A 127,011-nucleotide genomic window follows, 5' to 3' on the forward strand; every position below is an offset into this window, starting at 1 on the left:
ATCCACTGCTCTGCCACCATCCATCCACCTTGTTATATTCTCATAAAAGGCTATGAGGTTGGTCAAGCATGACTTACCCTTAGTAAACCATGCTGACTGCCCCTAATAACTCTTTTATCCTCGATAAGCCTTGAAATGGCACCAAGGACAAGCCATTCTATTCCTTTCCTAGGGACGGAGGTGAGGCTGACCGGTCTATAATTACCCGGGTCCTCCTTCTTGCCCTTTTTGAAGACTGGAGTGACATTTGCTTTCCTTCAATCCTCAGGCACCTCTCCCATTTCCCAAGACTTGGCAAAGATGATGGAGAGCGGTCTAGCAATGACTTCAGCCAGCTCCCTCAGCACCTGCGGGTGCATCTCATCTGGACCCATGGATTTATGGATGTCCAGACTACTTAATTGCTCCCTAACCCAGTCCTCATTGACTAAAGCAAACTCCTCCACTGACCTGGTTCATCCGGGGCCTCAGGGGTACAGGACTCCTCAGGACAGCCTCCAGCGGAGTAGACAGAGACAAAGAAGGCATTCAGTAATTCTGCCTTCTCTGTATCTTCTGTCACCAGGGCACCCACCCCATTCATCAGTGGGCCTACACTGCCTCTGGTGTTAGTTTTATCTGCTATGTATCTGAAAAAGCTCTTTTTGCTGTCCTTGCCCCTTTTCGCCAGGTTTAATTCTAAGGAGGCCTTGGCTATCCTAGTTGCCTTCCTACATCCTCTAACAGCAGCCTTATATTCCTCCCAAGTGGCCAGCCCCTGCTTCCATGACCTGTAAACTCTCCTCTTCTGCTTGAGCATACCCAACAGATCCCTATTTAACCACGCAGGTTTCCTGGCTCCCTTCCTTGACTTCCTGCGTGTGGGGATGCACCACTCTAAAAGCCAGGCTCTGTGAAAATTTTAGGATTAATTTCAGGTACTAACACTACTAAGAAGCACAGCTATCCACAGGACAGAGCTTGGTTCAAGATCAGCAAATAATTCTCTGAATTAGTTCTACTATGCCAAGACTCTGTCTGCCAAGGGTCTGCAGGAGAAAGCAGTATTCACTGGCTTGTGCTAAGCTTTGCTGTCTGTGCTCAGTCACAACTGAGGTGTAGAAGCCTGCAGGCATTCTGCAACACACACTGGCTGTGGGCATAAGTAACACTGAACATCGGTCTTTCAGAGCTCACAAGGTGACATCCCCAGCACAACCACAATGAAAACAGTGAGTAATAACAAGGAGACACAAAATTTAGAATTTTGTGCCACAGATTTGGCACCATGGACTTTGGCCAAGACCCTTCATGTCTGATTTCATTTCTCTGTGAGAAAAGAACACATGCTTTCTATTGGTGTATAGAGAACTCATTCCCAAAGAATCAGTGACCAGGGAAATGCAGACCTTCTTCTTTTAGTGTTTATGAAGTACACTGGGTTGCCCTGAGTTCCTTTATTTTAAGGGAAGATACTACTAGGAAGCAGCCAGAGGTATCCAGTAGTGCAGCTATCAGTACTCTTATTACATAAAAGGGAATTCTCAGGTATTTGGAAACTGTTTGGATTGGATGTTGTCTTAGATCACAGGGGCCAATGCTGGAAAAACCCTTTTTCAAATAGAAAGTCACTCAACTGCTCAATCAAATCAAGCTCTCTTGCCTCATTCCTGAAGTTGGACTGGAGCTCCACTGGAGCAGACTGCAAAGTCAGCACTGAAAGCTATTAATTTTCTTACACTCATCAAAATATCTGCATAAGACCAATGAAGTCTTTTTGCTATGGCTTCTCCATGTTTTTAAAGAAGAGTATGTAATCTTCTCTGCCCATCTGAAGCATCTAGCAGCCATATCGACAACTATCTCAAACTCAGTTGACATTCCTCTTCTTTTCTAACCTTCGTACGGTATCTATATTATGTAAGTATATACCATAAAATATATTTGTTAACATTGAATGGGCTAAAACCAGAAAAAGACAAAACCTTTTTAATAAAAAGCATTACTCCCAATGGCCATATAGATACTAGAAATACAAGGTTATGAGAGATCAATTAGATTACTTCCATATGACATTTTCAGCTTTATCCACATCTACAGAGGTCCAAGGTGTACATTTTTCTTTGAAGTTTTAGGGTATGGAGAAAGCATGAGGTCTTTTGAGCCATTTTGAGCCACTTGTTCTCAACTGAACGTGTTACAATTTATATGCACTTTCCTTCCCCTTTCTCAGTTTCATGGGAGGGACAAAAAAAATCTACATCTGACCACTCTGACAGCTGATCTCAGAAAGGTTTTCCCATCTAACATGGACCACAATTTTTCATAGTTATTTAATAAGTATAATGTTACTTTTCACATTCCTTAAGGAAATGCCACTCTTTCTTTTAAAGGTCTGAAAATGTATGACATACTAAAAAAAAAAAAAAGCATGAACTTAAAATACCTATATTGTTTGAAAATACACAAATGTAATTTCTGAAGTTTATCCAAGTGATTCATTTTCTTTCCTACATAACATGATCCAGAGAGGAGAACATTGTATCCCATGGCAATATTTTTCTTCTAGACATTTTTTTTTTTCAGTGCTGCCTACCTTTGTGGACTTCCTTAAAGATAAGTTATTGGGCTCAGCATGTGTACTTAAAGCTTTGGAGATATGTAAATATGCAGCATTAGAACATTAAAATCCAAATCTTGAGGATACATTCACACAGTTCTGACCAGAAGTGAAGGGGGGAAAAATAAAAAAAATTAAAAAAAAAAAAAAAAAGAAAAAGGCAAACAGGAAGTATGCAGATTTGTTTGCTGTGGGTTTTTTGTTGTTTTGGCTCTTAATAGGCTTGTTTGAATCTGGTCTTGCCACCATGTTGGAAGTTCAAAGATCAACTTGCTTTACCTGTTTTTTTTTTTTGTCTTGAATCTAAATATCCAGGCTTTCTCCTTAAATTGATCTTTATACTGTAATACAGTACCACACAACCTCCTCCCGCTTTTCCTCTACTCCTTTCCCAGCATCCCCACCTCTCTTTGCTGGACTCCATCAGTGTCTCTGTCTGCAATCCAGATCAGCATCTACCAGAACTGTGAGAATTCATTTTAGCATAATGAAAGGTGGTCAAAAGGGGCAGAAAACAACCATGCCATATGATAAACTGGAGTGTAGGTTCTCGGAAAGTTTGTACTTTGGGAATTCCAACTGGATGTAGCCTCCTAGAATTCTGGTATGTGTCTATCACTGCCGCTTCATGTGATACTGAAAGTGTTGACTGCTGTAGGATGAATTGCTCCAAATGTACAGCTTAAACAGGAGGCAGCCACAGACTATCAAGCATCTCAGCATTGCCACGATTCAAATAACATCACCAGCTATAGCAGGTCTCTATGGAAATTATTTGCTTCTTCTGGGGGAAGCTCTGTTTATGAGCTGCAAAATGTTTTGAATCAGAAGTCTGCTGTTCAAATCTGTTTCTTCTGGCAAGACTTTTGAAGGATACTTCAGGGAACAGTTCTGGACAAGGAGACGAATGGTCTATAAAAGTTTACAAGAGGTTATTCTTTAAACATATCCTGTGCTGCACTTGATCATTTTTGTACATTTTCACTAATGCACGGGCCTCACCTCATGAAGCCAGAAATTTATCAGGTTTTCATGGTTTTTTTTCTACTTCATTTCCTCTTGTAAACCAGGACTGGGGAATCTTCAGTATTTTGGACCGCAGAACACAAACTCATTGAAGATCCGCTCCTTTTTCACATTGCTGAAAGAGTACATAAGCCAAAAAAGAAGAAAAAAAAAATAGGTTTGCTCATTTTAAAATTAATTTGTGCAGCATAAGGCAGAAGTGACTAACAACAACTGGGCAACTCCTTTTTGTGAGCAAGGAGTCAGTCAAGATGACATCAGAGTCAGCAATGATCAACATGAGCAGATGCTAGAGCTAGGATAGAATTGAAAGTCATTGGATTCCCTAAACTGCGCATCTCAAATGCACCCAATTTCATATTTTAAAGTGTTTTATTTCCCAAAATAGCAAGTCCCAGCAGGAAGCAGGGACAGGCCTCAGCTCATTTTTATGGTCAGCAGGAGCCTAAATAGACCTGTGAGACGAGTTCAGTGATATGAAGCCAATGGGCAAAGAGGAGTATTATTTATCTACACAAATCGCAGAATTAAAGCTTTAGGAAGGCACACAATTATAATTTCTTCACTGTTCACATCCCCAATTTTGCACCCGTATGATGCAGTACCTGCTATGAAATAAGTTCCTGCCCTGGAAAGGCTCCAGACTCTAAAACAGGCACTAACTGTCAGTAACTGAGTCACAGTGGGAAACCCAAGTGCTACAGGCTAGCCATAAAAGAGAAGGTGAGGGGGAAAAAAAAAAAAAATAAAGGAAAAAAAAGCTGAGAAACTGAGAAACTGTATAATTGAACAGAAACATATCAACTTTGTTAGAAATAACTGCTTATAATAGGCTCAAATAGCAACAATTAAGTTACTGGCTCTATAAGTAAACCTTACTCTATTAGAAATTACAGGTTAAAATTAGGTGATTTATTAAGTATTGCATTCTTCCTTCATCCAGTATCACAAACAGCAGATCATGGCATTCTCCTGTCTCGTCTCCATCCGCCTTTAGGTTCCAATCTTTCTTTGCTTATTCATATCTGCTAGAGAAAGATTTGAAAGTTTTGGGAGGGAGTGTAAAATCTGCCAAACAGTGCCAGAAATGTAACACATGAACTCACATGGATAACATTACTAGTCTTTCTGTAAATGGATTAATGCAGGTAGAAATATTTGTGTGTGTGCACAAATGGAACAGAGGGCATCATCTACCAAGAGTAAAGAGCAGAGCCACTGAATCGGTACAGCAGTTCACCCAGGCCTTGACCCTGCACCTTTGAAATTAACAGAAGTTTTGCTCCTGACTTCAATGGTATAAATGTATACCCTGGTAATATCTGAAGCTTCATAGATGCATGCAAGAAATTCCACAGCGGAGTATTAGGAAAACAATTTTAGAAGCCAGCATATCCCTCAGGTATAATAAACTGTTCAAATATCAAATCCTCTCTCTTTGAAAGGTAAGACTCCCTACAGCAGGAACCACAGAACGATCATACTTGTGGAGGGAAAAAAAAAAAAAAAAAAAGGGCAAAAAGAAGCTTCAACAAAATCAAAAGCCGTTTTGTTGGAGGACCATGTATTGCATCATAAATATCTACTTTAGCCTCTAAAACAGCAGATTCATGTTGCTACTCTGAAACTAGGTCATTTTCTTTACTAATTTTGCACTACATTCGTTCTAGGAATAGGACTCATAAATGCATATATATATATGTATATTATTAAAAAACAAAGTAGGATATTCTGCATCTCTTGTTGAAACTAATACTCATGCTTCATCAGATGTGATCTATTTGCTACTTAGTATAATTTTAAGTTCCTTTTCACAATTCTTGCTGTGGAATAAGAGTTGCCCCTTACACTTGGAAGTCAGAGTTTCAGATCAGAGATCAAGCACGTGCACCCAGACACGAGTATTTCAAAGCACCCCTAATCAAAATTTTATTTTTCAACAGAATTGGTCATTCAGCCAGCAACCACATTTATAACTCTGCATCATCCATAAGGCTGACTATTAAATATGCTGAAAAGGTCACGTCATTTAGCAGTTGCTAAAAGGATACTGCAAAAGGCCACAACTAATAAGTCATGCAGGAAAAATTTACTTGCTAATCTTAACACTCTTACAGTCCTTTGCAGAAAGGCAAAATTGCCTGCTGGAACAGAGGATGTTCCTATCTAGCTAACACCTTCAGTACCTTCTTTTTTAAAGTCTTCCACCGGGACATACCATGGGGTACGTTTTCATTGTAAGGTTAGGGCTTTTACAACTATAAAAGAGGACATGGTAATTAACTGATTTTCTGAATATACAGTGTCCATAAGGTATCAGACACACAATTTCCAGCAACTGACAAACTTCTCAGCATATGGGATGTCACAAATAACACGGCTTTTGCTTTCTCAACAGTTTTAATTCATTCATTTAGTATTTTATTGCAACCCGATCACAGCACATCTAATGTCACAAAGAGAACTGAAACTGTTTTTCTTCTTTTATCTAGTACAAAATAAAACTAAACAGAGTATAATCTGTAAGGGTTAACTCCAGAAATGAGAGCAATAAACACTCTTAAAGGATTTGTTGTCTCTTGCAGCAAGGCATGGATATTGGAAACTCATCTTGGATACAGACTCTTTTTACAATAGAAAGCTTATTTAGAAACAAAGTCTATGGAACATTAGCTTACCTCACAAGATAAAATGATGGGAATATTTGTTTTGGCAGAACCCACAGGGGAATGGTTACTGTTTTGTAGGAAATTTTTAAAGATAAAATAAGGCTTGGCTCATCAAAAAAGTAAACTAAATTTCAACAGCAAGCAACGGAGGAAACTAAGTTTCTTTATTAGCCAGTTTTTGCTGTTGTTTTTCCACTCAGTGGCACAGATCATTTAAAACGATAATCAGCAGTTGAGCTAAAAGAAAGTTCCTGATAAAGAGCAGTTTTAGGAGGGCAGGAAACTTTACCAGAAATCTATTCAACTTCTATAAACTTTCAAATGCAAATGACATGAAATCTGAGTATCTGGCTACAATACTGCCCCCAGGTGACATGCCTGTTTCTGTCAGTTATTTCTGTGTGCTAAGTCTGTAAATGCACTGAAAGGTACTCCTGTTGAGCTGTTTAGGACCTTCATTTCCAGTGGTTTGGAGCTACAGCTGATGCCCCGGAAGGTCTGTGACGCACATACAAATTCCACTTCAGCACCAGGAAAGAGCAGACTACAGAGGATATGAGGATCAGCCTAGATTCATCTCTTACCCACTCCAACAGCCTTGATGGGAAAGAAATCAGCTTCCATGCAAAGTGCACTAAGCCTCATGCTCCAGGGACATCAGGACAGTCTCAGCAGCTAGGATAAGGGGCAAGGGAGGTGTTTTTTGAGGAGGCTTTTTTTGCTCGTTTTACCATCAGGTGAGTGGGGGAAACAAGGGATGAGTTTAGGGGAGAGGAGGACACTTCAAATGAAGACACTGTAATTTTCATGAATTTGCTACAGTATTGCACAGGTGCTATTCTGTACATCTTCAACAGACATTTCACATAAAGCATTTATTCTGCTACCAATATTTGCCAAGTAGAAAAATACTAAAAAAAAAAAAGTATGCTGGGAAGCAAATGGGAATTTGTAAGCGAGCAAGATAAACCATGCCATTAGGCTGAAGAAATGTTCAGTGATTGAGCAGGCATTTCTCAGCCTTTATTCTGAGCTAGACCTGTCTTTTGGCCTAAATAAACGTTTAATCCCGGACTGGAGGCATATGCAATATTTCTGCATCCATCATTTACAGCCAAATGTGTCCATTCTTGGACAGTGCTAAGAAGGATGGACGGCAGAAGATTTAATCCTTCAGCTTCCCTATAAATCTACTCTTGAGGCATTGGCTTTGAATTCACATAGTATCTAGGAGCACACTCCACCAATTTCTGGTATCAGTGCATCAGCGGTCTCCCAAATCTGACCTAACTACATACCTAAAGCCTATGGAGGTCAGCATGCATGTCTTGCATCCATGCTATCTCTCCTGAATTTGTCTCAGGAGTCTCACTTAAAGCCCGTTTACACTGCTGAAGGCCCAGGTGCAACCAGTGTACATCTTTCACTATAAGACAAATGGAACATCCCCAAGAGGGATGTTAAGGGCAATGAAACTGGTGTGGGGATTGGAGAAAAAGTCTGATGAAGAGTGGCTGCAGGATCTGGGTTGTTTAACCCAGAAAAATGGAGGCTGAGGGGGGTTTTGCATTCTGCCACAAGTGAGTAAGGTATTTGCTATTGATTCCCTTCAAGAGCTAAAAAAATACTGTTATTACCATTAAGATTTTGCTATTAAGAGATGCCTGATTGAGTACTGCAGCTCTCCAAGTGTGCGTTGCTGTCATTGCACTCATTGCAATGGAATTAACATCCTGTACAATGAGGCAGTATGGATATATTCCTGATGTGAAAGTACACCAGGAAGAGGCCTTACTCCACCATAGGAAATATTTAAACACATCCTTAGGCCTGTGTTCAAGGTCAGGTCTTGAAGATTCAAGTTCTCAGGACCTTACAAAACAGAAGCCCTTTTCCCTAGAAGCTGTGTGATATCTTTCAGACCAGTGAAGAAGTGGAGTCTATTTCAGACAGCATGATTAGTGTTTGTTTGGTTTTGGTTTGGTTTCGGGTTTTTTGCCAGTTTGAATCTAGTAAGGAATACAAGTGTATTTTCACTTGCTGCCTGGGGGAAAAGAATCAACACCTGCCATTTTGGAAGTTGTACAGTTGAAAGGCTGGTTGTTCCAAACATTTAATCAAAAGTTAGAAATCTCCAGCTACCTGTTCCAGCTTATTAAGGGTGCAAATGTTTTAAACATCTATGATTCCAGCTGTGTGACTTGTTTTCATAGAAAGAAGGCAGGCCAGATGCAGCTTGTTGTTTTCTAACCACTTAAGGCAAGTGGCTGAAAAAGCCATCTTCTCCATAACATTAATAGGACAGTTGACAACACCCTCTACTCTAAAGCTTCTGCTCAGTAAGGAGTAACAGTCAGGGGTGACCCATGGAGCTGTGCTTTGATTTCTCCTTATTCATGTTACCCTGTAGATTAATACACATTTCAGGTCTATTTATGTATAGACTAGACTGTTAGTCAGGTGGAAGCTGTGTTGACGCCACTTAAATCCAACTGGCAAGATTACAATCATTGCCATCATGAAAATGTTATTCTGACTGCCTATGGCACTCTAAGTGCAACAAGTTTGGACATTAGCCTCTGTAAAGAACACAAAACAAAATGTATCAAATCAAAACCACGCTCCCTCCCCATCCTGTCCACTCCCCTACCACCCCCAATCCACCCCCCCCGCCAAGCCCAAAATTTACCTAGCCATTTTCAAACCAGTCAAAGAAGAAAAGGCACAGGCATGAAATAGCAAACAAGCAATTTTTTCCAAGCTATTAATTAATTCTGAATACCACTGCACAATAACACCCAAAGTTAATTCAAAGGCTGGAATGGATGCTTGAGGTGGTAGGATAAAAGCACACATCCATTATTACTTTTTAGCACAGTTTTAATGAAGTACAGCCTTTTTCTTGCAAAGAGGCAGAAGCTGCATTAGTTACAGGCTGGCTTTTGCTCTCACTGCAAGGGAATACTTCAGTTGCCACCTCCTGGATAATCGACCTCACTGCACTTCACCAGCCTTGTTTCCCACCTGCCTTCCTAAGTCCTCTAAATATAGACAAAATAGCTTTTCCTTTAAATGTATTCTTATCCTAATCCAAACAGGTTCTTTACTAACTATTTTTCATCAGCAGTAAAGAGTAAAAAACAATACTGTATTTTCAGGCTTGATCCTAAGTCTGCATGCAGGAGACCAGAAAAGGCTATGAACTTGGGTGCAACACAGATGGGAAGTGACGGGTCCAGTTAAGGATGGGATAAGGACCACAGACTCACATACCCAATCAGATAGCAATACTGAGCTAGGAGGATCTCTGTTCTGCCCAGATCTGCCAAGTCCTGTCAAGTCTAGCCTTCATGGAGAACATCAAGAAACTAAAATGAGAAACCTTTGATGATGGGTATCAGTGCATCAGAGATTTTACCAATATGATGGTGTAAAACTGGTAATTAAATAACATGGGTCAAATAAAAGTTTGTAGTGAGGAAGAGAAAGATATTCACACGTGTTTCTTCATTTGATTACTATCATGACATCAGCTACCATGTAAGCCAATGTAACTTGGTCATGGGTGACATCTGAGCAGCAGAAAGAATGAAGTGAATGTCTCTGAGCAACCGGTGCATCACAGCACAGCAGTTGCAACATTTGAAATTCTGCATCTTGTTCAAATGGGGCTATCACCCTAAAGGAGATATAGAAGATTAACTGGCACCTCTTTGAATGGGAATTTTTAAGGTCGCTGCATCTACGTATATATCTACTGCAACACCACATGCTTATGATAAACACAAGTATTTCATGCTGGTGGCTAAGGCTAAGACTAAGAATTGTAAGATTTTACTCAGAAAACTGAAATAAGGAAGGAAAAAAAAATCCTGGACCTCTTACACTTTATGTCTCATAGCACCCTTGCTCTACAAGTCAACAGAAGCTGTGAGAACACGACAATATATCTCCCTACTCATTAACCACTTTTGACTCTGCTGGGCAAGGCACAGGTCATAGTTGAATATTTAACCTAAACAAAGTGTCATGCTTAGTTAAAAACAGGCCCATAGAGGGTGGAAAGTCACAGAGACAACTATACCTATAATCACAGCCATCAGTAGCATCCAGCTTCATCACAGAAGAACTCGCTTCCAGTGGTGCTCCATACTCCCTGTTGGCTTTATCTCCTTAGTACACATCTTCAGACACCCAGAACATTTTGGCTCTTTGAAACAAGTATCATATTTTCAGGAAATGTGAATTCTTTGGGCAAGGCCATGGCTTCCTGCTCTGTTCAAAGCCTCCATTCATGGATGAGAAGGCCAGAGAAGCAAAGCAGTAGATTTAATCCCTGGGTTTATGAAGAAGCAGCACAATTTCATTGTACCATAACATATCACATTTACTTCCAGGCAAGCAAGACAACTCTTACATACATACATACATACATACATCACGCTACAAGAAAAATTGCTTGTACATTTGAAGTTTTGCTTTTACTCTCATAATCTCCCTGCATATTTTCAGCTGACAGGTTCTTTTCTTTTCTTTTCTGAAGTACGTTATTGACTGATCGAGTACTCTGGATCAGTGCTTATCTCCACATAAAAGAGGCTGGGGATCTCTGGCCTAGAAGCATGAAGATTACAAAAACAATAACATAATCTCCTGAAAAAAAAAAAAACACACCAGATAAGCAGGTTCAGGGGATTTATCTGGTTTGTGATTCTTCTCTAATGGGATCTAGAATCCTAATTATCAGGTTCTTTGCATAAGACAGTTTCTGCCCTTTTACCTCTAAATCTCAGAGTGGTTCTCCATGAACCAATAACACAATTTCCCACTTCTTTTTTTTTGTTCTATAATGCCGGACAGCAAATTCTCTCCTAGTATTAAACAGCCTCGTTCACATGAGAAGAGCTCAGTCACTTATGCACACTAACATTATATTCTCTGTGGTTTCTAACTATAAATACCAGCCATTAATTCCTGTCCAGTATTTCTTCTCCACAAGTCCACATTCAGTATTCTTCCCAGTTCTGATGTCAGTCTCTCAAGAACCTCCTGACTGTTCACTTCCAGCTGAGCTCTTCCCGCAGCCACTGCCACCTTTGCCCCACAATCTAATAAAGGCAATTCTGCTTATCAACAATTTCAATGTCATTTTCTAAGGTGGGCACTACACTCTTTTAGCCTCTGCCATCCACTATATAGACTTGCCTACAACCCACAGTCATTTGCAAAGCACTTTGAAATTATTCTTGATGAAATGTACTACATAAAGTATTATTTATTTACAATCTGTATTAGTGTTGTACCCAGATCTCACACAGTATTTCTTAAGTTTAGGGGGTTGTGACAATTTTCTCACAAACTGTAATTAATCTCTTTTAGAAATGAAACAAAGCAACAAGCCAACTTCCCTCAAATTATTTAGTCAGTCTTTGACCAAATGTTGGAACTACAGGCCAAATTGAACTAACACTATTATCCCTCTCTCTCTCTGCTCCACTCTGTTTCGGTCACTTGCGACTAAGATGAAGCATGGTTTAAAGGAAAAAATAAGTTTTCCCTTTTGTCTCAGAATAAAGGGTTCGTTGAAACAGAATGCTTTTTCATTTTCGGGCTGACCTTGCCTTTGTTTCCTTTCACTCTTCATCTGCACATCACTACAGCAATGTTACTAACGCAGGGAGAGCGTGGCTGCTGTGGGAAAATAACATCCAAGAAAGTACATGCAATTTATGTGCAACTGTTAGGACACAAACTTTTTGAAGATTTTCCTTCTTCCCACTAGGTATATGAGGAATTTCCAACAAACTTTGTGATTGATCTTACCCCCATCTACCCTGCTCACAAAGAACAGTGGGATGCTTGCTTGCTTTTAGCATGCTTATAATGTGCAAATTCGACACAGGAGGATGGTATTTTACTGCTGTTTCCCAAGGGCATCAATTAGTTCCCTTTCTTTCATCTACACTTTCCTAGTAGGCAGGAGTGACGCTTGGTCACACTGAAGAAGAGATATCACCATCAAGGCTCTCAAAAACACAAACAGCACAGTTCCCAAATAAGCCGTGCGATAAACATGAGCTTGAGCCCAAAAAATTGAAATGTAACACAGCTGCGGGGTTAAATATGTATACAGGTTATTTTTCTATTTCTTAATCCAGCTCAGAATTGGTGCTGTGTCATCTTGAGGAATTCACAGCTATGCAAAATCAGCCAGAGCCAGATCAAAGATCCACTGCTAGAGGCAATAACTTTTTGGTCTCAGGTCACCATGCCTCAGAAATGCCATTTCTATGCAATAGTCAGACTACTGAACTAAAAATTTATCAAGTTCTTTCTTTCAATTAGGCATCAGGACATACAGAATGAGTTTGAGTGCTTCTCAGCACTCTGCACAGGTTAGCACTGACTTTTGCCAAAGCAAAACTGCTGATTGTCTGTTGATGTACTAACCATCTTTCCATACATTCAAGATGCTTCACAACCAGATCTTGAAGCAACTATTCCCTTTGGTTTTGTACTTCTTGCTCAAATTATCACAAGACAACAGACATTTATTTAGTATTCTCATTCACATTCTTTAGTAGGAAGAAAACGTGTCAATTTTATTCCTGATTGATGCCAGGTCAATAGGGCTTATGAATGCATGCATGTTCAAAAACAAGGAAGATTTGGAATACATTAAAAAAAAATATATTGCAAATCAACTGGGGTGGCTCACGAGGGTATAGAGCAGGGAAGTAAAAAGTTATGTTTGGGTCCTCCATCTCATCACAGGACAGAAAAGGAGCAGCTATTTGCTAGCAAAGTGATAGTGCTAAGACTTCTGGGTATTTACGTAGAAAACTTACTGAAAAGCTCGAGACTAACCAATATTAGTATAAGAAGCTAAAGGAAGAATTTTGGAAAAACTCTTAAAAGACTATCATGTATGCTAGCCAAGGTAAAGGGAAAATAAAGTAAGTGGATGCAAATATCCAAAGGGAAGAAACATCAAAGGAAGAAGAAACGTTTGCTGAAAAAGAAAGCTCGCTATGTTGAACAAAGAAATGAAATTAAAATAAGGATATTTAATATGGTTTTTACCAAAAATAGTTTGTGCTATCCCATCAGGCTATGGGAAATAACACAAACAGAACCGAAATTGCATAAGTACTTGGAGGAAGAAAAAAAGCAATATTTTTGCATGTAATCATTTTGCTGCAGAAACGAGATGATATAGAAACTACCAAACAACAGTGACCCTACAGTGCTTTTGTCACAATGTTTCTAGCTAATAGGACTGTCAATGCATCCAAAACCTGCAAACATTTAAATGCTGCACTGCTAATAATGCTAACCATTTTCTTAAAAAGTTGGAATTTTGGCAGGCCCTTGTATAGATTGACACATTTTTCCACTTCACGTTGACATATCCAAAACACTGAGAAATACAACTCAAGGGTATCTATGCAACCTTTCAGAGTAAAAGTTTCAGGCAGTTTTCTCTATTTCATCCTTCCCACTGATACACCAAAGAGAGAAAGTCCCACAGCAACCACAACAGAATATATATACCTTTGGTGATACACCACCATGCCACCCAGGGCAAACCAGTGTACCCCATATGCTGAAACAGCCCCTTCCCAGGTGATGCAAACCTCCTACAGCACTGCGGCAGCGTGGGGACCGTACCAAAAAAAACCTCTCAATGTTTTAAAATGATCCATCACCATTTTCATTAGGCATTCTGTTAGTATTAATACAGTGACAGAATGACAAAGACTGCAGATTTTCAGATAGATCTGTGGAACGAAATGGCAGAAAGCCTGCAGCCTGGCTGTACACACAATTAAAATGAACAGGCAACAGAGACAGATGCAGTCCCCCCTGACCTTAACGATGTTGATGTTTACATATGAACCTCCCCACTCAGCTGCAGATAAGGAACGATAGACAACACTGCAAATTAGTGAAGGTCAATAGAGCAGGAGGCAGCAGTTAGTCAATTACAAAAGCAAACCCTCTGCTAAAGCACCAAGTCCTGTGTTTTCTCAGTATAATCAACTGTCTGAGTCATGAAGCCTAATAAAATTGACCTGTTTTTCCTTTGTCTAATTGACTGATGCCTGGAATTGCATGAACTTTAGGTGTGCTAGAATTTGAGTCTTAATATCATGTAGCAAAAGGCAGACATCTAATTAGTCTGTCTTCAGGTCTAATAGCTGCTTCTGCGATGTGCAGTTCCATCCAACCATGACAAAATCTTTGCTTTGAAGGTGTTTGCAAAGACAAAAAAAATTGTTTACAAGCTATATATGAACTCTACCGGGTGCTAGTAAAGTTGCTATAGCAAAACAGTTCTTGTGTGAAGAACAAGGATCGAATTATAAACAAAAGCAAAAAAAGAAAAACACTTTCCTCAGATGAGATGTGTTCTTTCTGGCAGAGAAATCAAGAAAATCATGAAGGTAGTTTTCTTGAAATAGCAAGGCATAATAATTTTCTGGATTAATTCCTTAGAATGAGTCGTTCGAAGTCCTACATAGCCTTACATATCTGTTTCTTCCCTTTAGCTCTGTGGGTCATCTACATATCTATTTAAGTCCTTTAGAAAGCTATATACAACTTCAAGATTTTCAAGGGGTTTTTTTTCCACACATTGCCAATATATTTTGAGCTTAACTTAAAATGGCCTTCACATGAAATGTCTCGAAGCTTTCTGCCTAGTGATAAGTGGACACAACTGCTGTTGCTGCTTTGTGGCTCCACTTTTAGCCAAGCTATTTGTATGTGTAGTTGAACTCAAACACCATTGCTTAACTTTAACTGAAATAAAATTGGACACTGGTATCAAGTAAAATTTGGCACTCAGATTCTTAAAGGAATCCAAGGACACCCAAATATTATTGCAAGAGTTGGTGCCTAACAAAATCTCAACGCAAAACAGAGGATACTTCACTGTGTTTTCACCATGTCTCTGAGAAAAAATGTAGTTGGAGATGGGAAGTTCACTAGATTCATTTTTACTCAAGGGTCTATGGCCCTCTTCCCCTCAAACTATACTCACTGAAGTCAGAAATTGAAAAGTGGCTGTAAAATTCCACTACTATATCATTTGCAGTATGAAAAGAAAGATCTCATTTAAAATAGTAATTAAATATATATATATATATTAAAAAAATGGGACAAACTTAGATAATGTACATTCTGTGTGCAATTCTGTATGCACTCAAAAGAATATAATGTAGTTTCTGCTTTCGACAAATCAATTGCCTAGTGTTATGGCTAATAAATTCTGCTTGAAATTACATTATAAATAAGTTTCCTCTAACAGTGCACCACAGAGCACAGCTCCCACAAAGGGACTCTTCTGACACCAGAAACTGTAGACGAAGAGAGTGAAAAGCACATTCTCAAAAACTCAAAGCAAAATTATAGCCTTAATTTGCACACTTTGGTGGCGAAGTATACATATACTCTCTAATCACACAGAATATTTTACATGTATGTTTACAAATTGTTACACATATAAATAAAATATACAACTTGGAAACTCAACTCTCAAACCCATTCAGTTTCCCGTTTTATACTAGTACTTTCTCTGCTCCACTAAACCTCTAACCACATTTTTCAACAATCCCTCCCTTTTGGCTGGGAAATTTCCTGGATATTTTCTTTCTCTCCCAGCTGCACAGTTACTGATGCCTCATTAACACATTTCCCTTGAACCGGTATTGCTTTTCAGCCATCTCTATGTTCCCCAGTGTCAAACTGCTATTTCTGGACTAAACAATGCATTCTATTGCCACACAAAAGTCATTCCCTAACAGGCAAATCTATTACTCATTTCTTTTACCAAGGGGCTACTTAGTTGAAAAATCAAAATTTGTTTTCAGCATTCTTAAAAACAGCACTCTTAAAATGCACATCATGAAACTCAAGTTTTCTCAACAACAGGTTCAATGCTCACGTAAGTTCAGAAACAAGCATTCAATGCTTCCAACAAGTATTAAAACAATACCTCATGTTGCCACATAAGGTTATCTAGATCTACAATAAAAGGCCAAGGAAAATGGAAACCCTTTAATCACTGACATGAGCCAGCTACATTCACGAACCGTCACAGATAGAAACATTTTAGAAGCATATAGAAAAAAGGGAAAATAAGTCAACTTCACATCTCCTGTTGATCAGTTTAGTACGTTGTACAGGTCCATTGAGTTCCAGCCATTCCATTGACAAGTCTTAGAAAACTTTAGCAAATTTTAAAGCCTTTTTTGAACTAACGCCCATGTACTTCAAAGGAACTTACAACAGGCACTGGTCTGACAACATTAGCATTGTCATGTACAGTCAACTTCTACATAAATATTTGCATTCCACTGATATAGTGTTTATATAATACATCAACAAAAACTGAGTAAATAGCAGAAGTCTATGTGCGTATTATCCACAGCCACAAATTAAAACAAACTACTAGTATAAATTACTTTTAGCAGGATTAGTGCCCAAAAGTATGACATTCTCTTTGAGAAATCAGAGCCCAAAGTTTCCTTTTCATGAAAGGTTGTACTTTTGTACTAGACACAGTATTACAAACACTAAGGCAAAATTCTGAAAGGTTAAAAAAAAATCTGGCTTTATTCATTACTAAACATCGTATTTAATCTCCTTCCTAAGGAAGAATAACATTGGTTTTGTGACACTACAATCACTTCTGATGCAGTAAAATTTTATGTCAAATAAAATCATTTTCAAGAGAATGCCTTAACATATCTTTCCTTCAGTCATCACCATCATTGTCTCACTGTCCAAAGAGGGGTGATAGAGATACAGGGGGAAAGTCAGGGAAGAGGAGAAACAAGCATTTTCACACATCATCTGTGCCTTGGTGCACCCGGGACACCTGGGATCTGTTGCGCCCATCAGCAGGATCAAGTATGTCCTACGGAACTGGGTATGTGCTGAATGCGGAGCTGGCAAAGTCCAGAGAGGTGACACCAGGAGGTCTGAGGTTTTCACCGACAGCACTGATCAGACACAAAAAATGCCTCTGAAAGACTTTGGCAAATATCTACACCTCTATGTCAAAATTCACTGACCACTGTGCATACCAGTTGCATCTCCACCACGGTGGAATTGGGCCCCTTTGGAGCACACCAATTGTGTTCATACTGGAAAAGGGACAGTTGGTTTCCAGTTTGTCTAGAGCTTGTGTCCACCACCAGAGCTTTCTTGCAAAGGGAAGCAGACACAAACCAAAGCCAAGACTCAATGTGCACCAATATACAGATGACCGAGGCACAGGTTTTAAGAGGAGAGGCAAAAGGTCACCAACATGACTTCATGAACTCGCCCACACACATCTCCTATAATACAGTTAACAAATCTTGAGCAGGCTCTTGTGATTTACAGCACAGTGAGTACTCTATAGAAAGTTATGACCTGATAAAATGTCAGTTAATACACCTGAAGGCCAAAGAGGTCCCAAATGGCAAAATTAGTGAGATCTTCCTGAAGAGCAAATTTAAAACATAACAGCATATAGAAAACAGATACCATGGCAGCACACAATTGCAAGTAGCAGTTTTAGTTTAAGAGACAACCTTATGAACCATAAAATTTTGTAATATCATATTGAGATTGAGGTCTTTGGAGCAAAGAAAATGGATCTTTGAAGGCAATGTTAATAGAAAGTGGTTAGCACAGTAAGGCAGAGGAAAGAACTAATTTGCATGCAATTAAACTCCAGAGACTCAGAGAAGTAATTCTCCAGCCTGTCCAATCAAAAACTAGGCATACAAAAATAAGGAAAAATCTGATAATTTATTAGTTGGGAAAACCGGTACTCTGGTTTTTAGCAACTTCTCAGACAAAAGGCAAAGGAAAGATATTTAAATGCAGCCTTTCAGAGAGGTACATCAGCATATGCCCTAATTTGGGAAGATAGCGTGTCAAGAGAGACACCAAGGAGGTTGGAATGTAATTCATGGCATAAAGGAGATGTTGAAAATCAAGGAAATGACAACAGAGGAATTCAAAAGGCTCAGGAAACCCAAGCAGTGCTGAAGGGGTATCTGCACTATCTCATACTTTTGTGAAGTGTAAATTATGTTTACAATTTATGAGAATTACGATTTTACTATGGATAAATTGCACCTTGTGTGAGAAACCTCTCACAAGACTACAGATCTGATTTCTGTTTCACAGAGAGACAAAAGTCTATTAAGAGAACAGGAAAAGGTAATGACAAAAGTCACATTTTTTAATGCTGAATTTAGTTTGTTGACTTTTTGTATTTCCTCAGCACTTTTGCAGGGAAAAGCTTAAAGAGTGGTATGACCTATACTACTCCACTGAGCATTTGTGGCTGACTGGATAGCTCACGAACTTGAAAAATACAATCACAAGATGGTAACATCATAGCCATGTTTGAAGTTAACTACATTGCAGTTTGTCCAAAGCGCACACATCACCAGTTACCATATCTCACCCATCAAGAAATATTATTAGTCTACTTTACCTGAAATATTTTTCCTCATATCATTAACTAAAAGTCATGCTCAACCAAGTACAGTTTGATATTTAAGGACTAAAATATATTGACATATTTTGGTTTAGCCCATATTTCCTGTGTTTTATTTGCTGAAGTTGAATCGGACCTGTTATCTAGAATTAATATTTTTAAAGTTAATTTCCTGAAAAACAAAAGCTAAAGAGAGCCTGAATTACTGATACTCTTGCTAAAATGCTCATTAAATTTCAGTGGGATCACATCTGCTTTCCTGAAATCATGCCATACGGTTCCCTGCAGCCTTAAGAATTGATGACCTGCAGATCACAGAATGATAAAGACTATGTTATTTTTTTTTTTTAAAACAGACTTTTAATACAAGGAACACTGAAATATAAACATGTCACAACAGCTCCATGTGTCAATGTGCTCTAAGTGCCATTAAATGTAAAATCTCTACCATTACAGAGCATCATTGAAATATTTTTTTGTCAAATTGAGTAGGTTTAATTAAAACCTATTATATCCTGGAAGGCACACTACAAAAGACAAGGATAGCATGCAAGAGCTATACACAATTTTTTCTACTCCTAACAGAAGTTGCCAAGAAGAAATTATCAGCTTGTTCAAAAATAGCAATCTGTTAAGACTTGCAGTAATGGGGAAATAGTGTACAGTGGTATTGCAACCAGTTACCTTAGATCTGTAGTAAAATCATAGAATATCTCAAGTTGTAAGGGGCCCATAAGGACCATTGAGTCTAACTCCCTGCTCCTTGCAGGACTACATGACACTAAACCAGATGACTAAGAGTGTTGTCTAGTCACTCAGACTCTGGCAGGCTTGGTGCTGTGACCACATCCATGGGGAGCATGTTCAGTGATCACCATCTCAGTGGAAAACCTTTTCCTAATGTCCAATCTTAACTTCCCCTGACGCAGCTTTATTCAGTTTCCTTGTATATACTGCTGCTGATCATCAGAGAGAGAAAAGTACCTCCCGCTCCACTATCCTCCTTGAGGAAGCCATAGACTGTGATGAGGTCACCCTTCTGCCTTCTCCAAGCTGAACACATCGAGTTACCTCAGCCACTCCACATAAGTCTCACCCTCAAGACTTTTGACCATCTTGGTCACCCTCCTCTGGACACACTCTTAATAGTTTTATGTCCTTCTTATATTGAGGCACTCAAAACTGCACACAGGACACAAGGTGGGAACAGACCAGTGCAAGTGTAGAGTGGGACAATCACATCCCTCAACCAAACAGCTATGTTGTGCTTTATGCACCCCAGGACATGGTTGGTGCCTTTGGCTGCCAGGGCACACTGTTCACTCATATTCAACTTGCCAAAGTTATAAGCATTGATGAGATCTCCCCCAAGCCTTCTCTTCTCTAGGTGAAACAATCCCAGCTCTCTCAGCCTTTCTTCAAATGAGAGATGCTCCAGCCCCAGAAAGACTTGTCCAGGGAGCATCCCAGAGAAGAAGGACAGTTGTGAACTTAAAAAGCTTAGAGAAAACTACTGCAGGCATAAAACATGTCTTCTAGCTTCAGTGGATGAGATGGTCTAATCCCAGAAGGAACAACTTGGCCTGTCATATCAGCTTTGAAGTTCAGTGCAATGCAGAAGTCAGCCAAAGGGTTGGCCCACTTCTCAGACTGGATTTTCCAAATTATTGTCTGTTGCTCTTGCGGCAACAAGATGCCATTTGTGCTCTGGGCCTGGGATGCATTAAGAGCTGCTTCCAGCACCTGGTGCTCCACATGCCCGTGCTTCTTCCCATTCAGGTCTGCTTAGGTACTTGGATCATGCACACAGGGGTTTGGGCAAGGTACGGCTGCACATCACATACTCACTTCCCTTTCTGCTCCATCCTGCCAGCTCTGTCCCCAGAGTCTCCACTCCTGTGCCACTCGTACCTTACAGGGGAATAGAGAGGGAAAGAAGAGGCAACATCCCCACATCTTGGAGCACTCGAAACAGTGTTTGTGCAATGGGGACAAGGCAAAGCCCTAACAAAAACAAGCCTGACAGCATCTTTGACACTCAGTGAAAGGTGACATTTGGGAAAGTGTTCTCAGGGTGGCTTTTCTTCCTTTGGACCAAGGTCTCAGGTGGGTCCACAGCATGAAGCAGTGGCATGTGCTGTGGTCTGTTGCACAGAGTTGCACCGAAGTGTAGCAGACCTCCATTTGCTAGAGGCACTGGCTGCCCTCTCCTGCAGAAGCCCATGCCATGGCCATTGCTTGGGAAGGTGACTCTGCACAGGTGCAAGGGTGGACAAGTGGTTTCCCATGGTCCCTGGGCCAGCCACTGATCCTTATGAACCTGAAGAGCAAAGCAGGAGATGACTGCAAGGACTTCACATCAGAGCAAGACTTTGGATGACATTGTCTGTGGACAGGAGCCTGGGAGGGAACATGGCCTGCAGGAGTGCTCGGCCCTGTGCTGAAGGGGGTCTCCCTGGGTCCTGGCAGGAAAGGGCTCTGCTGGACTCCTCCAGGCTGAGAGCACAGGCAATGCTGCTCACAGCTAACAAGCTACTGGTTACTCGTGGTGCAGCCGGAGAAGGCCCTGGCCAGAGCCAGGCTGTGACCTGGCTCTTGGCCCTGCCATGGTGACAGTAGGAGCTTTCTGCACAGGGTCACAGGGAGGGAGCTCTGCAGGTAGTCCCAACAGTGCCCTGTGCATGGCCACCAAGGGCAGGGAAAGTCCCTGACCCTGGGCACAGGGGCCACCCTGGAGCCAGCATCCCAGAGGCCTTCCTCTGTCACCATCCCTGGGCAGGATAAAAAGACCATCCTCCTGTGCCCCACCACCAGCCTGCCAGACTGTGCCTTCATGACAGAGCTGGCCACCCCAGCATGGGAAGGGCTGTGGGACGAAGACTTAAGGCTGGACGAGTCTGCTGGAGGTTCTCTGCCACACTCCCAGCTCCTGGCAGGGCCATGTTCAAAACTACATCTGCTGGACACAAATCCTACTTCATCCATCCTTTGGGGAATGGAGACAAGCTCCTGGGGAGACAAGAAGCACCACACACACCTGGAGGTGCTCACGGCTGTGAGGCCCTTTCAGCTGGATGGCAGTGGCAAAGGCTGGCTTGGTGGCCTGACAAGACCATGGAAATGAGTTTTCAGTGCTTGAGGAGCACTGTAGAGATTGCTGTCCTCATCCCCTGCAAAGCTAGTGGCAGTGGCACTACCAGGGGGGATGCAATGCTGAACAAATGCAAGTGAGCTAATCAGCAACGTCAGCAGCCTGGGCTGCAGCAATCATGTGCTCATGGAGTTCACAGTCCTCAGGAATGTGGGACAGGCAAAGAGTAAAGTCAGGAATCTGAATTTTAGGAAAGCAAAATTCCAGCTCTTCAAGAAGTTAATCAACAGGAGCACCTGGGAAACTGCCCTCAGGAACAAGGGAGCAGAACAGAGCTGGCAGATTAGAGCACAAGGGCTCTCAATCACCAGGTGTAAGAAATTCGCTAAGGAAAAGACTGGCATGGCTGAGTCGAGACCTGCTGCTCAAACTAAAAGGCAAGAAAGAAAAGCAAAGGCAGTAGAAGCAGGGACAGGTATCATGGGAAAGAGTATAGGGACACTGCCCAACTGTGTGGAGATAGTCAGCAAGGCCCAGCCACAGCTGGAGCTGAACTTGGCAAGAGATGCAAAGAATAACAAGAAGGGCTTCTGCAGGTATGTCAGCCAGAAAAGGAAGGTCAAAGAAAGTGTAACCCCTCTGATGAGCAAGACTGGCAAACAGGTAACAGCAAACAAGAAGGCTGAGGTACTCAGCAACTTCTTTGCCTCAGTCTTCACTTCAAGCTCTCTTCCCCCACTTCTCAAATAGAACTGCAAGACAGGGACTCAGGGAGCAAAGTCCCTGTGACTGTAAGTGAAGATCAAGTTTGTGACCACTTGAGGAACCTGAACATATATAAATCTATTGGACCTGATGAGATACATCCCAAAGTCCCAAGGGTATTGGCTGATGTAGTTGCTAAGCCACTCTCCATGGTATTTGAGAAGTCATGTCAGTCAGGTGAAGTCCCTGGTGACTGGAAAATGGGAAACATCACACCCATTTTTAAAAAGGGTAGAAAGGCGGATCCTGGGAACTACAGACCTGTCAGCCTCACATCTGTGTCTGGGAAGATCATGGAACAGATTCTTCTGGAAGCTATGTTAAGGCACATGGAGGACAGGGAGGTGATTTGAGACAGCCAGTATGGCTTTGCCAAGGGCAAGTCCTGCCTCAGCAATGCAGTGGCCTTCTGCGATGGAGTAACTATATCAGTGGACTTAGGAAGGGCTACAGATGTCATCTATCTGGACTTCTGTAAAGCTTTTGATATGGTCCCCCACAATAACCTCCTCTCTAAATTGGAGACATATGGATTTGTTGGGTGGACTGCTCTGTGGATGGGAAACAGGCTGGATGGTCATATCCAGAGTGGTCAATGGCTCAATGTCTGGATGGACATCAGTGACAAATGGTGTCCCTCAGGGATCCACATGTGGACCAGTACTATGTCACTTCATCAGTGACACAGACAGTGGCATCGGGTGCACCCTCAGCACGTTTGCAGATGACACCACGTTGAGTGTTGCAGTTGGCAGGCCTGAGGGACAGGAGGACATCCAGAGGGACTTGGACAAGCTTCAGAAGTGGACCCATGCAAACCTCATGAGGCTTAACAAGTGCAAAGTCCTGCACCTGGGCTGGGGCAACCCCTGGTATCAATACAGGCTGTGGGATGAAGGGATTGAGATCAACCCTGCAGAGGAGGACTTCGGGGTACTGGGGGATGAAAAGTTGGACACATGCCAGCAATGTGAGCTTGCAGCCCAGAAGACCAATCGTATCCTGGGCTGCATGAAAAGGCGCGTGGCCAGCAGGTCAAGGGAGGTGATTCTGCCTCTCTGCTCTATTCTGGTGAAACCCCACTTAGAGTTCTGTACCCAGCTCTGGAGCCCTCAGTACAGAAGAGGCACAGACCTGCTGGAGAGGAGCCAGAGGAGGCCACAGAAATGATCAGAGGGCTGGAACATGTCTGCTATGAGGGCAAACTGAAAGAGTTGGGGTTGTTCAGTCTGGAAAAGGCTCCAGGGAGACCTTATTGTGGCCTTTCAGTACTTAAAAGGGGCCTATAAGAAAGATGGAGACAGACTTTTCAGCAGGGCCTGATGCAATAGGGCAGAGGGTGATGGTTTTAAACTAAAGGAGGGGAGATTAAGGTTAGACATGAGGAAGACATTTTTTAAAATTATAAAATAAGATACTGGTAAGATACTGGAACCAGGTTGCCCAAATAAGTGGTAGATACACCATCCCTGGAGACACTCAAGGCCAAGCAGGACGGGGCTCTAAACAACCTGATCTAGCTGAAGATGTCCCTGCTCATTGCATGGGGTTTGGACTAGATGAGCCCTGAAGGACCCTTCCAACCTAAACTATCTTATGATTCTGTTATTCTACGAATGAGCTGCAAAGACTTTGCAAGGGATATCAGAGCCAGCACCTTCCCCCAGTGCTGTCCTGCCGGGCTCATCCAGAAGGATTCTCATCCCCAAAGTCAAGCTGGCTGGAGACTCTTTGTCACTTCCAGAAGCCCCTGAGATGGATGCGGGAGGGAAGGGGTTGGGCACTGGTGACTTCATGGTAGGTGTGACCACCCTTTGCAATCAGGAGGTAGGTCTTGCTCACATGCTCAGGGGAAGGCTGATCACCAGCTCTGGGGTCAGGAAGGAATTTTTCCCTTCAGGGCAGGTTGGCACAGATCCCTGGGAGTTTTTCACCTTCCTCTGCAGCATTGAGTTCAGCCCCTTGCCAGGGCTCCTCTGGGCCATTTTGGGTCAGTGACTGCTTGATGCTTTTGTAGCACCAAAACACCACTGGTGCCCCTGGGTCTGGGGTCAGAAGGGATTTTTTTCCTCCCCCAGGGCAGATTTACTCTGATCCCCAGAGCAAAGTCCCTTACCAGGGCTTGCCTGAGCCATTTCTGCTAAGTTCCTGCATGCTGTTCTTGCAGCAAATAGATGCTTCTTTTTCAGCCTGAAGACACCACTGGCAGCCTGGGTCTGCAGTCAGGAAGGAATTTTTTCCTCTGGGATGACTAGCACTGGTCACCAGAGGTTTTTGATCTTCCTCAGCTGCACTGAGAAGCCCCCTTACCAGGGCTTCTCTGGGCCATTTAGCCTAAGTCCCTGCCCACTGTTCTTGCAGCACCAAGGCACCACAGGTGCCCTGGATCCCCTGGAGCTGCCACGTTTCAGCTGTCTCTGTATTTGGCAAAGGTGCTGCTTTGTCCTTGATCTGTGTTAACATCATGTGTGTGCTGGTCTTGCCCTGGGAACCCTGTCCTGCAGCTGAGCTGTCAGCAACAGCATGCACACAGTATTCAGTTTATGAGGCAAGCTGGGGGTGCAGGGACAGGCAGCAGGAGTGGCTTGTGTGATAAGACACCAAGAGCTTCCCCCAAGTCCCATAAAGCCAGTTCCATCTAGCTAGGTCCTAGTTCAGCTGGCCAAAGCTGAGCCCATCAGCAATGCTGGTAGCACCTCTGTGACAATGTATTTAAGAAGGGGAAAAAACTGCTGCAGTAGCTCTCCAGGTATTGCACTGAACTTCTGGATGCCACTGCTCATCACAACAGGTTTTCAGCTCTGGGATGTTGAAACGTATTTTACACGCTGCAGTGAAGCCCTTATGCCAATGTAAAAACCATGACACAAAAGGAGCAGTCTCCAGCCTGACCTAAGAGAGGTCTTCAATAGCTACAATCACTGCAGAATGAATTCTAGCCTTTCCAAACAGCAGTAATGAAACAGATAAATAGGAATGGCATAATCAGCCCATTAAATTTTGAAAAACTCCTTTCAAGCATAAAGCAAGCAAGTTAGCTGAATTTTGGCACCACAATGAAAACGCAGAAATCAAGCAACCTTTTTTAAACTCCTCAAAGATTCTCAGGTAACAGTCATTATCCTCTGTATAACTCAAGCATCTACAGGCTGCATTCACAACTGGGGAATATTTGCACAACAAATATATTTGTTTAATAAATATAGAAATTAAAACACAACAGTTCATATTTACTATGTATCTCTTGCACAAGCCACCATAGTTCATTTTTTAAAGATACTGGATTTCTATTAAAGCTTGCTTCTGTTCCTGCTTAGATTATTTACACAAAAAAATTCAACTCTTCAGGACGCAGAGAAACATAGAGTGAAGTACCTGCTTCTTCCCTATAGTCATTTCACACCCATCTGTAAAATTTTGGCACCACTCTCTATTTTAAAAGCCAGCTTAGCTTGGCTAAGTACTGGAGCCTGGTGCTACTTTAGGCAACAATGACCATCCACTTGGTTCCATTTAAAAACAGAGCATTTGTGACAGCTTCAGAAGTTATATTAAAAAATCTTGTTTGGAGTTCAACTCTACGGCACCTCTGGCTATCCTACAGGACAAAACTTATTAATATTTAAACATCAGCATTAAGACTATCATGCATTTTACATAGAATGCTTTGGTTCAACATGATTTCTTCATTGAGTAACTGGCCAGCAAGGCACTTGCTTCCATCTTACCTGAATTATCCATGAGGCATTACCCTGTAGAAATCATCAGCTTCACTGGGAGAATCACTCAACAGAACACTCCTGTCATAGTTTATTTTTTTCCTTTTATTAAGCTCCAATGTTAATAAAAATTCAGCATTTTTGGAGGCAGAAAATACTCACTATTTTATACACAAAAAATCAAAGCTAACTGTAATACAGTGAAATCAATCCAAATCACCAAAATTTAATCCAAAGGTTCACAAAGGTGAAGGTCACACCTCTGCAAAGGGCAGCATAGGACTTCTTTTTATTTCAATAGAAAATAAAGATGAAGACTGAGTTAGTTCTCTGAAAGGTTATAGCTTTCACATTACAATTTTTCTGACTAGAAAGTGCTAGGAAGTCAGAGTAGATGCAAATTTCAGGGCCTAAACTCTCTGACACTGTAACTCATACCTCTCTCCACATCCAATCCAATTCCTCCAACAATTTCTCCTCTGCTCCTGCATTTCAAAGCCAACTTAGAAAACCAAACCAAACCAGACAGCCAGTTAGTTCCCTGTCCCCAAACTTCATCACTTTGAATTAGGTATCACTTTCTCATACACACACTGTGGAAACAACAGCAGCAATAAGGATCAATTTGCGTCTGAGGTAAACAATGCTGCCAGGTAAGTGAATGCTTCTCATTTGCTTTTTAATTATGCTTAACTTCCTCTTGATGTAACGCCCTTAAAAACTTAAAAGAGGACAGACCCTAAAGAAGAGGCTGCATCCATCGACAGAGTCACACTTATAGCGGTAACATACAGTGTTACAGCAATTTTGAGCTACACAATAGTCATGCCCCTTTCTTCTGTCTTTAAAGTGACACATGCCTCTAGAGAAAGAAGAACTGTTCTTCTATTCCCTTGAACAGAAGGGTTGTGATTTTCCTTGCATCTTGGGAAGGGCACATAAGCGAGGACCTCCTGTTACCTGCTCCTATGCAAGGTGTAAAATCTAGTCTTTAAAAGTTTGCTTTCATATTTAGTCCTTTATCACTGGACAAATACTGACTTTTTATTTTTCTATTTCAGATAAACCCCTGGTGAACAGTAACTGCAACAAAAATTGATGTTCGCACTTCGTTTTTCCTCCTTATATCAAAAGAACATAATGCCCCAACAGTGCCAGAATAGCTCTGCAAAACATCACCTGTGACTCCACAGTGCTGACGGGGTCAAAAAGGAAACATGACTGCTGTCTGAACAGAGACACAGGGATTATTTAGTTTTGCAGGCAGAGATGGAAGTTCAGCCTACATGGCTAAAGAATGCCAAACTCTTGCTGAACACAATGAGATGAGTGGCATGAACCCGAGGGGAGAACTGCTGTCTGTTTGAGGGGATACAGGTGAACAATCCCAAGTAGAATGAGAATCTCACACTGTTTCAAGATCAACTGAACTACTTATTTTGTCTACTACAAATGCCTGTTCAAAGAAAAAGAGAAGAAAAACGTATTTGAAGAAGGCAAGAGTCACAAATCCTAGGTGTTCCATTTTTTTTTGGCTAGCACCCGACTACTGGCACTTTCCATTAACAAATCCATTATTGATACGATCAAGACTGAAACAATGACCAGCAAGACTCTAGTTCTGTTCTGCATAACTCTATTATGCTCAAATTAAAGAAAAAAACAGATGTAAAAATCCTTATTCCATGGATACTCTCAGTGAAAAAGAAAATCCACAGAACCATTCTAGGGAAAATAATATAAATGATCTTTTAATCTAAACTCAGTATTCTTCACAATACTGATTGCATACTTGGCATACACCAGCATTTCTAGCACTGATTCAAGACATCCTATGTAATCCTAGCACTGAAAAGAACAAGGAACTGATGTTGTGTAAAGTTAAACTCCCTTAGAGGACTACTTCAAGTAAAACAAACCACCGTAAGTTGATAAATTAATATACTCATGTATTACTTTTTCCTCATTCTGCTAATAACTATGAAAAAGATTCAAATGTAATGTAAATGACCTCAGTTCTGCAAACACTTAATCACAACCAGTATATGACCCATTTTTCAACACGTCCATTTAAAAATGTATAAAGTAGGAAAAAAAACAACAAACAACACACACATATACAAAAGCAAAACAAAACCAAACAAAATATTAGAAATTTATCATTACTTTCACCTGCACAGTTGCTCTATATGTATGATCCTTTCAGCAACGAAGTAAACTGAGGAACTTGAGCCACTGACCTCTTTTCATAGAAATTTAATTTTACTTTCGAAATGTACTTTAAAATGATAACTTATAATAATTACTTGTGTTCTGTAAACACATGATCTATATTAACAGGCATGTACATATGCAAATGGTTTAGATATCATTAATTTCCCAAATACTCTCTATTGCTGTTTCACTAACACATAAAGGAGTAGGTATGCCTTAACGTGCTCTAAACCATTTCTAAATGCGCTTTGATATAGCTCTTCATTGAGAGTAAAACCTAATGTTCAGACCCCAAAAAATCTTTCATATGCCAGATATAGTCCCAGTTTCAGTTCAGCTATAAAAGCTAAAATATGTTGTCTGTATTAACAGACATAGTAGGTCACAGGATAGCAAATGGTCTGTTACAGCTACTGAGGGTTTTAATTATTACTTACATGGGCAGAGAGAACAGTTCAAAGCTGCTTCCAACTGAGCACCTGCTGCCTCTCACATCCATGACAGAAGATGTGCAGTATGCATGGTCCACCTAGATCAATCGGTATATATATGCCAACCTAAGCCACAACTGTGCTGAGAGCACTGCTGCCCCACAGGTACAGCAATTTTTCTCTTGCTTACTGGTAAACATATCTTCGCACATAGAAAACTAGCTTGCATCTTTTAGGAAATAAAAAGGGATCCAAAGAAATCTGTAGTGGATCTTAAGCCTGCAAAACAAAGCAGCTGCCCTAGGATATACTCCATTAACAAATCAAATCCTGGTATTAAGTGAACACCAAGACATAATGATAAGTATGAAGCTTTATACCAGCCTTAACCTGGTAAGAGAGACAATTTTTACCTAAGCTTCTTGATCAACTTCTTAAAGACCTTTCTCTCCTTCTCCTCTCTTTACTTCCCTCTGCCATCTGTCCCTAACCACAAAAGAAGTGGCTTTCAGGACATGAAGCGCTAGGGCTTTGGAGAGATTGTGACAGGAGGGATACAGGGAACAAATTTGGCAACTAAGAGTGCATGAAAGTCCCTGAAGTGCAGGTTTTGTAGCAGGGAGATTAGGAATGGCTGCATGAGAACAGAACCAGCTTTTTTGTTGTTGTTGTTGTTTTTTAACTTGACTACAACCATATGGGGAGAGGAAAAAGCGTGAGAGAGATATTGGATGTTCAGATCATGACTCCTAGTAGGGAACTGAGCTGGAAATGCAGCAGTTGGGAATGCGAGAGCATGGGAAGATGTGTACGTTTTGGGGTAGCAAACAGAAGTCAGACACTACTTCATAAAGCAAGAAGAGAACTCTGAAATGCTTGAGAAACTGCCACAGCAATTTACTCTTCATGCAGGTTTCAATGGGTAACAAAGGACCTTTTTCTTCAAATGGCACAGGAAAACCCACATCTCTTCATTAGTTGAGTGAATGGTGTTAAAAAGGCACTAAAAAGGACTATGCTTTCCTTTTTATGTTGCCAGCACATGCGAACAAATTCAATTCTGTAGAGCCGCAGTGGCACATGATCACAGTAAATTAGATCTGTTACTGCTTTGAAGCAGAAAAAAATATATAATTTATGTGCATTCATGTATGTAGGCATAATAAACACAAACCTCAAGAGAAAAACATGAAGCAATACCCCTTTTAAAAAGTTCAGTTTTTAATTAAATTTCAAAATAAGCAGGAAAGTTGTAGAAAATAATGCAGCATAAGCATTTCTTTATCTAATGTAACAGCTGAGAAGAAAACTTTTGGTCTTAAAATAATTTTTGCCCCTTTTGAAGTCAGTTGAAAAGTTCTGTTTTTATTTGAAAGAAAATTAATAAGTAATTTTTTTTGTAATATGGTAACACCATATTGCTGCTGGGATTTCAATAGGGTCATGAGACAATAAAGTAAAATCTTGAAGAAAAAGAAATTTTAAGGCTTTCTAAACAAAAGGGGGGCATGAGGATTGTGTTTTTATTTTGAAAGATTTCTAGCTTTGCCTTTTTTTTTTTAAATTCTGTCTTACAGATTATGGAAATATGGAGACTTAACAGTGCCCAACTTTGTAAAATTTTCATATGTATTCATGTGTTCAAAAGCCTGCTCTCCATGTAATCAGTTCCCCAAAGCATGACAAAGAGGTACACAGTAAGCACATTTCATTTTGGCAGCAATATTTAGATGTATAAAGTAGACAAGGACAAACAACAAAACATTAGAAGCAAACACATTCCTTTTTTTTCAATCGATATATAGTTAGACTGTTTGGTTTGACTCATTAATCTTTTGGTAAGTAAAAAATTAAACAGACTGACCATTACAGTAAAAATTAAAACTGCAAATTAAACTCATTCTAATGAAATTGCTTGCGAAAAGTGCTACTTCATCATGCACAACTTCCAACAAAACAGTTTGGGACATCAGTGTACCTACTGCTTTGAGGTGAGGTATTTAGAAATAAATTCTGAATCTTAAAGACCTCAAAACTAACTTTCTAAACTCTTCTTACATTTTTCTATCGTGTGTATTTCCAAAGCTATGAAAGTTACACAAAAAAAAAAAAAAGAGTAGTATTTTATTTTGTGTTTAATAGCTTCTAACAAATGTGAAATTGAACTTCATACGACTGCTGTGTTGCATCTAAATGATCTCTATATTACAGCTGAGATGGGACATACAAAAAACTCAAAAATAAAATGCCTGGAGGTTTGCAATGAAATGTTTTTCATTCCTTCATCAACTGCTGCATAGTGATGGATCTAGTACTGTACAACACAGGAAATTAGCAATTAAATGCTTCCATGCATCCAACATTAGATCCTACAAATTCTGTTAACCACAGGAGCAAAATTAGAAGAATAAGAGGATTCAACAAAACTAAAAAGTGCTTTATTGTAAACTGTGTGAAATTTGTCCTTTACTGAAAAAACAGGAAAACTCTGCACAGACTGCACGCACAAGAATATTTAATGTAAGATTATAACTCAATTAAGACAACTATTTCTCTGATCCAGTAATTCTAAGGCATTTTGCAGATGTCTGTGAATCCCAAGCTGTAACACAAATTTCATTCTGTTCTCCATAATATAAATTCACATTTTATGAAAAGACAGATTTAGCCTTCTGTCTAGGAAAATAATCCTTACAATGTAGGTTGAAAGACACACTATTGTTCTAGATTGAGTCTAAAATAAGGTGAGCTAAATTAGCATATACAACATTAAATGTGATTATCTTCTGTGTATGCGAATATGGCATTAACAACAAAGCCTGATAGTCTTGTTCCCTTACGAATCCTGCACCATGTCCCAGAGCACCGGGAAACAGCTTCCCAGCCCAGCACAAGACAAACCAGCCCCAGAACCGGAGGAGGCGTCACGTACGAGTCTGCACACCCGAGTTGCACAAGACACAACTTCAGACTCCAAGTCGGCCTGCAGAGATCGCTGCGCTTCACTACAGGAACAGACATGCCTTCTCTCTGTTCCAACGTGAGCAAGGGTACATCTGTATTATCATTGATCACATCAGACTGTTTTGCTTCAGATTTGTCAAAACTAATTCAGGTCTGCTGAATTTACTGACAGATACAGGATTTATCTAGACTGGGAGAGGAGAAAAAGGTTACATAAACTTTTCTAACACAGCCAGGCAAATTAAATTGTTAATCCAGGCCTAAACAGAAGGTCACTATTAGCTCAGGGTTAACTAAAACTTCTTAGCTAATCTCTGACCTCATTTTGACCTCTCTTGTTAATTGCAGAAATGCTTTCAGTTAACAGATTGGTTAGCTGTGCTTACACCCCCCACTTCTGTAGTTTCTTTCCTTGCAGCTCATAAATTAAGGACAAAATATCTATTTCTAACACTAATTAGTACCCAATTAGCTCCATGTTGTTTCCTAGAGTGAAACTGATAGTAAAGACAAACATTAAGCATTTTAAGCTGTTTCATGAAGGAGACATAGATGAACATGAAGAAAGGAACACCAAAACATTTATTTCACCTTTTTTTTTCCCCTCCAGATCATAAAGTATTGCTTCACAAAGTTTGTAAAAATACTCAATTCTTCTGCTTCTAGCAATTTCCACTAGAAAGAAGTATAGTTATATCAATGTTAGAACTAATAAAGAACACATGTAAATCTAATGGATATGCAATCATGTTAGTAGGCTGTATCCAGACATAAGCATTTGTCATTGCATCATACTTCTTACAGGACTGTTTATACTGGGCTTCTTTAATTCCTTTAGGATCATAGCCATTGCATGCCAGGCTATAATTCTGACATAACCATATCCATAAAATGTCCTCTCCTGTGGAAGAGGACATTTTCTCAAGTAAAAGTGAAGCACCTGAGGCATAATTAAAAAAATAATTTATCTACATTCCTTCTTTTTGTAAGTCAGAAATATTCAGATTCTGGTAAAAACATACGCAGGCTTAATTTAAAAATTAAGTCTGAGAGACAAACGAAACCCAACTGCATTTTAAAATGTATATAAGCTTACAAAAGGGAATTCTAATACTATAAGAAATAAAAATCTCAACGTTAAAAAGAACTATACAAATAGCATGCCTTATGCTCAGCTGGACTAAGTAATATAATGAATTACAGTTTGAAAACCTACTGTAATTAGATACTGAAGCTAAAATGCTCTGTAGAAATGCAATATACTTATAAATGTTGAAGTCTTACCTTTCCATTACATTCATGTTCCTTGCCTTTTCATTCTGATAAAAGCTCCCCCAACATAAATTTATCTAGTCACACTCAGGATCATTCTTGTCACACAAGAGACAACACAACCCTAAGTTATGTTCAGAAGTTGTTTCTTCTTTTCTATCGGAAACAAGCATGATCTTCTATCATCTGAATAAAGGCACCTGGCCTACTGCAAAAATGAAAAAGCTTGTCCATTACTGTTTGTCACACTGGTAGATAAACTCTTGCCTAGGAAGGGCCTAAAAGTTGCTTTATTATAGTACAGTCAACCATTTGGATCAAATCCAGATTCATATTCATTTGGTAGTTGCAAATAAATCCCACCGTACTGTCAGTACCCTTTTCTTATATTTTAACATTATTCACCAAAAGCTCCATTCTTCTGAGTTTGCGCTTATTCTTTGGCATTGGCTTGTCATACAAGCCATTTTTGAGAAGATGCTCCTTGCTGTGATGGATCTGGGCACCATGCTGAAGCTGGAAAGAACATAAAGCTTGAAGTGGACGGAGTATAGTCTGCAGAAAGATAAAGGAGTGGGGAGGAACAAAAATGCAAACCTTTTAGTAAGCTATTTTAGAGGTATCAATTACTCCAGGTTTTGTATTCAAGCAGTACTTTAAAATGCTAACAAAATATAACGTAGATGATAAATGCTGATAAAATACAACCTTTAAACTTAAAAACTAAAAGAGCCACATAGCAGGCATAGATCCACCTACTTGCTGTCATTCCTTATTACTTCCTTTGACCTACTCAATCCTGACTTCAGCCCTAGCTACATTACTGTATGTTACGGCTTTAACTTGACTCCAGTAACACATTACAATCAATTACTGTGGTTCAGTCAACAGGCTGTAATAAAATAAGTAACAATAACTAAGCTGTTTGTGTTTGTGGGAAAATACCTTGAGGCAGGGTTTTGAGGAGGGTTCTCATGATAAAGGCAGCTGGACTGCTGTCCCAGAGACTGGACTGTATCCCTGCTGCTGGCCGTGATATTATGTAGGTCTAATGAAGTCACAAAAACCAAATTTCTCTAAAGTTGCTCCTAATTGTGGCTTCTTAATTTTCTGGTTCTCTGTCTCAGTATCATGGGATCTCATATGCAGCTGTATAAAGCAATCACAAAAGTAACTGCAGTAAGCAGGAGCTGAGTTTCTATCAAGTAAAATGTGAATCATCCAAGTACACCAAAAAAACAAGTGACTAATACTGAGCATCCAATTAAGTGCCCTTTTTCAACTTCCATGGTTTTCAACTTCAATTTGCCATCTCATATGCTGGGAATAGCACTACTTGATTCAGAGGGGTTATAAAAAAGCGCACTAATGTTTCTGAAGTTGTTTGTTATCGCAACATTCATAGAAGCATCTTCGAGAAACTGACAGTTTTGTCATGGAAAAGTAGGTTGGGCCAATTCTGAGAGCTAGGGATAAAACAGAATATAGGACTGGGAACTGTAGTCACCAAGAAAACATTGACCCTCGGCCTGAATACGACAGAAGAGCCAAAGAAGGAAAAATATGCCAACATTCTCCTAGGACACCAAAGCAAAAAGTAAATATACAAAACCCACTTTAATTTCAGAAGTTCTAACTTTTCTCAGGTTTAACTGCTACAGTAAAAAATTACCTCCTTTAATTATAACATAAAAGCATATGATAACAGCACCGTCATAGTATACACACAAGTATCTAGAAAAGTTTATTTACACAGAGTTCCAATTTATGACCCACATTTTCTTGTGTGGCCATACACTTTGCTCCAGTCTGGTTCTAAAGGCAATTGATTTAATGTTGAGGTGATTCTCTAGTGTCACAGAGAAAGAAACAGCGGTAGCATACTCTACACCAACTACAGAAGCAATTTTTGACCTGGGAACCTTTTTTAGTAGGTGGAGGTCAAGTACCAAAACATTGATTATCTGATTGAGAGGGATATGAATACCCCAGGGTGGACACTAGAATGCAGTGAATATGTGGATGAGTTTTAAATCTCTTTTCACAGACCCTTCTGTACTACATTCTGGGCACACAATCAAATTGCAGACCTGGGTCTAATGTTGCAAAACTACTCTCAGGTCTTTTTCAAAAGGGTTATTGCATTGATATTAGTAATGTCAGCCACAAAAGATTAAATAGGACATTATCTTAATAATCTCTTCCATCGCAGACTAGTGGGATCACAACTTGCAAGGAAAAGGCTAATGTTCAATTAGTATTCTTTGACCTGGGTTAAACTTAAATCTCTAGAACTCTTAAGTTCCAAATTCCTCCAGTGACATGTAAGAGTTGTGAGCTGGCTGGCAGGAAGACATAACCCAGTGGCTTGTGTTCCGCAGCTGCAGGAGTGAGGGAGGTCAGTGGGAGAGGCCAACAAAAGCACTTTATCTTTGAGCTACCCCCTTGCAGCTTCGCATGCAGTGATATATTCAATTGCCTGCCTCAAAGTGATCAGCTTTTGGGTTTTTGAGAGTTAAATATTATCTTGCTGTGCCTTGACTTCAGAGAATCATTTAGAAATACTGATCTATTTAAAAAGATAACCATTATTTGACTCCAGTAAATATTCCAAGACCAATACATGCTATAAAGGAAATGAATCCTACCTGTCTGCTAACTAAATTAAACTTTTTAGAGTCTAGCGTCTGTTATTCTCAATGACATTTGTCAGTTCAGTAATTTTAAATTCAGATATTAACTAAACAAGTTAACCATAAATTGAAAGGTAGTTAAATACCTGAATATCCAATATAAGAGAGACAGAAACTTTACTGATACTAATTTCTCAATTTTCTTAAGTTTCTCACATGTTGGAAATACTTTTATTTTTTAAGTTATATTCAAAAATATTTTACAAATTCCCAACAGCCTCAACTGAAGGAATACTGTTCCCCACTATCAGACTATGAAGACACTGGTGAAAATATCTGAATGTTTCTATGAGAATTTTGTTCTCAAATGAAGTAAACAATCATTTTAAGGTATGTATACATATACATTACCTCCTAACATCTATTACAGGATGTACAACTTAAAATGAACAAATTCTCCTGACTTTAAGTGGCTTCAGGTTTTATTTACCATTAGGAAAAGGTATGAGAAAGTCAATGGCACAAAGCCTTCAAGAGCCAGCGCAAAAATTTAATTCCAAGCACTGCTTGCCACATTATTCAGTACCAATGAATCACTAATCAACTAAATAATAGTCAAGCCTTCCTGGCTTAATGAAAACTAGACATCAGAGCGATTATAGGCTATAAGGTCTGCCAAATTTACTAATATCTTCCTTTGCTACAAAGTATTAATAATACTTTAAACTGAATATAACTTCAGGAATATAAGAGTACAACATGTAAATTCCACACATTATAGCAACTGAACAGTTGTCAGAAGTTGTTAATTATAGTTAATTAACATAGTACAAAAAAAAAACCCAGTTTAGTACAAGTAAAGGAAAACTTTGTTTTGTTTTGTTTTTTTTAAATCAAACTAGCATGTTAAATTTGTGCTATTTAGTATATTACATGTCTGGTACACAGTCTATATTTTGAAGTGTTACAAGAAAAAATGTCAAGGGAACTTAGAAAAACACCACAGGGAGAGGTAACTACAACAGCGCATCTCTTCACTATTTGCTGTGCAATATACACAGTAGCACTTCTATTTGTTTTGGCCCAAGTCTCCAACTGTCATCTCTACAGATTTTCATGCTATATTGTGGCAAGCACAGTATATATGAGATGCCTTATAAATCAACTTAAAAAAAAAAAAAAAAAGTAGTAATGTAGAGGTAAAGAGAATCTCAGTTGCTCTTCTCATCATATTTAGAATTACGGGAAGAAGTGAGTAAGAAAGTAGTAGAAGATGAGCGGATGTGATGGGAAAGAATGATGAGGTAGAAGGACAGAAGGAACTGGAAAATACTAGGATTGCTGAGTTAAAAATGCACAAAACTTAGAAGAGCAAAACAGTGAACAGAAAAGACAAATGGAAAAATGGGGGAGAAGAAAATGGAGATTCAGTAACAAGCACAGGAAAAAGGCAACTCAAATCCTGAGACAAATGAACCTGAATATTGCAGAGTGAAAACTTGTAAAAGTGGAAGTGTCTGGGGAAAGCAATAGACAACTAAAGAAAATGAAGAAAATATAAGAAAAAAAAAAAAAAAAGGAGGAATTTAAGACATGAGTTAGGAATGCAGCAGTTGTTTTCAGTAACCAATCTATTACTCCACACACAAAATGGGCTGCCAGGGTAAAACTGGTCTGTAAGATAAACGGTCTTCATTCAGCCTTGGTGGACATTGCAGGACCAAATACAGCCTGTTACAGGACATGATCTGGCCCTAACTAGTAGTTTAAACATCATCTAAGCAAGATTTTTAGCCCTAAGTCTTGCCAAGGTTTATCTTCAGACAACTCTTTGTGGCAAAAGAGCCAATCTAATTCCATTATGGGGTAGAACAAAAAATGCTGTACCACAAATTAAGACACTGAAAAGAGGAATAGCAAAACAAACATTCAAGGCCTTTGTATCTAACAAATTCCCTCAGCTATCTGACAGCAATGTGGAATACAGAATAGGAAGACTATAGAGGCTTTTGGAACACAACAAGAAAGAGTCACAGTAATCTGAACCAAGTAAGAGTTAATAAATATCTGAAGAAAAACTATTTCTATTGGTACATTCCTGTTTTAGCTTGCTATGCAAGACAACCATTACAATGCTGTTAAGACTTCGACAGTCAAATATGACATCAACAGCTAAGTATCTTTACTGCCCCTCTACTACTCATAACAGAAAAACTCAAGTGTTTAAAATCAGTTACATACCTCTTGTATACTCTTATTTTTTTCCATGATAGTAAGAGCAACAGCTGCACACTCAAGTGTGGAGAGACATGTGTTTGTTGGTTGTGTACGAATTACGTATTGACTTGAAATGTTGTTTTTTAACTGCACCTGAAAAAAAAAGCAAACTCTACTAAAATAAACAGGTCAGCAAAAAAAGATAGTTCTTCCTTACACTAAGCAAAACACAGTCCCTTCCCCTCTCTGGTCAACTGCCGTCTTTCCCTTTTGCTCTTCTGTCTCCCAGTAGCCAATGACCTTATGCTACTGTTAAATATACTATAATACCTGTGAGTTGCCACTGGAGACAAGAACTGTATATTTGTTGGTGTACAAACACACAAAGAAATTACAATTGTTTGTTAGAGAAAGGCTGAGGGAAATTTTAGGAACCAATTTCACTTGCCACAGATACCATATAACAAAAATAAAACTAGTTCTCTATGCTTGTTTTATTGCACACTCTAGACCCACATTTTTAAAAGTCTTTCATTCAGAACTTGACAAACTACATTTATTCATATAATTTACTAGGTCACTGATCAGAACTTTTTGCTTACCTAAATCATGCTTGAAAATAATTTATTGGCTCTGCCTCAAGTGATAGCCACGCTATACTCTCTCACAACAATTCTCCTTTATTTTTCCACTTTTTCCAAAAATGAGGGGCTGTTCCCCATGGCCATCATAACAGTGCTCCCATTCTGTATGCCAGAGATTTTTCAGCATTTGTCACTTCATCCAGTGTTTCTCCTCTTCACTTTTCCCATTTTTGCTTTCAATTGTAGTGCATCATTTTCCTTCATTTGTTTAACATGCAGTCATCCATTCTTTAAAAGTTCAAGATACCTCATTTAAAAAAGGGTAACTCCAAACTGCTGAAGAAACCTGAATGTATAAGATCAAATTCTAACACTTTACCTGACCCAAACTTAATAGGAATTAAAAATAAATGAATAAAAAGATGAAAAGAGAAAAGCCATTCTGCAAAGAACAAATAAGTCAGCCATCAAAGCTCAAATGCTCAAATATAGGATTCGTAGAATTATGGAATGGTTTGGATTGGAAAGGACATTAAAGATCATGCAGTTCCAACCCCACTGCCATGGGCAGGGACACCTTCCTCTAGACCAGGTTGTCCAAGGATGCAGCTTCCACAGCTTCTATGGGCAGCCTGTTCCACTCCCTCATCACCCTCACGGTGAAGAATTTCTTCCTTATATCTAAATCTACTCTCTCTTTCAGTTTAAAGCCACTAAACCTTGTCCTATCACTGCATCCCATTGTAAAAAGTCCCTCTCCAGCTTTTTTGTAGGTCCCCTTTAGGTACTGGAAGGTTGAAATAAAGTCTCCACAGATCCTTCCCTTCTCCAGGCTGAACAACCCCGACTCAGCCTGTCCTCACAACAGAGGTGTTCCACCCTTCTGATCATCTTAATGTCCCTCATCTGGACTCATTTCAACAGGTCCATGTCTTTCTTACTATGGGGGCCTGAAAGCTGAATGCAGTACTCCAGGACAAGACAGAAAAATGTACCTTTGTGACAGAAGGTCCTAACTTGCTCATCAAAGGAAACTTTTTTTTTTTTTTTAATGCTAGTCTTGTCATTGGGTAGGCTTGAAGGACAAAAAACATGCACATACCAGAATGTATTAAAAGTTTCTAGCAAGGATTGTTTAGATAGTTTGGAGAGATAGATCACTTTCAGCAGCCAAAGAATACACACTTGGGCTGAGATATTCAGATGATGAATGCATAGTAGTTATGTAAATAATACCATATACTAACATTATGATTTTTTGCATTATGTAAAAATACATGTGTATTCTTTTTACAAGTGTAATACTGGAGGTGTCATTTTTAATTAAATAATTTTAAGATCACATCTTCAAAATCCATTTTGATCCTTTTAATGAAGATCAGTGCCTTTGGTATTTTAAGGTTGTTTATAATAGTAATTACCTGAAATGCATATTTTTAATCAGGTTATATAAGTACCAACTGTTAATTAAACTTCAAATGCACCACTGATCTCAAAGCACATGTAAATGTATCTCTCTTGAACATACTTAATAGTCTTAGATATTTGAAAGGAAGGGTCACTGGTGATGATATACAGAATTATTTCCTGAAAATTCAACAGTCGTATTCACTTAAAACTCATTTTCCTTTTCTGCAGCTATTCAGCATATTTCTGCAAATGATTTGGCACAATATATGACAAATTATTCAATATATTCCTATGAGTTACTGTAAAGTCGACTCTGATTACTTTGTATTTAAAGCCAAGCTAGTTGAAATAGTTGATTATACCATGTCTGAAAACTCAGGGTCTTTAGTCTCTAGCTCTGTACTCTGAAAGAAAAGAATTTATACCATTATGCTTACTGTTACACTATACCAGAAGCCTCTCATACAATCTTTATTTCATAGCTATACTGTAGAAATATCTACTGAATGAAAGATGTTAACAGTTTCTTGGATATTCAAGCACAAATTCAGTCCATATGCTGAGGAACAGATCCAGAGCAGATTCAAGAATGAAAGTAGTGGATATATACTAGCCCTTATCAACTACTTTTTTGAATTTGGTATTGAAAAATCAAAAGATAATGAATTGACTTACAAGACAAAATGGAGAATTTAGATTTCAGTGTATATAATGAAATGCAAAAGAAAATCAAAATGAAATTAATATTTTCATTTGCTGTTCCTCAAGGTTTGCTTTGTTTTTACATTCCTTTTACTGTGACCGTGTACGCTTGTTCATCATGACAGAGCAGGAAGGCTAGTTGTTTTTTAAGTATAAAGAGTTCTATATTGAAGGGAGCTTTTAGTTCCTACTTAGAGGTTCCTAAATGAGTATTAAAAACCAGGGCAAACTCAGTCCCTTGTTTCTCCAGGATGTATCCTGAGCAGCAGAGCAGGCACATATCCTCACTTCTTCTCAACAGGTGACAACCACATTGTTCAGAGAAGATCTCTACAGAGACTCGGAGAAACCAGCTCACAGACTACCTGAAAGGCACACTGGCTTCCCTCTCCTTGGACACAGACAACAATGCCTTAAGGCTTTCTTTTTTTGTAAGAGCTGGGAAAAATTCTGTCTGCTGTTTTCTATACTTCATTTCTCCAGGCTTATGCTGAAAAACTTAAGATCATCAGTATTTCAGAGAAAGGAAGATTATTCACAATTCCAAGACATGTTCTACAGAAGAAAGGCTACCTGCACTCCACCTGACACTGCGGAGCCAGAAAGTATGTAAGTGCAGCTCTCTAACAGCTGACATCATACAAAAAAGCAACTTTCTATTCCTAACAGCAACAGCAAATAAATTTCTTCTTCTTTCCTGGGAAGAGTGAGAAAGAATGGAAACAAGTGGTCCCAGTCCATTTTTCCAAAAATGATGTACTCACTGGGACAAGATGAAAATACGACAGACAGCACAGCGGTGGAGATGAGAGGAACAATATCCGACCAGGACAACTCCCTGCTACAGTCTATTAATCTTCTTTCAACAAACATGCATTTTACACTACTCTGCCCCAGAGAGGCACAGTATGTAAATATGAGATCCTTAGTCATCTGAGACACAGTCAAGAATGGCCTTTGTCTAACACACATTTGAGACACTCACTGAATGACTGATTGACTATCAGAAGCCAGGTATACTCACTGAATGAATAAAACACACCATACGGAGCTCTACCAACCTAGAGCATAAATTGAATGGTAATACGAAGCCCAAACAACGTTTAAACCAAAATGAATTAATACAGTTAAAATATATTTCACATATGGGAAGAATATCTCCTTGGAAAAAAAAAAACTTGCCTTTATATTTGAAATATTTGCTGTTTTCAAATGTGACTGGGTAGGAGGATGACTTCTCTCATTTTCAGCAAACAGGTCTAAAACTTGCCTTGCCTTTTGTGGAGCTGAGTTAATAGTTTCTGAGTTTCAAAAACACATGATGTGTATTCACAACCTATTAAAGTACATTTCCAAACAAAAATAATTATACTTTACAACTGTTTCTCCATAAAATCATAAAGATACCATGATACAATATTTTTTTCTTTTTAGGTAGTTGAAATGATTTGCAAATCATATGCACACTTCTGAATAATTTCAGTTACTAACAAAACACAGCAATGTCAAGTTGAAAAAAACAGCCTATTTAACACTACTCACCAAAAGAAACAGTAGCATAAAACAGAAGATAGAAACTATCTCAACCAATTCAAACTGGAGAGGGAAATTTAGATAAGCCGAATGCAATTACCCACTGGAATTCAGCCAAGACACTGAAATTACTGTATCTATTCTTTCTTTAAGTGCAAGGGAGCTGGGTAGCTTAGTTTGAAAGCTGTCAGGAGCTTGAAGCAACACACACAATCAAGTTTCGTTTCTGTGTGGAACTGAAGACCCAGGGTTTCCAAAACCCTGAATGTCAGCAATTCTCACAAACTGTTATGTTAACTTAAAAACACTGGCTCCTCTGCAACCCTCTTAGCAAATGCTGCAGCCCTTGAGCATTTACAAAGGATTTCAACTACAGTAAAAATAGTGACCCTTCAAAATTTCTCAGGGCTGAGCTCTTCTTCCAGCGCCACCTTTGCAGATGCCCCAGACAAGAACCAACCCAGCTGATCTTGTTCAGCTATGCGGAACTCAGGGAAGCAAAAATGTTCCCTTGATTCCACTAAAGACCTGCCGTTTTAAATTTTCAAAATTTAAGTCACTTAAGTCAAGCAACTGATTTCTGCTTTTATTTTATATATTAGGACTGAAGCTCTTGTAGAAAGCTCTAAGTGCTACCTTCAGCCATCTCCTTAGTATCCTTTTATTTTTACGTTTTCTATGCCAATTTCTGCATCATGACTCTCACTAGCTTTACTCTTCAAACAGAATCCAGCATTATGCATCTGCAAGAACAGTCTATAAAGTTAGTACACCTTCCTCACAGTGCACACTTTCAACAATTCTTCGTTTTGTTTGTCCTGTTTTCTGCAATTAGACAACAGGCACCTTAACACAGACAGAAGAACAACACATCCTTCTGTGGCTTCTATGAAAATTCTAATATCCTCTCCTCTTTTACTTATGTTTATAGTGTCCATGCAAAATCTGAATTTCTGTTTGGGAATTAATTTGCTCAATTCTCAGAGAATGAAGTAAGCAAGTGCCATCAGTCATCCTGCTTAACAGAAGCAGTTGTTATTGTTCATAAGTTCTGTTCATAAGTACTGTTACTTTAGTAAGTATCTTCCAGATAAAATACCATTAACTATTTTTAAAGGAACTAAAAACGCACAAAAAGCACAGAAATAGTGCAACCATATCCTGACACTTTGCCCATCATTCTAGAAACTAAGCAAAAAATGCTTTTTAACTGCTGAAGAGAACATTCTCTGTTTGCTACTGCACAACCAACCTCAAACAGAAAAGGGAGTCAGTCATGGGAAAGATCTTTCACTCACTACCCAGTGTATCCGGCACAAGCACCTTTTACCTGTAAGCCAAAACAAAATATTTTCTATATGTTACACAAATCTCATGCAGTTTAAATAAAATTACCGTTGTGACAGAGAAGATAGCCTGAGTAAATCTAGTCTCAGCATGCTACTGAAAATTAAATCAAGAGTATAAATAAGTTATTTTGTTCAAAACCTTGGCTTTAATTTAAACTGACATCTTAAAGGCACTTTGTTTCTAAATACTGGAGGGATTAACTGCCATGCAACTGTCACAAAGGGATAGGCTGAAAAAGTACATAGATGTCACAAAAATCTCTGCCCACTTTGCACATCTTTTGTTTGAATATGTAGACATATCCATGGCATTCCCGTGTATTTTCCACGTAAATTGCTGAAAGAAGTCATAGATGACACTGTGACTTTTGGGTAAACGTGAAAAAAAGCAATTTCTTCCATTTCTACAAAGTGACAAGATATTTTGTATATTGACAACTTCCAATGAACCCCGAAATCCTTCTTTTTGGGTATCCTGCAAACGCTTCCTCTCAGGCAATTGATGGCATCAGCTTAGACTCCAGCCTCTTACCACAACAAGCCTTGGGATACCTCACTGCTGCTGTGATGGGAACTGTGGTAAACACGTAATATTCTGTCTTTTCGAGATAAACATAATTGCTTGTGCTGAACAGCACAACGTGGCTGTGTGTAGCCTCTACCTACTTATGCTCCTTGAAAGTCTGTTCAGAAGAACCTAAATTCAAAGTTGCAATTCAGATCAGCCCTTCCACAGATCAAAACCAGAAGCCTTCCTACACGCTTATAAAATCACCTGTATGAGAGCAGTGCTCAGAATTTCTTTCGTCAAATATGTCATTAATGTATGAAAATACATTAAACTTCTATGCACTTTCAAGAATGCCCTTTCTTTGCTTCAATTTAAGAACAAGATTTTAATGCTGTAGGGTATTACACACTAAAAACAAATGCTCCGGAAGAAATCGTAAGAGCTAGTCACTGAATGACCTCATCAGCTGAATACAAGCCTACATGATGCCTCTTTGTTCCATGACTATGTCAAATAACACCTCTTTTAAAAACAGCACCTCTGTATTTCATTATATCTCTTTCCTGATACTATATAAACAAGTTTCAAAGAAAATAAACATCCCATAATTTGATATATAGAAAGAAATCCTGGAGAATGCCATAAGTACATTCTGGTTAAAAGCATGTTTTTTAGAGTTTCACAATATTCTGACCTTTCTTTTAAAATATCTTTTCAATGAGAATAAATCAGAGTGTATTTCTTTACTGTGTTCCACACTTTCATTTTTAGACATAGTTGACTGATGGGATAAGAAATTAAACTGCAAAAGGAATGTGCAATTCATAGATAAAGATTCTTAAATCACATCCCACAGAAAATTTTTGGGGAAGGGGGGGGAAAAAAAAAAAAGACAAGACAAACCAAACAAAAACAACAAAACACACAAAAACAAACAACAACAACAAAAACAAAACAAGTATATGGACTTCCTCTAGCCCTGCCAAACTTTTAGAGTACTCCAATCAAAATTATTCAATAGAGATTCTTTCCCAAGAGATGTGCAAGGAAGCAATAACAAAGGAAATATGGCCTTTAAAAGTAAATCAGAAAAAGCACAAATGTCTTATGATCATGAAAGATAATATTACAATCACTAAACTTAAGAAAAGATAATATTTCAATCACTATGTGTAAAAAATTGTGGTAAGTGAACCAGTGCCGAAAAAAATACTGTAAAAAATTCATTTCCTATAGCATCATTTATCTGCAGAAGATAAGTTTCTCACACAGCAAGATTCCCACTTTTTAATTTAGTTTGTGTAGAGACTGGAGTATTTGATACACAAACATGAAAATCCTCTTAATTAAATAGTTGAGAGAAGTGGAAGCTAAATACCTAATAAAGTTAAAAAACAGCAAGCAAAATAGATACCTCACTTTTCCATATATATCTGTAACCTAATCTACATGTCTACACTGATAATCTTTACATATTACTCTGTATGAAATTAAGGTAAAATCCAGCTTCCAAATAACATTTTTTTTCCTTTCAGGAGAACCTGGTAATTCAAAATACTTAGTAACACATATGCCATTTTCAGAAATTCCAACAAGTGCCTAATAATTCATTAGGCTACATATTTCTCTCTTTATGCACTAAGATTTACACAAAAACACGGAATAGTTTGCAGTGGCCCCCTTATAATTTCTTTTTTTTATATAAAACTATTTACAACAGGCCCTTCTTCTGCCTATGCAATAATTTCTGAAGTGTTTTTACCAGGAATCTATCATTAAGAGTTTTCATAAGAACTCAGATTTTGAGTGTCTTCTCAGAGATGCTAAGAGAATTCAACAGTTTAGCACTTGTTACATTTTGCAAAGTCAAATAAAATTGTCTCCTCTTTAGATTGTCAAATAAGGTAGCAGAAACACCTCCAAACTATAATAGTTCAGAAGTATCACCAAAGTAAACAATATTTTTGAAAGTTATATCCAAAAGTTGCTTATGCCCTCTGCATATTTTGAATCTTAAGGTTACATACAATATGGAACGGGTAAAATCACAAACTCATAATGTTTCAAAGCATTTCCCGTGATGTTTGTTATCACTTACACCAGCCATGGAAAATAAACAATAAGTTTGGAAAATAAACATATGCCTACATGAGAACCCTTTTTTTCCAATAAGAAAACAGGATATTCTGGTCCACATTTAATAAATAAGATGAGAACAGTAAGTACATACAAAAAAGAAAAAGTTAATCTCTTCAGTATTTCTGCTCTGCAGAAAGTAACTTACTAGATAAGTAACATGAACTTTCAAATTAATGAAAATCTCCATCAGTTGAAGTTATCTAAAATGGCACTTTCTAAGGTGTCAACACCAGGCTGCTGACAGCGACAGAGAAGTATCAGCCTCCAGTGCTGGAATGAGGCTGAAGTTTGTATGCACCAATCCTGCTTTCATGGAAGACAAGACGCCAGGAAATAATCTGAGCTCACTAACTCACAGTGCAACTTTAGGCAAGCCACCTTCGTAAGATGATATTTACGCAGTGCCTGTAAATCACTTTGAAGGCTGAGGGAAGGGATGATGAAGAAGCAGGAGAGAAATGAGAAACAGTAAGTTCTGTTGCTGAGGATAAGAACATCTTCCTTCCAGTATTTTTGTGAGATCTATTTCTAAAAAGCTATGGGAATAGTAAGGAGAAAAAAAAAAGCAAACAAGAATAATGCCAATCTTTCTTACATACAGGAACAAAAGAAAATCAAGGTTCCCTTCACTACTTCCCCTTTCTTATTGAATATTTACAAACACAAGAACTACAAACAAAACAAAAACAGACAAACAAACAAAACCAGAAGTCCTTACTACCCTCAAAAAAGCAAAATAGTATGGTCTTCAGTTAATGTAGATAACTACAATAAAGTGTAGACAAGCTGTAGCTCTAATCCAAAAGTAAGAGTTCAAATTCCTGTAAAAGAAGGCAGCTTGAGGCTGACCTAAGGAGCTTACATAAAACTAAGAGGTAACAGACAGTGAAACTGTAAGGAAAGGAAAGTCCTCACAGCTAGGGCAAAAGATAGGCCTGGTAATATTTGAACTATATATGTTGCACATATAATTGAAATACCATCTGGTTATGGTCTTACATTCTGAAACTGCAGGTTTTTACCTATAATTGGGGAATGACATCACTTAATGCTGCCATTATGTTACCTAAAAATAGTTATATTTAAGTGTGAGTCATACAGGGCATTTCTGGCACTTCATAAAACGACTATGCATTTCTAGTTAATTTCCATGCATTTTTTTTGCATTTAGAGAAAGAAAGATCCAGAAATTACTTCTAGTAATATCTCTCTTGCTCTGCTTGCGTTTCAGAAATGAATGTCATGCAACAGATCAATATTTTATGTAGCACTATTCTTTTAATAATTAATACAACAGGAAAGTGCTGCAATTCAGTCAGTAAGCAGAGTACAGATCTAGAGAATGGGGTCATGCAACGAGGAAGAAAATTTAATTACGTGTATTGTCACTGCCATTTAACTTTAATTACAGCAAATATCACAAAATTGAAAAGGAAAATTAAACATCTGAGTCTCAAAAAGTAGCATTGTCCTTGGAATCTACTAATTACTTTTATTTCCTCTGTTTTCTTTTTTTTCTTATTGCATGTCAGTAGTAGTAAGCTCTTCTGCGGAAAGAAAAAAATGTGGAAGAAGCTCCTGAGAAGAACCTTGGCAAAGGCAGAAGAGAACATGTAAAAAGAAGACTAAAAGAAGGAGAATGCCTTCAATTAACCTAGTTATTTGAAAGCAAGCGCAATCAAAATGAAAAATATTTCGTTTCCTTTTGACAAAGTGTTCATATCCCATGAGAACTACAGCATGGGCACAATGGTACTAAACAATCTAAACTGTTCTAGCAGCAGGATCTTCAGATATTCAGCAAAGAGTTTGACAATAATTACAAAAGAAATGGAAAAGAAATAAATTATAAACAAAGTTTCTGCCCAAGAGTGAAAACAGCATACACTTCTGACATCTGGCAAATTACCCAAGGCATTTCAGTCTTAAAGAAAACGTTACTTTATTTAAAGGTAATAAATACATACTTATGACCAGAAAAACGTCAAAGTGAACCAATGTCATTCAAATTAACCCAAATGTCAGATGGACAGACTCCTGTTGATTGCTCGGCATCATATCTCAACACTGTGGGAAGTCTTGACCCAAGCTTATTCTCAGTTCTCTCCCCCTGGTCTCAGACTTCTGAAACAGCGATTTCTAACATAAAACACTTTGTTCTTTAGGGTCCAAAATGTTTTCTTGATTGTTTCTGTTCCAATGAAACAGCAGCTAAAACCAGAACACACCAAACATTTTGGTATATGTAATAATTTTAACAATTATTGCTATTTTTCCTGTCATTATATAGAAGACCTGAGCTACTTACGTAATGAAAAAAAGTTTCTCTGCTGCATTAAATATTACACAATTTAAAAACACCAACATAACTCAGAAATAAAAGTTTACAATCATAACTCGCATACCTAGCTGTACAGTGTACAGATAACTGGGATCTCCTACAGAATTATTAGTAAAATCACCAGTGTCAGACACATATAAATAAAAAATGTTTACAGAACAGATCAGTGAAAACTATGTATTTTTCTTCCATTAGTATGAGGATGCATGGTTGAAAGCATACTACTTTCTGTGACCTACATTACTACAATTTTCCTCATTGCAACCATTGTTGCATGGTTGCATGGCCTTTGTTGTCTTGGGTTCTGATTTGCCTTCTGCCCACCTGCACCCCTTATTCATCACCATTCCTTTTTCCCTTGCAGAATCAAAGTGGGCACTGTCCATTTACTCAGGTTCTATCTGTGAACCCATGCTCACCCCACAGAGGCAGCACAGAAACCACAAAGTCAATTGATTAAGTGCTATTCACTAGCATTCAGCATGAAGTTTTGGTGTGAGCAAGAGGGTATATTAGTGAAGACTTCTCAAAGCAGATGCTGATGTGACTGACTTGGTGGATGATCAAAACTCTGGAAACTCAGGCAGCAGTTTGTGTTGACAACTGCCCACGCATATTACAAGATGGCCAGTGAACAATGGGGAAGAAACAGAAATGCACAAGTTTTTCGTAAGTATTTCATCACACTGTCTTCCAAACTGTAACATACAAATTCGGGCCACGTTTATCAGAAGCTGAGAATAAGGAAAAGTTCTCCCCGCCCAATACATTGCCAAAATTCTCTTTCATTGACTGGAGTTCAAGATAGCATATAATCCTGACATTGCAAAATTCTAGGGCCTTTTCAGAAGAAAGCACATTAACTATAAACTGGTAGTAATTCTTCTAATTAACCAGTTTATGAGGTCAAGGATCATAGCTTCCAGTCATCAGTAACAGCTTTTGTAAACCTTTCCTTTATATTGAAGCTAGTGAAGTATTTTGAAAGGGTTTTGGAGTGCTATGGTATTTTAAATTACCCATAAGCATTCTTAACAACCTCATTTTATTGTTTGGAAACTGAACCACGTTTAGCAGACTGTAGCCATCTTATGCATGGAGTGAGAATGCTACACAAAGGCCAAACAGGAGGCAGTAAATAAACTCAGCAGGAATCATCCTTCTATAAATGCAGTGCTGAGTAAGAGTATTTGTGTAGTATCTTGAAACTTCACAGATTATAGACACAAACAAGTTCAGAAACAAATCACCCTGAAGGTCTTGGCTCAAAAACATTTTGTTTACCTGAAACATCCAACCTATTTTAATAGCTTTATGACATGCAATTATAAAGAATCTTTTATCACAGCATTCCTAAGACGTCATATAAATATGAGTAGCGGGCTGTAAATCAAGGTTTAAAAAAAGAAAGCATATGGTAGCATTTACCTCACCTACTAGTAGGTCACATTTTTTTCTAGTTCATTTAACAGTTCATTCAAGCCTATAAAGCTGTGTTGCAAAGACTGTTTAATTCAGTTGGAAAAAATGGGGGAAATTGAATTTAAGAGAATGTTTAATTACTCTGTGAAGAATTTGGCTAGGATGCCTGAGCTAGAAGTCCATCACTTATGGGAAAACATCACAAAAACCTCTGGTTTTGTTCTGTTTTGTTTAAATGAGTTGAAACCACTGTAGCAAAACAGCATCTCCAACAACAGGAGCTCCCTGAACTCATCTTCCCTGGTACAGAAGTGAGAATATGCACATGGAACTAAAAAAGAGAGAATTCTGCTGACTGCTTTGTGCACACAGTACCGGCCATTTGGAATAACCTATCTCAAAGGGAAAACCTTATGCCCCACAGCTTGCCATCTATTACACGTCTCCTCAGTCATTCGCACACTGTTTGCCTGTAGCAGTCCAGAGAAATCAGGAAGGCACCTTCCCACTTTGCCAACCGGACAGAGGCTCACCCTTGCACTGCGCCCTGCACATTTCTGAGTCTGTCTGAAAATCCTCACAAGGTGAGGTCCCAGCATAAAGATGAAGACACAAAACTTGTGTATTGTGCAGTAATTGCCAGGGATTTGATAGCAGGGAACAGCAGTGCAGACCTCAGTGGAAGGAGGTGCCGCTGCATTCATGCCTCATACCTCCAAAAATACATATATATAGATATAGATATATATATCATGATTTGCACGAGAAATTTCTGTACACATCATAGAAAACCTCAAGCTAGTTGCCAAGGCTGAAAAACAGGAAGAGTAAGTAGGAACTGAGCAAGACAAAGAGACCACTCTGCTGGAAAGGACTCAAGAACAAACAATAGCTCAACAAGGAACTAAGTTACATGTCATGGAAGTAAGTCTACAAAAGACTGCATGTTGAGAATCTTGCATGAAGTTCACCTATCATCACATTTGATTACTACTACTTAACAATGTCAACTAATTGAGATTCCCATTTCTAATTAACTTCCTAAGGGATAAAATGTAGGATTTCTGAACCAGACTTACAAGGTGTTGAGTTTTTTTTAATTTTTAGTAAAAAAGTATCCCAGGTATCTTAAGTGAATATAAGTCTCAATAACCTACTGAAATTAACAATCTTTTTTATTAATGGAAGAGATTTCAAAGCAAAAAGCATCTCATACAGAACAGTATCACATAGGGACATGACAATTTAACAATTCTAAAACTGGTCCTGAATTTGAAATGTTGTCTTGTGTGTATGTAAAGTGCAAAACGTCTAAAACAAATGAAGTTAGATACTTGGGTTCTGCCTTTAAATGAGAATATATTATTAAATAAACGCAAGAATTACTACCAAACGCTCAAGTGCTGAGGCTCAAGGACAGCAAGAAAACCACTACTTGGACTATTGAGCTGTTTCTTACATTAATATCTAGTAATTGCTCAGTGGCATGAGAAAGACTGGAAGGAAATCTGAAAACTAAGGACAAAACTCTGCTATTCTTTATTTGCACAGTAAAACACTAAGTAAACTCAACTTTAAATAAATGTAACTAATTTGTCATATGAATAAATTTTACTTTAAAAAATATATCGCATCTAGTTGTCCCTTCGATTTAGAACTAATCCTACAAAATGACCACTCTTCCAGAATGGTTGCAAAGTGTCTTTATCAATAGCAGGAACTTCCATGACAAAATCTGAAAAAAACCAAAAGTTTCTATAAAAAATATTGGCCTTACAAACTTCCAGGTGGCAAGGTCAAAAAAGTTTGCTTCAGCTTTCTCATATGCTGAAGATAAAGGATTTTAATAAAAGAAATAGTTATTCTAAAAATAAAGTGATATGGGCAGAGCTGGTGAATCATAGCTTGCACTGTATTGGAAATCTAAACTTAAGAGGAGGAATGTGATCCAATAAAAGAATCCAGGAAATTACAGAAGTGACTTGTTAAGTTAAATAGTCCAGTAGTCAAAAAAAAGAAAAAAAATCACGATTAAGAAAAGGCAGAAGTAAGAGGTATAGATGGAAAACAAAAAAAGAGCAAAACATTGTCTGTTTTCTGTCTTCTCAGAAGTAGCTTAAACCAACATATAGAAAGACAACAATAAAGCAGAAAGAAGCAAGACAGAAGCTGCAAGTAAATTAGTAAATCTGAAGAGGTGAGTGTTGCTGTTCAGAGAATATCTGAAATAAACAAAAACAAGAAAACAGACTGTCAATTTTAACAAGTATTATTAACAGTGAACGAGCCAACAGCAGGTGTATTAGCATTAGTAAAATGATGCAACTGTAGGCTCGTAGAAAAATGGCTTTTTGTCTCTCCCAAACAATTCCCGAGGTTTGGGTTATATTCACCATCAGTTGCTACTTCTTATTTACACTGTCACCACCCACCTGAGGCCCCACTGAGTTTCAGGGCCTCGGTGTCATTTCCTCCTGGGTTACTGTGCTCCACATTATTTGATCTTTTCAGTGCATTTTTTTTCTACTTCCTCTTTTGAAGGAGGGACAGGGCAACAGAATATTTAATTTACCAAGTATGGGTTTACATCTATCCCTAAGAGTTAAAAAATTAACATAAGAAGCAGAAGCCTATAATAAAATACACATAGAAATATTTCCTCTGAATGTTTTTTTTAGCCTACAACAACTTGGGGATATCGAAGGATGGAAATGAAACTCTGGCATTTAACAATAATTGAATTCTTGATGGAGTTTTTTTCCATTATTTTGTCCAGTTACTTTCTGAACTTCAAAAATATACAAATTCCAACTGTGAAGAATTCCACTGCTTTGATATATGTGTGAAGAACTACCATTTTTCCATATGATCTCATCACTTATTTCCTTGATGGCTTTTAGTTAACCTATTGGCAAGGATGGCCAACAACTGGTCCATGTTTACCCTCTGTGTGTCACTCATGTATTTGTAAATCTTTATCATGCCGGACCAGTTGTCTTTCCAGTTAAAGAATAGCCCACTTTGCTGTTTCTTATATGCAACCCATCCCATATTTTGCTTACTTATTCACTTTCTTTGAACCTCTTCTAGGTATTTGTGATTTTGTTGTTGTTGTCTTCTTTTGTTTTTTAAATAGGACAGCTGTGGGTCTGAAAGAGACCACATGCATGCAAGCAAGGAGATGTGCATGTAATATTAAACTTATTTTTTCAATGCTTTTCACCACTGAACTGGGGTTTTTCTTCAAACTTGTTATTATGATCCCAACATTTCATTCCCAATGAGGGAATTGATCAGTTAGGAGTTTTCGGGGATTTTGTATTGTTAATGTGTTTGTGCTACGTTAATGTCCACTTACTGAGCTTCATACTCTTTCTACAACTCTTCACAGATGGTCCTTCCCATTACCACTCTAAATTACCACCACGACCAAATTTTATCAACTAGTCAACCTTCCTTTGTATTACTTCAGAATATGCTGAACAGCATGGATTCATTGGGGGCTCCACAGATGACCTCTACAAACTGTAAAATAAAATTACAATCGTTATGAAAGCAGTCAAGTTACTGCTACCTTGTTTAATATTTTCTGCAGGAGGCACTTTTTGTTCCTATGACACAGAGGGTGTTTGGTGAGGGCATTTGCCAAAGTTACCTTTGCACACTACTTCAGTCAGATTGCTTCTGAAACAGTCATGGAGCAGGTGGATAAAGAGCTCCAGTAACATTGTGTGATATGTGATATCTTTTAAATAGCTGCATTGGGCTAACCCAATACTGCATATTTATGCATGGATTTTTAATTCTATTCTTTATTATCTGCATTACTGCAGTCTCCCTGGATGTGTTGAAGGATAAGCAAAAACACAGCCAGTACTAGAGGAATAATCACACACTGTGATAATCTTGGACTGTGGAGATGTTCAGACTTCCTGATGCCTACACCCTCCAAGTCTTCACTCTTGACTGGGTGAGACAGCAATGAGGAATGATTGTCCTCAGAAAACTGCCAATTATAGAGCTGAACATAAATTTTGTGCCTGAAAGATAATTCTGGCATATTTTATGCTTCTTTCAATAACTTCCCTTCCATCAGAAGTGTCCTAGAAGTTTAAAGCATCAGTTGGAATGACTTTGCTTCCTTAGCAGGGGGTGCACGTCCTTATATTGACATCATGATGCCTAGCACACAGGAGATTAGCACCTCTTCTGACACAGGTATTTTATTTGTGTGCCAAATATTGACAAGTATATAGATAAATGAAATTATAATTAGGATTTTAAATTGCATTGGTCCTCATTAAAAATGCTCATATAGAGCCTGTTTTGTGTCAGTGGAAATAAATTCTGGCTATTAAAGTTTGTTCTTCTCCAAGGGTTACTGCAGATGCTCTCAACGCTGATCAAAAACTCTAGCCTCTGAAGTCTCTAAATAGTAATTAAAATTACTGTAGACAGTGTTTGCCAAAACCCCTGTACACAAATATTCATGTAATTTCTGGCTACTTCTGCTGTATATTCTCAAGGTGGCATTTGGTATTCTCACTTCTCTTGCGGAAGAACAAATACACAAATCATTTTCAACTGTTAAAATACTGTTTAAAATAAGCCAGATTTACTGATGATTCCCTGATCTCAAAGCTACCTCTCAGTTTTTAAAAGCACAAGCAAGTCTGTGGGCAGACTTAACTTGGATATCAAAAAATCAGCTCACCTGATGCCTAGTGCTTGGGTCAGAACAAACATGCCCACAAACGCTCACTGCTAGTCAAGCAGATTTAAGCATACAGTGCAAGCTGAGCTGAATGGTAAACTTCAAGAGTTAAAAATCTGCTGGGAGAAACTAGATTTTAGCTGATTATATCAATTTTCATATAACAAAAGAAGTACAAGGAACACAGAAGAGATGTGTCAGAAATTGTGAAAGCACGATGGAAAAATAAAATGAGTTGTTGAATATTTGAAAAACAGCAATGCTGTGATGAATGTATAAATAGACAGGATGATTCGTTGGCATTATTATTGTCAATAACTAGCAGAAGAGTGCAGAAACAAAGAACTAGAGAGTGGAAGTGAATATGAAGCAACCCCCAGCCTCAAACCACAACCACTCATGCATGAGCTGACACACCATTCAGGCTTACAGTGAATTTCATAAGCTAGAAGAAAAATTTACACAACCTGTACAAATGGTAAACTTACACCTAGAATATTTTAACTTACTGAAAATACACTGCGCTCTTCTGAAATGTTCAGAAATTATTTTATAGCTACAAAATATCAAGGTATTACACATTACTAGGTGTAAATATTATGCATAACAACACAGGAAGAAAAAGCAAAATAATTACAAGTGAATTACACTTCATGCCTCATTCCTGACTGTCTGGAATCTTATTTCTCTTGACAGTTGGTTAGATTGATGTCATCTTACAGGGAAACACTCACAGTTTTCATACACAACTGAACATCCAGTTTAAATTATTTTTTGATACTGGAATACCAGTATACGAATTCCTCCCTCACCCCAATTTGCAAAATCAACTGTGTAGCACTTTCGAAGTTGAGCATTTCTAAGGGATGGATGATTTTTTCTTTCTGCAACTATACAGCCTAAGCATAATTACCCAAAGGACATGTTCATTAGCTGTTTGAAAAAGGAAAAAAAGGTATCGAGTGACAGAAGTAGCGCATTCAGGTATTGGATAGCACATGCTTGCATCTACAGCACAAATAAAACTGATTCACTTATTACTTACTTCTGATAAGATAATAAGTACTTGGGATATTTTGCCTACATTTTTACATGTGTGCTTGTCACTAGTTAATTTTTTCAACCTCTTTTGGCACTGAAGTAGTAGAAGGTCAAATGTTCTTTTAGCCATCTGTTCCCACTACGCTATGTTTATCTCCTCATAAACAGAAGCAGCTTCACCCACAGTGCTCTGTGATTGCTTTGTACAATGTACCACCAGCCTAATGGTGCTGCACAGCAGCCTGCTGTGCAAACCAGCTAATTCCTCCCTCTGAACTAATTGCATCCCCTGCTCCAAGTTAATGCAATGCTTTTTCTGCATTACCTTCGCAAACCACAACAGCTGTTGCAAGAAAGTCTGCAGCGCATACTCTAATGGTTGTGGCCTCTTCCTCAGTTGCGGCTAACCAAAACTTCCTGAGACAACACAGTTATCTAAAGGGTGTCACTCATGGAGTACAAGACATAATCAATGTAATTATATTAAAAAACTATAAAAGTCACCTAAACCATACGTCTCATAAGTTTCTGCTATTAAGTTTTTCCAAGCTCTTGCTTTGTCATTTATAAAAATTCCAGACAGTAACAATGATTCCAGATCAGGACATAAATGTAAATATATTCTTTAAAGTTAAATTTGTTATATCCATAAATATATTTCCCCTAGGACTTTCTGGAATAGCTCAACTGAAATTTCTTCAAAGGTTCTCTTCAAAGAAAAAAGCTCAGCTGAGCTGTTGATTTGAAGAGCTTTTTATTGAAGATCTTTATATTTTAATACTAATTTAAAACAACAAAGTGTATTAAAATATCCTACAGTATCTTTAAAATAATTCAGTATAGCAATTTGTATTGCACAAAATCAGTGAAGCTGTGAAGGAACACAATAAAATAGTATCTTCTCACGCCTACAATGTATTGTCTTTGTTGCTTATCTTGCAATTAAGAATTGCTAATCCTTTAATCACTAAAATAGTTATTCTCTAGCTACAGAATACTGATTAAAAGCTCAAATCACCATTTGCTGAAAAATTTTAGTTATAAGAGTTTCTTTTTCATTTATAGATATTGTCTGTTGGAATCGTAACTTCTTTTCCTTTCATACCTCCTTCTTTAGATATTGTTGTATCTATTTCATTCTCTTCCTGGAACAAAAATCTGCCTCCTTAAATTCCAAATACAATTATGTTCTACTCATTTTCATCTTGCAAAGCTCCATTATTAACCCGAAGTTTCAAAACACAGAACAAAAACTCCTTATTCAAATGAAGAACCATTCACAGAGTATTTAAATATGAACTATAATGTAGGAAAATAGGAAAATATGTATAAATTGGAAAAATCCAGAAAAACCCTACAGCATTGGCCAAAGTGTCTAGCTCAATGAGAAAGATGAAACACCCAACAGTCACAGAGTGAACAAAATTTAATCTGTAAGACTGAAGACAGCTTCAGTATAATCTTTTACCACGTGATTGCTAATTTCAACTATTTACACCAGAGGCAATGTAGGCCCACTGATGAATGAGATGGGTGCCCTGGTGACAGAAGATACAGAGAAGGCAGTTACTGAATGCCTTCTTTGTATCTGTCTACTCTGCTGGAGGCAGAAGTAGTGTTTGAGAACTTCAATGTCATGAAAACAGCTCCACATTATTTGAATAATAGCAAGTTTCAAGTAGCATATAAAATAAAAAATCAAACAAAATATTGACTTTAGCTTTGGTATATTTAGTAACAAACTAACTACCCATCACAGTTTAAAAATCATACTTTCAATACACTTAACGCTCCAAGAGTCACTGTATTTTTCAGTTACACTAAGAATTTAAACACTTTAAATTAGGAGTTGCAATGGAATTCCCATAAAAGAACGTAAGGGACAGAAGAATATGCTTCTCCTTTAAAAAAAGATCAGATAAAAAATACAGAGTGATAATTCAGACCGGTTGTAACTGCAACTGTTTAAGGCTGTGAACCATGCAATGCAGAATTCAAGTACGCACAAAGAAGCAAACCTGCTATGAATGTTTTTTATATTCCTGCTGTCTGCTCATACTTTTCACTACGACCTTAGAGATGATCATTTGCTTCATAACCCAAAGCCTCAGAAATTTCTCAGAAAGGAATTCTGTGATTCACCCCAGTGGGAAAACATATCCAACAGTTCACTTTTGCAAAGTCTTAAACCTGCAGTATAGGCGCACAAGGGAGTGAAGGTACACGGCAGCCTGTTAACAACTAGTGCCTGGAAGACTGATCCCTGAGCTTTCAGGGCTATCATGCACTTGCATGTTTTTATCCATGGTCATATACAGGGCATTCCAGATTAAAATCACCACACTTACCTTTGCTTCTACATCTGTAAAGTTCTGCACAAAACAAAATATTTTAAAATCCAGAAGACTGTTATGAGCAAATTAAGTTTCTGCAAAATCACTTGTAGATGTGATTCATACCTAGTCTTTCTGGTGTAATAAGCTCCTACAGTAAGGCTACATTTGTTAGTAAACACCAAATGTTTTTTTCATTTCCTGTAGTTCACATACACATCTTAACATCTTACTGAAATACAAAGTAATAGTAAAGCAAATCTAAAGTACTAAACTGTTTTTATTGAATTTTTATGCCGTAACTTATTAAATATCAGTAGTTCTCATGAAATTATGTAAGTTTTGGGGAAAACACACTTTAATCAAAATCACAGAACCAAATAAAAAGCTTACAGGGAATATTAATTTGAATTGGACTTTTTCAGAATACTAGTCCTAAGCATGTAGAACACTAACAGTCTCTCTCTGCCTGCCATTTTACCATTAACATTACTCCACCCTTAAAAAGCAATTTATAGTCTTTAACAAAGAAATACTTCTATGTTCTAGCATTATTTCAGAAAATATGGATCCAGACAGATGTGTAGGGACAAGTATAAATACCAGCTGCAGTGGAGATGATGAGAATACCCAGCAAATGTTTAATATTTCAGTTTTGTATACCAAAGCTCATTTCTACCACCATTTAGTGGTACTATCTCAAGTGAAAAATGCTTCCTGCAGGATAGTCAATACTACTGCCCACTTTTGCAAGAGTTTCTTGACATAGTATCTTACTTTACTTTCATTACATTGGTTTTACTCATTTTACCGCCTCAAAGACTTTTTCAGTTCCATTTTGCATTAGGCAGGATTTCAGAATTTTAAAATAATCATTTGTATGTTAAATGATCCATAACTTTTCTGGCCATGATTTTAATAAAGGAAATGTTTTAACAGTCTCATGGATACTAATTACATTTGATGCTCTACTACAAGGCCTAAAAAAATTTAGGCAGGTAAAATGCCAAAATGCAGATGCATTTAGTCCACATCCCTTTGACTTTTAGTAAATGCTTAAATCATAGGAGCATTTATATAGCTAGGTTCAACCCAGTTACTACTTAATACCACTGGCTTAAGTTGCTGTTTACCAGGATCATAACCACACTTGAATAGCACATGCTGTGAACACACACTGCTGCGTTAAGATGCTACTGAGATACATATAGGACAGACTAGGTCAAACTGATTGCCTCAAAGCTACCTCAAGGACATATGCACACCCAGGAAAACAAGACTCTCAAGTGTAATGCAGCTATAATTTTAAGACTCAAAGTGTGAACATTTAAAAATTGAATTAAACACCAGTGTCTCTACAGACTTGAAGGTTGCATCTTCTTCATAATTTGACTATCGTCTTTCCTCCCTGGAGAAGAGAAAGCTCAAGGAAGACTTCAAAGTATTCCAGTACTTAAAGGGCAGTTACAAAGACAAAAGAGGTTCTCTCTTTCAAAAGGAGCCACATGGAGAAGAGGCAAAACGTATGAGTTGCACTAGGAGAGGTTTCATCTCAATATGAGAAAAATATTTACAGTAAGAACAATCACTGCAACGTTCTCAGGTTTGTGGTGGAGTCCCCATCTCTAGAAGTTTTCAAGATGTGACTGGACAGGACAATCTCATACACGCTCCCTTTCCCACAAAAGGGTGGACCAAATCTTTTGAGGTCCTTTCCAGCCTGAGCTGTTCTATGATTCTGGTCCAGCAGACTTTTGCAGGGGTTCCCGTGTGAAAGGAAAAAAAAAAAAACAAACCCAGCCTGAGGAAATTTCTCCACATGGAGAACAAATTTTAATTATAGAACATAAGAAAAAGTCTGAAAAGAACACATGCTTGCCATGAGATCAAATCACTCAGATACCTGAAAGGCCTAGTAGAACACTATGTACTTGTGGGGAAGGAAAAAAAAAAAAAAAAAAATATATATATATATATATATATATATATGTAAAAATTCACGACTTTAAAGCACTTCGATTTTCAAAATTTTAAGGAATTTATTTTTAACATTGATTTTTTCCACAATGATAATAAACAGGCCAGATTAAAAACTTCACTTCTGTCCTTTCAGACACTTGCTGGAATCAGAAATATGTGAGGCAGAATTTGGATGACTAGTAAGTCAGCAGGGTGCATTTTTTTTTTTTTAATAGATATGCTTCCTGTAAGGTGTTTCTGACAGGCACCTCAGGTGATGTTTTAGTTATATCAGTGTGATCAAATTAATTTATTTGCAATACGGAAGGTTAAGTAAGAGAAGAACTTACCCTGAAGTATCATTCATTTTCTGTACCTTATTTACCCAATGCTGTGCTTTGTAGGTTGAAAAAAATATTTCAGTTCTATGCATAATACATCGTATTTTTATGTCCCTGAATTTACATTATGAATATATTACATTTTGCTTTTTTGAATGGTGTTGCTTTGAACTTAAAGAACTTTTTCAACTCTTAGACAAAACTGGCTTGGCTATCTCTGTTTTGGTTTTTTTAATGCTCAGTGGATTCTGCTGGTTTATGCATGACAGGCTATCTTCTTTACACTAATTTAAATACAAGTATGGTTTACAGACAAAATTAAACTATAACACAGGGAATAAAATCCACTATAAAGCTATTTAAGGAAGGTATCTGGAAAACACTTAATTTCCAATATCTCTCACATATGGAAATAGGACTTCACCCCATGTTAATTAATTCGCTTGATTATTCTCAAGAGTTATGTATTGTAACTAAGCATGTTTCATTAGTTGGTTAGCTCCTGATTTATCTTCTCCACAATAATATGCAAGAATGAAGCAGTGAGAAATAAGTGTTAAGAGGAATAAAGTGAAACAAGACAAGCATGATGACAAAATCCAGGTACAATAGATCAAAAATCATATGCAAAATATTAGCCTTTTTCTAAACAAAGAAATACTATCAACAAGTCATTTAGAACCTAAATTTATCTTACATGTTAATAACTGATTGGGGAAAAATCAAACCGATAGCTTACAATACAGAATAAGAAATTGGTTCTACTAGAGCCATATTCTTGAATAGTAAATTTTTAAACATTTATGAACAGAATTTTAAAACCAAGATTGTTTCTTGTAGTCATGCTCCTCAATGAAAGCAGCTTAGAAAAATTAGGGAACAGAAGTAATCTAAATTAAACAAGTAAAAGTCCAACGCCTACTCTCACTATCATAATGAAAGAGAAATAGAAGACAATGCTACCTCAAAGAGAGACAGAAAACAAAATGGATTATCTACACACAGTCCTCTCTCATAGCCCTCCTAGTGACCTGATCTGCCAAAAACAATGACTACAGGCAGACAAGAGACAGCACTTAAGTACCACAAAGCAGTAATCCCCTGGAATATGCTCCAATTACTGCTCCTCCAATAAATCAAATCCACTACTGAAGACAATCTTTCAGCAGAAAAAAAAAACGAAAACAATTATCAAGTTTCAGCTGGCATGAAACTTGGCAAGTTTCATGGAAACAATTGGCAAGTTTCAGCCCTTCAAAGTTGAATTACACACAACAGAAGTAAATAATTTGGTTTTTAAATGACTGAAAAAAAACACCTTTAGACTATATGCAGTACACTTCTGCTTGATCCAGGTTTTGCAGAGATTACGTTTTGTACACGTAACTACTGAGAGGAAGTTCTGTCACAGCAGTTACACATGAGAAGGGAAGCAAAAACGAAGGGGTTATCTAGAACAAGTTACCTCCCCCAAGTTATTTTCAGGAAAGGGGCACTAAACGCAGTTTAAAATATTAGAAAAGGTCTGTTGTGGAACAGTGGGCTGGAGTTCAACTGTAAACATTGGATCTTGTCTTTGGAGATATGAATCTATCTCTCCTAGGGGAAAAAAAAAGTATGCTTCAAAAGAACAGGAATAATTAGTGGCTTTGGCAAACAAAGCTAAAACTATTTTTGGAAGTTGTAAAAGGAACGGACAAGAAGAATGACCTATTTTTCACAGAATGTTAGGGATTGGAATGGACCTCAAAAGATCATCGAGTCCAACCCCCCTGCCAGAACAGGAACACCTAGATGAGGTTACACAGGAATGTGTCCAGGTGGGTTTTGAATGTCTCCAGAGAAGGAGACTCCACAACCCCACTGGGCAGCCTGTTCCAGTGCTCTGTCACCCTCACCGTGAAGAAGTTTCTTCTCATATTTAAGTGGAACCTCCTGTGTTCCAGTTTGTACCCATTACCCCTTGTCTTACTATTGGTTGTCACTGAGAAGAGCCTGGTTCCATCCTTGTGACACTAACCCTTTACATATTTATAAATATTAATAAGGTCACCCCTCAGTCTCCTTTTCTCCAAGCTAAAGAGCCCCAGCTCCCTCAGCTTTTCCTCATAAGGGAGATGTTCCACTCCCTTCATCATCTTCGTGGCTCTACACTGGACTCTCTCCAGCAGTTTCCTGTCCTTCTTGAACTGAGGGGCCCAGAACTGGACACAATATTCCAGATGTGGCCTCACCAGCGCAGAGTAGAGGGGAAGGAGAACCTCTCTGGACCTACTAACCACCCCCTTCTAATATACCCAGGATGCCATTGGCCTTGCTGGCCACAAGGGCATAGTGCTGGCTCCACTTCTTTTCTGTACCCCTTACTCCAAGTGAACAGACTAGGAAAAAGTGTTTTCTTTTACTTTTTCTTACTCAGGAATACCCTCTACATTTGAGAATAGCCAGTTTACAGCATTTGGATTTTTTACTTTTGCTGTCAAATTCAGCAGGGCCCAACTAAAGAGATTATGAAGGGAAACACTCTCACTTAAAGACAAGTCATGTATCTGTGGTTAGGTGCCTCAGTGTATGACAGATGTTCTGCAAAATTTGAAATTGATTGCAGTGGAATAAATTCTGTAAAATCCATTCTTAAAGTTGCAGTTAAACTGAAATACATTGAAATGAATCCCGTAAGTTCCTAGCTGTAAATTCCACCTGTTTCACCATCTTCCTCTGAAGGCCAAAGTAATTGGAGTAAAACCTAGAATCTACTTTTCCATTTTACTTACACCAATATAATCTATTTGCTACACTACAGTAAGAGCCTAAAAGCAATTCCCAGATTTTATATAGAACAGATGTCAGTTCCTAAAGCAAATTACTTATATTTAGAATTAGAGAAGCTATTTCTTTGAATTAGCAGCATATTGACTAACAGTATTCCATTTAAATTATTCTAACACCATTGTCATAATGCTTTGGGTTTTTGAAGTTTGCAAGTTGCCACTACTTTTCCCCTCCTGAAGGGAGTCATCTCTTAACCAATTAAAAGGTGATCTAACAATGAAGATAATATTTTCCATTAGTAAAACCGTCAGTATTAATATATTATCTGCAAAACACTTTCAATCATGCCCTTGAATAAAAATGGCAGCTTTGTCAATAGATTACTCCTGGACAAATAATCCTAATCTCGTGGAAATACTTAAGAAACAGACACAAAATCCTTGTCTATACCACCCAGTAGGCAATATTTTTATTCATGACACATTATTTTAACAATATATGGGTTGAAATATCTTACAGTCATCATGCTATCTACAAGAACCCAAGAGATCAAGTCTTCCCCACTTCAATCTGTAGCAAAACTGCTCCTATACGTGATTTTGGAAACCAAAACTGAGCTAGCTGATAGAAACAAATACTTCAGAATACTTGCATATCTGTGAATTCACACTGAAAGTTTGCAGCTCCTAGAAGTTTCAAAAAAGCAAAATAAACAAGAAACCGCAAACTAGTGTTAAACACCAATCCACTATGAAGTTAGATGTATTAACTCAAAACAAATACAAACAAATTTCAAGTGACAAAGTGAAATGCCTCAATACTTACAATATTTCTGACAATCTAACAGATTGGGTTTTTTAATTATTCAAGTTTTCCTTATCTTGTCAGCTGGTTACAGTTGACGAGGAAAAAAATATTTCCATTATTTTCTTTTTAACAAAAAGGCAAGCATCTATTAAACACACTTGAAATTTTTAATTTACGTATTACAACTCACCTGCTTGGGAAGCCGAAAGAGAGAATTTTTGTAAAATATATCTTTAGCCTGACTCCATGTTCCATCAATGATGATCATAACAGTTGGACCAGAAGACCTCACAGCAAATTCTTCCAAATTTGTTGCATCAGCTCCAGGATACAAAATTATAGTATCGGGATTTCTGCACACAGTTGCTAATTCAGGATACCTTCAATGCAGAGACACATAAAATGACAATAATAATTAAAGGTTTTTATGACAAATATGTACTTCCCTATATTCCAAGTTACTAACTCCAACTTCTGTTCTTCAACTATTAATTTAGTTTCAAAAAAAGTCCACCACTCAGCTACCAATTTCTCTTTCCAACGCTTCAAGAAAAGTTGTTGGTTCCCCCTCAGCTCCTAATGAGGGAGGAGAAAACAATCCACAAAAGTAATTCGTGAAAGCTTGATGAAGCAATATATCAGGAATATTTTCCAATGCTTTAATAATTAAGTCTCTAACGTCTATTTCAACTAAAGATGCTTTGAATTATTTACCGAAATTTAATACATATATCCTTACAAAATTTCTTCAAACACTAAGCACAAAAATATAATGATCACCCCATTTTGAATTTTCTCTATATAAAGAACATCAGTAATTCATGGTCCAAATCTAGGGGACATTTTTGAAAATTTTATTATACTTTTTTTTTCATTATTACTTCTACAGTTACAGTTCCAAAACTTGTACAGTCTCTTCTTCCTTCCTGTTTGCCTCTATATTTAGCAACAGATCAGAGGAATAACTAGTGTTTATTAAATGTTCACTTAATGTACATGGAAATTCCTGGACGTTTTGCTGGACACGGTCATCCCAAAACCATGGCTCTTTAGCCAGTGTGCCTACAAATGAGTCAAATTTAGCACGCAGAGACAAAACATTATTACAGAATTGCACAAGTCTGGATGCTGGAATAAATCCAGCATGCCAGCAAGAAAAGTAACAGCCATTACATACAAAATTTTATAAATACTCAGGGCAGTCCTAAAGTGCCAATTGCTTACACATTTGCATACTGATTACATAAATATTTCAGCATATAATGAGCAATGTTCAGCTAAAGGACACTTCATCCAACCATCCTGAGTTATGTGTTAAAACAAGATTCAACTAATTGTATGTACTTCAACATGTCTAAAGCTGCGAGGTCAGTAGTCCCTGTAGTTTCTGATAAGGTGTTTTGCAAGACGCTCTTGTATTTGCTAGAGGAGCAGACTGACCTAAAATTGAGAGGATTTACATACTTTTAGATTAGCAGTTACTGATAGCATTCATTCTTTTATGTGGTAATGACTACAAAACCACCCTGAGTAAGTTTACAAAACCCATGTGTTTAAGTAGTGTTGGAAGCCTCAAAAATCACCTAGTCAAGTAGGCAGGTAAGGAAGAATTTGAGATAGCGGTGGCCTTGTAACAAAGACTGCATTACTTGTCTTGAATCATTTTCAGCACTATCACCGTGCAGTCTTCAGAATCACCTCAATCAGAAATCAGGAAGAAATACAAAGCAGGGACTGTTTGTCTGAAGCATATAACAAAGAATAACAAATTAATTCTGCAAAGTACTTCAGGGGTTATAAAGAGTAACTGATGTGTTAGGAGAAGAGCAGTATGTAGTTAAAAGAGCATGTGATTATTTGTGCTCTGAAGTGGAAAGGGAAGCCAGTATTGCTTATCAGAGAAGACAGGTGTATCAGAATGAGGTTAACAATAGTCAACACACAAAGTGGGTTTTTCATGCTACCCATCATGAAACAATAATTGTGAGCACATATTCCTGGACACAGACAAAGGCAGGATGTAGATACGTAAGTGCATACAGAGGAATTGTTAATGCCACCGTGACCTCACAGTTTTTAAGCCCCAGGAGTTGAGCACCTGTACCACTACTCCAAAAATCAAGAAAGAATCTTTCTTAACAAGGAAAACAATTTTAAAAAAATATTAGGGAAGAAAGAAATGGTTAATAACATTTTTGAGTTGACACATATAAGGTGTAATTCAAATCTGTGCATTCCGTTATCACTCTCTGGGGACATACGTGAAAACACAGTTTCATCATTGTTAGGTTCAGGCAGAATTGAAGTGTCTAAGACATTGAGATCCTGAGCTTATAATTTATATAGGACTATATGGGAAACATCTGAAAAGAAAAAGAAATTGAATTCAGCGTACCAATAGGCCCATAGCTAGTATTCTAATACTTGACAATCCTTGCCCCCCAAGCAAACAGTACAGACTAATTTAATGCCACCTGGTTCATTACTGGTCAACATTATTTTCTAAAAAAAGAGTAATGAACTTTCCTTCTGAAAAGAGCAGTAAAAGAAGTGCAAACAGAGATGGGAAATCTGCAAGGTAAGTCTGTGGCAAATACAAGTATCTGGAAACTTATCTGCCTACTATTTTTTTAAATCTTACTTACCTTATGGTAATTTGGTACCACTTTAGTTTAACCAAATATCCTGCTACACAAAATCAAAGACAGAAGGGGATCTCACTAAAGGCTAAGACTCAAGGTTTTAATTTAGAAAATCAGCCATTATTTCCAGATGTTTGTCTCAAGAACCCAACTCCTCAGAGAGCAAAGTATCCTAATTTTAGGATAGCAGAGCTTTCAAACTATTAATACCTCTTAAATGATTAAAAAAAAAAAATCTTAAAACTGATCCAAAACCAAGCACTACAAGTTCATATTTTGCTTTTTTAGGGATAACACAAGTGTCAGAAAGATGATTCTGATCTTTCGTACACATACACAAATTTTATGTTACAACTTAATTCACGGCTAAATTTACACCCATTTGGTTTATGGGGGCTCCATATGTCACACATTTTTGAATTACTAATTTCTAACTTGAAGACTTCCTATTTTTCCCAAAAAAAATTAATTTAAAGACCATGTGTACAAATAGTTTAGTACAAATGTAAAAAAATACAAATACCGTCATCACAGTAAGGATGAAAATTCGGTAAAAGACCAGAAGTAATAGCCAAGGTGATTTCAAGGACCAAAAATTAATATCCAGTTTAAAGTTGTGCCTAAAAGAACACGTTAGGAATATGAACACTACATTTAAAGTCTTATTCTTCAAAATACAATTTAGTTAAAAAAATGGTTTTCAATGCATATTCTTCCAAGAATTCCAGTCATTTGAGTTTACAACAGCTTATATGCAAAAGTAAAGTGGGGGACGGGGTGGTACAAAATGCAAGTCCCATAAATTTAACCTAGTATTTGATTATGCACACACTGCTATTCAAACTCCTAATGCTTTACAAACTAGTAGAAATTGCTGCTGTCGTGAAAGAGTTTGCTGTCCATAGAGTCAAGCCTGCACTGACATGGACCACATGCAGACAGCTATTTAGTACTCTATCCTTTCATAGAAGAGGTTCTCGGAAATATATGCTGTGCAACCCTTCCAGGCTATGGTTCAGACTGACAGTCCACTTTAGTAGCCTTATTAAAGGGATAGAGTGTGTATAAACAAGTTCAAAAATATTTTTAATGTATTTCTATACATGCGCATCATGTTAACAGCATTGCAGATTTTGTATTTGCTGGGTTTTAAGGTTTTGCTTCCTGTTAGCTTGTTGCTGACATGTAGTACAATTATACTTTTTCTGTTCACATACCACCACTGTTAAGAATTTGTCCCCCAAAACAGTTTTTGTATACATCCCTCAGCAGAAATTAATTAGATTTGTGAAAGGAATTAAAAGCCTCAGTAAAAGACTGAATTTGTATCTGGTAAGTAAAAATTAATGTGTTAAACTGAACATATTGATATAGCATTCAATAGGCAAGTACATACGTACAATGTTACTTTTCACAGCCACTTAACAAGAATATGCTTCACATGTGCTTGCTTTGGGTAAACACTGTTATACAGTGTATTTAATCACACGCTACTTCTGAAATATTGCTAAAGGGCAGAATCTTCTCTACAAGAGTCAGATGTTTTTAAAGGAAACTTATAGGAAATACTTGTGAAAAACTAGTCATTTCACTATATTGCTGAAATACAGCTGTTACCTGCTCAGGTCTTCCGAAACCTGATCCATACAACTGTTCTTCCACACAAGCTTTGACTTAAGCTTACTCCAGCATGAATTAAAAAGGCTAAGAATTAGATTTAATATTCACAGAGCTTAACTTCTCAGAGTAAGTGCATCTAAGTCTACTATAAAAACATATTTAAACTATGTTAATATTTATTTTTTTAAATACCAATATTTTATTCCATAGTTTAAGTACAAGAGTGATTTGAGACAAATAGTATGGCTTATTAAAAATACAGGAAACAATTTCATTAAGGTTGATGTTTGCATTCATGACAACTCATGAAATATTAAAGGACATATGCCAGCTTTTAAATTCTCCTCAGAGCCACAGCAGCAGCTCCCTACTCAGTCCTTTGCTACCCAGGAAAATGTATTTTTGCTTTTTACCCCTGCCTAATTTTCCCCTCTAAAACAAGAATGGAGTAAAAAATTCAGTACCAGGTCACTTGCCAGTCCAGACTGCCTTGTTTAAAATAACTGGACAGAAATTTCAGGCCACACACTAGATCAGCGTACTGGGATGTAGATAAGCATCTTCTTCTCAAGACATCTCTGATTCCAAGTCCTCCAAATTGCTAAAAGCTGATAGAGGAATTGGGTAAGCCTCACCAGGTTTGTAACCGCTATTCTGTGTATTCTTTACCCTTTGGGATGATTTTTGTTCATTTTAATACCAGAATAAGCTAGTCAAAGCTATTGAAGGAACAGCTGATTATTATGACAGAACAATTTCACACAACGGCTGCCCACAGTTCGATAGGTGGCCTCCTTGCTTCTCTTGCTATCTTGTGATATGCAGTACTACACAGTTTTCACAACATTTGTGACTTCCAACATGGCATAATACAACATGCCCATCATCAAAATATGTAGTTTTGGCTGCACAGAGGCAGAATGAGGGGGAATGTTTGTCCTAGGGGCAGCAGCAGCTGTAGACAAGATAGCTGAGATGCATGGCTCACAATAAAGCTTTGTTTATGAAACATGTCTGCAAATTAGTTTGCTCACTAGTTATAATAACATGGACCCAGAAACAATTCAGTGAAAGCAGCTCCTCCTTTAATCGTATCCCATCTCACCGGTGTGCAGGACGTTGATGTTCATTACATTCATTCATCCGTATGCAGGATCTTGGAAATCTTACCTGCAAATGCTTGAACATGACTGTGGGCCAATATCAGAGACATGTCAAAGACAATGGCAAGGCTGGGCATGGTAACGGGCATACCAGTTCAGCCAAGAGGTCAGACTGGGAGGGGAAAATGGCAAAGAAGAATGTGTTTGTTGGTCAGTGTTACGGTCTGCTTGAAGTTACATCTTATTCCACATCATTGTCCTAGATCTTTACACATTGCTTTTGTAGAAGCCTTTCTTAGTGTAAAGGATGACTAACTTCAGAGAACTAATGGGGACTTTAATTTTACATCCCATTGCAGTCAGAACAGACATGCTGATGGCAGACTCTTTGAAGCTTCCAAATCTCAAAAGGAGATGGAGAAGCTGAATTTCTAAAAAAGAAGTACTTTTCTTCCTAGAGATCAGAGGTTGACTTTTTAAAGAATTCACAACTCTGCATCAGTCAGGGGAAAAAAAAGATAGCATTGCTGCATATGAAAATATTATTCTTAAGTAGTGTTCCTCTTCAGCCTTTCTCAAAGATACTGCAAATGAATGGTACAAAATGAGTGACAATTACAACTCACTTCTTAATTTAGGTATTGTACTTCAGTGTATTACCAAACTTAGCAGCCTTCAGAATTACTTTGTTCTGCATGTTATTTCACAAACATCTTCTCATTAAAGAAGTGAACCAAGTAAAGAATTTCAAGTACAAAATTGTTCTGTGTCAATAGCCATGAAGACAATCAACTAAGCAAGTCATTTGCTTTTTTTATGTCACATGTATTCATACAACAGCAGTTATCAAAAGCTTCCTGGAGATTTGTTACACTTAGGACTTTGAAACCATGAATCTCAATCCTTAAAAAAAAGTCTCAAAAGAATCCATTATAGTGAAACTGTGATGAAGCTACGAATTTACACGATTCACTCGTACATGCATACCAAGGATATGCAAATCTGTAACGTTCCACTCCGGCCAAGGCAATTGTTTAACTGAGTTCTTAATTGTCATTAGGGGAGCAGAGAGATGGGGAGGGAAAGAATATAGCTTAATTTTTGCTTTCAGAAATAATACAACTGTAACAGTTTATAACAGTTTTTAGTTGGTGTTACCTGAAAGGGTCTGATAAGGAACATGGCTTGGTTGCCTTTAAGGCATGATTTAGATTTGTAAATTACTGTAAAGTGCATATTAAGCAATTTAATAATAAAAATGTGATTAAAGTGATAGAAGTGACACATATGTTGAACTTTAATAGAAAAAGAGATTGTTCGGAAAATACACCCATGTAAGAAGAGGTGTTACTTTCTCTGAAGTCTGCATGGGAAAGCAAGATCTACTCTTTTCTCTGTGGGTCTCTATGTAATAACTGGAGGAAAAGAATAAAGTGGAGGCATATGAAGGATCAGAGGGCTTGGAATTTTGTTTTCTAACCATTTGTAGGTTGCTAAATACTAGCACAGGCTCTCCAACAAATTTTCCAAACAAAGACAACAGAATTTTTAAAAAATAGTTCACAGAATTGGTGGAAAGGAGTAAGTATGAAAGGATTAAAATAAAATATTAAAGATGTTACTATTTCCACAGAAGAAAGCAGCACAAATTAAGAGAAAAAATGCAAAGGATGAAAAAGAAACGCCAACAATAACTTTTGCTAAATTTTGAATACTTCAGTGATCTCAAAACATGTTTGAACTCTAAAAAGTCCAAGGAAACATGAATACAGAGACAATAGAGACTCACACTAAGGATGGTTTTAAAATTACAGCATAAGTCTAAGTGAGTATCACGAAAACTAGATACAAAATAAACCCATTAATTAAAGCCAGAGGGAAAAACCCCATGAACCATCACATTGGTCTTCAACCCAGAGAAAAAAGTGAACTAGCTGGAGGTCTACGGACAAGAACAGCAAAAGGGATAAAAGTCATCGCAGAAACTGAACAAACTGAGGTTGTAAGTTTCAGAGAAAAGGCGGCCAAAGAGAAACCCAGTTAACAGTCTCTGAAGCCATAAGGAGGAAATAACCTAGTCTCCATTCCCATAGAAGACAAGAAAACTAATAAGTACAGCTGCAGCAATAAAGATTCACACTAAACAGAGATAAAACCTCACAAGCTTCCCAATGGTCCTAAGTTGAGTTTACATGTTAAAATAGACGCACTGAGAATTCCACAGACACTCCTGTACATGGTATTAATACCACACCTACAGGCAGCTGATCTCACTTTTCTAGGGGAGTAACAGTGGCAACCTGAGCATCTTTCCATCCCTGCTTCTCCAACTATGCTGCTATATATATACATCATGACTATCAAATGCCAACGCTGCTCTTTTTCTTAAACGTAATTATTTCAAGTAATGGAACTATGCTGAAGGAATATCTTCCACATACAGATGAAGACGTTTCCAGTGTTCTGACACATGTACTTAGTAACACATGATTTTCCTATGGACATTCATTCCTGGTGCTGTACCTGCTGTATTTGTACATATTACTAGCTTCTGAGTTTACATCAATAGTTTGTGGAGTTTAGAAAATGCTGGGATCCTAAAACAAATAATATGTACCATTTATGGCTGCAGTATTCCACTTCAAGCCAGGTAACATTTCATTGCAATAATTAAAAATAAGAGCAATCTGAAAACAATTACTTTCTTCCTATAAATACACAAAATTTCTTATCTGTTACCTATCTTTCCATGACCAAGAGCGAATGTAAAGCTCAAAAAGATGAAGCGATTTAAAGGAGGTGTTTTAAGGTGCAACTATGGCCTTGAACTCTGTAAGAGGAATACCTGCAATATTTGCTTCTCGTACAAACCACTGTTCAGCCTGAGTTTTGGTATGCAGCAGGCATTGCGGGCCTATATAATCTGTTTAGTCTGACAACCACCTACACTAAGCAGAACTACTCAGATCTTAAATTTGTACCTGAATTGCATCCAAACACTTTGTCATAGAGGATTTATATGTTCTCATGATCCTACTTAAGACAAGTAGCATTTCATTATTTCTGGGTTGTATGCTCTTGAGGTGTGTAATTTAAACACTACTTCATCTCATTAAAATTCAGGTTTTGTATCGTAAACATTTCTATTACACATGTATACTCAGTTTCTTTCAAACTCCGCAAGTGGTTTTCATTCAACAGGGATCTATTAAACTTTGCCAGTGTCCAAGGCAAACTTTCAAATTTTAAAAATTCAGCACTGCCATTTAGTAGCAAACAGTACTAATATGATGGAACAGATGCTAATTCATTCTCTGTGGAAAACCATAAGGTTAGTGCAAACTTCTCATTTTTTCCTCATCGTTGTTACTGTTTCACCTTGGTCACAAGCGTGTTCACCTCTCTCCAGACTCCTGCATTTGGAAGACTGTGGGAATACTGATTCCCATAATTCCCATAAGGTGATAAAATGAATAAAAACAAAGGCAACAACCCTCTATCATCTCCACATTCAGAAGTAGTCACCTGGGATCAGGACTGAAGCAAAAGAGATACCCAGCAAGAGAAAAAAATGTTTTCATATTAGATACTCTACTTTTTTTGTAGATAAATGACATTTAGTCTCAAATACAATCTGTTTTTTCTTTCCTTTTAATCAACAATCATATAAACAAATTATCTTTCATCATACAATCAAACAATGAGAAATATTTTAAAGTTTAGAATCTGTAATTTCACAACTAAATATTTCCCAATTTACTAGGGAAAAAGGTCATAAATATAGCTTATGAAATAACACTATAGTCTAAGAGAACAAGTATATAAAATACTTCACAGTAAAAGTACTGTTAGCAAAATCTCTGATAAGTTCCACAATGAAAAACCATTATTACCAATGCCTCCCGACAACATCAGCATTTACACCATAAACACACAAATAAAACAGAGGTGAGTCTGTCTGTACAGAGACCTTTGTAGTTTGGCAGCTGGTGATACCAAGTTTCTTATTACTGACACAAGTGAAGGTAGCCTGCAACATTTAATAAACTAGAATAAAAAGGAATAATGGGTAATAATGGGTTGTTTTTGTTGAGTCTTCTATTATTCCAATTTCCATTTACTTATCCATGCTCATGTTCTGTGTTAAATAAAAATACAGCATAAGCTAAGAATAAACAGAAAACTGCCTTCTGTCTGTACTATTACAGGTTTTTCTAGAAAAAAAAAATAGTTCTCAATCAGCCTCAGCATCTAAAAACCTGATTCTCCTAACTAATATGCCAAGAACCATACTTGGTAACATGGGCAGATTAGTTTTCAAAATTAATGCAATTAATGCAGCCAAAAGTACAGTACTGTCAAGAAATTAACAGCAGAGCAAGTTTTTGCTTTATTAGTGGACCTCAATACCAATTCCCTCCTACATTTAACATTTAATGTCTTTCTCAATGAAAAGGGTTGATTGCAAACCTCTCTCCCCCAGACCCTCCAAAAAAACCCAAACCAAACCAAACCACAACAACAAAACAATCCAACAACAACAACAAACAAACCAACCCGCATCAGACAGACAATGACCACGAGATTCTTATGCAGTGCAACAGAGGTCTCCACAATCTACTTAAGGACACCTTTTTCCACTACACTGCATTCAGTACCCTCTTCCTATCTACTACTCATACAACGTAAAACTTACCAAAGCATTTTGTGGCTTATCTAATACAATGGGGCGGGGGGGGGGGGGAGGTGGGGTGTAAGAACACCAATACACAGTTTTCTTTCTACAGAAGAGCAGCAGCAATCACTTAGTTAAGTTACATTCAGCTTCTTTAAGAATTACCTGCAGAGAACCAAAACAGCAATACTCAGAAGCCATAACTATAGGCTAAACCACTTCTCTACGTAAGAAGTCTATCATATTTCAAGCAGCATGTAGGTCTCTTACAGAAAGGCAGCCAAAGAAACTGCAATAATTCTAACAGACTTTTATACAACTTTTACTGAGCCTTAAGAGTGCCTTTTATGTAACACAAGCTAGTCACCATTAGCATTTCTAAAATCTTAAAACCTTAATTTCAGTAACAAGATTCCTTCCCCCCCGCTAAACTTCAATTAAACAATTAAACATTTGGTTTCAGCAGGATTTCAGATGGACCTTCATGGGAAAAGATTTATGTTTGTCAAGACCAAAGGAAAGCATACTATAGTATTTGAAACAGGTGAAAGAAACAAATTGTACACTCAAGCTTAACAGTCACCAGAACATATCAGAGATAATTCTGGAATAGGACTTCTCCTATTCCAAAAGAGCACAGCTTGGCAAGTTTTCAGCATTTGGGTAAAATATGACTAAATGTCTGTAGATAATCAGTAAAAAACAAATGTAGATAAAAGAAGTAGGCTTCTATGAAACAGATAAACAAAACTGAACCAGAGACAAAGAGCATTCTGAAGCCAAAATGATGACAGAGGGACAGAAACTAAACAATGCAGGAATATCAAAAGGTAGAAGGTATCCGAAGATTAAAACAAAGTTTTGAAAAATAGGTAGTAGAGATAAGACTAGGCCAAAAGAAATCCAAATATACAGCGTCACTGGATGAAAATGTTCAAGCTAGAGGAAAGGAGGAGATATGAAAAATACCATCTTTTGCCAGTGCAGAGCAGAATGAAGAAAAGACAATAAAGCAAGAACAAAAACCATATTACTACGTCTGTCAATATTATTCTATAAAAATCATCAGTATTGAGGAAAGACAGCAAAAGAGGTAAAGAAAAATCTGCGTGTTTCAAGAATTTAAGTCAAAGACGGTGGCAGTGTAGGTTGCAAAATACGCTGTGTTAACTTAAACTGAAAAATTAGAATTACTTAGCTGCAAAGATAGTTGAACTTAGGAAGGAGAGAATAAGGTGAGCAGAGGAAGTAAGTTCTGCCATGGACAAGAAGGTCAGTCATACCAACGGAGAACAGGAAGCAGTTTTGGGGCTGATAATCTTGGCAATGAACATTGATAAACTGCAAACCTCTTGAGAGCTGTGAAAGAGCAGAATGGAAGAAGCTGCTGAACAACACTCGGACGGAGGTAAGAGTATTCAGAAATCTAAGAGGACATTACATTTGAAGAATTACATATGCCTTTGATAAGCAGAAGCATTGTGAACCAGAGACAGTGATCTAATAAAAATAGTTTTTGATTAAGAACTACGAACGAGAAGCTATTCTAACTAGTGCTAGTAAATTTGAGATGCCATCAACTAAGGAAGACGTAGAAAACTTAAGTCAAACATGAAGGGCTTGAATAGGTGGTAGCTAACAAAAACAGTAAGGAATTTGCAAATTTATCCGAGGCAATAACTCCGTAAGAGGGGAAAAAAAAACCAGGAAATGCTATCTGGTTTTGTGCTGCTAGAAGACATAAGGAAAGAATGGCAAAAAGATATAGGGCATCTGTAATTTGTAGCATGTGAACACACAAAAGAAGGCAGGGGAAAAGGGAAAGGAAATTGTGCCTAAGTTATGCACATTTGAATGCTGCCAGGCAGAAAAGGAGCAACATGAATGGCACAAGTTGTCTGTACAAAAAACACTACTAAAAAAAAAAAAAAAAAAGGGCAAGCAAACAGAAACTATAGTCACGAGAAAAGCAGTGTTTCTAAGTGAGAGACAAAATAAAATGGATACAACAGGTTAAAAATGCATATAAACATCTTCCTACCATTCCCAATGAAGGCAATTAAGTTACAAACATTACAATTATTACAAATAATTACAAATACCTTTTTTTTACAAATACAGGATAAAAATATTCTGAGATATCAATATAAACTAATTTTCCCATTTTCCTGTCTAGAAGGTTCAAAAAATCTAAGGTATGGGCTGTTAAAAGAGTCTCTAGATAAAACGTACTTATAAAACATATTTTGTCAAGGTTATAAACATTCTATATGCTCCTATGTTTTGCAGCCCCAACACCACAAAAACAACAGCCTTATAACAGAAATTAATACAAATAACCAAAACTACTGGCAAACTAGAAATTAACCAGAGTGCTACTACATTGTTTCGGTAGGTCTGGCTAATCCTTACTATCCAATTTTTCAGTGCCTGCTGTGTCTTACTTAGTCACTTCACAAAATCAGAAGTCAGAACCCCAGTTACCATGGAATCAGCCTGACCTTGTGCAAGTAAGGAAGTTTGCTTTGTGTTAAAGTTTGGAAAATTTCAGTAGAAGTGATCTGAGCCTTCTGCTTGCTTATGGTATCCTTCTAGTCAATGTCTGAAAGGTGTCTATATTTAACAGACTAACCATTTAAACTGACCGGGTATGTCAGACACAAAAAGAAGTAGTTTACACTTTTACATAAAATTCAGTCTCTCATCTGGCTGTGATGTTATCTCAACCCTCCCATATTCTTGTCTGCCATAGTACTATGATACTCGGTTCATTGTAAATCTATAAAAATAAGTGAGTGGAAAATGCTCATGAAGGTGCTATTTTTAAAAAAAAACATCATTTGATAAGTACTCATGCCAAACTGTTAACTTTTAGCTTAATCATTTCAGTACAAAGATTAACCCTAATGTCTATCAATAATATAATTGATACAAAAAACTTCAGAAGTTAAGGTCTTTGAACACTTGGAAAAAATCCTCAGATACAACCAACAAAACCAGTCTTTTAATTCAGTAATGCTATCTGGTAAGTTCAATCACCACACAAACATTACATATTCCCAGCAGAAGCAAAATGCCAGATTGCAGGAAAAATTGATAGAATAGAAAAAAAAAAAAATCACAGATTAACGCTTAGAAACAATTGGATTAATCGCTCCTCATCTTTACAGCTACCCTGAAGTGTTTAAAGTTTTCAAAGCTGTTGCTAAGAGCTACTGGATTCTGTGAAAATACAAATATGCCCACTACCATTCTATTCTGAAAATTTACTAATGTATGGGTAACCATCCAAAATATCACTTTCACAGGCCTACTGCATGGTAGGGCTTCTATATGTATGAAGAAAAAGAACAGGCACACCACACTACCCCTACAGCAGCGACTGTTCACATGGAAGATTAGTGCGAACACACATTTAGAGTGATACTGTTTCTATTCCTTTTCAACCCATGCACATCCAGTTTAAGCTGCAAAGGATGTAAATAACATGACACAACTTCAACAAAACAAAGGTATAGCCTTAATGTGCTCCAAAACAATGATAGTTAAAAAGTGTATCAGAAGGCACTCTTTAATGATGTTTTCCTTCCAACAAAGACAGAAGTCTTCTCCCAACATGGGGCAAGGTTAATTAAGTTGCTTGTACAGCAGCTACTTAATTGCTTACAGACAGCATGGCTTTTAAGAACATGTGAAAAACCCCAAGCTCTGTTTAATATGCCATAAAACACGAGCTGCACCACTGGTCCTAGAACATATCACAAGAGAGAAGGCTTTTAAGTCATTCTAGATGATTACTCTGAACTCTCTGGACATACCTACCAAGTTTATGGCCTGATACGATGCTAGAAATCCAAAATAGCACCGACATGATCCTGTAACCAGATGTTCAAGTACTGCTAGTTAAAAATAAGGAGTATGTGTTAGAACACTGGTAGGATGCATACATAACTAAGAAAAAAAAGGAACACATTGCACAGCTGGAAAATAACTTTTCTCATCTTCTCATCCCTCCTCCTCCCAGGAAGGTAGGAATGAACTCCATGACCGAGCACTCCCAATTTATGCAGTCTTGCGTATATCTACAGTACAATGCAAGCACATTGCAGATACTTAGAGTAATGTCAGGACTACTACCTAGTTACTTTTAGTCCTGCATCCAGTTAAGTTAGATCACCAAACTCCTATTAACCTAAGGGAAACTTTGATTTCTTTCACCACTTCCAATATGTCTTGTGGCAAAAAACCTCATAGGAAATAGGTATTTAAGAACCTGTTTAAACTATTTTGGTGCTGAGATGTTCTACAACTTGTTTTGATCTAAAAAGGATCCTTTAGGTTAAAGAACTATCTCTGGATTCGAACTTGTAAAAGCTTTAACACTGTAATCATCACTTCTAAAAAAAACACTCTAAAAAGATTTAATATAAGCAGACTGTATTGACAGTGTTCCACCCTGTGCACATCAGTATGAAAAGTTGATTCACTTCCAGGTTTAATGGGAAGACAGTACGACTTCCCTTTAGCTTGGAACAGTGTAGATTATTATAGTTATTATCATAGAAGACTAATAGAAAAGCAACGTATTTCTAAAGTGCTCTAGCTACTATACAGGCAGCAAAAAGTTGGGGGAGCACCATTCTGAGTCACCTTCCAACACTTCTGTTCATTGAACTCTACCAAAAGTTTTCTCTAAAGATTAAACTCAATTTTAGAATTAATTTCCTTTATAAGCACTCGTTATTTTATTTGATTTTACTGAAAAGGTATCTAGTAAAATTTCATTGGCATTTTTACCAAGAACTGGTTTCCCAGACTTAGCTTCATCTAATAAAGATTAAACACATGACGCGTGAGACCAGTGTTGTCCAAGGTAACAGAATAATAAAAAATAATTAAAAGTCTAAAAGCTATGCTTTCTTATAATTAATTTTAAGATAAAGAAGAACGGATTTGAAAAACTACATTATCTAAGACTTTTCAGCACTGGATTCTCAGCTTCTCCCACACTCAAGTGAAAACTATTACTTAGGTTTCAGTAACACAAAATGGTTTATCAAACAAAGCAAATACAAAAAGATTGATAGAGAACAGCAAGACAAACTTAGTATCAGATAAGAAAATAACTGCAAAAAGCTTTCCAAGAGTTGCAGAGTAACCACCTGAACTTTCCAAGAGCACAAAACTGAGACAGTAAAAGCTACGATCTAGAGGAAGAGATGTCAAATGTTTCTGAATATTATATGTAATTTATCTTTTCTGGAAATCAGAAGCACACCTGAAATAAAAATTGAGAATACTGTTAGCTATTAACAAAGACACTGAAAGAAATCTCTCCATAATTTACAGAGGACCAGAAAATGCATAGACAGTCTTGCTCACCTCTCTTCACTGAAACGTCGACCAACCAAAATTTTACATTTTTCTGGAGGAAGACAAGCTGCTAGCAAAGGTACCGTCCTTAACACTCGACTTTCCTGTAAAAAAGAAAGGTTACTTTTGAATAAAATGAAAGAGGGCCTCTATGAATTCTTAACGTTTCTAGTTACTTTCAAGTTCTTCTGGCTATATATACAGAAAAAAATCTTTAAAAAATAACAGAAAAAAAATACAAGAAAAAAATACTCAATTTTGATGCATTCAAATTGTACTGTTTTGATCGACACTATTACACTTAGTTTTAACTAACCTCTGATCATCAGCATAAGTTTGAACCAGGCTACAAAAGCAACTACAAAACTTCACAGAATAATAAACAGTGGGCAAAAAACAGCATTAGCATTAATGTAAAAGGTTGGGGATATAATGTCTCCATATTGGAAAATGAAGGGCGGGCTCAGTTTCCACAAACAGGCGCTAAAATTAAAAGCACTGGGTGTATCAGAACAACTCCACACCACTGTCACTTCACAGTAACCAGGACAATGGTGCCAACACAGCCACAAGTACTCCACCTCATGCCATTCAGGCTGTGCTGACCAGGTGTCTGCCTACTTCTTTGTGCCACAGGTGAGGAAGGCGACTGCCATGACTGGGCAGGGAACAGAGCTGTATTGGACCAGGACTTCAGAAAGCAGAGGATGAGGGAAGTACTGCCAGCTGAAACAAATCATCTGCTTATCAAACAGAGCAATTGCTTGTTCCATGCTTTATTTAACACAGCTGGAGAAACACTATTTTTTGTCTAGATGAGAAGTATTGCAAACTGAGCTTGAATATTTAGGATGGCAATTTTTGTGTTCTGATCAAGGAAGAGGGAGCATAGGTTCATCTTGCATTTAATGAAGACAAGAAGTCAACACCAAAAACCAAGTGAAAATTTCAGTTTATTTACCACAAGAGGAAGAAAAGAAGGTAATTAGCTGAACCTAGCACAAGGCAAGACACTAGAGGTCAGGTGAGGATTACAAAAGCCCTAAACTCAGTAAGAAATGAGTTCTTATTCTCAACCTGAATGTCTCACAATTCAAACAATGAAAATCCAAAGATCCGTCCCTAAACCACAGGATTAATAATTGAAAACCTTGCGGCATTTTGGTCCATCTTTTGATTTATACGCTGTATATCAACAATTCAGTATTTGTGAACACATAAGGCCTTGACTAGCTCTCTCAGTTCTCTCAGGGCAGCTGTTACCTTCCACAAGTATCAAAGTGCAGCTGCATCTGGCTCTCATCTTGTCTCACCACCAAACTGGTGATAAATTTCCAATACTTCTTGTCTGTTAAATTAGTTATGTGAAGACTTTTATCACTGTTGCCTAAAACCTTTATTAATTTTGCTTTTTGTGATCCATATCTACTGATGGTCTATAAATAAAACATCATGGAATTGAAGGAGTAAGTTGTCATGCCACACACCCACCACCACTTTGCACGGCAGCAGTACCATACGATGTCTCTCAGGGACAGATGAAGATCTAAGTTCCCAGGAAAGTGCTAGCAAGGGGAGGGAGAAATATAAACCAAACTACCATTGATTTCTTCTGTTTCCACAAACCAGAATAAGGAATCATTGGTGGCATGGGTTTATTTGTCTTTATCTCATCATAATTAAATACCACTCCAATCCGCTAGTCAGAAGACTCCCTTATTCATAAGAATGTAAGAAGTGGCAATAAAGGAACTGGAAGAAAATCAGTTATCGCTGATAAGCAAATCCAAAAGAGCTATCATTGATCAAGAGCAAGTCACTAAACTGTTTCCTCTAATCTTATATCATTAGTTCAGAATTGCCTTTCATATCAAACGCAGCCTCCTAGCAACAGGGAAGAAGTTAGAATTTTCCAATCTAATAAACAATCCATGTTTACAGGAAAATAAAGTATAAATTTTAAAGCTGAAAGGAATTGTTTGAGAACAGATCTTTAAGAACAGCTAAGTCAAACTAATATAAAAAAATTATTTCATTTGTTTATATCTGTCTTCATTAAAAAACATTTGTATTTAACTAGAATATACATAATCTATTTGTTATCATATTGACTATTTTCCATTTAGTGGTTTGAAAGCAAGCAGTTACTCTCACCTTTCTTCATCTCAGTGTTCTAGAATCATTTGAAATTCTTTGTTTATTCATTATTTGACCATTGAAGTATGTAAATAGGAATAGGACTGGAGCATTTATGCGGTGGGTTGACCTTGGTTGGCCTCTAGCTGCCCACCAAACTGCTCTATTACTCCCCTCCTCAGCAGGATAGTGGAGAGAAAATAACATGAAAATGAACACGCGGGTCAAGATAAAGGCAGTTTAACACAGAACAGTAAAGGCCACGTGTGGAAGCAAAGGAAAAAGATTTTACTCTCTACTTCCCACCAGAAGGCAACGTCCAGCCACTTCCCAGGAAGCAGGGATTCAGCACCTGTAGCAGTTGCTCCAGTAGACAAATGCCCTAGCAACAAATGCTGCACTCCCCCCTCCAGCTTTTACTGTGTTGGATGGTATGGAATTATCCCTCTGGTCAGTTTGGGCCAGCTTTCCTGGCTACTTCCCCTCCCAATCTCCTGCCCACCCCCAGGCTACTGGCCTTTGGAGGTGGGGTTTGGAGGGACAGTCCTGACTCTGTGCAAGCACTGCTCAGCACTGGTCTGTTATCAACACAGTTCTAGCCACAAAGCACAGCACTATGAGGGCTGCTATGGTTAATTCTGTCCCAGACCCAACACAATTTACTTTACTTTCACTTTTGGGGGGTGAATGGTGGGGGAAAGGGAATGAGCGGTACTTTTATTTAGCGTAGCATTACCCATCTACAATGAACAGGACGGTTCTAACTAACAAAAATATTTATTAAACCCAGTGGATATATGTTTCCTCCATTTTATTTACGAATTATTAGGACAATTAACAAAAATTTTCCCCTTACATTTGGTTTTTTTTGTTCAATAAGGAACAGTATACATAGGAAGTATTATAATGAATAAGTCAAAGTTAATTACTGGCATTAGATCAATATAAAAATTAATTAAATACACACCATCTAACTGTTCTTCTCAGATGCTGAACACTGAAAATTCTTACACTTATATGTAAACAGATACCCTCTGCTATGCTTTAAGGATTCTGTCCTGAGTTATACCTATAACTCAGGGTTTGAAAAGTACATAATGGCCTATACTCTGGTGAAGAACTCCAAGCATGATAAAATGCAAAGGTAAGACAAATGTGCACAGGGGTTTGTACACCTAGCTATGCTACTGACCTGACATAAGAATCATAACAGCAGGCATGAGAAGGTAAAAATAACAGAATTATTTTATTTACTTTTATACACATATCTACATGCAAAGAAAAATAAGATATTATGTTACGCATATAACTACTTCACCATTCCACTAGTTCTGATTCTGCGTTTGGAATCTGGGTTTGTCTATACTTAATTTTTAAATCACTCTTTACAAACAATGGTACACTAACACTATTGAGAAAACAAGCATCCCCTTGACATGGAATGCTGAATTCTATTCAGATACCTTCACAAATAAAAATCTAATTAATTCATAGACTTATTACGCAGAATGGAAGCTGGATGGGAGGATTCCTCACCTGGAATCCACTGCTCTGCAATAAGTGATTCCTCTCTCTTTCACAGTATCTGATACCTGTACAGGTCTGTCTGACAGCATGGACTCTGGATAGTAAGAATGTGGAGACAGAGTCACATGAATCAGAGCATGGGAAATGTTGTTCCTAACTTTCTACATTACTATCTTGCCTGAATGCAAGTCTCAATAGCATCATTTGACCACAGTTGGTGGCTTACTTCACTGCACTGCGGACTGCCAAAGCCAGTAAATAATGAAGTACATAGAAGATGATAGTCTGCACTGAGGTGCAGCAAAGGAAAGACACCCACTATCTGGTTAGTTTAATGAGATACTTTTGAAATGGATTCTTAGTGTGTATCTGTAATGACATGGCAGACTGAAGGATGAGACAGAGTCCAGAAGGCTTATCTGCCTTCAAGATTGATTGTATTTTGACTATGAGCAGCTATGGCAAAGGTAATCTATCTTTTGTCAGCTATGCCTCCACTGTTCTGGAACCAAAAGCATCACCTGTGATAATCTAAGACAAATACTTCCAAAGATTATTATAAGATATTCTTTGCTTCCCACCACTTGTTTGGATTTATCTCTGATAAAGCAAGTGCCCTCGTAAGCCATATAGTTAAATTTTTCCTCTCAGATGGATTGACTTCAAATAACAGTGGTCTTCCAAAACTACCTTATTGTGTGAATTATCATTACATGACATAAGCTAACAGAAAAGTTGCATCCCATTGTAACAGACAGCTATTGTGATTCTGAATTAATAAAAAGTGTAGATAGCCTTTCAGAAGGATGCTGGAATGGTGTATGAAATCTGAAAAGAATCTGCAAACTTCTTCTATTACCTTCCACCATGAATAAGAAATTCACTGCAATTCAAATGCCAGTTCAAAGTTCTCTGGCACATTTTTAAACTTCTTTTTATCCAGAAAATGACTTAAACATATACTTAACTACTTTTGAAATAAGAAGTAACACAAACCTGCTTTTTTATTATAAGTAGCCAATTAAAAATCACAGTTTCCCATTTAAGGAACCAAATACGTCAGAGTTTCTGTTTTGTTTCTCTGTGAGAGAGAACTTTTCTCTAACTTGCTCTTTTACATTCCACTTAAGCTCCTTCAGGCAAAGACTCACTATGTACTGACTGAGCTACTGTATAATGCTAAGTAAATAGCTAGACCAGAAGACTACAGGCTTCTGAGCTTCATAGTCTAATTTCTAGACCCACCATCTATCCAGATCTGTGTAGCTGTAGTCCAACTTCTAAAACTCTCATGATCCACCACCACACTACCTTGTTAACAAACAAGAAAACATCAATATTAATTCTCATATTAGGCAAATGAAAGCATACTGTTCTGAAGTCAAACTGTTGTTCTTCATTGGCTAAACAGCTAAGGTCATCACTACGGTGAATTGCTTAATTAATATTTATAACAGAATACTAATATCAGTAAAAGAAAACTGCTATAATTAAAACACATTCTTCCTTGGATCAAGTCTGAGTGCCTCCATGGGACAGCATGTCAAGATTACTTCTTGCAATTTGTACAAAGCCAAGTAGACTTCAGATTCAAGCAGGACTATTCAGATAAAACGTCTTTCATGAATGAAAGTTGCAGAAATAAGGTGTGATTTCACACCTTTGGAAGAACTGCATATAAGATACGATAACTCAGATGAAGTAGCATTTGAGTCATCTAGTTTAAAAGGAAAAATCATTACATGATGTTAACAGCATAGCTGTTTCTTCTTACATACTATTTACCGCATTAAGATTCTAGCTGAACTCAAAAAATTACCACAGCTTTACTCACCTCTGCTGGATGCTGAATTATATACAAGCAGGTGGAGACCTTTAGCGGGTGTATTGGCAGGAATGGACATAAACACACCTTCTGAGGACGGCTACATAACAGAAGAGAGTGAGAGAACAATAAAAGTATGCATCAGTTTATAAAAGATGGCACAAATACACTGCACAAATACATGATGCACCCCAACAGACACACTCAGAACTTCCCCTTATGACACAGTGTATTAAACCTGTTTCTAAAAATAAAGAAGCAAGCTACGGTTTCAAGAACAGTGTTCAGATCCCTCCTGGATTAAAGCACTCTAAAAATCCTTTCATCACTTTCAAGAGGAGCAATTCACTAGTATACACACCCCAGTCAGAGAAGTCTGTTACTGCTTTTCCTGTCAAGTCAGTGTTTCAACAATTTGATAAGGTATTACAATAGAATATACAATATTTATAATTCATACAATATTTAGAATAGATTAATTACAACAAAAACTATAAGTATACACACAAGAAACCCCAGATATGCTATATTTATGATTGGGTTCATTTTCTATAGTTTCACCTATAATGAAATACGTAGTAGACACACTAAAAAAAAAAAAAAAAAAAGGCAAAAAAATCCTTATCAGGAACTTCTAATTTAAGTCTGAAAAAAAAAATCTAAATTAAAATTATTTAAAATTCTTCAGTGCACTGTATGTAACTGTTAAAACGAGTAGCAGAAAAACCGTCTCCAAAGAATTTAACTCAAATAGTGCTTGGCACGAAACTAATATGCTGAATGATCAAGCATGAACAGAAGCAAAGAATTAAGCTCAAAGTTACACATGGAGCAACTTAAGTCACTATAGCTACTCACATACATTATTCAATAACTCAGAAAAATGAGGGATTTCCTTAACAGTGAAGCTATTACCAGTATTAACTGCTTAAAGTCATATCATTCCTGCAAACAAAGCTCTCCAAGCTTAAAAAATATAAAGTCAGGATCCTCAGCAGAATGCTAGGGACTTGGAGCACCTGCATCCTCCTTGTCATCCTTATTGGCAACAGTTAACATGTTGGTCACGCATGAGAGACAGTAAGCAATCAATCACTGCAGTAGACGAGATTTACAGAAGTGAGTTCTGAAGACAGGTCCAGATTAGGTTCCTTAGTTTCTCCCCATTATTACATGGCTGCTTCCATCAACAAAAGAAGTTGTTAAAGTTTTCCCCATTATGGCAGTTTCTACTAAGGATAACTTAAGGCATGAAAATCTGCTCCACAAAGCTATTTCAAAACAGTTAGCTGGTGACTTCAGTCCAAAGAGCTGCATTGTTCACTAGCTTTTATAAGCAGATGGAAACAGTTTCCGCTGATTTCTGACCTCAGGGTGTTTAACAAAGTTGGCTAGATATGATTTATTTTCAAGTGTCCTTTTGCATATCCTGTTTGTATTTTCCACACTGGCTTGGATTTTTCATGAGTAGTGTCTTAAACTTTGTTAACCTCACCAAAAATCCGCAAACTCCAAATCAAAAACAGAAAATTACCCACAAAGCAGGCATTTTCAAAAAGTCACAGAATTAAATCTACCTATAATTTGATTTGCTGGGACCAGAGCGTGAACCCATACTTTCAATATAATTTAATTACTTACACATGTATATACAGTACTCAACTTTAATCACCCAATTAGGTACCTAAATATGTTGAATACGTACTTTTACAACCCCATCCTGGGGGTAAAATACTCATTTCTGTACTTCCACTTTGGTACATAACAGTTATTGTGCTGAGACAAAAACAAAAACCAAACAAACAAACACACACACAACCAAAACAACAACAACAAAAAAACTACCCAAAAAACCCCACAAAAACCAAACACATTATTCCTACATGAAACTGACATTACCAGCCCACATTAGCTGGATGGGAGGCACTGCAGAGAAGTTCTGTTCCTCCACCACAGAAGACGATTTGCTCAGAGAAAGGCCACCTAAACAGAAAAACTTCCTGTCGTTTGTTTAAAGATTCTGCTGCAGTCTTGGCCTACATACACAGCTGATATTATAGAAGAGCAGGGGCAGCACCAGGGAACTTATTTAATGATGAACACCAGTTTTCTTCCATTTCTGGAAACAAAATTAGCAATGTGCTCCAGGCAGGAACAGTAATATTCAGGATATATAAAGGGTGAGTGTCATGAGGATGGAGCCTGGCTCTTCTTGGTTACAACCAATGGTAGGACAAGGGGTAATGAGTTCGAACTGGAACACAAGAGGTTCCACTTAAATTTGGGAAGAAACTTCTTCTCAGTGAGGGTAACAGAGCACTGGAACAGGCTGCCCAGAGGGGTTGTGGAGTCTCCTTCTCTGGAGACATTCAAAACCCGCCTGGACACATTCCTGTGTAACCTCATCTAGGTGTTCCTGCTCCAGCAGGGGGATTGGACTAGATGATCTTCTGAGGTCCCTTCCAATCCCTAACATTCTGTGATTCTGTGATACTGAGGAAAAGGTTTGCAGACGGAAATTAGGATTTGAAGGAGGATAATTTTTACACTATTATTCACCTGTATGCAGTTTCACTACATGTCAAAGCTATTCGGTTTGTTATTACCTGTTTTTCAATACAACAATAACTTAAAAATTTATGACAAAGTAATGTGGTGGGACTAAGGAAAAAAAACATCCTGTGTCTTGCAAAGGTGTTCCACATACAAAAGACAACTGTGCACATACACAGACTTCTCATAGCTTTCCTTCCATTATTCACATCTAAATTAATGATGTTCTGATTCAGAAAAACATTTAGTCTGCAAAACTGAATGTGGACAGTGGACTGTGCCATACTGCGGTGTCGGGTTCAGTGTGATTACTCTGAAAGTGAATATGCAGTAGCCTAGAAAACAGTGAGCTCATTCTGAAACTCTTTTCAAGTCTCTGTTTGATTTTCCTACAACGGTAAATGTCGCCATTTGCTTCAGGACTTTTAGCTTGTTACAACATATCCAAAGGGCTTCTGAAAACAGGCAGAACCAGACCAAGCAAAGAATAACAATGTTACAATGTTACAATTTTATATCCATCATTTATACCAATTTCTATGGTAAGATATAAAGAAAGATACAAACATATGCCAAACATATGTTCTAGAAACAATGCCTGAAATATTAAAATAAAGAGGAAACTGATATTTTTAAACTACTACCACTTGTGGCAACATTTTTACGTTCCATGACATATTGCCAAGGTCAGGTCCCAGACTCTCTGTTTTAAAAGAAACAGGCCTGTCCAAACAGAAATGGCTGATTCAAGTAAATTAGATTTCTCTGCCTTTTAGGTGACAACACCAAGGGTTTCAAGGTCAAAAACCACCTGAGAAATCTGGAGAAAAGCCACAAAGTTACCATAGGTTTGTTTTATAGCAATATTTGAATATGAGTTTCCTACTAACAGAAGTCCGTTACACACATGCATTAAAACAACATTCAGGAGTTTTATAAAGCTGTGTTGGAAGTTTAAAGGCACAAGCCCATAAATCTTATACAATTTGAGAACAAATGTTATTTTTGCTAGTTTTATGTTAGAGGACAAACACATATTAAAAATTGAGTTAAGATTACTTTTGGCATCCTCCATCCCAACCACTACAGCTACAGAAGGACCTTAAAAGAATGAGTGGATTAAGTTAAACATAGATAAACATAAAATTACAGTATGACAGTATCACAGTATGTTTGGGATTGGAAGGGACCTCAGAAGATCATCTAGTCCAATCCCCCTGCTGGAGCAGGAACACCTAGGTGAGGTCGCACAGGAATGTGTCCAGGCGGGCTTTGAATGTCTCCAGGGAAGGAGACTCCACAACCTCCCTGGGCAGCCTGTTCCAGTGCTCTGTCACCCTCACTGAGAAGCAGTTTTTTTCTCAAATTAAGTGGAACCTCCTCTGTTCCAGCTTGATCCCATTGCCCCTTATCCTATCATTGTTTGCCACTGAGAAGAGCCTGTCTCCATCCTCATGGCACTCACCCTTTATATATTTATAAATATTAATAAGGTCACCCCTCAGTCTCCTCCAAACTAAAAAGACCCAGCTCCCTCAGCCTTTCTTCATAAGGGAGGTGCTCCACTCCCTTCCTCATCTTTGCTGCCCTAGGCTGGACCTTCTCCAGCAGTTCCCTGTCCTTCTTGAACTGAGGGGCCCAGAACTGGACACAATATTCCAGATGGGGTCTCACCAGGGCAGAGTAGAGGGGAAGGAGAACCTCTCTCGATCTACTGACCACCCCCCTTGTAATACACCCCAGGATGCCATTGGCCTTCCTGGCCACAAGGGCACAGTGCTGGCTCATGGTCATCCTGCTGTCCACCAGGACCCCCAGGTCCCTTTCCCCTACACTGCTCTTGAATATATGATTTCGCAACCTATACTGGAACCTGGAGTTGTTCCTGCCCAGATGCAGGACTCTACACTTTCCCTTGTTAAATTTCATCAGGTTATTCCCCGCCCAACTCTCCAGCCTGTCCAGGTCCCGCTGCATGGCAGCACAGCCTTCTGGCGTGTCAGCCACTCCTCCCAGCCTGGTGTCATCAGCAAACTTGTTGATAGTACACTCAATTCCCTCATCCAAATCGTTAATGAATATATTGAATAATATTGACCCCAGTACTGACCCCTGAGGCACTCCACTAGATACTGGCCTCCAACTGGACTCCACACCATTGACCACCACTCTCTGGCTTCTCTCCTTAAGCCAGTTTGCAACCCACCTCACTACTCTATTGTCCAGATCACATCTCCTCAACTTAGCAACTAGGATGCTATGGGAGACTGTGTCAAACACTTCGCTGAAGTCAAGGTAGACCACATCCACCGCTCTGCCATCATCCATCCACCTTGTTACATTCTCATAAAAGGTTATGAGGTTGGTCAAGCATGACTTACCCTTAGTAAAGCCATGTTGACTGCCCCTAATAACCCTCCTATCCTTGATATGCCTTGAAATGGCACCAAGGATAAGCTGTTCCGTTACTTTCCCAGGGACAGAGGTGAGGCTGAGCCATCTATAATTACCCGGGTTCTCCCTCTTGCCCTTTTTGAAGACTGGAGTGACATTTGCTTTCCTCCAATCCTCAGACACCTCTCCCGTTTCCCAAGACTTGGCAAAGATGACGGAGAGCGGTCCAGCAATGACTTCAGCCAGCTCCCTCAGCACCCGCAGATGCATTTATGAAGAAACAATCACACAGAACATAGAGAAAAATCCCAGGGTCTGAGGTTAATATGCTGGGACATTCAGGAGTAAGATCTTACAATAAACAATTCTGTGAAAATGGTAGTTCAACGCCTGGCAGTTCTGAAAAATGCAGATCAGATGTTAAGTGTTACTAGGAAAGAATGAAAGAATTAAACAGGCAACATTATTATGCCACTACATAAACCTCTGGCTCAGCCCCATCTTGTACTCCAAGAGAGAAAAGAAAAAAAATATGATATGGAAGCACTGCCACTGAAGGGACAAAGCCACAGCCAACTCAGAAAGTGCCCTGACCTAAAGGCAGCTGAAGAAAGAACAGATGCATCAGCATATGCTTACACTTTCTTTAGATATACATATACACTCAATACATCTGTTCATGGCTGATGGTGGCATGCTGTGCAAATGGACCTGTGATACGTTCTAGTATGACCATTCTTCCATTCTCAGTCATTCTGCGTAATTTAAAATAAATGTATACAAAGCCAATTGCAGTGGTTTGAGATTACCTAGCTGTAATTTTTTCCTTTGTATCTTAGCTCTAAAATGTTTCTGTATATACTTCTGTATTTCTCTAGGTAAAATCTTACAGCTACTTTGGGGTAGTCTTCTGTAATTGACAGGACTTACTGCGATCTTTAAAAGTATTTGCTGAATATATTATGTTTCTGCTTTCCCTCACCCTATGGCTACACAGTATGCAACCTGATGCAATTGCCACAACTTTCATGGAAGAAGCCATCCCTGTTAAATGAAAACCTCTCTCCTGTGCTGAACGGAAGTGAAATAATGGATTACCTCATCCTCTGCACAGCAGAAGCCCATCTGGAAAACACAGGGCCAGTACCCCTAGGAGAAGCATTTGGTATTCCCTGAAGCTCTGCTGATAGTAGGCATATATCCTGCCAGAAGAGCCAAATTGCCATGGTCACCAGCTGAACTGTACATCTAAGAATCTAAGACTGGCCTAAAGTTCTCTCTAGGTAAATCTACAGAGTAGACTTGAGATTTCTGAAAACTTGCCCATCCTCTGATGCTAATAAATATGAGTCCAGTTTTAACTAGAAACTCCACAGCTGATATTCCAAATACACAAGCTCTGCTGATCTGCTCTGTTAACTGAAGCTCACACATGCTTTTAAACATGCTTTTAAACTACTGCATAAGAGGGAAACTGTGAACTATAATACTGAAATAATAAATGAAGGAATATCTTTGTGTTCTTTTGTTTTAAAATGGAACAGGATGAGCCAACTCAATCATTACTACTGCTTCAATTATTATGAGTTGCCCTCATTTTCTCAGTAGCAGGCAGTTTGTAGATAATGTGGCTGTGCTACTTTCAGGCACTACAAGATGGCTGCGTAACATTACCAGATAAATATCTCTCATAGTTGCAGTGCTAGTAGTACTTCAGTCTCATGCTCAGTTACCCTGGAGCACAGAAATAACAAAATATAATATCTGTCATGCTTTAGATTTAATAATAAAATTCATGGCCATCATATTTTGCTGGTTTAGCTCTCCTGCTGTCATTATTGTACTTTTAAGCCACATACTATCAATACTATCCTCACAACCTTTCAAATCAATTAGCCTACAGAAGACTGACTCCCACAGACATGATCAGGAAAAAAAAAACTTATCAGAAGTAAAATGCAATAGAAGCTCATCCTCTTTTATATTCAGTTTGCTAATTACATGCCTAACAGCTCTTCAATTTCTCTTTAAAGTTTTGGAAAGCCATCTTTCTGAGAGTACCACAGCTGTCACAAAATGCAGAGAAACTGAAGGAGCCATCAACACTGTTCAGGTTTCCTCTAGGCTCCCTTGGAGCATTCTTTACTCAAGTAAAATTTCCAAGCTTTAATTTAATGGTCTTTTCTGAGAAAAATCAGTCATAAATGATTATTCTAACTCTATCGCATTCCAACTTCCATCCTTTCTTCCAGTCTCTTTTCAAAGACTTTGGAAATCGCTGGCCATGAGGCATAAAAATTTAAATTCTTACCAACTTCATTAAGAGTCAACAGCCACATAAATTAAAGATATAGTATCAAAAACTAAGGTGGAGAGAGTATCAAGAGCAATCAAGAAAGCACTTCCTGTTTCACTTGGTAACCTGCATAGCACCAGCTTCCTGAAAATAAAAAAAGGGAAAAGAAAGAAAAGCAGAATATTGCTGAGGTTTTGCTTCCCATGAGAAGTTAAAAATAAATAAAACAAGTGTATGGTTTTCGTTTGACATTTGTAGTGATTTTGTTTGTTTTTTAAATGGTGCAGACAATGAATTTATATCCCAGTTTTCCTAGTAAAATGATACATTTTAAAGGAGAAACATCTAATACGTGACAATTACTTACAATCATAGAATCATTTCAATTGGAAGAGACCCTCAGGATCATCAAGTCCAACCATAACCTAACCTAACTCTAGCAACAAACCATGCCCTGAAGAACCTCATCTAAACACCTTTTAAACATCTCCAGGGATGGCGACTCCACCACTTCCCTGGGCAGCCTGTTCCAACACCTGACAACCCTTTCCGTGAAGAATCTTTTCCTAATATCCAATCCAAACCTCCCCTGGTACAACTTGAGGCCACTTCCTCTTGTCCTATCATTTTCTACTTGGGAGAAAAGACCAACACCCTCCATACTACAACCTTTCGGGTAGCTGTAGACAGCAATAAGGTCTCCCCTCAGCCTCCTTTTCTCCAGGTTAAACAGCCTCAGCTCCCTTAGTCGCTTCTCAGAAGACTTGTGCTCCAGGCCCCTCACCAGCTTTGTCGCCTCCTCTGCACTCTCTCTAGTACCTCAATGCCCTTCTTACAATGAGGGGCCCAAAACTGAACACAGTATTCAAGGTGGGTCCTCACAAGCACTGAGTACAGTGGCACAATCGTTTTCCTAGTCCTGACAGCCACACTATTCCTGATACAAGCCTGAAATTGTGCCTTTTGAGCTTCAAATTTGTAAACGTAAAGGGTAATTAATTATATATGTACATTAAATAATAAAATAAAACTTTCAAACTTATTATCATATCTACTGACGGGGCAAACAGCATTCCTTGACAAATCACACAAATACACCATGTCAGCCTTAGCTCCTCAACCTCTTCATCAGCCCTAAATGCATTTAAAGAGCACAAGACTAATTATTCTGTTAACCTCCTCTGTAAAAACGTGCACAGAGAAGATACTCTATCCAAATAAAAGATCACACACAACAGGAAAAAGCTTATTTCCATGTTGCCTGCCCACATGCATCAACTACTTTGCAAACAAACTGCCTTTAGGTGTAGAGATATAACTATTTAAAGAAATTTTACAGCTACCCTGCACAGAGGCTTTTGTACCCTTTTCAACATAATTAGCGACAGCAAATTCAAGCAATGTGCCACAGGAATAAACTAACTCAGCTTATAAGAAATCTGGAATCCTTGTTCTAATTCATACAAAAGCTCTACCACTGTACCACAAGCGAGCTGTGAAGTCACTTGGTGTCTTTACATTTTGTGGAAGATCATTTTCCAATGCACAGGGAACATGAACTGTGCTAATGAGCTAGAGGCATTGAGTTTGAATGTCAGGACTCCATATAAATGTCTACAAATGTCAGCTGCGTCCTTTCATTGCTCCAGAGTGCTAGGCAGAAACAGAGAAGCATCGTCCTAGAAACAAGCATTTAGGGCATTATCAGACTGGATCCATTTGGACCTGCAATGTATTCTATAACAAGTTTCAAAACTTTTCCATCTATTTCCAGTAAAAGGTACTGCAGCCTACATTTTAAATTCACTCAAATATATCAGACTATGTTAAGCATTTCGTACAAGAGAAGATTCAAGGCAGTACCACGATTTTCCAAACCAGCATGAACATAAGTGACGGATTAAATACAGGTTACCATTGTATTTGACAAGTTAGTTTCCAGAGAACTCTTCTGACAACTGTACAGTTGACACAATGCACGATCTGTTGTTCTTGCCAGAAGACACCAGCAAGCTTGGTCACAGTACAGAGAAGTATGATATCAAATACAGGCACTCAAAACCAATACAACACTTTTAGATAAAAATTACCTTTGAACCAACCTAGTATTCCACCACTGGAACTATCAGAGGCAAGGATGCAGAAACGGGAGAAGAGAATGTGACAGGGTCAGAGATACATCAGGAAAGAGGCTCAGAAAGGAGGACAGGGACACAAAGCCATCTCCCCACCCCTCAGCAAGGCATGCACTACTAGTGAGTAGTTAAGAGATCACAGCACTGTTTCCTCACATTCAGATTCCCTTGGCATCAGCTCTCAGCAGTTCCTACATGCTATGTGAGAAGATACAACCCTTTCCCTTCTTTCCACTTCCCACCCTCAGCAAATATGGGCTACAATCCTCCTGACAAAAAAAAAAACCAAACAACTTATTATGTTTTCCACTATATTCAATCAAGATTTCCCTATCACTTTGAAAAATTACTGCTCTCTTGCAAATTTAAAATAATTCTGGGTCTTTGCCCAGAGCAATGCACTTCAGAAAACCCAAAGAATAAGGCAGTTAATTCTCAGAGGAACCAGGCAACACCAGAGATTGAAGTTCAAAAGGAAACACCTATTTGCATCTGTTTCATGAATAGCTACATTGTACATCTTATTGCATGATCACGGGAACAAAAATGCACAGCAGGAAAAAGGTATCCATCATCAAGAGCCACTAAAACAGGGAGACTGGCATTTGGGTTCAGAAAACCCCAGGACCGCTATTCATATGAGCCACGAAATACCATTCTATGGTTGTACTGTATTTATGCTCATCTCTAGGCACCTGTTGTTCACCACCATTCACCACTCTGCACCACACGAACCTCAGGTCTGCCCCATTTGTTCCAAGTTTACTCGCATAAGTCAGTATTTAAAAGAATGCAGCTGTAAGGTCACGAACAAGCAGCTCTCAGGTCTTCCAGTCTTCATCGGCATGCTAAACATGAGCACGTTTTACTGCTGAAGAACAATACAAGCAAGTTGTTGAGCCACAGAGCTCAAAAAAAACCCCAAAGCAATATACAATATCCAGCTTCTACACCCAACAGAAGAAAAAGTTCTGCAAAATAAGTGTTCAGAACAAGAGTACAGACCATAAGTGGTCCCATTTTAACATTTACTTTCAGAATAACTTCAGTACCTACGTCCTGAGCTCTTGCTGAAAAAAAAAAAAAAAAAGGAACAAAATGTATCTCAAAAAGCGAAATCATAAATACTATCCTCGATGCAAGTCTTAAAGAAGCTGTGGTGTTCGTGCTGATCCTGAGCTTGGAGTTTTCTGTTGTTGACACCCAGCCAAGGAAAATGGGATTTACATCACTGATTCATTTTCTGTTCAGTGCCAAACAGCTATCAGTTTGCAACGATTTTCAGTCAAAGCTCAACTGATCTGGATTTGAACAACAGAAGCAAAACATTTTAAAAGCCTTCTTACAGAGATTACAAGATGTCATTCTTACTGGATTTAAGACTAAAATTGGACCAAAAAGGCAACTCTCTGGAGGTCAGGGATGGAAGCAGTCATTTAACTCATGACAAGCTCGTAAGTCTCATTAAGGACAACGTTCCTGTCTTGGAAAATTGCATCAGCTATTGCATTTCTAGAAAAATTAGACAAAAACGTAAACATATATACATACATACATATATGTGTATATATATATATATTTCTCTCCAGAAAATGTTTATTCGTAAAAATATCTAAGATTAATAAAGAAAAAGCCTTCCCTTTCAAGCATTTGGTAGTTTATGTATCTTTCCAAACTTCCCTTCTATTTCACATTACCATATTTTTCATAGTGGTTTTGAACACTAAGTAAATAGTACAACAGATTATTAGTATTAGTGTTAGTATTACACAGTGAAGAGATAGTTTTATTTAGAGAATTATCACTTGAGGGTGAAGCTTTTACAGAGAAGCTTGTAACAGTTCACTGATAGGCAGTTACATTTAGAAGTCGTTTTCATTAATTTGGACATTTCCTTTAGACTTTGACATCACAATAGAAGATAACAACTTACCCAACAAAATTAATAGACTCATTAGTACAGAGCTGTATGAAATACTATATGTAAGCTGTCCTCAAGGAGTGTTCTCTTACGTGTTTTCATGCTGAAGGTATATAGACAAAAATCAATATATTTCAGAAATGTGAACAAGGTCCATGCTGCCCTTATTAAAGGTTGTATGCTGTGCAGTGTTCTTATGTGACCATTTCCCAAGGCAAATAACCTTTTTGCCTGCCCAGTTACATCATAAATAAAGGACAAACAAGTAAGTTTTGGGTTATTTTAGCCTGTCATATTCATGGTAGCTTTAAAAGGCTAATCAGAACATATTAAAAACAACAAACATCTTCCAATGCTACAAAAGAGAAAAGCTATGAAAAAGAAAATAACAAAATATGCACCCTGTACATTTTCCTAACTTCTTATATGGAAGCAGACCTTGTCAGGCAGCTTTCCTTGCAAATAACTGAAATTAACAAATCAGCAGAAGAATGCTCTTTTAACTGTTCACATTAAAGTTGGCTGTGGTTACCACTGTAACTAATATGAGTAAATTTAAAAAAAAATTTCATTTAGCTCATGCAACACTGCAGTCATTACAGAGAGGCCAGGAAAGCCAAAAACTAATGAGCCTAAGATTGTTGACATTTTCACGCATATCGGCTCTACAGTCTGGCAAAATAGCTGGCATTCTGACAAGCCTGATGCCAGACAGTCAGGGCAGCTTTAAATCTGTTGAAGAGGTGAAGTGGTAATGGCATTTAAAACAAGCCATTGTAACATTCAAGATGAAGAAGTTAAACTGAAGTTTTACATTGTCAGCTTTATAATTCCCAATCCATCTCAGAAGTTTAGAGGTTGTCAAAAGAAAAGACAAACCAGAAAAATTCTCCAACCAAAAAAGTCTCATGGTAAAGCTCAGAATTTCTTGTAAAACAGAGGAACCCACAGATCCAATAAAGAACAAAATAAAATCCAAATCAGCAACTTGATTCTTTCATCAATTTGTATATATTCAGAGAATACTTAAGTTAACAGCACAAAGTGAAACCAGAATTATATTTTAAAAACATATGAAGTTCCTAAATTAATGTTCTTAAGTTCCTTATTCAGTTAAATGAGGTTTGTGGATGTTATTGGCTGAAAATATTTTTTGCAACACTACAGACATACATTTGTTTGAATGTTTGTTTCAAACTGAAGACTTGCATTCCCTCAAAATCTTCTTACTGTTTTAGCCTTTGAAATAATAATTACAAAATAAGAAACTGTGCCACGGGTTTTATGTGATAAAACTCCATCCAGCTACGGTTTATTTAATCCAGCTTATTTAAAAGATGGTTAAGAAGTGCCTACATTTAAAATGCTGCACCAAAACATTTCCAACATAGAAATACAAAATACTTATAAAAGTAAAGGCTGTCAAAGAGACTTGCTTGAAGTTTTCATTCCTAACCCTTCCTTAATTTATCTCTTCATTGGTTTTAATTGAAGAGAGACAGAATCTCAACTTTGTGTAGGCAGGATTTTATGAGCTCCAGGTATACAATCCGACCTATTCCCCTTACTAAAGGCTCATACATGAAAAAGGAGAAAAGCTGTGAGCATCTACTTGCCTAGAATTACAGTTGTTACTTATTTACCTGCAACATCATGAATTAGGAAAGTCTGTCCTAACCTGGCTGAAAATATTTCCATTATCTTATACTTTCTTCACTGGAACTTTAAAAAGGTGAAAACTATCTTAAAGGCATGGACTAGAACAGCACAGAGACCACTAAGCTATAGAACAGTCCAGAGAAGCAAAAATGGTTATAACATAGAAAGTACCTGCTGTGTGGCTTCCCCAGGAAGGGTCACTAAGCCAAAACCCAACTTGTGCTGCTCCTGCCAGGCCACGGGTGCCCTACCTGAGCAGCACCCAGCTGACCACCACTGCCGGCTGCACCCTGCCGTGGCCTTGGGCACTCCACTGCTCCACCCACTCCAACTTCAGCAGGCTTCAAAAAAAAAACTCCATTCAATATTAAATTTAATTTAACATTGTGGAATGGTGTTTCAGCAAGCATTAATATACTCACCAGCAACTAGTACTTTTACCAGCATTTCAGCTTCTGTTTAGGTTAGTGACAACTATTAAAGTCTTAATTGTATATGTACACAACCACTCTCAAATTTTATTACAATTTTATACAATTTGCAAACAAATCAGTCCAGCACATTGTTAACATCTGTATCTCCACACACAAGAACATTTCATTCTCGTCGGTTTCTTGATTAAAAGGATAATTATAACTTGTTATTACAGGTTACTTAACAAGTTAACAAAGTTTTTCAGTTTTGCTCTGAAGACGAAGTTACATCCACAGCATTTTCTTTTTCCGGAAACACAGACCAAGTATCAACAAAACTGACTTTTCTACCTCCACACAAGCAATAGGTCTTTTACAATTTGAAATTTAGGTCTACCTATGCAACTTCACCTTATTTCAAATCATACAACAGTTTGATTTGGAAGGGACATTAAAGACGATGGGTAGTGACACCTTCCAATAGAGCAGCTTGCTGAAAGCCCCATCCAACCTGCCCTTGAACACTTGAGGCACAAGGCATCCACTTCTCTGGGCAGCTTGTTCCAGTGCCTCACCACTCTCATGGTGCAGTTTCCTCCTTATATCTAATCTAAATTTACCCTCTTTCAGTTTAAAGCCACTACCCTTGTCCTGTCTCTACATAGCCTTGTAAAAGTACCCCTCCAGCTTTTTTGTAGGACATAAGGTCTGCCTGGAGCCTTCCCTTCTGCAGGCCAAACGAGCGCAACTCTCCCAGTGTGTCTTCACAGAGGAGGTGTTCCATCCCTTTGATCACCTTTGTGGCCCTCCCATGGACTCACTCCACCAGGTCCATGTCCTTCTTATGTTGGGGTCCCAGAACTGGATGCAGTACTGCAGGTGGGGCTGCACCAGAGTGGAGTAGAAGGAGACAATCACCTCCCTTGACCACACTCCTTTTGATGTAGCTAAGGATATGGTTGGCTTTCTGGGTTGCAAGTGCACATCACCAGGTCACGCTGAGCTTCTCAACAATCAACATCCCCAAGTCCTTCTCCTCAGGGCTGCTCTCAATCCATTCTCGGCACAGTCTGTATTTGTGCTTAGCATTGCCCTGACCCACGTGTAGGACCTTGCACTTGGCCTTGTCGAACTTCAGGAGGTTTGCACAAGCCTATTCCATGAACTTCATGAGGTTTGCACGGGCATATTTCCAGGAGGATTTGCTCCATTAGGTGGCTGGGCACAGAGGTGAGAATGACTAGCCTATAGTTCACTGGGTCTTCGTTTTTTAAACAGGGGGGTTATGTTTCCCCTTTTCCAATCAGAGGGATCTTCACCAGATTACCATGGCTTCTCAGATAAGATGGATAGTGGCTAAGCAACTTCATCCACCAGTTCCCTCGGGTCCCATGGACGCATCTCATCAGGTGCCATGAACTTGGGTAGCTTCAGGTTCCTTATATGGTCTTGAACCTGATCTTCTCCTACAGTGGGTAGTTCTTCATTCTCCCAACCCCTGCCTTTCGCCTTCTGCAACTCAGGCGGTGTGGCTAGAGCACTTCCCAGTGAAGACTGAGGCAAAAAATGTCTTTGAGTACCTCAGCCTCCTGGGTAAGCAAGCCTCCTACTTCCTTCTGGAGAGGGCCCACATTTTCCCTAGTCTTCCTTTTATCACCAACATACCTAGAGAAGATTTTCAAGTTGACCTTGATGTCCCTGGCCAGGTTCAATTCCATCAGAGCTTTAGCTTTCCTAACCTGACCCCTGGCTGCTCACACAATTTATCTGTATTCTTCCCAGGCTACCTGTCCTTGCTTCCACCTTCTGTAACCTTCCTTTTTGCATTTGAGTTTGTCCAGAAGCTCCTTTTTCAACCATGAAGGCCTCCTGACTTTTTTGCCTGACTTTCTCTCTCTTGGGATGCATTGCTCCTGAGCTTGGAGTAGGTGAACTTTGAATACTAACCAGCTTTCTCGGGCCCCTCTTCCCTCCAGGGCTTTATCACATGGTACTCTACCAACCTCCTGAAGAGGACAAAGTCTGCTCTCCTGAAGTCCAGAGCATTGAGCTTGCTGTGCACCCTCCTCACTGTCCTAAGCATCTTGAACTCCATCATTTCATGGTCACTGCAGACAAGGCAGCCCTTGAGCTTCACATTCCACACTGGTCCCTTCTTGTTGGTCAGAATAAGGTCCAGTACAGCTCCTCTCCTCATTGGCTTCTCTATCACTTGGAGAAGGAAGTTATCACCAACACAATCCAGGAACCTCCTAGAATGTTTACGCCCTGCTGTGTTGTCCCTCCAACAGATATTGGGGTGGTTGAAATCCCCCATGAGGACCATGGTTTGTGAATGTGAGGCTGCTCCCATCTGTCCATAGAGGGCCTCATCTGCTTGGTCTTCCTGGTTGGGTGGCCTGTAGCAGACCCCCACTATAATGTCACCTGTCCCTGCCCTCCCTTTAATCCTGACCTGTAAGCTCTTGATCAGCTCCTCACCCATCCCCGGGCAGAGCTCCATGCACCCCACATAGTCATTGATATAGAAGGCAACACTCCGTCCTCGTGTCCCCTGCCTGCCCTCCCTGAAGAGCCTGTGCCCTTCCATTCCCACAGCCCAGTCACAGGAGCCATCCCACCACGTCTCCATGATGCCAATAAGACCACAGCCCTGCAGGCGTGCACACATCTCTAACTCCTCTGGTTCCTTCCCCATGCTACATGTGTTTGCATAGAGGCATTGAAGTCGGGCCCTTGATGAAGCTGACTTACTGGCTGCAGTGGCTGAAATTCCTTTGTGCTGCTCTTCAGGTGCTCTCCCGATGACTTGTGAGCCTCCTCCAGACTCTGGGCATCCATTGCTGGCACTGGTCAGCTAATATTTAATACAGTATTATTTTAAAGACAGAGCTTATTGGCATGTATACTTCATTTGCTAATAGCAAACCAAGTCTGAATCTATTCTGAAACAAGCAGACAAGAGAGAAGAGTGAAATTAAAAGTTCAGTTCTGCACCAAATGAAGTTAGAAGTGAATTCTGCCATTGATTTTTAATGAAAGCTGGCTCAGAACCCAAACATCTTTCAGAACTTACAAGAGCTAAGCTTTTATATCTCTCAGTCCTTACAACAATGCTGTATCCTGTCACTTAGAGGTATGAATTTCTTTCTTCTTTTCACAAATAACACACACAAAAAAAAAAAGCCAATGAAAGGACGGTATTGCTATACTTTATTTTAGTAAAACAGATCCACATACAATAGAAATCCCATTCTAATCTATATTCAGCATTAACATAAAAGCGGATGCTTTCCATCAGACAAGACTTGTTTAAAGAGTGCATACTCCTGTTGAAAGGAAAATTTACCATTCTCTGCAATTTATCTTCAACTGAATATAAGCAAAAAACACAGTTAACAGAGCTTCATATGACAAATACCTAACATTAGGAAAATGGTTAAATATTAAATAGAATCTTCAATTAAAGTATTCTAGTCTACTATTCACTTCTTCTGTCGTAGATGGTAGAAGAATGGAGTTGTGTTTACACGTTCAGTGAACTTCAGTATAACTCAAAATTATAACATCACATGAAAAAAGACAGTGTGCAAGCAATATTCTGTTCATAAGACTTCCTGATAGCTCTTGGCTGTAAGAGTATTACTAATGCCACAGTACACTCTAGTGTCCTTTTTCTGAATAGCAGGTACTTCTGTCAAACACACTTTCACTGTAATTTTGATCTAGCATCAAAATTATTAAAAAGCAGACAAACGGTTTCTTGGCATAATGCAATAAAATAATGCATTTTAAAGTATTTTGTCTGTTATTAAACAATGAGCAGTTATGATGTTTCATTACAACATGTTGATTTTTACTGAATACATAATACTTTCTTTATTTGACCAGGCATCCATTTCATTAAGTTATTCTACAGCTTTTGGAGAACACTGTAAGACACTGCTTTTAAAGTATACAACCAATTAAGCACAACTGCTTCTAAATGCTGAATATAGCAGTCACCACATCGCATCCCAGAACCATATTTATTTGCACCTAATGACCACTCAAGGTGTTTTGCAGGCAGCATTTCTTATGAAAGATATCTTAAAATAGTACTTCCCTTTGAATAAGAAAGCTTGAAGTCTTTCACACAGATGAACCTTTCTTGTATAACTTGGAAACATTATAACAAATACACATACCAAATATATAACATTATAAATTATGTCTCTTTGGCAAACATGCTCATTATAGTGAATAAAAACAAGGTTAGACTGCACTTGAATACATCATTAAGAGACTGATGGGAATGAGATGGATCACAACAGCAAGATTTTGCTAAGAAAATTAGCACTGCCTGGTCTGAGAGGCCACTGGTACTAACTCGGAGCACAACAGGACAAAGCTAGAAAGAGACTTGTAAAATAATTTGAGGAAGAGACCTCTGGAGGTCATCTAGGCCAGCTTCCCACTCAGAGCAGGAATAACTTCAAAGGCCTTGAGCAACCTGATCTGAGCACTTCCAAGGATGGAGATTCCACAGTCTCACCAGACAACCAGCTGTAGCATTTAATCACTCTCACAAAGAGTAATTTGTTTTTCCTTAATTTGAAATGCAGCTACACTCTCACTGAAACAGCCAGGATGATCTGGGCCTCTCGTGCCACCAGGACATGCTGCCGGCCCCCACTCAGCCTTCAGCCCAACTCAGTTCTCTGCTTCTTTGCTGCAGTGTGCAGGCTCCCAATGCTGCCAGGGCTTGTTCAGCCCTGGGCTCAGGGCCCTGAATTTGCTGAATTTTGAAGTTCCTAATTACAATTTGTCAATGTCTCTCTGAATGGCAGCTCTGTCCTCCTGCAGTACAGCAACTGCTCCTCCCATGTTGGTGCTACCTGCAAGATTGTTGTGCATGCCTTACAACCCACAAACCTCGTCACTAAAAACATGTCCACCAGCTTTGCGCACAAAATAAACCCACAAGAAAAAAATCTCCTAAGTAACTGTCTCACAGACTTTGAACCGTTGATCACTTGAGCTCAAGAACCCAGCATGCTCTTTGTTCATTTTGTAGCCCTGTTCACCTAGTCTGTATCTTCTCAGCTTGACTACTCGGATACCGCAGAAAATCATCAAATGCCTTCCTAATATTTTTATCCACTCGGATGAATATAACTACCACTATTTCAAAACATGCCGTCACGGTTAGATGCTATTTAATCCATTAACCAGAAAGTGGGCATGCTGATCTTCTTTCATTCTCCTACCTCCACATGTTTTTGTGGTACATTATTTCATTAATTCTCTGATAGTGCAGTTATTAAATTTCTCCTCCTTAAAACTGCTACATAATCTGTATTTTCACACATTAATAGAAAATGAAACCAAAGCAGTGGTTCCTAACAGAATGACATTAAAGGATAACTAACTTAATAAGGTTTGACAGATTATATCCACTGTACTGTTATAAATGTCAAAGTAGTTTTAGAGACTTAACCTCTAAGATATTTAGTTGTCTAGATCCCTTTGAAACTACTTGAGTTTAAAACACACACCTATACATCAGAGTCTCTGCTTCAGTTTCATAAGGCATGAAGGGGCTATACACACAAGAGTTTGTTGTATTCAACGGGGTTTTTTAAATCTACTTGGAGATGACATGTTCTAAATGCACTTAAAATCAACTTAATGCACTGCACTGGCTACTTGCTTTTTCATATGTCAGGGTTTTAAAAGAACTTACATGTTCACAGAGAATTAAACGTAGGCCTCCAATAGAAACAGCCCATCTGGATTCAATTGCTCATCTCTTCGGTATTTTAATGAAGAAATTCCCTATTAGAGGCTACAATTAACAAGCCCTTCTGTTAAAAATAGCGAACACATTTAAACCCTAATGATTTTGCAGGTGTAAAACTCTATTTGATGAAAGCTCCACTAAAAAGAGAGAAGTTCAAGTTCCCAAATCAAATCCTAATAGATACTGAGGAAAAAATTAAAGGGTTTATTCCCAAATGGCATTAAGTATAATATTGAATTCAGAACTATGAGGAAAAGAAAGTTCCAAAACCCAAGGAGCATGCACACTAAATTGTATTTAAAATCTCTAGCCTTTTGGATAACAGTTGATTGGCTGCTTAAGAAAAAACAGCATACTCAGAAAAACTGCATTATACATCATTAATATAGACAAAACTAAGAAAAAAATATATAAAAATAAAGACCAGCCATAGCAAGTATTTGGCTACTTATCAGGTAAGAAAAAAACTACACTTAAATTTACAACATAAACAATCAGTTTTCTACTATTGTGCTGGAAGAGTCACAGGATAAGGCCTCCAGGACTCATTTTATCTGCTTTCTTCACACAGTGCCCAGCAAGACAAAAATTAAATGCAGAAAGGATACATTCTCCTTTATGTGACTAAGCTGATACAGCTGGACATTCAGAAGACAAACTTGAAATCAAACGAAAACCATCTGTTACAGAGAGTTTGCAGGTCTTCAGTATTGACATAAAATTTTAATAGCTTTAGGAACTGAGAACAAGAATTTAAAAATAAACTCTTGCTAAAACTCATAGATGTAGGTGATATAACTCAAAAATGGTACGTAGCAATACAGAGGTAAAAATACCAAGGACTACGTCTTAGAAGCCAAAGGAGAGCTGTGCTTCCAGTAACCAAACAGGCAGCTATCAGCCTGACATATCCAGGAGTCTGAAGCTGGATTACCTGGTCCAAGCCCAAGTATTACAAACTTTGACAAAAAACATTTCAGCAGAGCTTGTGGAACAGAAGTACAATCCTGGTAAAGAAACAAAAGAGCCAAGAGAAAACCGAATCTCAAGCTCAGAAGACAGCATTTGACTTAGAAAATGAGAAAGTGACACACAAGTGCATTGCAAGTGATAACTCTGGATGGGAGATCAGATAGTATGAAATACAGTCACTAAAAGGAGGAAACTGAAATAACCACCGTCTACAAATGAAATGGAAGACAAACACAAAATATTCGTAAACGGAAGGCAGACAAAAAACTACAGGTGGAAAAAGTCAGAACAACCTGATAATTCATTCTCAGGGAAGGCAGATTTAAAAAAAAAAAAAAAAAAGAAAAAACATCAAGGAGGTATACAGATTCAAGGAGAGAAAGAGGCTTAAGTGGTACCTCTGAAGTGATAGCAAAGGTTGGTTTTGTAAAAATGAACCTCAATTAGGCTGAGGGGAAACAAAAGAGGGGAAAAAAAAAAAGATGGGGTAACTGAAGAAGAATCTGAGTGAAGTAAGACTACATCAGTCATAAGACATTCAGACAAACTCTACAGTGCTTAAATGTCATAAGCAACTCTGGGATACGTCAGGACTGGCTTTCCTCAAAAGGAAATACTCTTCTGTTTCATAGCACAATGTTCCAGGTGAAACTCATCTATGCCAGTCTCAGATTCCATCCTAACAAATTACAAGAAAAATTACAGAATTGGTTGCACTTAAACCAATTTGAATTTGGGTTTATGGATAACAGTCTTCAGTTCTCACCTACTTTTCATAATCATCACAGCATGAAAAGTAAAACACCTATTTTTTTAAGCTTTTCTTTTGTGTTATGTTTATTTTAAAAATCAGTAACAATTCTTGTAAAGGAACAGTCAGTATTTTTAGTATTCTTATGATTAAATTGGGAAGGCCTGATCAATGTTGAAACATCTTCAGCTTCTCTTACAAAACGCTACCATCCCCAAGGCAACGTTGCACTCAGCATAATTACAAAAAAGCAGATCAAAGGATCAAAGGTCCTAGAGCCATTTTAATTAACAAGATTATTCTCTGCTGAAGTTCTCATCTCTGGTTGGGCTTCCACTAGCCCATAGCTATCCACAGTCAAAAGGATGTGGCCAGCCTGATTTTTTTTTTGATTGTTGTTTCTGTTGGTTTGTTTTTTGTTTGTTTGGTTTTTTTTAATGCCAGCATATCAAAATGGATGCTAACCAAGTCAGCCAAGCACAAAATAGTGGCCTAAAAAGGTCACTACTCATTAATCTGATCACAATATAATAGGAAGTGAATAAATGCCATGGAAATTTAGCCCAGCAGAAAGCAGCAACATTCAAGTCACTAAAATTTTTAATTCTTTAACAGTTCTGGCACCACTCATTACAGCTAACACAGGCCAAAAAAACAACAGCATGAGATATTACTCTGGATATAGTAACTACCAAATGCAGAATAAAATTAAACTGAAACCCACTGACCAATGCTTAGCTTGATACTTACAATTTTAACTTACAATAATTTAAAGCAACATTAATAAGAGAGTGTTAAGATTACATGAGGCACTGAACCTTCTAATGTTTCCTAATTTTTCCACTCACCATTAGCTTCTCTTCCTAAAATGTGGTACGGGTTACATATATCTTAGTTAATCAATTTCAAACAAGTTACAGCTTCATCTTTACTTGTTAAATTCTACACCTGTTCTACTATGAAGTAAATAATTTCATGAGACACCCTCTAACATTCTTTAAAACTTGTCCTGGCTTCTGCTGGGATAGTTAATTTTCACAGGAAGCTGGGAGAGGGCCCAACCAGGACAGCTGACCCAAACTAGCCAAAAGGATATTCAACACCATATGATATCATGCTCAGTATATAACTAGGGGAGCTGGCTGGGGAAGGAAATTGCTGCTCATGAATGGGCTGGGCAGCAGTGAGTGGCAAGCAACTGAACTGTGTATTCCCCACTATATATAATCTTTTATTGTTATTGTGTTTATCGCTTCCTTTGTCATCCTGTTAAACCGTTTTTATCCCAACCCATGAGTTTTACCTTCTTTTTTTTTCCCAATTCTCCTCCCCATCCCACCATGGGAGAAGGTGGGCATGGAATGAGAAAGCAGCCATGTGGTACTCAGTAGCCAGCTGGGGCTAAATCACAACGAAACTCCCTGAGAATCTTCTACTGAAAGTAAATTAAAAACTCAAAAGACATACATACCTATGAAGGAAAAATGTGCTTCTCAAACAGTAGAGACTTTCAGGCTTGTGTACTCTTGCTTTCCGTGTGGAAAGCCCTACTAAAATTTCTTAGCCTCTTCAGCAAAGCTAACATATTACTACATAAATATCTCTGCCACTTCAATGACAGGAAAATCTACAGAACCACTTAATGCTGAAATAAACTTATAAACTTATAAAATAAACTTTATAAAATAACTTTTTGCAGTTGCAGCACTTACTGGTAAATAATTCTGCATTAGGTTACAAAACCTTTAAGGAATGTTATCCCCTTGTTGCACATGTGTTAAAACTCACCACAATCCTTTGTTCTGTGGTCTTGTGGCTGAAGTTTCTGCTGGCCAGAACAACAAACTCAAAGTCAGGGCACAGGGAAGCCAATTCCTTGCTTAGGAACTTAATTCACCTTCTAGCTTTCTAAGAACACTGCTTCAGACCTCTGTATGCAAATATTCAGACATTTAAGCTGGCTACGAATGCATAAATCAAGTATCAAAAATATTTCAACCATGGCAAAAGAGCTCTTCTTCATGCCACTTGTTGGGCTGAAAAAGCTCCAAAGCAGGGTCAGGCACCTGATTTACACCAAGGTCTCTTTTCCCTTCCTAGTTGCCTATATACTTAATACTTTCATATCTCTACCCTTCCATATCAAACTACTTATATATTTGTAATTATTTATATAAAAATCACTAAATGTCAAGAATAAACTCTTATTTTATATTCACAGCAAGGAAATAAGAAATCTTTGCCAATACTTCAATTTATTTTTGAAGAAATACAGCCTACAGGTGATAAGGCCTGTAACTATTTTATCAGGCTAATGTATGTTGAAAGTAGTTCACAAAAGTTCAGCAGTTCAGCAAATTTTGTCCCCAAGTTTGGATGACACTTTGAAAAAACCTACGTATGCAGTTACTAGGCAAACACAAGGGTACAACAGAACTGCAAATGCACCATGTTTGTCGAAAAGTATTACATGAAAAAAGCTATAAGAATTAAAGTTCAGTTCCATGTGCCAAAAATCCATGACTTCCAATTCCTTCAGCTATGCTGCAACACACAGAACAATTTACTCAGTTCACTATTACTAGCAATAACGAAAGTAAGACATAATTTCTCTGTCCAGTGTTCCCCTGCTATGCCCTCCCTTCCTCCCCAGCCTAAAACTGGAGTTGTGTCACTGTCGAAGTACTTCAACACAAATTCAAAGGCAGACCTAAGATTTAATTTCTTCAACATAATCAGGTTTGACATATGCTCTGATAGACATATCTGAAAAATACTGAATTCTACCTACCAAAATATCTTCCTCATCAAATGCTGATGCTGCAGACACTCTTGAGGTACTGTCATATAAACTACAATATGTAGCATCTTCATAATGCAACCTTTGACTGTGACTAAGAACCCGAAAGGCAGTTCCATGTTTAGAAAAGGTATCTGTTTCTAGAGGTTTTTCCCTCCTTTGAGAATTCAATTTTAATTTCAGTATCATAGCAGAACTTGAGAAAACACCAATGCTTGTTATCCTAAGTCTAGCACATATATCAGTCCTGCAAACACAGAAGACTGTTTCCATTGAGGACTTGCGATCACACACAAAGACCCAGCAATACCCACAATTCACAAATTATACCCACAGTTTTAAATCTTCCAATTTTTCCTCAAAACATTCCTCAGAAATTCTTCTACTACCATAGAATTCTGCACCTGCATAATCAAGATCTGTAGTAACAAGTCATTGTGTGTTTATTGCTTTTGCACTAACAGGCTTTTTCCCTAATAGCACACTATACATCCAGAAAAGATTGCATTCTGACCGGCATAAGGACACAAATTCAAAATCTCAGACTACTCCCCAAGTGTCACACCATGAAGTCAAATTCTTGTCCTATATGGCTTCAATTGTGGAGCTTGGTCATCTTTTTTCATGCTAACAGCAACTCAGAAACCATATTTAGCTGATTCTACAATTTAAATGTTTGGGTGTGGGGCCTCAGTTTCTGATAGCAAGTTGAATACTTATGTTGGCTGAGAAAGCCTTAAGAAGTGAACAAATAACCATGAATGGTTCAAAGTTTATCACCATTCACCTTTTGGTTTTGGCAGAATATGTATTACGTTGTAGCCTCCAAGAATAAAATAGCATGAAGTCAAATGCACATACTTCATTTGCACCAGCCATTTGCCATCTCAAACACCAACTATGAGTAGGATAATTTCCCATGATCCTTTTTTTTTCTTCCTTAAACTAGCACTTACACACACACTTAAAAAGAAAAAAAATTCAAATGCCAATGCTAGCGTCTTCTCCACAGCCACCATTGAGCCACTGTCGGCAAAACGAAGCCTCAGACCCATCATACTTAGAAACATTCTGTTCCTTCAGGACACTCACATCATTTACATTTTCCAAAATACAAACTTATCTACCTTACACCTACATTTCCATTTCACATCTTGACTGACTGAGTACTTGTTAGAAAGCTGTCAATCAACTGTCATGCCTTATCAAAAACCACGAAAACCTTAAAGTGGGTCGGAATGTGGAATCATCAGATGATGCTAAAGGAAACACGAGTTGTAGTGAAACATGAGTTGTAGTGAAGTCAGATCATCACCGCTATGAACACTGATTCCAAATACTCTTAAACCACTGTCATTAAGGTGCTTTACAGGAAAAATTTACTCTATAGTTTAGGAAATTGAAGGATTGAGTTAAAAATATCTGCCCCAAACCATCGTGATACTGGTGAGGGTAGTAACTAAGTTTCATGATATTCCTTCCCACGATGTATCCTAAGTCACTGGCTTATTCACTTTTACTCTGACTCACACCACAGAATGCTGTGCTCAGTGACAAGCATAGTTTAGTTATATTCCCAAGGAAGAAGATGAAGATGCACTGCAAAAATAGACTGAGTGCACAATTCAGTTTTGCATCACAATCTCCATCTCCAAAACTTTACTTAAAAAAAAAAAATCGTTATTTTCTTCATTTCTTGAAAAGCAAGCAGCTTTGTGGTCTTTTTGTCCTCCTCATTTCTTTCCCTTTACATTTCTTTCAGTGTCTGTCCTCATTGCACTCACGCTCTTCACAGCAAGTGTAATTCATTTAGAACTCTTTAGGAAGCTGAGCTTTAATACTACATGGTGATGATGAACTGAGTAAATACTTTCCATCAGGTTTTACTATAAAAGAAAAGAGGGAGATGCCTATTCTGGAAATCATTTTTGCAGGTGACTCATCAGAGAATCCCCCCAGCCCAACAGCAGCAGTTTGGTCCAGGCTCCAGAAGAGGTAAAGGCCTGAGCAGCAGCCACACCAAGAGCTTCCAGGAGATGCACAAGAAAGCAGAACGGCACACTGAATGCCGGTAACTTGTGGGCTCAGGGAGTCTCATGCAGACTTCTCCTACTGTATGCAATTTAACTATGAGTCAATCACTTCATATAAATACGACAGCATGGATAAGCCCACTTTGAGCTCTCCCTGCTAAATAAGTGAGCTGTATGGCAATGGTTTTACTACTCAGTGGTCAGTGGATGAGCCCAATTCAAGCTCAATATTAATCATTTAGCTGAAGTAGATGCATACTAAGTGTAATTAATTATTTAGAGATATAAGATCGTATGATCTTCAATATACTCTTTGCTTCATGTTACTTGGTAAGCTGGATTTGCTAACATTTTAAGCTGCAAAGTTCTGTTCATATTTATCAAAAGCAACTACAAACTACACTGAACACTTATCAGGTAAGGCCTATTTTGCACTTTGCTGAGAAGAAAGGATTTATTCAGACAAAACAGTATCTGCAAGGCTGTGGACCATAAACAATATCTACAGCTGAACAAAACAACGGCCCATGTGGAATAAGATAAAAAGATCCAATGAGAAGCAGGAAGACCTCAAAGTGAAATATCGTTATCAGGAAGGGAAGGCGCCTGAAAGTTTGCTTCGTGAACAGGTACAAGCATCTGGAGAGAAGGTCAGCAGCATTTGGCTTGGCGTATTTCCCCCGTGCAGCAAATGATAAAGTGAACCGGCCACCCAACTCTTTTAAGTCACACTTTTCTTTAAGAAATCTAAACATTGTTCCGCAGTAAGCAGAACCCTAAATTACTCCCCCTCAACAGAATCTGTCCCAAATTGAAGAAATTAGAGCAGAGATTATGAAACATAGTGACAAAATAAACAAAAATAATCAGCAGCACCCCACAGGCATTCTAAAAGAACTCAAAGTTAAATAGCTGAATAATGAACAACAGTGGGTTAACTCTCATTTAACAGTCCTTGGCACCTCAGGACTGGAAAATGCAAACATAAAGCAACAATAAAAATCTGTAACAAAACTGTTAATGTAAGCCAAAATTATATTTGAAGATATAATTAGTGAACAGTTACCAAAAATATATTATTTACATGAGAAGACTTGGCATGGCTTCTGCAAAAGGAAATCTTACTTTTCAAACTATTTAAGACCTTTTAAAGATTCAATAAACATGTGGGTGAGGGTGCTGCATCAAAAATTAACTTCAGCTTTCCAAAAGACTTTTAACAAAGTCCCTTACGAAAAAGGTTAATAGGAAACTAAGCAGTCATAGCACGAGGGAGGGTTCTTTTGAGAATAAGCAGAAACACATTACCCAGGTATAGATCACTGGCTTGCTCACACCTTGAATACTGTGTGCAGAAGAGGAAGGTAGAAGCCAGATTCAAAATAAATTAAAAGGTAATTATTCCCACCCAGGGTTTGTAGGCCTGAGGTTTCTTCTTGTCAGCCAGATGCTGTGGATAGGAGAACTGTATGCGTGTTCAAGGACTGGAGAAATTCACAGGAGGAAAAAAAAAAAAAATCTACTGGGGCATACTAAGTAAACACAAAACCATATCTGGCTCAAGAAGTCCCCAGAGCTAACACTCACTAGAAAAACAGAGAGTAGCAAAAGTTAGGTGTCATGCATCCGCTCCATTTTCATCTTTGGGCATTAACTATTTCCTATGTTTATTTTTTTATAGTTAGCATTTACAGATGTTATGACTTATAGATGTTTTTTATGTTGAAGTCAAAGTTGGTTATCAGATAACAACTCTTCTAATAAACTCATCAACTTGTCAAGAAGAGTATTTAAAAGACTTATTTACAGGAACCTCACACACACACAAAAATAAAAGAAAAGCTCCTGAACTCTGAAGCTTTAAAGAGACTATGACGACATTGTTAGCAAAATCACATGCCTTTCTACTTCTTTTATCAACAGAAACATATAAAATCAATACAGGTACTGGAAATGTTTTTCTTTGGTGGTTTTGCACAAACTTTTCAGTTCAGGAACTGATATACTGCCAACTCACTCCATTAAAAGGCCATATATACACAGACATATAAGCAGTCTCCAGTGAACATTTTCCACCTTGTCCAGGTGTCACAGGGGCTGTCTGTGCTTGGAAGCAGTGGCCTGGGGCCTAACCTAGTACAGCCAGAATTGCATGAGTGGTGAGGACCAAAAACGTCTTAAATAAATAAATAAAAATACACCAGATCGTGGCCAGCCTCTCTTCAGTCTCTGCAGCCGCCCCGCCGCACGGACTGCGCTTTCCCGAGTGAAAAGGCCGCGGGGCGGCCCGGAACTGGATCCGGCGGCAGCTTCGCGCACGGACACGCGTCCAGACGGGTCTGTGCGAGACTCGGTTAAACTCGGGCCGCTGCCAGCGGGTGAGGGCAAGTTCCCCGCCGAGCAGCCGCTCGCCTGCCCCGTTGCTAAGTAACCAAACCCCGCTTGCCCGGAGCTTTGTGCCGCCCGCCCCGCTACCGGCACGATGCGCGGGAGCCTCAGCGCAGCCTCCGGGCCGGAGCGAGGGCCGGCCAGGCCCGCCGACCCCGCAGTTCTGCCCCGGTTCTGCCCCAGTCCTGCCCCGCAGGTCACCTGCAGCGCCCGCACTCCGGCCGCCTCTCGCAGCGCTCCACCGGCAGCTCCCACAGGCCCGCGCAGCCTTCGCGCTCCTCGCCCTCCTCGCCCTGCGCCGGGGCCGCCACGCTGCCCCCCTCCATGCCGGCGCGGCGGGAGGCGCTAGCAGCCGCCAGGGGGCGCCAGTGGGCAGGAAGGGCCACTATGCCGGTTCACGTGGGGCGCCCCCACCCCTTGGCGGGGGCTCATCCAATGGGAGCGCGGGGAGCGTTTCTCTCAGAGCGTCGGGAGTGGCGCGGCCGGCAGGGGGCGATGTCGGCGCGCGTCGCTGCTGGGGTGCGTCTTCCCTCTCCCCCCGCCTCCCCAGCGCGAAGCGCCCGGAGCCGCTGGGGCCTCAGGTCCCCGGAGCGGAGAGCTGCCCTTACCCCTACCCGAAAGGGTGTCGGCGCCTGCAGGCGGCGAGAGCAGCGCTAGCAGCCAGCCTGTCATGGCGACGGATCGGGCAGGGCCAGGCCTAGCGCCTCCCGGCAGGCCTCGGCCTCGCCCCCAGGACCGCCCGGGTACGGTGACAGGCGCTGCCACTCGCCGCCTGTCCTTCGGCGCCTTTTGCTGTTTAGCCTGTGCTTGTCGGCCCGTCCGAGCCGCGCCGGGAGTGGCGTGGGGAGTGCGGGATGGCGGGCCTGGCCGGAGCAGGGCTTAGGACCCGTGGGAGCTGCTCTCCAAATGGCGAGGAAACCGAGTCACGGGCTTGGAGGTCCAGGCCTCCTGCTCAGAGCATACATGTGTAGGGAACAGTCTTCTGGTGCTACTGACAGGTACACTGGAGATTGAAATTGATACTATTAAAAAAAAAAAAAAAAGTAGTTAAATGCGTATCTGACCATTTAAATTGATATTTTATTTGAAGTGCTTCAGAGTAGATATTTGGGCATTCCCTTGTCTATCGGTATCCTTAACACTCTTTCTTGACTTCACACAGCTCTAGGAGAGGTTGCAGCACAAGCTATGCCAGTAGGAGGGTGGTAATGTAACAAGTAATCTTTGACTGTTCTTTCCAACCCCAGTAGTACCTGGTCTTAAGAAATAAACTTCAGATACAGAGCAGGATTAAGATTGAAGTTATACTCCGCTCATTAAGTCAGATATGATAATAAATATATTGTAGTCTGTTATACAATTAAATGAAGTTCTACTCCAAGGTTGTTGCAGTTTACCTTAGAAATCAACTGAAGTATGGTAACTACTGAATCTCCTCTCTCTGGAAGCTATCAACTGCAGGTAAGTTGGCTGGTTGTGTTATTTCCTGTTTTGTCCAAAATAAAATGTATTGTGTTTACATATTTACAATCTTCAGAGCCATTTGATGGAATTTAGGCATGCTTGTACTGATTACATGCACAATTTTAAGATTTTTTTTTTAATTTTGTATTTTTGTACTCCAATTTCGTATTTGTAGCTCAAGCTATAAATGAATTCATTTTCCTGTGTAGCCGCTAGAATGCGTTTTACTCAGAAGATGAGAAAAATCAGAGACCAGCGATTCTGATACTAGCTGTAAAATTACACTCTGCAAACAAAAGAAAAAAATCAAAAAGTAAGGAAAAGGAAAATACCACTATGCAAGTTTTAAATTGTGAAGTTATTTATTGTTAGTTTTATAGGTTACCTGATTTAGGATAGCGGCACCAATGGAGGGATGACTTTTCTATTAAGTTGAAAGCATTGTCACAAGATGAGTTCATATAAATTACAAATAGCTTATTTAGGCTGATTATTAGAAGTAATGCCGTTGTAGTGGGTAGGAGGAGTATTGATGGTTTAGCCCTTCCTGCTTCAGCGTTACTGAAGAGAATCCCCATGCAGTGCTACTGAGGGCAGCCTGGATGTGCCTTCACAGCTTCCCATGAGAATCCTCAAAGAATGAGGTTTTGTCTGGTCTGCGAAGAATAAAACGCTTCAGTCATAGGCTTAAAAGTAAACCATTGTAAACTCTTCTGGTCTGACTACACAGAAGAAGAAAATTAATCTGCAGATAGATGCCTAAAATAATAATGATATGAAGTAATTTTACTGTTGAGGGAATAGGCAAATGTAGCAGGGAATAGCTAGAGGCTAAACAGCACCATATCTTTTATCTGAGTATATAGAGCTACAGAGCAAAGTGAGTGGTTTATACTGAAGGAAAATGTTGGCACAAGATCAGGATAGGATAAACTGTGACTAAAATGTAGGCCTGAAAATAGAGGATTCCTGTTACCAGAACGTTACTATTCTGGACTACCAACAAAAGCAGAAGGGATTAAAAACCAGCTCACCCCTAGTGTTTTTTGGAACAGAGCTAGTGTTTGGTATATGGATGTTGTTCCAGAGCTTAACAGACCAGCAACTTCTCTCACTACAAGCCAGTGAATTACAAATCTGATACTAAAAACTTGTTTGAAATTTAAAAAAAAAAAAAAACAAACATGATTTCTAGGCCAAAAAATAAAATAGTTCTTGTGATAGATATTGATTATCTTTTGCAGGCTAATAGGTGGATATGCCCACACTACTTATTTAATGCATATCTACCTTGAATATTTGTTGTGCATACGTAAATCCAAATTAACACCTCCATCATCATATTAGAAACCTGAGGAACTCACAGCATCTCTTTGGACCATCTCTTTGTTTGCAATTTGTAAACTTACAGACCAAAGTGATGGTGTAACTGGGAGCTTCAAATTTACATTTAGTACTCTGATGTAATGGACTATTCCCTTTTTGGCATTGTCAATGATCACATGTTTAGTGACTAGCTGTAGGCTCACTGTGGTGTGAGAAGTCCGTTCTGTGGAAAGTACCGTTCCTCTGAATGTTTAATCTCTTATGCATCATTCCAGAAATCATCTCCCTTTTATTCTAGGATTAGCCCTTACTAAGTAAGAACAAATTACATTTCTTGCTGTTACAATTGGTGTGCGCAGAAAAGTGTGTATGTCCCCCACTCCGAGAAGTTCAAATTTAATATATATTTAAGAGATGTGAAGAAGGTGTCGGAATAGCAGTTCCTGAACAAGCATATTTAAACAGCAGGTATAGTTCCCCAGCAGCTTTAGCCAGTTTAATTCAAAGTGCCGTGTTTCTACTCCCTGCCTTGACTTGCGGTTCCGAATACCGACATAAGTTATTTGAAATTTGCTGGATTTATATCTTGCAAAAGCTATACCCTCCTACAGAATGTGCTTTCATGGCAGCTCAAATGTTGAATTTGTGTCAGTTGTGGTTCTTCTTTCCTGTCCACCTCCATTTTCTGCCATACATTCAGGGGATTGACCCAAAAGCCAGAGGGTAAACTGGATGAACTGCCTGAACAGGCTCACTGCACAGACACGGGTGTCAGCATAAGGTATAGGCTGAGAAGTGGAGTCAAAGCTGGAAAGCCGTGACAGGCCAAGCGGTGGTGATCATGGAGAACTGACTGGCTCTGAGGACTCTCTGCCACTTGTAAACAAGGTTGGAAACTGGTAAGCTGTGAAATGCTTATACGAAGGCTGCAACGAAAAAGAAGACAATATATTTTTGTTTGTTCTCCTGTATTTCTAGCTTAATTCCTCACAACAGAAGACAGACACCTTGCTATTTGTACAGCTGGCAGCAAGCCAACATGCGCATATAGAAGCCATTATATTGGATAAAGTGGGTTTGTGAGCAATGTTGGTAAATACCGCTGTGGGTGGCAATAGAGTTCTGTGCAGGATGTGTCTGGGGGTGTCTAAACTCAAAACCAGAACTGGTGAGCTTTGCGGAAGACCTTGGTTTCTGTTTGACACAAGCATGCCCTGACCTGGTTTGCCAGCCCACTTGTTTCCTGAGGCATGCCTGTTTTGAAGCAAAAACAATGGTTTAGTGAGACAAGATAGATGGCCCGAATAATACAATTCTGACCTTCGACCAAGGAGTTGGTGACTACTGCTGGAAGTGCTGTTAGTTTTTCACATGCACAGATGTGCAGTGAGGCTCAAGGGCAAAGGCTGCCTGTGACTGTCTGTGTTCTAGAAGGTGCCATACTATAATGTATTTACAACACAAAAGCTGGGAGTAAAACACTCTTTCTTGTTTACTTTTGTTTACCTAGCAGTTAAGGATGGCACAAAAGGAAAAAGAAAAAAAACCCACAACAACAACAAAAAAGCACAGAAGGATTTAGCCATTCAGTACTGAAGAACTGATTGCATGGTAAGAACATTGTACCAATGATGTGCAGTTCATAATGTTGTCTCCTAATCTGTTGAACCTATGGGCTTCAGACATTACCTGTTCTATTTAAGGTCTTTGGATTTGTCTGGCATTCATGATAACTCCCTGCTGTGTAAAAACTGACAACAAGTGACTCAAAAAACACAGAATTAGTTTCAGATATTTTAGACACTGCTGCATGGTTGGAAATGTCCTTTACATAAATTAGAGAAACAGCAGTAGCAACAGAAACATCTTGTTTGTTGCTTAATCTTGATCTGCATTTTTTTATGTTGACATAAGAATTAAAATTGGTGCAATCATGTCCAAAATGCTTTGCAGCAGTGATTCTGCTGTTGTTCTGTCTGATGAAAATTCTTCTGCAGAGCTCACTGTTCTTTGCAGCCTTTCTTCTACAGTGTTTGGTGAAACAGAGATACTTTCCATAATGTCGTTTCTGTATCAGAATCACAGGGTGTGGGGGATAATTCTGTTCATCCATTAAAACTCTCTTTCTCTCCACAGCCTGGAGATACCCTGTAACGAAGTGCTGTTAAGAACTATTTCCATGTGAGGAAATAGCTCAAAATATTCCATCCCCAATGTCTCATGCTAACTCCTGTATACACACTTTTGTAACTTTTTTAATATGCTTTTAAAAATATTTTTTTTATAACTATAGAAATGACTAACTGTAATATAATGAGGGTGTGACTTTGTACAGTAACTACTACATCACAAAACTGCTGGTGTGCATGTTTTCACATACTGTTAATACAAGGAAGTGTTCTTCCTCTTTCTCCTGGTCAGCTAGGGACAAGAACCTGCCATTTAGAAAAAGTAGTAGTGTACAGAATGATACATGCTACGAGTAGAACCATATTTCTTTACTCAGTCTTACAACACTGAAACCTTTTTGGGAAACTGCATTGGAACTAATTTCAATTAAATTATATAAAGATACTTACATGGTAGTATTTTTCTTCCTAGAAGATGGAACATCCTGGGGCAGGGCAAATAATGATACAGACAGATACTACAGGTTAGTCTAAGTGGCTTAGATAGTCCCATTTTGAACAGAGAATCCCTTAGGAGGGTGAAGATTGGTCTGCAACTACGTGCTTTTGGAGACATCATTCATCACTTGCAAATATGTTTTACCTAACACAGGTATAATAGCAGAACCCAAAGCCTCTGGCATAAATACAATTATGCCAGCAGATATTGTGAAGAGGCAGTTTTTAAGCATTTTGGTTGCATTTGTTACTATAAAATGTTACTAATTAGACAGAAAGATTGCTACTCCAAATGAATTTAATAAATACTTCAATGCTTGTATGGCTGTTTGCAGTCTACCTGCTCTTGGAGTTCAGCATTCTGCATTGGGTGGACAGATACCAATGGCTTTGCAGGCATTTGTGCCTGGTAAGGTGGTCACTTTTAATAGTGGATTAGTAATCCCTTCTCCTATCAAGAACTGTTACCAGATATGTGCATACTGAGTTCCCATAAAATAATGTTTGCTTGTTCCAGCTTGGAAACTGGTGAGTGCTGGCAGTGTAGCAGGTGTTGGACAATGCTGCTGCAGGCTGCCTCCAACCAATTTCCATCCAGCCCAAATAAGCATGTTGTTCAAGCCTACATATATTTAGCAAACTTTAAAAGTCACAGCACATTTCTAAATGCGATACATAATTTGAAGCTGTACATAAATTGTCACTGCAGCTGAAGGTGATGATGTTGCCTTTCTTCCCCCCTCCCCTGCCCATGCATCTCCCCGGTCCTAACTCGAGTCATCAAGGGCCCACACAACCACCCTGCAAGTTTCTTTCTCTTGTTAATTCTCAGATAGACCAGCTTAGTTTACTCTGTGGCTAGCCAGCCATAAGTGTTGACATAAATGTGCCAGAAGAAGGAATGAGGAGGAAAAAAAAGTCCATCTTTCCATTCAGATCTGTAGTGTCAGTAGATGTGTAAAAGATTAATAAAAATGTAAATACTGGGAAAAAGTACTGCTTTCCTGGCTGTGCGCTGGTGCCTGCTGAGGCTGGCATTGGCCCATGGTCACTGTCTCGATGTGGGCCAGGCCCGTGCAGAGCCAAGTCATCATCTGCTGGAAGGGTGAATATATCCAAGTATTGCTAGCTGAAAGTTACTCCTCATGGTATCTTTTGTTTAGTTTTTCTCTCACCCTTCCTTTTGTGAGCCACCATTTTTCCTTTCCTATTTCTCTGCTGCTGCCGCCACATCATTTGTCTTGTCCCTGCCACGCTGCGCTGTGCAGCAGCACACCAGCCTGCTGCTCGGGCTGCGTTCCCTGCCAGCATGCCCATTGCACAGTGCTATGTTTCTGTGATTTACCAAATCTCTGTGTGCTCAGTTCCTCATTTTGCCGTTAGTGGTTAGTTGCAAAAGCTGTGGAAGAGACCATAATCTGGAAAAATACATTAAAGTGCTATTTCAGTTGCCAAAGCTGGCTCATGAGTCTGGTTGGTTTTCTGTTCGTAAAAACTGTCTTCTCCATTGCTTTTGGTTTTATCTGTTGCAAATAGATCTCACATTTTGCATAAGAAACTCACATGGAATTTCATAAAGGTATTTTATGAGGTCATGCACAAGTGTAGTCTCCTTTTTTGAAACAGAGTAAACAGCCAAGGTAAATGAAATACATAATGTGACAGATCATTCATTCTCATTGATTTCTTTTATAAAAGAAAAAAGTGAACATTTGTAAAATGTAAACACATTCTCAAACACAGTCTTTTCAGCTCTCATATGGAAGTTTCGTAACAAGGCTTTTGATTGCATCACGGCCTCACTCATGGTACTGGGTTAATAACAAAGGTAATTCTAATCACAAAACCTGTGATTGCAACTCTGATGACCTGGAGCACATTACAGTAATATGTAGCTGAGAACTTCAGGCTAATTTGAAAATCCTTGCCTAAAATCAGATTCAAAATTCAAAATCTGTGCACTGTATAGATACAAGCATGGCTGGTCACATAATCTTGGTATGCTGTGGATGTTATTTGGTATCTGTAAAATGCAAGTGAAAATAAAGAACACAAATGCAAAAGAAAACGTGAAATTCAGTGATGGAAAGATTAAAATAAGCAGCAGGCAGTGTTCGAAGTGGTATCTGCTAAAATACTGTAGGTAAGGGTCTATGTGTCCTCCGCAGCTTTATAGCTTTATAGCGCTTACTAGACAGCTTTTGTTTTCAGGACTGCAGAGTGGAGGCTTCTGCACGTTACGTGTCTCTAGGAAGCTGACAAGTGTTGACGTATAATTCACCTGTATCAGCGTGTACTGCTGATGCTGAGGTGGCACGTCACAAGGAGAGAAAAGATTGTGAGTGCACTGGTTAAGGATACTGACTGAAATCTTTAACTGTGAGCTTTAATCAAAGGCCTCTGGAAGGCAATGTTCTGTTCAGCTGTACTTTTACAGGGCACACTGAGATGTCAGGAGCCCTTTTTCCAGTCACTTTAGAAACTTTTCCTTCAGCAATATTTGTGAAACATAAAACATTAAAATTGATGTGTCTGCTAATAGTTCATCATAAGTGGTCAGGATTTTAAAGAAATAGTGGAAGATTAAAGATTCAGTTGAGAAACATACATTCCCAGATATTATCCACTGAACTGTTTACTGGGAAGTGCAATAAAAAACAAATTTTCCAAAGTTTAGCCTTTGACAAAGGATCCAAGGTTTGCTCAGCTGAACTTCAGTGGCTTAAAATATAGAAAATCACCAGGAGAACTGTTAATTAACATGAAATAGTAGCCAGAAATCTTTATTTAACCAAGACAGCAAAAACCATAGTTCACCACAATTAATTAAAAACATCATAAAGATATGAAGAAAAGTAAAATGGCTAGAATTCCAGGATGCTGAAGCCTCAAGTTGATTTTTACATGCACAGAAGCATGTGGTAGGCTCAAAGGCCAGTCGTTACTGAGGAAACTGCTCATATTCCTGTGAAATGCAAGGTTTTGAATTACTATCTTTCAGGAAAAAGCTGCCATTTCCCCTTTATTTTTACTGGGAACTATGAATGAGGAACATGTAGCAGCGAAGTAAACATGAAACAGAACAAGTGTAGAAATATTTTTCTACCAGCTCTCATATGGAAAAAGGAGTCAGGAGCTGCAGTGAGCTGAAGGGAGAAAGAGCTGCCTCTTATGGATCTGCTTCATCCAACAGTCTTGAAACTGTTCGAAGCACTTTCAAGATGGTTAATATTGAAAGTGTGTGTAATATGAAAGATTGTAATATAAAATTGCAAGGTTAAATACTTTTCTGTTAATGTCAAGGACAAGCTCACCATCATTAATAGAGAGCAGGGACTAGGATCAAAGGACCATGGTGCCATGGGATAATCCCTGTGAAGCACGAGTTCTGGAGGTACGTGGTACAAGATATTGTTCCCAGCAGGGTCAGCCATGGGGTCAGACCAGGCTGCTCAGGGGGGGATGGAGCCTGCACAGCCCCTGGCCAGCCTGTGCCCTCACTCACCTTTCTTCCTGGTGAAAGGTTTCCTTGCAGCTGGTTGCAGCTTCTCCTGTCCTTCACCCTCCTGCCATCCCCTGCTGACAAAACCCCAGCACTCTGGCAGCCCCTCCTAGACGCTGCCAGCTGCTGTTGGGTGTCCCCAAGTACCTCCTTGTTCAGGCTGAACCAGCCCTGGTGCTCCAGTCTTGGCGCACAGCACCAGAGCAGGCTGGGAACCCAGGAGAGTGTCCTCCGCAGGTCACATCCATGGGGTCTCTCCCATCTGCTGTAGCGTGCTCAGTCACATGTGAGCTGTGAGTCTGGCTATGGGTCTGCTTCCTCAAGAAGCTTGAAACATCCCCATGTTCCTCTTGTGAGATCTGAAAAAGAAAATCCAAGGATAAAAGTATTTTTTTTCATGGTATTAATTCTGTGCTCATATAGATTTATATCTGAGGACCTGGAAGCATGTTGGTGAACAAACCCAAAATAATCATACCCTATTTTTTCCTGTGACAAGTATGATCTGGAGCACAGAGGAATTCAAAGTCCCATGCTACAACACTGTGATCCATAGAGCAATGAGAACTGCTGTGTGATAATAGCAAAAGATGGCTCAATGCTCTTCCACTGAGATCAGTAAGAAAAATCAGGATGCACTTCAGTGAAGAGTGGGAAATAGGCTGGAAGGAATAAATCTCCTGACTGTTCAATGCCAGCTAAGTTGACATCCATATGTAAAAAAAAAAAAAATCACAAAAGCGAGAGCACTGTGTCTATGCAATCCTGAAAGAAAAGCCACTCAACAGCCAAACAACACAAATATTGCAATTAGTGCATCTTGTATCTGTACAATATTATGCAAAGCTGGACATTTTGGATTTTCCTGTAGTTTGAGCTGCATCTGACACAGATTTTGCTGTTGTGTATCTGTGTGATCATGTGCAGCAAAGGTCTTTGTTATGGTGCTGCCACCTAAAGTTATGAAACAGAGAAAGCGAAAACAGTTGTAGTGTGTCAATTTTGCATGCCCTTCTCAGGTGTAAAATTAATAAAATAGCCTCTATATTAAAAGGCCTGTGCTGATATGAACAAATGTGACAAACTTATAGATAACATTTGTAACTGGTTTATCTTCAGATTACCTGGATTTGCACACAGTTCATTTACTTGAGTGCAACAGAAGTTTTCTTGATGTGATGTGTGCACTGCAAAGTCAGAACGATGTACCAATGAATACCTTAAATCATTGGGAACATACATTTATACCACCTTGATCTACTCAGCGTGTGCACTATACTGAGTAAACTCCTTTATGTAGAGGTAGGGAAGTGTAGGCAGTTTTTAATGGAGAGCAGCAAACTGTAAAATAATCTAGTTTGTACCAATCCGTACATCACCTAATTTGTCCTATGTTCATGGCCCATTTGCAAGATTGAAAGCAGCAACAAAGGGAGCTGTGAATGAGCCTGAAGAGACGTGACAGGCATGTTTATGCTGCTGACAGCTGCCACAGTGGGGCCTGTCAGCAAAGCACTGGAAGATAGGTTAAAAAAACTTATCTTAATAATGGCACCTGTGAATAAATTTAGTGTCCCAGCCATCTTAGGCCAAGAGCTCACACATTTTACTTAACATTGGTAATAGAAGAGAAGGAGCACACTCCACTCTTTACTCAGTTATCTATTCATGTCTGCTGTGCCTTGTGATCATCTCCTACTGGGGCTTTTGCCAAATATTTGCAACAAGTACACAACAAAGACCATCTTTAGAGGGCACTGGCAAGACTCTCACCCCACTCCAGTGGTGGGTTCCCAAGCATATTGCCCCAAAAGGTGCATCACCAATGTTTAAATACTTCAATATTCATCAACTCCACACACCAAGTCAGATGTCACTTATCTGATTTACATAGAAAAGGATCATATTCTTATTTGGTATGTATTTAGTATTCATGAAAGAATTTGGAAAATTCCCAGATCTGTCTCTTAGTTCATTCCTCTCGTGAATAAATACACACTTGACTGAAACTTAGAGCACTTGCCTGAGGAAAGAATTAAATTATTTGTTGACATTCTTCTCACTAGATTTCTCCAAAACCGATAAAATTAGAAGTGGATACATTTAGTGCATGATTCGCATTGTGTTTAATTTCCATTCTTCTTTCTGTCATCTGACCAGTGGGCCATATACAGTTGTGCTCATTTTCCTTCTTCTAAGAAACTTTAAATTTCTTTCAATTCAATTATTTTATTTAATATAATATTATGCAAATGGCCCTATAACCATTACTATTTTCCAAACTTATAATGTGTTTGTGTTCTTTATGCAATGTATCTTCATAAAAAAGAATGCAGTGATGGTATTTAAGTCAGAAGCCCATAAATTCAAAGCTTTCATAACTAAAACCAGTTTAGAATTAAGGTGTAAATCACAGAATGTAAAATCTTCATACTTCCTTTCCCCCCTCCACCCCCTGAAATATCTATGTCCTTTGGTAAAACGGACACATTGCTTTGTTAAAGAGTTCTAGGAGTTTGGTTTTGTCTTTGGTTTGGTTTGGGGGGTATTTTTTGAGTCCTCTTTGCTTCTGGTTTTGTAAGTTGAAGATGACAATTTTTAAACTGTGCAAGCAGTACTGAAACCAGGGTTTAATACTTCATCAAAACTTTCCTCAGGACTGTTATTTTTAATTACATGTTTATCAACAAGTCAATGGAAAATTATATTTGTCACAGTAAATTTCATCTAGATATGATAAAAACCAAACTGGCTATTTTAATGGTTTTGATATATCGTTTCATTTTTTCTGTTGCTTATTATATAGCACATTCAAATAATGAAATATTGATCTGTCATTTGGTATTAATGCAAAAGCTGTAGCGTTCATCTAGGAAAAAAATCCACTTTATATTAGACTGTACTTCTTATATAATATGAAAACACTTTGAGTTCTTATAATGGTAAAAATCTTGTAAACCAAAGGGTGATGAGCTTTTGGTTGAATCATATGGCAAGGAAATAATTAAAAATTCATATCTCCTCATATTTCAAGTAATCGTTGCTTATTGCTATGCATTCTGAAAGCATGCCAAGTAGCATGCATTAGTGATGATTCATAGTCTCTTTCTTTCTCTTACACAAAAACACACGCATATGCACATACAGACTCCCAAAAAGTTAAGCAGGACTGTAAATTTTACATGGAACTCAAGAACAGGAAACAATTTCTCAGACTGAATTGCTAGTTTTAGGCTTTGGAGTGCTGATTAGTTAGTTATTTTCCTCTCTTTACTGGTATATTTAAACCCAGAATCTAATTATAGATTATATCTGATTACTATCAATGTTATTTCTCCTGGGGTGAGGCTGGGTCTCTCTATTTTTATTTACGAAGAAGATAAACTGTAGAAGTAAACACAGCATGCATATTATGCTTATCTTCTGCCTTGTGACTGTATTTGTTACCTGTTTTTTTGCAAATTCTTCCAAGAAAAAAAGAAAAAAAGATAAAATACTTGATGTAAAGTTCAAACAAATTTCCTTACAGACACTGGTATTGATTAAAAGAATTACAGTTTATTCTCCAGTGCCACCAAACCACAGTGGCCTTTGCAATGGAAGTTCAGCAGTTAACATACAGAATAAGACACCGGAATTGCAGAAGATAAACTTATTTATCTTCCTCCAAAATGTGTTTAAGGGCATGTTCAATACAATACAGCTGATAGTCTACCCCCAACCAGTTACAATTTTTTACATGTGAGCTAACTGTTTTTATTTAATAAAGCTTTGCACAGCTGTTTTTTTACTTACCCTGTTGGCATTTTAATATCCGTACAGTTCAAGCACATTTTGTGTTTTTCAATCATTGCCTGAAGACCCGGCAGAGTAAACTGCTTACAAAAAAAAATATACCTAACCTGGAAGAAAAGACTGAAACAGGCTTGCCGAGATCTGAGTCTGTATTTACAAAGTGATGGTGTGTATCAAAGCAGGTAGGACATCAGCTTGTTGATGGCTGTTGTATTTAATTTCTCTTTTGCTTTCTCATAGATTTCGTTCCTTTTCAGGTGTATCCTTCTGGTACAATAGGATCCCTTCTGTTGACACACACACTGAAAAAAATCCTGTTATTTGCTCTGTAGGGGCAGAACAACGCTACGGAAAATGCACCTTCCAGGTTTTATTCATGCCCTTCCTCACACTGTATTTCCTTATTGCTTGATCAGTTCCTACAGGGCTATTGCAATAGAAGCAATAAACAGTAATAACCAAGGCCTAGGCAAATAAAGCATCATCAGCATCCTTCTCACCCACCATCTGTATACAACAGGAAAACCTTCCCTGCTGTCATCCCCATGGAAACTGCCACAAAGGTAGCTGCCTCTGGCGCCTGCCCCAGGAAACAAGACCGTGGATTCTTCCCCTTTCCATGATGCTGCTGCCCACCAAACAGCTGTCGATGGTGATACCAGCAACATCAAATGGCCCATTATCTTATCAAGACACCTGAGATACCTCTCTGCCATGGTTACTCTGTGTAGTGTTTCCCCCCCCATCCCCTACATATTACATATAGATGCAGTTTTGCAATTCTACCTACTAACAGGGGTTAGGACAGAAAAGAAATCCTGCTGTTGCCTGTGCCAAGTCTTATCTGTGAAATCAAGTGTTTTGTACAGCAAAAATATTTCCTGTTGAGTCTCTGCAATGAAATATTAAAATTCACAGACATATCGTATTATGCTACAAGAAGAATCAAACTTTAAATTGGAAGTATATGGTACTTCTTAGAGCTGTTTCTGCAATCGGCCCCTCTTTCTAGTGCTTTGGGTGCTTTGGGGTGTTCAGCACCCTTAACCTTCATTAGAAACTCATTGAATTTGACAGAATTAAGACCTAAATGCTTTAAAAAGCTCCTGGTACAATTCAGTTGCTCAGACAGGGATTAAAACTACTGCAGGCAGTAGCAAAGTGGTAAATATTGACTCAGCAGTAAATAAAATCAGTCCATTGAGGTGGAGTGTACAATATGTGATGGAGGAAGAG

The 127,011-nt window shown here is 38.5% G+C and overlaps 1 protein-coding gene and 1 long non-coding RNA gene across 6 annotated transcripts; one reads left to right on the forward strand and one right to left on the reverse strand.

The window, feature by feature from the left end:
- Window positions 1–31,435: 31,435 nt before the first annotated feature.
- Window positions 31,436–113,421, reverse strand: DTWD2 (DTW domain containing 2). Of its 4 annotated transcripts, none has more exons than XR_011736332.1 (7): window positions 113,263–113,421; window positions 84,974–85,064; window positions 79,486–79,580; window positions 64,254–64,443; window positions 38,130–38,258; window positions 33,268–33,810; window positions 31,436–32,173 (listed from the first exon to the last, which is right to left on the reverse strand). XR_011736332.1 is itself a non-coding variant. In XM_065861530.2 (6 exons), the coding sequence occupies exons 1-6, from the start codon at window positions 113,385–113,387 to the stop codon at window positions 33,640–33,642; spliced, it is 801 nt and encodes a 266-aa protein (XP_065717602.1). In that variant the 5' UTR covers window positions 113,388–113,421; the 3' UTR covers window positions 31,515–33,639. The 4 variants fall into 4 exon arrangements, 1 of the variants encoding a protein (XP_065717602.1); XR_011736330.1 differs by having other exon boundaries at window positions 32,575–33,810; XR_011736331.1 differs by having other exon boundaries at window positions 31,515–32,658.
- A 26-nt stretch (window positions 113,422–113,447) lies between these two features.
- Window positions 113,448–120,553, forward strand: LOC136115552 (uncharacterized). Of its 2 annotated transcripts, XR_011736334.1 has the most exons (3): window positions 113,549–114,522; window positions 116,552–116,750; window positions 117,362–120,553. It is a non-coding gene; the product is annotated as an uncharacterized lncRNA (long non-coding RNA). The 2 variants fall into 2 exon arrangements; XR_011736333.1 differs by having other exon boundaries at window positions 113,448–116,750.
- The last annotated feature ends 6,458 nt before the right edge of the window (window positions 120,554–127,011 follow it).

This window comes from Patagioenas fasciata, chromosome Z, assembly GCF_037038585.1.
Source record: "Patagioenas fasciata isolate bPatFas1 chromosome Z, bPatFas1.hap1, whole genome shotgun sequence".
NCBI classification, from domain to species: Eukaryota; Metazoa; Chordata; class Aves; order Columbiformes; family Columbidae; genus Patagioenas; species Patagioenas fasciata.

Excerpts from the sequence above, each read along its gene's own strand:
- DTWD2 (XM_065861530.2), bottom strand. The coding sequence starts at position 113,387 with ATGGAGGGGGGCAGCGTGGCGGCCCCGGCGCAGGGCGAGGAGGGCGAG. Across the intron at positions 79,581-84,973 it reads TAATTCAGCATCCAGCAGAG|GAAAGTCGAGTGTTAAGGAC; the intron begins GTGAGTAAAGCT and ends TCTTTTTTACAG. Across the intron at positions 64,444-79,485 it reads CGACGTTTCAGTGAAGAGAG|GTATCCTGAATTAGCAACTG; the intron begins GTGAGCAAGACT and ends TCTGCATTGAAG.